The 121,147-nt window shown below is 35.3% G+C and overlaps 4 protein-coding genes across 6 annotated transcripts; all 4 read left to right on the top strand.

Annotated features, from left to right (window-relative positions):
- The first annotated feature begins 228 nt into the window (after nucleotides 1–228).
- On the top strand, nucleotides 229–22,094 carry LOC129259515 (dual specificity protein kinase TTK-like). Of its 2 annotated transcripts, none has more exons than XM_064098418.1 (19): nucleotides 229–370; nucleotides 1,148–1,373; nucleotides 1,963–2,069; nucleotides 2,684–2,824; nucleotides 4,571–4,622; nucleotides 4,879–4,971; nucleotides 6,040–6,180; nucleotides 6,648–6,959; nucleotides 7,541–7,754; nucleotides 8,861–8,959; nucleotides 9,873–10,030; nucleotides 11,877–12,028; nucleotides 13,385–13,605; nucleotides 14,148–14,324; nucleotides 14,783–14,867; nucleotides 15,482–15,585; nucleotides 16,206–16,280; nucleotides 17,051–17,263; nucleotides 18,048–22,094. In XM_064098418.1, exons 1-19 carry the CDS (start codon nucleotides 301–303, stop codon nucleotides 18,057–18,059), a joined length of 2,652 nt encoding a protein of 883 aa, XP_063954488.1. In that variant the 5' UTR covers nucleotides 229–300; the 3' UTR covers nucleotides 18,060–22,094. The 2 variants fall into 2 exon arrangements, with proteins under 2 accessions (XP_063954488.1, XP_063954489.1); XM_064098419.1 differs by having other exon boundaries at nucleotides 17,054–17,263; nucleotides 18,048–22,092.
- Nucleotides 22,095–23,418: 1,324 nt separating this feature from the next.
- LOC135153960 (tubulin alpha-8 chain-like) lies at nucleotides 23,419–31,524 on the top strand. 2 transcript variants are annotated; one of them, XM_064098932.1, is made up of 4 exons: nucleotides 23,419–23,509; nucleotides 28,674–28,801; nucleotides 29,361–29,604; nucleotides 30,198–31,524. In XM_064098932.1, exons 2-4 carry the CDS (start codon nucleotides 28,784–28,786, stop codon nucleotides 31,322–31,324), a joined length of 1,389 nt encoding a protein of 462 aa, XP_063955002.1. In that variant the 5' UTR covers nucleotides 23,419–23,509; nucleotides 28,674–28,783; the 3' UTR covers nucleotides 31,325–31,524. The 2 variants fall into 2 exon arrangements, with proteins under 2 accessions (XP_063955002.1, XP_063955001.1); XM_064098931.1 differs by lacking the exon at nucleotides 23,419–23,509 and adding an exon at nucleotides 27,551–27,637.
- A 5,511-nt stretch (nucleotides 31,525–37,035) lies between these two features.
- LOC129259513 (transmembrane prolyl 4-hydroxylase-like) lies at nucleotides 37,036–53,401 on the top strand. Its single transcript, XM_064098933.1, has 10 exons — nucleotides 37,036–37,266; nucleotides 38,438–38,519; nucleotides 42,216–42,498; nucleotides 43,226–43,459; nucleotides 45,411–45,468; nucleotides 47,091–47,227; nucleotides 50,261–50,351; nucleotides 51,021–51,147; nucleotides 52,324–52,432; nucleotides 53,113–53,401. Exons 1-10 carry the CDS (start codon nucleotides 37,036–37,038, stop codon nucleotides 53,399–53,401), a joined length of 1,641 nt encoding a protein of 546 aa, XP_063955003.1.
- A 56,358-nt stretch (nucleotides 53,402–109,759) lies between these two features.
- On the top strand, nucleotides 109,760–115,738 carry LOC129258421 (biogenesis of lysosome-related organelles complex 1 subunit 3-like). Its single transcript, XM_054896697.2, has 3 exons — nucleotides 109,760–110,182; nucleotides 112,139–112,389; nucleotides 113,132–115,738. Exons 1-3 carry the CDS (start codon nucleotides 109,930–109,932, stop codon nucleotides 113,249–113,251), a joined length of 624 nt encoding a protein of 207 aa, XP_054752672.1. The 5' UTR covers nucleotides 109,760–109,929; the 3' UTR covers nucleotides 113,252–115,738.
- The last annotated feature ends 5,409 nt before the right edge of the window (nucleotides 115,739–121,147 follow it).

Consider the following 121,147-nt stretch of genomic DNA (forward strand, 5'->3'; position numbering starts at 1 on the left):
GCACGCTGGTGATGTGATTCAATCGCAATGCAAGGCAATTGATTGCATAGTTTCAATTATTTCACATACCGTAATAATCGTACCAGTATCACGGTTATTACTGTCTAGAAAATATTTCATTAAAATAATGTAACTATTGTACTCTGCACAAACTGTGTAGTGTACATGTACATGTAGCTACTGTAGTGCATTAGCGGCTGACAATGATTGGATCTATTTTTTTTTTTACAAATGATATTCTTTTATCCTGTGTGTATAGCAGATTGTTGCTGTTGCATTGTCTGAGGAGACATTGCCAAGATGAGCGGGAACACACGGGATAACACCACTGGCAACCTGACCAGTCTGGCCAGCTTTCACAGTATGACAGGCAAGTTAAAGTTTATTATGTGGCACTCAATGTATACCAAAGGTTCAATATTATTATCAGCAGCGGCCCAGTAGCACAGGGACATGATGGAAGCACTTCACGAAACAAGTGCTCATTGATTTTAACTGAATATTTCAGTCTGAGCCAATCAGATGCAATGATTTCATCAGCTTACAACAAATAGTTTGTGAAAATATTTGACTATTTATTACATGAAATGCCCTCAGGAAACTGAAAATAGATGTCAGGCCACCATTGATTAAAAAAGGGGCATGTTTTGAACTCAGAACTTTATAAAACAATATCTTTTGTTAGCACAATCAGACTTTCAAAAATTCATAGATACATTGGTTCTCTCTGTATTTTGCAATGATGATCATCCAGAAAATAAAGATAAAAACTTACTTGCCTTGTGATAAACGCACCTGGGTCCCATTGCAGAAAGATTTTAGTTTAAACGCAAGTAAAAAAATGTTCCAAATGCACGATTATAAATGGATGAAAATCAAGTTGCATATGATTTTTAGAGTTGCGTTTGATTGAAAATCTTTCTGCAATGGGCACCAGGGCTCCGTAACACAAAGGTCTGCGATGAATTTCCAATATGAAAGAACCACGCTGATTGTTCCCAGTCAGTATTTTAAACAGAGTGCGCATGCAACGATTATCTTGATTGGTAATTTGTATTTAGCGATTGATTGAAAAACTTTGTGTTACATAGCCCAGATGATATTGTATTGATCCATATAAAAAATGAATGTTCTCTTTCATTCACAGACCACACAGAATGGATGTCAGAGCTTGATAGGCATGGTAACAAACCCAATGAATGGCTCGCTTACCTCTCCCTGGTAGAATCACACACCTTACATGCAGAGGAGACCAGTCGCTACAGGTTCCTGAGTCTCGCCTACAACCGTGCCACTAAGCAGATCCCCATCGACAAGTACCGCGACGACCCGGCCTACGCCAGGATCTTCATCAAGCTTGCTCACCTCAAAGCGTAAGCATCAGTTGTTCTGACATTCTGGGGCCCCGTAACACAAAGGTTAGCGATCAATCGCTGATTTGAAAGATCAGTTCTGATTGGTTCTTCGTCGGCCTACTGAGCAAAATGCACATGCAACGATGATCATGATAGGCCATTTCATTTAGCGATTAATCACTAACCTCTGTGTTACAGGGCTCTGTACGTGTATATTCACTCACGCAGAGATGCCAAGTTCAAAGACCAGCTACATGTATGCATCAGACTTTCATGTTGCTCGGCATGTGGTCACAGGCATTATGTATGTGTATGAGGATAGACTCTGATACAGGCGTGAGAAGAAGATTTTAGAGGATGAACAAGAGTCCCAAAGGTGGGATTCTCTTGCCTAAAATGTGAGACTATGTCTGCTCACAGGTTATGTTCACCTCAACAGGTCGATGGGAATAATACATACAGAGAAAATCAAGCAGGCATATCTGAAATTTCAACCAAATGGGATATAAAATGTGAAATTTATGTTTATTCTGAAGTTTCACTTAATATTGCATATGATATGTACATGTAAACGAGGCATAAATCCTAAATATTGTTTCTTTCCTAGTACCCGTGATGTGGATGACGGACGCTTGATGTTCAAGTTTGCCCGGGCCAATGTCAGAAAGCAAGCCATTGTTCATCTGGAGGCTGCAAAGTTTGAAGAAACCCATGGTAAATAATATAGTATATGAGAATGGCCGAAGTCCATGATAGTTCATTTCTAGTAAATCAATCAAAATGAAACTATTTTTATGTTAGTCCAGTGAGGATTTGGTTGTATAAATTACACACCGAATGGGCTTGTGTTTAGGCAAAAACAAATTTTGTATGAGCTTTCTGTATTTAACTCCATTTACCCTATAGATGGACTTGGTTAATTGTTATTTTTCGTAATAAATACTCAATTATAAAATAATACATGAATGTTAAGTGTGAGATGCATTGGAAATTCAGTTATTAATAATTATGAAATGAGTATGAAAGTGTTCAATGTGTTATGAAATGCAAGCTTGCACGTATGAATCGTGAAATGCATGACTTGGCAATGGCCCACGATCTGAAAAATCAGTGCTGCACGCACACCTTGTTAAAAAGACCATCCTTGAATCAGTCAGAATCATTGTTTCCTATCAAAACATTCCATCTAAACCTTTTACGAGACCCAGATGTTGTTCAAGAATTAGAAGTTGCACATGTCTTTTGTTATTTGTTTTCATGCACAACACAACATTTTAAAAATGACTGATCAATATTAAATACTGTACTTCATGTTTCTGTCCCCTCAGGTGATGTTAAGAAATGTCTGAGTATCCTGGAGAAGGGTCTGAAAGTGACCTCTGACCCGAAGCTGACCGAGGCCATTCACCGGGTCAAGAACGGACTTCCCATTCTCATTGATTCACAAGAAGCTATGGACTCCCATGATGGTCAGTTATATTTTGTCATATCGACTGCAATTGAGTTCTATATCATTTGTATATCGTGGTGGTGGTGCAGGAATATCCCTTAGCATCACACTTCCGCGTACCCTATCAGTGCAGAAACGCCCTTGCGCAATGCCTTTATGGGCGCAACTAAGGGAGTTTTCGCTGCGCGAAAATATGGTGCTAAGGGCGTTCCTGCAACAACACAACAATATAATACATGTATGTGCTGTTGAGTCATTTCTGATGACCTCATGGACAAACTTTTCCCATGCTGCTTCATCCTGAGCTAGCATGCCGCTTCTCTCAAAGATTTGCCTTACATACATGTTTTTGCATTTTAATGCATGCGATAGAGTACATCTTATGATCAATATATAAATGTAATCAGCAATATTAATACAAATCATTGCTGAAACTTATTACTTAAATTGATGGACAGTGAACAAAATATTCTTTCTGGAGGTAGCCTATCCGATATGCGTCGGGCTAGTGGGCAAACTACTGACGGGCGAGGGCGCAGCCCGAGCGCCTATCATCACTGGTGAAGACAAAAAATGAATTTTCTATTATTTACCTTATTCCGTTCGTAGAAATTCTACGAACCCCCAACTAAGCTTCAATATAGATATTCATAACTGTCCGCGAACACAGACCAATAAGCGACGAGGCTTGAACGTGACATATTATGAAAATTAATGAGCTCACTTTGCTCAAAATGACGTTCGCGAGAGATTTCAAGTCTGAAAGAATTAAAGAGAGTTTGAAATATGCTGCCCAAAAGCTCAGAATAGACAACTTTAAGGAGTATGTGTACCTGGAAATGAAATAAAATAAAATAAAGGACCTGCAGGCTTCAGCGATATGTTCAGTACTTAATGGAGAGGATTGTTTCGTAAGTCTACCGACTGGATTCGGAAAAGGTGCAATATACCAGGCTCTGCCATTGTCGTTTGACGTTCTACGTTCTGAGAGTGGGAGCAGTGAGACAGAAGCCGCCAGTGCCAGCCGCAGGGAAGACCACTCGATCCCTGGTAAATCTACTGCAACTTCCGGTGCAACTACTTCGAAGCGGGTACAAGATGTCAGAGAGAAAACTAATAATTGTTCAATTAAGCTCTAAATAAAATAGAATGTTCAACACAAAAGCGTATTTATTATTATAGATAATCAAATATATCAAAAATTAAAGAAATATGAGGAAACGAAAGGTTGATTAAATTTTCGATTTCCTGAATGAACCCACATACGAATGAACTCGCCCAATAAAATCATAGACTGCGATGATATTTTAATTGGTTAAAAAATACAGTTGATCGCCATATAAGGGTTATCTCATGAATGATGCATAATAAAAAGTATGTCATGCATATGATAACCATATATGCATATTGATGACTTTACCAGGGATGATAGGCGCTCAGGCTTCGCCCTCGCCTGTCAGTCTGCTTCGCGCGACCAGTAACTTGCCCACTATAGCCCGGCGCATATCAGATAGGCTATTCTGGAGGGTGAGCAAAAGGTATAGTTTTCCTGAAGCACCCAAATAATTTGGTGATTTTGGGATGTCTGTGGGTGTAAAAGACATTTTGGGATCATTCGAGACTAAACCTAATTGAATGAACAGGTACAGAGCAAACAGGACAGAAAGAGGGAAGAATATGGAATCAAGGAGAAAAAAAGTGATGGGTTCCGTGTATCATATTGAAATAGACTGTTCATAAATAATTTGTTCTTTTTCTTTGTCAGGGCCACAAATGATGAATGTTGTCACACCAGCCTTGGTTCAACCCTCTCACATGTGAGTATCTCAGAAAAAAAATCAATAATCTCGAAGCTCATATTATGTTGTAACCTTCGCATTTGGAATCCATTCATATATTAAATATATATATATTTTTTTTTTTTAAGTGTTCTATATATAGTAAGAATGTTATGAAAATGTTTTCAATAGAAAGGAAAAGTAGATCTCCTTGTTCCATATTTGTCAAAGAATTGTATAGGGATTGTACTAGGCAATTTGGCAAAATCAATCAGTCTTCATTCTGTTATTCCAGTGAACCGGAAGAAAAGAAATCCAGTCATGTGCCTTGTACTATGGAGTATGTGGACACTACTGTTAGTTTCAGAAGACCAGAGGTTGGATCAAGGTAAAACAATCCGTTGATAAATTAAATGCTGCTATTTACTTTTTGCAAATGATACTTGTTCTTCTTTTCCAAGCTCGTCTCCTATTTTTTTATTTTTTGTTTTTGTTTAAAATATTGTATTAAATAGGTTGTTGGTCTCTTGTACACAGGACCAAAATGAGTGTCCTCTCCAATTGATTGAGTGTGTTATTTAATCTACTTGCAATACTTCTCACTCTTTCCATTGAATGACAAAAATAAATATATTTACCAAAAGGGTAGCCTCTGCAGTTATAGAACTGCTCCAACACAACATTTTTTTAAATACCCATTTCCACTGTAAATGCTGTGTGCCTAGGCTAGAAGGCCGAAGGTGTAATTTTTGCAATTCTGTTGTTTGACTCAGCCAGTGATCATTCATTCTCATTCATGCGGCCAGTGGTCTGCCACTGAGCCACTGCCCAGTCAGGCTAAAGATTCAGTGTTCTTTAGTGTTGTTATTGTTAAGAAACTTCTCTGTTGATATATCGCTAAAAATATCTTACCGATATCGATTAAAAAAAACATAATCAATACACATTTTTTATGTATTATAGCGATATCACATACGTTGGTCAAAATTTATATCTGCCACTGTACCAAGAACGCTTTAAAATCCGCGTCCATCGGATTACATAACATCTTTTAACAAACACATATGGCATAAATATATCCTCACCTTTCACGTTATTAGAATTGTTTTAGGGTTGGATGAAGTTTTATCAATAATTTTGGGGCTTTTTGGACTTCGTTCTGAATAGTGAACGTCTTTTGCCTATCCGCTATACATCCGCTATACATCTTCGAACGTAGAGGACAGCAGCACACGGCTTTGACACACGGCTGTGTGCCAAAACTGCATTCAAATTTGATTAGTGAAATTATTCTTGTGATATATGTGCTTGATAGTAACATAGTTCATTCTCAATTCATATAGCATTTTGCGTTCTGTATAACAGATACATGTATCTCTGACCCACTATTGAGCCTTATTTTATTATTGTTTATTCATCCTTGTTATTCAATATTGTTTATGACTTTTCTTTCCAGGATTCCATCCCAGCACAAGTGTGAGAGTAGTGATCATGAAGGTGATACAATGCCTATAAATGCTGGAAGGTACTCTGGCCTTCAGACTCCAGATGTTCAGAACAAGATGAGTGTGTTTGGAAGTAGCAGGCGCAAGAGGGGGTAAGCACAGCATGCAAATCATGGGATAGGGGAGGTGTTAAGTGGGGGGGGGGGGGCTGGTGTGATGAATTTGGGGTATCAAGCTCATAGGTCAAAGGTTACAGAGGTCATTTCATCAAAATATCTCATTCTTTTGACAACTGAAGAACTGTATGAGGGATCAACTTCAAACTTGGTCAATAATCTGACCTAATTTGGGGGCACGAGGTCAAATGTCCTAGAACTCATATTAAACATATCATTCTTGTGATAACCAAATATTCTTAAGGTAAGGTCACAGAGGTTGCTATTTAGAAATTCCAGAAGTTGGATATGTGATATATTTTGATTTGGCAATTGCAGAGGCATAAATTTTGAGTACGCACAGTCAAGAATCATTGTTGTTAATGAACTTGTTCAATATTTTTTAAAAAGACAAGAAATTCAAGTTAATGATGGTTCATCTCTTATGATCTGTTTCATTGCAGTAACATTGGTATGCCCATGAGAGTCAGTAGAACCAGTCTTCCACAGCTCAAGAAGGAGTCATCCAAAGACGACGACGATGATGATGATGACGACGACGATGACATCAGACCCCTGAAGAGCAGCCCACCGGAAGTGAAACCTGGACCGCTAGCACCGATCACAGAGAAGACCAATGAGAGCGATTCAGGCGTCCAGACGACGCCTCGTGATATCACCCAGCAAGAGAGGAATCCTTTCCCCTTCATAGGAAGGACCATGGAGACACCCGCAGAATCTACGGTGCCCGGACAATGGGCAAACCTCATGAAAAGGTGCATTATTAATGTACAAAACTTGTTCAGGCTATACTGAATCTATCTGGGTTTCGCAAGAAATTTATTCAAAATTAATTGTGAATTTATAAGTTTTATATCGATTACAAAGAAGCAATTATTTCATACAGAACTCTTTCTTCCAAGCCCACCACAACAGCAATCAACACCAAATTTGCATTCAATCGCAAGACTTATAACTTTATTTATTGACCTAAGCCTAAAATACACTCACAAATGTGTGTAAGACAGTTGATTCATTGATCTGATATTGACTTGCAATTTATTGCAAATTATTGCATCCGCCCCCCCCCCCCCCCCCTTGGCAGTCATGGTTTCATAGAATTTTATTATTGTGTTTATTCTTTACTGTCGTTTGCTTCAAATAAATCTTACATGATACTGAGGCAGGGGTTTAGGTAACTTTGCCTATAAAGTCAATTCTGTTAGGACCATAGAAATATGTTCGACTTACTTTATAGAAGAGGTGTTTTGCATAATCAGGTTTAAGAAAATTGTGTTGAATTGACTTACGGAGGTTATTCATATATTCGACTATATCTTATTTTCATATCTTCTAGACAAGAACCTGCAATGCCTGTTCAACAAGTGGGCTATGATCAAATGCCACTTCAGCCACAATGGCAACAGCAGCCTCAACAGCAACCACTTCCTCCACCAATGGGCATGCCACATGTGGATATGCAACAGTTTCAGCCACTCCAGCAACGTCTTTTCCAGCAACCTGCTCCTGTTGTCATGCAGCCCAACCTACAATATTCAGCACCACAGATGGTAAGTGATTATATTGTTTATCCCTGTACAACTTTGTTATGGTATCTCCTGCAGAAACAGAACTTGGCTGGACATCTTTTTGCTGGTATATATGTATAGTCAGGAGACAAGAACACACTTGTCGAAATGTCAATTTTGGGTGGTCCTTTTCAGGTTCAACAATTGCCCAAGAAAGATACATGGTGTACCGTGAAATCAACTACAATCTTCTTCTTCGCCATGGAAACCTTCAGAAGTTACATCATTTTTGCTGGTATAATGCCAATAACATAGGAAACATTAGCATCTAAGTTAATTGGGCATAGTGGCTGATCTTACAGATGACAGAAATTACTCTCAGATCTTTTAATCAAAGTGGAGACAATGGCAGAGTGGTTATTCGAACTCGCAACCTTACTATCATGAGTCCAATGCTCTAACCACTAGACCACATGACCCTTGTAATTACTATCAAAGATATTTCATGAAATTTACAGTATAGCCATTGTCCATCTCATTCCATAATTCCCATAGGATTCCAGTATTCTCTGGGTTGGTATCATCAGTGAAACAAAGGAAAACTTGACAAATGGACTTATACCAGTCTACTTTCATGAAAGTTTGTGCAAACTTTGCCTTTCATGAAAAAATCTACCATATGTCAAATGTATTGAGATACTAACTCTTAAAGAGAAATTCCAGTAGTTGCAGTAAACACTGATTTCATGAGAAAGTCTGTAAAACCAGGCTTAATTGTCAGTATATCATCGAGGATCTAGATCTGGTACAGTTACATAAACTGAACTTTGTGAAATCTTCAAATCTACGCTGAAAAATGTTCAGACTGAACTTCCCCAACACAGATAAGCGCACGTGGGACAGTGTATAATTATTGCTTTGAGCGTCGGGCCCGACGCTCTACCCGAATCCTGTGCTTATTTGCTGATTTCTCAGCAATTACACCATTTCTTCCAGAATCCTTTGGCACATGCGTTTTATTTATACAAACAGACACTTTGGTGGTCATTTCATTGGATTCTGTACGAACTCATTTTGATATCGTTACCAAAACTAGCATTTACCTTTAATTCATATTTATTGTTGTTTTTCTATTGATTTGCTTTCAGGTGGCCCCAGCCCCCCAACCCAAGTCTAAGAACATAATACAGGTCAATGGGAAAGGATACTCCATCATTAGACTCATTGGCAAAGGTGGCTCATCGAAGGTGAGAACATTGATGATTGTGATGATGATATTCAAGATTCAAGATTTATTCATTCCATTAGATAAAAAGATACAATTCATACATACAAATTTACAAATTTACAAGATTTACATTTGGATACAATACAATTTATACAAACACAGAAATGGTATTGATTTCACATAAAAAAATCAAATGGAATTGGGTCACTGCAAAAGTTCAAAAAGGGACTTGAACTTGTCAAGGCTGTGTCCCAAACTGGAATTAAACATGATTGTATACATGTATTTCAACAACTCTAAAAATAATAGTCATGTGGATAATCACAACCCCCATCATCACCACTTCATTACTGAACTAGCAGATTATCCACATGACTATTATTTTTAGAGTTGTTGAAATACATGTATACAGATTTTTCTACATTTATAGATAGCTTATTTGAATTAAACCATTTAGATACATTTATCATTTCACTTCGAAGCATAAGCTGTAAATTTATAATATTATGGTGACTAATCAAAATATTTGTATCATCGGCAAAAAGTACAAATTTGAAAAGAGATGAACAGTTGGAGAGATCATTTATATAGAGTAGAAAAAGAAGCGGACCTAGAATTGAACCTTGTGGTACTCCACATAGAATTTTCATTGATCTTGAATTAACATCATTAAAAAATACCATTTGACTTCTGTTTGTTAAATAATTCTCAATGATGATATTAAGTATGAATATGGTAAAGAATGTTGGATGATAGGAGAATAGTAGGTAATGACGATGGTGGTGGTGATGATGATGGTGATGATGAATTTGTGTCATGTTGATGGTTACATTGATGATGATTATGATAGTGGCGGTGATTATGGTGATGACGATTAGTAGTTAGCTGCATTGTATTTTCATCATTTCTTCTTTGCACACATTTTTTTGTAGGTTTTCCAGGTTCTCAGCGAAGATAGTAAGAAGATATTGGCCTTGAAGTACGTGAAGCTGGACTTTGCTGACGAGATGGCTATTCAGAGTTACATGAATGAGATCACTCTACTTGAAAGACTCAAATCATTCAAAAGGATTATCCACCTCTATGATTAGTAAGTAGACTAATGGAGGGTTTCAAGTAAATGGGAATCAATCAGGGAATGCTATTCCGGGGTAGCGTTTCACGAAAGGACTTGTCGGACATTTTATCCGACGAGCCCTGGGGAGTGTTTCATCAACATTTTCATCCGACAAGTTGTCAGATCTGACATCTTTCTCTGATGTTGATTGGCTGAGAGGTACTGTTACTATGGTAACTGTCGGATAAAATGGGACTAGTCGGATAAAACGTCTGACAAGTCCTTTCATGAAACACTCCCGTTTTACCTGACAGTTACCATAGTAACATTGCCTCATGGCCAATCAGAATGAGGGAGAGTTGTCGGATCTGACAACTTGTCGGACAAAATTGTTGATGAAACATTTACCTGTTATTGCATTGCAATTTACCCCCACATTTTTCAAAGACTGCTTCACAAAGTCTTCTGTGGAGCAGATTTTTGCATTCAATTGTATAGAACTTATTAGTTGAGAGCCTTTCTCTTTTGACCAAAAATGCTAATTAAATTTTGTAAGCAAAAGTATTCCATGTCTATAACAAATTCATTTGAGGTTTCCAAATCATATATGTGTAATGGTGCAATTAATTGCTAAATTGCGATTGCAGGGCCCCGTTGCATAAAAGTTACCATTATTGTAACTTTGCCATGCAATGGTAATTTGCTTGGAATCCTTGATTTTGATTGGCTGTTGGGCCATGTTACCATGGTACTATTGGATGGCAAAGTTACCATAGTAGTAACTTTTATGCAACGGAGTCTAAACTAAGCTGATTGGGTACAGCTAAAATTGAACAATTGATTGTTAAATTGCAATAAAATGATTGCAAACATTTTCCTGCAACACCCGTTAAGACTTTTTACCTATTAATCTAAATCACAGTTACCCCCTGTTTTAACCTTAGTATGAATTCTTGCCCAGCATCTTTTCAATTTCAATCTCCAATAAAGGAATATTTAAAATCTGCACCCTGTTTAGCTGCAGCAGCTGTCAGCAAGGATTCTGCTAAGCCAATTTTCCTTTCCAACCCCATACCTGCCAATATAGTCCCTATTGAATAGGGACAGTCCAGTACCCAGTTGCTTAAAAGTTACTATTATGGTAACTTTGCCATCCAATGGTAACACTGCCCAACAGCTAATCAATATCAAGGATTCCATGCAAGTTATTGTACAACGCCTGCTTAGCTTGTTGTACGCGAGCAAATGAGAGGCTGAATGTCAAACATTCGTACCGTTGCACACAAGACGTACCATCCAAAATTTACCGTTGCACGGCTTTAGGAGGTGACGTCACAATACAATTTAATTCATTGCGCTCAGTAAAATGAAGGTGCGATACGCGTATAAGCCTTGCCTGCTGGCTCAATGCGCATTGCTGCCCAAGGTCATGTGCGCTTGTGGGATTTTGCTTTTCGCTTTCAATTTTTTTGCTCCCTTTTTTCATATTTTCGCTAACTTCCGAGGCGTTGTACAACACAAATAGCGAATATTCTTATTCGTGCAATGGTGCGAGATTTTGTATTCGGTGAAAGAAAGAGATGCTCTATTTAACTCGGCTAACGCCTCGTTGAATAGAGCATCTTTCTTTCACCTCGTGCAAAATCTCGCACCATCACACTCATGCCTATTCGCTATTTGTATACTATTGCATGGCAAAGCTACAATAGTGGTAACTTTTATGGAACGGGACCCAGATTTTTTTTTTTTTTTTTTTTTTTTTGAGAGAGCAATTAGCCACCCCAATCATTGTGTTCATATTTTTCTTAAAATATGTTTATAGGAAATTGCAATAATGGCCATATTTATTGACAAAAAAAATTGCTACTCTTCATTTCAGTGAGATAACAGAGGACTACATCTACCTGGTCATGGAATGCGGTTCCATTGATCTGGCTACCTTCTTGAAGAAAAACAAAGATAGCTTTTCTGATCATATGTGGGGATACTGGAAAGAGATGCTGGAAGCTGTTGATGTCATTCACAAACAAGGTGGGTAATTATTTTTATTATACTATTGTGTACAATAAATTGTCTATCAAGATTTTCTTGGTATATTAGGGGTGTGGTGATGCACAGTCCAATGACAGGGGTTGATGATGGTATGAGTCTTATTTCATAGAAATCTTGTTCCTTAAAATTAGCTTACTCACTGCGGGGTTGAGCTGCTATGGTCAATGATCAGGAGTTAATGGTATTGGGGGATTTTGGTATTTCTAAGATGTCATTAAGAGAGTGTGTTAACATGGTAAAGAAGAATAATGACTGAAAAAATAACGGGAAGTTATATTTACATATACTACAGAATATACATATTCTACATAGCAATGTAGGGTGGTCATTTTAACCCTATCTTAACTGGGCTATATTAGACCAACATATACTGGGGGGGGGTAGTTTAACCCCCCCCCCCTTCAGATCTTGGCCGTTGATTGCGCGAGCTGGATGTACATGTAAACTACAAGACTGTATTGTAAAAATTTCAAAAATTAATTGCTTATATTTTTTATTAATTAATTATGCAAATATGCGAATGAAATTTTTTTGGTATGTTTTTGCCTTTAACTGAATTTATATAGCTAGTAGAATGCTAATTTTTGGTGAACATGTAGATTTTTACATTTCTAACAAAAATCTACAAAAAATTGCAGAAAAATAATGAATTTCCTTTGTATCTTATTGTTTTTTTAAATCTTGTGATGAATTGCTCCAAACCTCTTCTTCGTTTTTATGTAGATTTAGGGTTAGGTTTAGGATGGGGTAGAGTGTTAAATCCAGGTTGAAGTTAGTCATTCAATTAGCAGAGCTGCCAAGTAGTACGATTTTTCCGTATTTAGTACGTTTTTGCAACCAATTTTTTTTTTTTTTTTTACAAAATCGAAATTTATTGAGAAAAATCATCTCTATATGTCTCTATTTGTCTCTATTTCATAGAACGTACACAAATATGGTTATTAGATCAATGTAATTTCAGGTAACTTGTTTTTTTTTCAATCATTTTGTAAAAACCAGGGTGAGATATACACAAGTTTCAATGTTTTTTTTTTTTTCATCTGCAAGAGCAGTGCACATTTTAGCTTGCATGCAGCTTGAGCGCCGTGATGGGCGAGTGCGCCAAGCATCTTATTATGAAATACACTTTTTTGGGGAAAAATACAAAATATTTATCTCACACAGTAAAAATACTGATTTTTTTGTCAAAATACTGATTTTGGGGGATAAGAATACTGAAAATGCAAAATACAACTTGGCAGCTCTGAATTAGTGTGTAGAATGAACAGTGGAGCAATTGTCGCCGGAGCAAATGTTTTGGAACCATTTATGTACGACCTCTTTTGTCACTACCAGGCATCGTCCACAGCGATCTGAAACCCGCCAACTTCATCTTTGTTGAAGCCAGCCTGAAGCTGATAGACTTTGGTATAGCCAATGCCATTCAGAATGACCACACCAGCTTGATAAAGGAATCCCAGGTTGGGACGCTCAACTACATGTCACCGGAGGCCATTCAGGACACGTCGCCGGTCACAGAGGTCAACGAGTACGGTCACAAGAAACCAAGACTCAAGGTAAAAATAAATTCTTTCAGTGTGGAAATGTCTTCACGCTGTTAATTTGGAGCATTTGAAGAGTGTGAATGGTATCTTGATGTAAGTGAATTTAGATTTAGAAGGGAAAAAAAACATGATGGAAGTAGGAATCGGGTGCATGTAAAAGTTTTGGCGCTTTGAAGTGTCTAATTGCACAGGGAAACTTAAAGAAAGTAGACCAATATTGTAGTTAGTTTTTGCCATGATTTATGATAAAAGTGTTATCATGTAGCTGTATTAAATCTTTCAATAAATAATGTTTGCAAAGAATAAATTAGGCCAATCCCATGAAATATGTACATCCGACCCCCTTTATGTGGGACCTTGTTCTTTTGACAGTCTGTAATGTTCTCAAAGGACCATAACTTGGTCAGTTTATTAAGTTAAGTAAGACTTGGGAAAAATAGGGATCGAGTGTACAAAAAGGTTGATCATTTTATGAAATTGCCCTTTAATAAATAAAAAGCAGGATTATCTATGTTGACATGACCGATTCCATTTTCATCTCTCCATTCTTACAGATCAACTGTAAAAGTGATGTATGGTCATTGGGTTGTATCCTATACTCCATGGTCTATGGACGCACACCGTTCCAGCACATAGTTCACCGGCTCCTCAAGATGCAAGCCATCTGTAATCCAGATCATGTCATTGACTTCCCGCCCATTGAAAACGAGCTACTCCTTGATGTGATGAAGGTATGTATGATCAATTCCCTCTGCTAGAAAATTTTTTTTTTGCAATTAAATCAATGTTTGTATGGTCTTTTTATATGGTGGTCAATTTGTTGTTTCAGTCTTTAGAATAAAAGAAAGCAGGATAAGATAATTCTAGATACACAGTTACATACTAACAGAAAACAGGGGAGTGTTTCTCCATGTCCCATTTTTATCCGACAGTCACCATAGTAACCATGCTTCTCAGCCAATCAAATTCAAGGAAAGTCGTCAGATCTGACAAATTGTCAGACGAAAATGTTGATGAAACGCTCCCCAGGTTGAAATCTTTTGTTGGAATGATATTTTACTTGACGTGTTGATGCATCACATTTGCTTCTTGTGCGTTTGCTATCTGCCATCCACTCTCCTGGATGTCGACGATCTCTTGAGATGAAGTTCATTTTTTGTATTAACTCATTTATTTAATTTCCTTTCAGAAATGCCTTACAAGAGATGTAAAGAAAAGGCCTTCAATCGAGGAGCTGCTCAATCATCCATACCTGAAGAAACCATTCACTGCAGGTACGATTTTACTAGTATTAGTATTAATATTATTATTTCTGTTTTGATTTTCAATGTATTCAATTCCATTCACTAATTAATTTCATAAAATGCTCTAGAAGTGTGAATGGGATATTGGCATAAAACCTGTGACTTGCCAAAAAAGAATGTTCCCCTCAATAAGACATAACAAAGTAATGAATCAAGAAATGCAATAATTAATTCTTCCATTAGTCAATTAAAAAGACAACAAAACAAACAAAATCAAAGAAATGAAAAAGGAGCTGTGAAATAAATATGCAACTAAAAGATATTTGTTAGATTGAGATTTAAAGGCATATATTCTTAAATTACAGATACAAGAGCATTTAATAAAATACATGTAGTACTTTTGAAGATTTTTGAGTTTCTATGTGTTAAATTTATTATTCTTCTTAATATGTTCTTGTATTTTATTTCACTCTTTCCCATTTTATGTGTGCCTTGCAATGAAACTGCTTAACACATTTCTAAACTGTGCATACTATTTATACCATGGCTACCTTTATCAAGTGCTCGAATACATGTACATGTAACTTACAGAATTCCTCTGTACCAAGTAAATCATTTATTCTTCTTCTATATCTACTCTATAGAGAAGCCAGCAGCAAGCCTAACCACAGAGCATATTAGTGCTCTAGTCTCTCAGCTTAGCCAGAGTCAAATCAACTCACCTAGAAGTATAGCAAGACTAGCACAGGTAATATATACACATATCTATAGTTGCCAATTGTTACTGAAGTTCTTAATTGTTATGTACTTTATTCCACATACTGAGAATCTTGCTTGCAAATTTTCTTTCATCCTAATTAAGGTCTTGTGTTTGTAAATCTTTCTCTGAAACCTACAAGGTCTTATCTACTAATAAAAATATAAATCAGTAAAGTATGATAGTTATATAAAATTTTGAATGGTGCATATATATATTTTTTTAAATGAGAGCTCCATTAAAAACTAAGAATTAACAACATCTTGCAATGGGATTTGTCAAAGCCAATCAGGTGATAAAGTGTAGTTTCCAATAATCGATCATCACTCACAGGGATAGAACTTTTGTGTTGCACTGATAATTGACATCTTGATATTTATAGTCGAGATAGTCAAGCATACAAGCAGAGACCGTATTCAACTTAAAGCAAAAAATTTCATTCCAGATGAGGTAACTACATTTCACTTTTCAAACTTGTATGGACAGTATTCATGTGCAAAAATAAATTCATGTTTCTCGTGCTTATTTTTGTGCAATTATCATGTTTCATATATTTTCACTCTGTAAAGTCCACCATGTAAATATCAACATTCTTCTTGTATTCTTAACAGGGTGTGGTGGAACAGATCAGTAGAGGGCAGCAGATAGATGTATCCAGTGCGGTGAAGGGCAGTGAGCAGCAGCAGGTAAAAAGTGTATTCCCACACATTTGTCTTTCAGAAAGATTAATTGCACCTGTCTCACTAGCTACATTTACATAGACTTCTGTTTAATAGTGAAACTGATTTTTCTTATCTCTTTGAGAAAATTGTCAGATTATCAACGTTGATTTAAAAAAAAAACAGTTTTTATTGAAATAAACATAAAAAATCACAATATTTACAAAGGACTTACATGATTACAAAATCACGGAACATTAAAAACACATTCTTCTTTTTTTTCTTTTGTTCTTTTATTCATACTTCAAGCTGTTCCCATTCAGATATTCTAGAAATGTCATTGCCAAAGTATTTGATGTGGCATTTGTGTGCCATTTTGACTTTTTAAAAAGAATGATAATTCTCAATGTGTTTCATGCAATTTGCAATCAATGAATACATAAATAATAAGTGTGTTACGGTTGTGATCATGAATCTTTCACATATTTGTTTGTAAAATCTGTAAACTGCTATATTTTTACATATTTTATTTATGATTTGCAATATCTGTGAGTGTAAAGTGACTATGTAACACATATAAGCATGAATCCAATACTTGTTTCCATGTGTTGGATGATGTGTTTTCAGATAGCCAAGCTCTGTTTTTCCTTGTACACATCTTGAATATGTAAACTTTCATTACTACACATCGTCTTTGAAGAAATTAATGCGAATTGTGACTCTTTCTCTGTTGTGATATTCCTATGTCTTGCTCTGTACTCTCCCATTCTTCATGGACTTTGTTTTGTCATTTACAGCAGATTCCACCAGCTCATCAGCAGTACCAGTATTCAAACCAGCCACACCCCCACCAGCATGGGCAGGCCTCGGGACTTGATGGGGGCTATCGGTCCCAGCGCGCTCCTCTTCGGGTTATCAACTCATCAGATGTAGCATCACATCACTCCCTTCTCAAACCTCTGTCTCAAGCGCCCAAGTATGATATCGGATCATTTCAAGAAAATAACCAGGTTCGTATTATTGATTTATTTATTCAGTAATTTTCCCACATTTTGAATTCATTATTCATTTCTGATTAGTTTTCCATGTTTTTGTTTATTCATTCATTCAATCATCTATTTCACCCATCCATTCATTCATTTATCTATTATTTTATTCATCCATCCCTCCATCCATCCATTTATTTATTCATTCATCTATTAATTAATTAATTCATTCATTCAATCATCCATTCATCTATTAATTAATTCATCTTTCTCATTCATTCACTCTTTCATATCTTCATTTATTCATTTAGTTGGTCATCCATTAATTAATTAATTGATTGATTTAGATCTCATGAAATCATTCCCACTTAGTTAGAAACGATTGCTAAATAACCCCCCTTTTTTGCAGTAAATCATGGGATGACATGGGGAAGGCAAGGCATATAGGTATCAGCAAGGCTTGTTTAAATTTTAAATGCTTTGAAAAGCTTTGATGATACCGTTGAAAAGGCACTTTATTTTATGAAGTTTCTGCAGCATTCTTGTTTTTCTGCCTATTTTTTTCAGTATTCACTTTTTGCAAGATTTCAATATCAATATACTTAGATGGTGAATGGTTAATAAGTGGAAGAAAGCCCAGTCTGATCCAGTCTAAGACTGAAAAAAAAAAAAAAAAACAATGTCCAGTTTTAAGAAATCTTAATTCAATTCTTTAAAAAAAGGCCTATCTTCACTTGTGTATTTTATTTTTAGGTGGGAAGCTGTTGATTTTTCTAATTCAATATTTTTCCTTTTCTTTTCATTTTAGATGAACACCTGAGTGGAACTTCTGTCTTTTCAACACAATAGATGATTTCAAGTATGGTGGTGTCCTAATGGTGTTGATGTTAGCCATCTTTTATATCAACACAGCACCAAACTTACAGTATTGTGAAGCTGATGCTGCGACTGATCTCCATCAACATTGTAATACGGATCATATTGTAAACTCAAAGTGGGCGTTTTGAAGGCAATCTAAATTGTGGAACACTGACACTAACACAGATATTGGAAACAGCCAAAAGGATGGTGGGCCATGATCACTGCCTTCAAGGGCAGAAGCTATATCTTTAATGTTTGGAGAAACTATTAGCCCAGGAGCCCGTCTTACAAAGAGTTACAAATGATCTAATCAATTGTAACTCTATGGTAAACCATCAGTGTCATAATTTTTTCTACAGGAAATTTGCACAATGTCCTTTGTAAACAAAGAGAAGCACAGGGAATTTTCAAGAAAAGAATGAATGCATGAATATACACCATAGCTAGAAAAATATTTTGAACAAACATGCATATTAGATGTTGATGTTGCTGGCCGTCCATAGTTGCGTTTGATCGGATCAATCGCAGCTCTTTGTAAGACAGGGCCCTGATGAGTTCATTGCTTTCATTTCAATTGCACTTCCTAATATATTTGAATGGCAGAGAGAAACAATGACTTGTACATTATATATGCTCGATACATATTTGACTGTTTGGTGAACAGCTACAGGTAATAACAGGTTTTCTGAAACAGGGCTCCTGGTAGGCACTTCATAAAGCAATTTTTAAGTTACGAGCGACTTTACAAACAACTGTTGATCCTTTGTTAGGGGTATAATACCAATGAAATTTTGGTGCAAATAAATTACCACAAGGTTGGATTACCAGTCGTTCATAGAGTCACTCCTAACTTATGTACAGCTTGCGAAACACCAACCCGGTTTTATGGATCTGGTTGTATGCGGCTTGCATCTTTACATAATTCTGGAAGGCAGTGTAATGCTAAATTGCAATAGTTTTTGACCAGAGAACACTCTGCAAAGTGACTGGGTGATTTTAAAGTTTAGTGTTGACCTTCTGGTGTTAGTGTTTACCAATTTTACACCAGCACAGCACCAAACATAAAATGAAGTTGGTCCTGGGACAAATCTCACCCGGCTTTGAGTTATAACTCTCATCTTTGGTCCGTTTCTTAAGAGTTGAAAGCTACTGAAGTAATTTGATTTGATTGGCTGATAGTGAACTTGTTAAATAAAGTATGCATTTTTAAAATATAATAAGTCATTGTGAAATTGGACCAGGGAAGGCAGTCTAAGACACAATTCTCACCACCGTCCTAAAACTAGTTAAACACATAAGAACGGTCAATGCAGTCTTGGAAGCGATCTCCCAAACCAGTTTTGAAAACCACCTGGCGATGTAATTTTAAGATTGCTTTGCCTCGTTAAACTGGTTTTAGTGTGAGGACTTAACTGTTCTTTGAGAAGCGATCTTCGCAGTTTGAGCGCGCTTCTCCACACACTGTCTGTAGAATGTCTACGCTGTGGTTTCTAATTTCGTGCAAAACATGTCACCCCCATTGGGAGCATTCCCATAGATACAAGACCACTTTCCATGAAGTGGTTTTAAAAACAACTTTCAGCTGATCAAATGGGAACGGTAGCAAAGCGATCTTTCCTGAACTGGTTTCTAGTAATCTAGTTTTAGAAAGTATAATGAGAACGGTGTCTTAATTGTGCTTCCAAGTTCCGACACCAACACTAGCGCAACATTAACACTAAACCTGGAATCGCCCTTTGTCATTGTGCGCCCATGCAGTGTCTTTGTTTATTTGAACCATGTTCAGCTATTTAAGAATGTTCAGTTATGTGTTTATTCATTTAGAAATATATGACTTACCAGTAACAATAATTTGGACTAACCAAACAGACAATGTTAATGGGAAAAAATGTATGGAACAGTAGAGTACCACTCTCTTATAGAGTTGTATCTTAGCAAGAAATCAACATGCACCTTGCCTATTATATGCAATGTAGTTTACTGAATATCTACAAGCATATCATTCTTAAATTAAACAACAATATGAATATACTAGTATATGGGAGCAAATATTAATGGTCATTTAGAAGGAAATGGAGTGCATCATGGCCCGTAAAAGTAATGGCAGTTTCAATCGTACTATGGTTCAAAACCATTGACTATGCAGATTTGTGTACATATTTGCGCTGAGTTCATTGCATACACTAAGAACAGTCCGATGATAAATGCATGTATGGATATGTGGGACTCCAACTCCAACCAATACTTGTAAAAAAAGAACCAACTAAGACATAAATTGATTGAAAACAATTTGGTCTTCAAAATGCATTTTTAAAAATTGGCTTATCTGAAAGACTAACTCTTCTTGACTTCTTCTTTATACTGTTAAAATTTTAAGTTGTAAAGTTGAACAAAAGACAAGATACAGAGTTTCTTTGACACAAATTTTTGCAGACTGCTTGGAATTTTAAGATTTAAGTGTGTGCACATCTGATGCTTTTATAGTGAACCCATACTTCAAATGTTTTTTTCTTCTAATTCTGTGAAGCTCTCTTCTGCATTCAATCAAGTAATAGAGTGTTGATCAATTTTGACATATGGACATAACTTTAAAGCTTTGGATGTGCTTTTCCAAACTCAACATTAAAAAAACGATTATTTCGGGTGACTAACTGTTGATTTAGGGGTGGCTGGTTACCTATATACTTACAAATCCTACACTTTTTTTTCTGGCTACTTGTTTCAAATTTGTCGATGATGTTATTGAAGCAAGTCATTTTGGATGCTCCAACAAAATTCACAATAAATGTTTATCTGGGTGAAGCTCATACAACAATGTTAATTGATTGCAGCCTAGTTGAAAAAACAATGAAATAATAATTATGAAAATAACTATTGGTAGTATTTATTGCATACAGGAATCCATTATGACTGATTATATTTCACTGTAAATGAAGGTTAACGGAGATTAACAGAGGGAGTAACCGAGCCAAGAACACCTTCCAACAATGAAGAAATTTCATCAAAATGGATATGCAACAAGAAAGTTACAGTATTTATCACCGTTTCATTATGGAGACATGGTAAGACATGAAATGTATGTAAATTATTTAGCCAAGCAAGTCATGAGATTTTGACTTTAGCTTATTGTTTTGTTAATGTTATGTATATCACCGTTATCATAAAACAGTGCATGTAAATATTTGTAACTTTCTTATTTCACATCCAATTTTGATGTTTTCAGTATTTACTACCTTTAATTTCACTTTATTAATTTTACCCAATTCAGGATTTATTGAAGTTAGCCCTTGAATATTAGGTACACATGCACTCATTTTTATGTAACAACTACCTGCAAAAAGCAGCAAACATAGTACAAATACGCCCATATGCTTTTGTTGCAGCATTTTTGCGGGTAAACTATACTGCCGTACTTTGGCAAAAGGAAGCAAGTTACTTATAATTTTTTGTAAATGAGCAATGTGTGTTTTGTCATTTACATAGGTGTCAATGCAATTTAACAGCATATTTTCTTCAATATCTTTCCATAGAACAATCATTTCTTCCCCAAATTTTGCCTGAACGTGCAACATTACAAAAGGTGTTTCAGAAACAACAATAACTCAAAATTTTGACTGATGTGTCACTTGCTTCCTTTTACCAAAGTTGGGCAGAATACATGCTTTATGCAGTCATTATAATATCTCCTTCAATTTTGTTAAACAAACCAACATACAATTTGCCTGACAAGTTGTCAGTCTGTCTTTAGCAACCTTTAGGATTGACCCGCAAGACATATTTGTCGGATATGATGGATACTGCTTGATTGCCATGGTGTTACTGTAATATTGTGTTGGCCTACATAGACAGGAAATAGAGTATTATCTTTCTGAAAGTACTTCCTAAATAGAAATTGAAAAATAATAAACAAATTATATCATGTATCTGTAACAAAATGTAATTACATGTATACAATTTGTAAAATATATATATAAGCTTACTACCGAAATATCACAATTTTTTGTTATTGCATATGGTATTCTGTCTTTGCATGTGAGATGAAAGAGGATGATGATGATGAAGATGATGTTTATGGGGATGATGGTGAAAATGGTTATCATGATGATGATTATGATGAATGTGGTTGTGATGATGATGATGGAGGTGGTGTTGGTGATTATGACGATGATAGTGATGATGATGGTGTGATGATGGTGGCGGTGATGATGATGGTTGCTGGTGTTGGTGGTTGTGATGATGATTATGATGATGGTGTGATGATGGTGGCGGTGCTGATGATGGTAATGATTGATGATTATGATGGAGGTGATGGTGATGATAATTATGGAAAAGATGATTATTGTAATGATGATGGCGGTGGTGACGATTATGATAATTATGGAAGTGATGATTATTGTAACGATGATGGCGGTGGTGACGATTATGATAATTATGGAAGTGATGATTATTGTAATGATGATGGCGGTGGTGACGATTATGATAATTATGGAAGTGATGATTATTGTAATGATGATGGCGGTGGTGACGATTATGATAATTATGGAAGTGATGATTATTGTAATGATGATGGCGGTGGTGACGATTATGATAATTATTGTTGTGATGATGATTATTGTAATGATTGTAATGATGATGGTGTAGTGATGATTATTGTAATGATTATTGTAATGATTATTGTATGATGATTATTGTAATGATAATGGTGATGATGGCGGTGGTGATGATTATGATCATTATGGACGGGATGAGTCATGATGATTATGATGACGGTGATGATGAAGAATGTAATGATGGTGAGATAGAAGAAGAATGAATAAAAAAAGGAGAAAGAATGGGGGTGAGAAGTATCGGGAAACTGATAAAATGGAAAAAAGACGAAATATGGAGAAAAAAAAAGAAAGAAAAAGGAAAGGGAAGACAGACAAAGAAGGAGAAGAAAACAATAAAAAAAAAACTAAAAGAAGAAGAAAAGATAAGAAGGAAACCCGTTGACCATGTTTTCATTTTGGAGGAATGAACGTAGACTTGAAAGATGTAGATCTCTTATAATACATCAAATATTATATAAAAATTAAGCTTGTTTTAAATATTTGTGCCTGTTTGTATGCTGATATTCATTGACTAGACACCGACAATTGTAATAAACGATGTTTTACATGTAAAAACGAAAATGAATAGTCGTAAAGGAAAATGAATGAAATACAATGGAACTGAAACACGTGCTCCTGTTCTCATAGGTTAAGTGTTAAAATCCATATAGTTTCCACACTCCTTAAATAATTGAACCTCATCAGACACTATGAAATTTATGATATGGGTGCGTCCCTTACAACGGTGAAGTCTCAGTATTAACTGGTAATAATTTTCCCGAGAGGAGATAATTTCAGGATATCTTACTGCTGGAAAATGGTGAGTTTCAAATTTTTTTATTACATACTTTTTGGATGATTATTGATTTCATCCTCAAATTAGTTGCTTTTCATGACAATACAGCCTCTTATTTGCAAGACCGGGTTGCAAGAAAATAAATCATGATTCGATAAGATTCGAAGTGATCATGACAACTATTTCTCAGTAGTTCTGTAACTATTTTTCAAAATAAATTTTATATCGCTGAAAATGTCGTTTTCTTTTATATTGTGTATAGGCCTACCGAGAATATGTGTTGTTCATATTTATGCAGGGGCGGCGGAGCGAATTTGAATGTGAGGGGGTGGGGGCACAGGGAAAAAGGGCACCACCTTAATACTAAGAAAACAATTAACTTATTTTCAGTGGCGTAATGAGCCAAAAATTTTGAGGCGGCTAGATATGTCTTATCACGTTAAATTTATAAGAAGTTGCGAGCGAGCAAACATTTTGACATTTTTATAACGAAAATCCAATTTAGTGATAGATTTTTGACATAATCTTCAGAAAAGAATAAATTTTACCCATCTCTCTTTCTTTTTCGTTCCTTTCTCTTTTTTTCTTGGTCATGAAAAATGGCGGGGGGGGGGGGGGACAAGAGCCCCCAAGCCCCCCCCCCATCTGTACGCCACTGCTTATTTACCCCACTTACGTGACTCGTGAAACTTAAGGCACGTATGATTTTCCTTCATAAGTATTTATTTATTTATTTATTTATTTATTTATTTTGTTTTATTTATTTTATACTGCAGGGTAGGCCTGTTCAGTTCTTAAAACTGCTTTACAAAGGCGCCCTGCAGTTTAAAATACATGTCAAGATAACTATGAACAACAACAACAAACAACATCAAAAATACAAAATACAAAATATCTAACATCAGAAACAATTAACACCAAAATATAGAGTGGGAAGTGACAATTTAAACATACATAGCATTGTAAATCAATGGAATATCATTTCGCTCTTTATCAATAGTAACATAAGAATTAAAATATTATTTAAAATATTATTTAATATAAAATATTATTTAAAATATTATTTAATATAAAATATTATTTAAAATATTATTTAATATAAAATATTATTTAAAATATTAATATTTATAATATTAAAATATTATTTAAAATATTATTTAAAATATTATTTTTCTTGTTCTAAAGGGGAACTCATTTCCACATAAAAAGGGTCTTTCTCGGGTAAAAATGGCACAGAACACGTTCGTAAGCTAAGGAGTACTTTTCTTGGGCAAAAAGGGTACTGATACGAGAAAGGGCGCATATGAGAAGGCAAAAGGGCACATATTAGAAGGCAAAAGGGCACTTGCTAACGGCATAAAACGGGTCATTCTCAGGTATGAAATAGGGCAAAGAACACGTCCGTGAGGGGCACTTTTCTTGGGTAAAAGGGGCACTGATTGGCGAGAAAGGGCATTTACAAGAAGGCAACGGGCACTTGCTCACACATACAACGGGTCCTTCTCAGGTAAAAGGGTCACAGAACACGTTCGTGAGGGGTACTGATACGAGAAAGGGCGGCTACTAGAAAGCAAAGGGAACTTGCTAAAGGCATAAAACGGATCCTTCTCAGGTGAAAGGGGCACAGAACACGTTCGTGAGGGGCATTCTTCTTGGGTAGAAAGGGGCACTGATTTGAGAAAGGACACTTACACGAAAGCAAAAGGACACTTTCCAACGGCATAAAACGGGTCATTCTCAGGTATGAAAGGGGCACAGAACACGTTCGTGAGGGGGCATTTTTCTTGCGTAAAAAGGTCACTTTTTCAGTGCTTCAAAATGTGGGGGGAGGGGGGGGGGCACTGTGCCCCCGACCTCCCAGGATCGCCGCCCCTGTATTCATGACAATGATACTAGATTATATTAAACCACGTCGTGTTTGTGACGTCACTGAGTGGTCATTTTCATTACTTCCACGTGATGGGGACAATATTCGGCGAAAATTAACGAGCAGATTGCTTTTTTTATTTTTTGCAGTGTTTAAATTCTTCATTCACTAATCAAAACCAAAACAATTTCCCATGCTGAAGCAGCATAAGCGATAAGAAGACTTGCGATTCAGTCGCGAGTACAGAGGCAAAAAAAATGAGGGGGTTAAGCATGATGTATAGAGCAATACCACTTTATGTATAACAGAAGCTATTTTTGTGATAGATTTTGATAAAACAATAGCGTATTTACCCCCTTTTCATTTCTTTCTGTATTCTCATCTTTTCTAGGTGGTAGAGCTTTTTTTGGGGAGCATGACCCCAAGGCCAAGCCCCTAATCTATATAGTTTCAAGCAAGTACAGCTAATACATGCACAAGTTACAAGCACAACCAACCAATTATTCACTTGTGAAACCAATTTTTCCAAGCGCTCTGCATTTTTTTGTCGGTAGAGTATCGAAATTTGCGTTATATGCTCTATGTATAGGCCTTTTTTTAATTCTCAAATAGACGTAAATTTCTATGTTCACAACAAGTTTTCAATCCTAAATTATGATAACTTAAATATAACATATCAAATCGATGAGAAAAGTATTTCAGAACCCCCTCACATACAACATCTCAAGTGTAAATCATGATATGGTATGCATGTATATTATAGAATTTAAGGATTTAAATGACAAGTCCACCGAAAAAAACTTTGGATTGAAAATAAAAATCAAACAATGATAGCACTTAAAATTTCATCAAACTCGAATTTTAAATCATATATATATGAAATTATTCTTTTTCCTTTAACATTTTATTTTGTTTCATTATCGTGAATATTTCTTCATTTTCCAACTTTATTCTACAGATTATAAACTTTCGATAAAATCAAATTAACTTTCATCATATATTATGACAATCAGATTACAATTCAACCATAGCCCCATTATGTAACTTATGTATTCGTATGAAAACTGTATTTAAAGGAATGAAACATATAGCAGTATGCCTACATTATGAAAAATGCATATTTTTTATACAGTACAAATACAAAGCTTGCTACTTTAGCCAAGCAATTGTGAGATCACTGAACGCATCGAACGCTTTGTTATTATTATCGATTTTGACCTTATATTATTGTGAAACTATTGTTTGCAACCACGCACAGCTGTTAAATAGGAATCGCGTATTATTGGGTTACGGGGAACCGTTTCATGAAAAGTTTATTCAGTGATTTTCACTCTGATTTTCTCTTAGCCAATCAGATGCAAGGATTTCAGTAGCTCGTATAACAACAGTGTGTAAAAATCACCGATTTGTTTTTTGAAATGCTCCCCATGCGTTGCGAAATGAAGTTGGACAAAAATGTAGGTTTTATTACAATAATTATTCGCTTTATACTCGAGTGCTGATGAATATATTATCCTGTAGTCCAGGTATTTCTGAATGATTGTCAGACATAATGACTTTGCGTATCTGCTGGGGGTGGAGTAATGTTTTAACATGGGTTCACGTTTCGTACAATATCAGATAATCAAATCACTAAAATAGCAGAGGGTTGGCGGCTCGGTAACGCCCTGGATGGAGGGGGGGGGGGTGCTTTACTCATAAATGTATATGGCCTATTTCAAAATTTTGTATTTGACGTAAGAAATAGTCCCATTTAGCTCAAATTAAAAAAAAATATTTAAAAAACGATTTATATCGAGAGACTGCATATCACATGTACATTTTTATACTTTTTAATTGTTGACATTATTACAAATTGATTGATTGAGACATTATAAGTATAAAATTCGCCGGATGACTTTTAAATCATTTGAAAAAAAGAAGGAATACAATTGCCTCCTCTTCCTGAAGAACGAATTGGACAAGCAATGAGGGGAAGGGGGTGGGGGTTGAGCCGAGGGGTAGTGGTGATGCACGACTTCATATGAGAGTCACTTGGTTATGTTCTTGAGGCATGTCATGATGCCCACCCCGCCCCCCTCCGATGTCTTAACACAGTGATATTTTTTTCTGTGACGCTAACGAACTTTGGGCAAATAACAAACTTTGCACTGAAATGTTTTATATAGGCATATGGTCGCATTTCACAAGTTGGATATACAAAAAGGGTGGCAGATGAATAATTTTCCACACGGTGCCATGGATAAATTGTTGCTACATCACAGCATCTTGACCAAATTTATTGAGTAAGTTCTCACTTTGAAGCTCTAGAATTATAGGATAAATATGTTGATATGAATTAGATCAATACAGTATCAGGAACAAAACCTATAGCATATTAAGTTCGAAGTAAAAGGGGTGCATGGCGGAGCCGGTGGATGCGGTGAATGATAGAATGTTAACTAAACTTGATTAACCACTTAATGTAATATGTAATATGACTGCCATCCTCATATTCTAGGCAGTTTAAAGGCAGGGAGGGAACAACTAAATGTTGTAAAAATTTGACAATTTTGAAAATATGCAGGAATAAAATCTATGTGTATGATTGTCAGCTCTGACCTGCAACCTAATCAATAGGTAAACTGGATAAATTTGGTTAATTATCTAATTTGTCATCTTATTTTTTGTACAAATGTTGTGTATAATTGCAACAAACATTTCTACCCATAATGTAGCCATTAGCATATAACAGTGACAGGTATTTTGAGGGAAAAGTGAAATTAAATATTGTTAATTAATTAGTGTAATTGATATGCATACAATAACAGATAATCATTCAATTTTTTTTTACAGATTTAATTAAAGATGTTACAAGATTAAAACTGCAAAATACTAGGGTGATCAAAAATTGCATTAATTTTTGACACCATTTTAGGTGCAGCAGGTTCAATATGAGAAACACACATTTCAAAATTCATATTACATTTACGTTTATGTAATAATTAGCTGTTAATTAGTCATTTTAAGAAAAATAAAGGTATTTGAGACTTATTCATTAATACCCATAACATATTTTTTTAAATCCCTTTTTTACAATTTTTACCCTGTTTTCGAAATTGGACCACCTTATGACATGCGACCATATATTACATAAAATCATATTTCAACTTCAACTGGAAAAATCAAAGTGCTTGATACAGCACTAGAACATGTTCCAATGTTCTTAAAATCAAGTCGCGTAACTTACAATTTTTCGAAAATCCCTCAGTCCTTTTCCACTTATTTCAGGCACTCAATGTGATTTTAATCATATTTTGTTATCACTCTTTCTTTTTACAGCATCATCCGTGAAAAACTCTGGATCTAAATATTCTAAACCTTTAAGATCTTGATAATAATTCAACCGTTATCAGAACCTGTTGTCGATTCGCCACTGAAACCCCCAAAAGATGGCGTCGAGAAAACAGGTTTGTGATAATATAACCCTCAACCCAAATAGTCATTGGTCCGACGATGACAATAAAATCTTTGTTAACATATCGGTAGGTCTTATAACATTTCAATGATTTCAGAGCATATTATATGTAGATAAATTATGAACATAATTAATGTAGAAGTATAGGACTTTCACAATGTGCGACCTCAATAGTGACATATGATTACACATAGGCTCCATTGGCAGGTAAATGATATTATTTTCATGCCATTGCATGCAGTAATAAAAAAATAAATAAAAAATAAACCCTTAATAAAGTGTAAAATGCAGTTCTAGAGTCGTGGATTCAATGACCGCGTGATCATGTGGTTTTCATGCTGAAGGGTCTCCTAAACAAAACTTATATTGTTTGTGAATAATATTCAAAGAATTTGAAATAGAACTATTCATCATAAGAATTTATGGATTTACCTTTCGCTCTGTTTCCTCTCTTGCAATATCCAGAAATAGAGTTTAGCATACAGAACCCTTTCTCACGTAGCTAGTTACATGACTAATGAGTAGTTTTATAAATGCATTGTATCTTTCAGAGAGAATGTATTTCAATACACATCGGGCAAGCAGGAGTTCAGATGGGCAACTCGTGCTGGGAACTTTACTGTATTGAGCATGGCATCCAGCCTGATGGTCGACTCATCGACAACAGTCGTACAACGGTGAATGACGACGAGACAGAGGGCGAGCCTCAACCTTTCACCACGTTCTTCAGTGAAACGGGATCTGGAAAGCATGTTCCAAGGGCGATATTTGTCGATCTTGAACCTACTGTTATAGGTAATAATTAAGATTTTAGACATTGTCGTTATAATATTATTTAACGTCATGTATCTTTATCATTATTATTGTCACCATCGTAACAACCTTCATTATAACCAGTGCTATCACCTATCACCATCTTCATTATCATCATCGACCTCATCATCATCCACAGGGTCTTCGTCATCATTTTCACTCGCCATCTTTCATACATGTAATCATAATTGCTCATTATACAAAAAATCATTGTCATCAACATCATGATCATCATCGTCTTGACCCTCATCATCATCATCACTTCCACCATCAACATCATCATCATCATCATCATCGTCATCACCACCATAACCATCATCGTCATCATCGTCATCCCAATTACCATCATCGCTAAAACTTTAAGGACACGAGTAAGGCCTACGCTCTTTGAGACCTGTCGTTGTATTGTTGTTAATGTTGCAAAGACTTTGTTAATTGTAAATGGAGAATTCCATACTTTACACAAATAAAAAAAAAATCATATGACAATGTGATCTTCATAAAAATCTTGCTGCTTCTCATTACAAGTCATAACCCCCCATATCCTGATGTTTCTTATTCTTCTGACATTGCAGACCAAATTCGCACCAGTACATACCGAGAGCTTTTCCGCCCGAAGCAGATGATCACCAGCAACGAGGACGCTGCTAACAACTACGCAAGAGGTCATTACTCGAACGGGAAAGACGTCATCGACAAAGTCATGGATCAAGTCAAACGATTGGCTGATAACTGTGAAGGTCTTCAGGGTTTCCTGTTGTTTCACAGCTTTGGAGGCGGGACAGGTTCGGGATTCACGTCCCTGCTGATGGAGCGACTGTCGGTGGACTATGGAAAGAAGACCAAGCTGGAATTCGCCATCTATCCCGCACCCCAGGTTTCGACGGCCGTCGTTGAGCCATACAACACCATTCTCACCACACATAGCACCCTTGAACATTCTGACTGTGCCTTTATTGTTGACAACGAAGCCATCTACGAAATTTGCCACAGAAACCTTGATGTAGAGCGTCCGACGTATACAAATCTAAATCGCTTGATCGGTCAGGTTGTGTCCTCCATAACTGCATCTTTGAGATTCGAAGGCGCCCTCAACGTTGATCTTACAGAGTTCCAAACAAACTTGGTGCCATATCCACGTATACACTTTCCCCTTTCAACTATTGCGCCAATTGTGTCGGAGGAAAAGTCCCATCATGAGAGATTTTCCGTTGCTGAAATCACAAATGCTTGTTTCGAGGCTGGAAACCAAATGGTGAAGTGTGATCCAAGGGATGGTAAGTATATGTCCTGTTGCCTGCTCTATCGCGGAGACATCGTCCCTAAAGACATTGCCGCAGCCATCAGCAAGATAAAGACGATGCGCACCATCCAGTTCGTTGACTGGTGCCCAACAGGTTTCAAAGTCGGCATCAACAGCACACCTCCTTCGGTCGTTCCCGGTGGGGATCTAGCCAAGGTCCAACGGGGTGTCTGTATGCTCAGCAACACCACTGCCATTGCCGCTGCCTGGGCACGTGTTAACCATAAATTCGACCTGATGTACGCCAAACGAGCCTTTGTCCATTGGTTCGTTGGTGAAGGCATGGAAGAAGGAGAGTTTTCGGAGTCCAGAGATGATCTGGCTGCGTTGGAGAAGGACTATGAAGAAGTAGGAATGGACTCAACTGTAGGGGATGATGAAGACTTTGATGCCTATTAATATCTTTCAAATCACTTTCTCCAATTCCTTACACTGTAGTAGTTCCATAAATATTTTGTAATGAGTTTGAGATTTTTGTAGATAGCTTGGTTTGTTTGTTCATTCATTTCACTGTTAGCATGCTTAGATTGATCTAGACATAAGAACATCAGTACTATATAGTAGGCCTAGAATGACTTTCAAATAGTGTTATGATATATAAAGGTTAGGACTTTATCCATTGGTTTGTCCATTGGCATCAGTAGATTTTAGAAGAACTTATTATATAGTTATATTTGGTACAAATATCACATTCCTAGATCCTGTACCCAGTGGTATTAATTAACGATATTTCTTACAGTAGTGAACTGGGAATTATGTTTACCTTATTAAATGATTCTCGACTGTATGGAAAATGTCTGCCCTTGACGGAAAATCCCCAAAGTTGTTATTTCCTTTTTAGTTGCAGATATATATATATATATAAACATGATGTCTCACATGCTTAATAATAATAATAATGATAATAATATTAATAATAATATTAATAATAATATTAATAATAATGATGATGATAATAATAATAATAATAATAACGTCATATTTTACACAGGGTAGCCACTTCTGTTCTGAAAACTGTTCTCCCGATGTCCCTGCTTAACATGATAATGTTATTCACGCTTTGAACTTTGTATTAACTACACATTTACCCACTCACAGGCTTATATTAATCATGACTTCGAAAAATATATATCCGTGACACTTGTAACGGATAGACATACAATCAAAGTCAAATTGTTTCACAATTTTTGCTTGTATTGTTTAGAATCATAAACGTAGTGCTGTTTATGATCATGACTTATTTCTTTACCAAACATTCATAATAACCTTGATCATATTAATAATAAAAGCAACTTGTTTTTTTTTTACTACAATTTTGATGGGATTTGATGGGATTGCTTAAAAGAGTTTATAAACCAACTATGTAAGTTTTTAGAATCAATTTTAAGGCAATTTGAAAACAAAAACACAATTTTTAAGATGATATTTGCTATGATGTCAATCTGTGACATTGGAAATGTCCGTCTGTGACTAAATCCATGTTTAAAACTGTCTTGCGGAGATCCGAGCTCAGATTACCATGATTTCTGTGTAGCATGGAGGCATACTGATTTGACTACTCGTCAAGATTCTATTTATTTAAAGTGTCAGGGATTCTAGAAAGAAATGTCAAACGATTATTGAGAAGTCAAGAAACCCATTTTCTGTCTTATTCACCCGTTACAGTGAATACTTAATATTTCATCGAAAGTTGGTCACCATGCCAAGTAAATTTATCTTAAGAGACTGTTTAAATGCCACTTTAATATGCATTGAAAGAATAGTAAATTTTCTTTTTGATCTTTGAGATAATATGAAAAATCCTTGCTTAGTGTGAATAAGTGCAGACTAATTCCAAAGACAAAGTACAATGCACATTGTTGGTTTTCAATGCCTGTTTTTGCTAGCATTAAATAGAAATGATTTATTACGACTGTATAGATAATAAGTACAATTGCACGAAAACGTGTCCGTGGCACGCTTAGGGTATCCTTTAAAATTAAACATTAAAAGATGCAACAAATCTCATAGCTATTTATGTAGGCCTTTTAACTTTCAAATTTTACAATTCTCCGCAATAAATTTTGAAACGAATTCATCGTCTTATACAAATAATTATGATGCTGCCCTCTATTTGAATTATAAGAGGTAACATGGATTTTTATTTATCTTGATGGTGGAAATAGCTATAAATTGGACAAAATAGAATACTTATGCAAATCTTGTTATTCATCAAACTCTCACTTATCTTTATCATAATTGAAAATATATTATGATACTTTAATCGTTTGTTACTAGAGATAGGCGTTATGGCCTATGGACGAACTCATCAATGGAGGGAAAAATGAAAAGGAAACAAAATGAATGAAGGGCAAGGAAATAATTAAAGAAAATAGAGAGAACAGAGGGAGAGAGGAAAACAGAAAGATGGAAGAAAGAGTAGGTTAAAAAACGGGTGGAAAAGAAACAAAGAAAGAAAGAGAAAAGGAGAAAATTTCTTCTATTCTTAAAAACGGAAAATTATTACATTAAATCATACATAATAATCAATAATTATTATTGAATCATAAATGTATGCATATTTTCAGTCGAAATATAGAAAACAATAAATTAAATAATTCTCCAATAAATTTACCCTTCAGCAACTAATAAAAGGCAACAACTCAAAATTCAGTTGCTTGTATCTTTTTCAAATGCAAGACACATTGATAAATGCAATCGTAGATCTATTTCTAAAAATATATTCATTATCTTATGCATGTATATTTTTAAAAATACATATTTTCAATATAAAACATTAGCAAATTAAGAGAGGAAGGTATGAACATATATTACATGAAACCAACCCCCCTAATACACACATTCCCCTCCACGCTATCACTTCACCCCCCCCCTTCATTTGAAACGAATTCATCGTCTTATACAAATAATTATGATGCTGCCCTCTATTTGAATTATAAGAGGTAACATGGATTTTTATTTATCTTGATGGTGGAAATAGCTATAAATTGGACAAAATAGAATACTTATGCAAATCTTGTTATTCATCAAACTCTCACTTATCTTTATCATAATTGAAAATATATTATGATACTTTAATCGTTTGTTACTAGAGATAGGCGTTATGGCCTATGGACGAACTCATCAATGGAGGGAAAAATGAAAAGGAAACAAAATGAATGAAGGGCAAGGAAATAATTAAAGAAAATAGAGAGAACAGAGGGAGAGAGGAAAACAGAAAGATGGAAGAAAGAGTAGGTTAAAAAACGGGTGGAAAAGAAACAAAGAAAGAAAGAGAAAAGGAGAAAATTTCTTCTATTCTTAAAAACGGAAAATTATTACATTAAATCATACATAATAATCAATAATTATTATTGAATCATAAATGTATGCATATTTTCAGTCGAAATATAGAAAACAATAAATTAAATAATTCTCCAATAAATTTACCCTTCAGCAACTAATAAAAGGCAACAACTCAAAATTCAGTTGCTTGTATCTTTTTCAAATGCAAGACACATTGATAAATGCAATCGTAGATCTATTTCTAAAAATATATTCATTATCTTATGCATGTATATTTTTAAAAATACATATTTTCAATATAAAACATTAGCAAATTAAGAGAGGAAGGTATGAACATATATTACATGAAACCAACCCCCCTAATACACACATTCCCCTCCACGCTATCACTTCACCCCCCCCCCCCCCTTCATTTGAAACGAATTCATCGTCTTATACAAATAATTATGATGCTGCCCTCTATTTGAATTATAAGAGGTAACATGGATTTTTATTTATCTTGATGGTGGAAAAGCGGCGCCTATTGTCTCGCTCTGCTATATGGAGGCGAGACAAAAATGAGCAAACAGGGATTAAATAGTCGAGATTTGTTCAATCAAAACTCAAATGCAGTGGTTAAGGGTGCGATGAGAATGAAAAAATGTGATCAAGATTATCGGGAGTAAAGATGCTATATGAAATGATCATAGGCCATTTTTATATATTCAATGAATATTGAAAGATAAAAAGAAATGATCACAGGCCACAATATAGACTTGTAAAACGTGAAAATGCAACAATGATAAATACGAAAAGTCAACATTTAAATAATCTTTGAGATTATATTGGGAGATGATACAACATTCCAAATTTTGAGCAAAAATTAATATCAGTCTTGATATTTGTTGTTGAACACCAATTTTTTGTACAAATAGGATATGACCCCCCCCCCCCTCCATTCACGATATTTTATTAGAAGGATGCTTTGAGTCGTTTATGATTTAAGTTATAATCATATTTAAAAGTCACTGGAATCACATATTCATAAATTGACTTATTATTACTAAACTCCCATGACGCAGAGGATATAACCTTTGCAAAAAAGCTGAACGTAGGGGTTTGTCATGGTCTAATTCTTGTAAGAATAGATTGAGCGCGGGAGCGGATCGACCGCGCGAGAAATTTCGCGTGTTAAGAAAGCAAAATCGGGCAAATTTAAGCACTTCGACAGCATTTAAAGACGAATCCACACATTAACGGTAGAATTAACCATTCGATGATTAATTTTTTCTCTCTTGAAATGTGGGGGGGGGGGGGTATATCCCCCACCCCGGATTTACGCCCTTGGCTCCTCACATTTAAATGATCATCAGGAATGTTTCTGTAATACCTCTGCGATAGCCATTCGTTAATTCGTCGTCATTGACATCGAGTTTGGCATCCGCGGAAGAGGCAGCGACAAAATAAATAAGCGCCAAGAAATAGAACATCAACCAAAGCTTAATCACACCGATGTTGAGATCCATTGTGCAGATATGCTCATTCCAGCTATCACTATCGTACTCCGATTTGAGTATCAAAATTACAATTGACCGTCGAGTCGCGAGTTCAGTATTTAATGGGCAAATTTGATTGCGGAATTATGTAAAAGGTGTGTGGGAATTTCGAGTGTAGTTTATTCGCTGGTTATTTTGAGGATAAACAATGTAGGAACTCAGATACTTGAATTTTATCTTGATAGACATAGACCTAGATGTCAATCCCAATATATTTCATACATGACTAGCACAGGGTCTATACCATGGATTCAGTTTTGGAACAATATTGGCTATAATTTCCCTTTCATAAACCTTTTGAAAAATATTGTTTTACACAGTCTAAATGAAAATCAGTCTGGTAACTGATGATTTGTGTAGACATAATACATTTTCATTTCAGATCCAAGTACAATTGTATTTGTTTCCATATAGCCCATCCCTTTTTGGTTGCTATGACTCAATCATGTTTGCTTATAATACACAAATGTTCGACGATCCCATATCGTCTAAATAAAAAATAAGTTATTAAGGGTTGTATTCCGAGCCTCCCTTACTTAAAAATATGAATAATTACACTCTAAAAAACGATGTGCTAATTTAGCTCTTGAAGAGTGTGTATAGTGACTGCACTTCGGAGTGCTGATTTGTCTAGTTTAGATTTGAACGGAAAAAAAATCAGCACTCCGAAGTGCAGTCACTATACCGCTCTTGAAGAGCTGAATTAGCTCTTCGTTTTTAGAGTGTAGAAATGTAACAAACCAAAATTGCTGCCATTGGAACGGGGATGGGGGGGGGGGGGGTTATAGACAATCCTTTCAATTGTTCCAAAACTAAATCCATAATAGGCCCTAAGCTAGCTTTGGCTGACAGTTATTGAACAGGTAAATCGTAGCTAGAACTATATGATCTCAAGAGAAACGATGTAAATATCAGAGTTCCTTTAATCAAATTTCAATTCAATTCAATTGTTCCAAAACTAAATCCATAATAGGCTCTACATTAGCTATGTCTGACATTTATTGAACAAGGAAATCGTAGCAAGAACTATGATCTCAAGAGAAACGATGTAAATATCAGAGTTCCCACACTGTTTATTGTCAAAATACGCAGCGATTAAACTCCGCTTTAATTATAATTGCTCTCACTTCTTTCATTGCACTACAATCAAGCCTACGCTTGAAAACCTCGCCCGAAACGTGAAGGCGCGCCTTGGCAGACGGTGTGCATATATTATATTTTATTAATTGTCATATTGATGAAGCTCAAACCAAGCACGAGAGTGACACCTGGGACGAGCATACTTGCAAAATGGATTTCAACTTCCTAATGGCAAAGTTATTGTTGATGCTCTGTTTCCTAACGTTTTTTTCTGTAGTAGCCGTTATGTCTGAGGATGTCGTACTCGATATCAATGACATCGGTTTAATGAAGGAAGATGCAAGGAAGGACGGGAACGATGTCGATGTTGACAAGACGGATGACTTCGTGGTCGAAGAAGAAGAAGAGAGAATGATTTTGCATCAATTGGATCCGGTGGAGGTTAGTTCACGTTAACTCTTTTATGTCTATTAACACTTTAAAACTAGAGAGGTAGGAGGTTTAAAAAAAATAAATGTACTAAGAAAAAGAAAAGGCAGTGCAATGTTGGTTACCGTATTTCATGAAACAAATTAGTCAGTGATTTTCACCGAATAATTTGTTCTGAGTCAATAAAATGCAACGATTTGCTTGTAACAATAGTCATTGAATATGCCAATTTCATAAGTAATTATTATATGGCACGGTCTTCGCTAGGCATATTACAATTTATTTCGTTTTGTGCATGGTCAGCCCCCACACACACACTTTTAAGATAGTTTCGCGGCTTCTGAATAAGAATGTTATTATGACATATCAGTCTAATTATTTCGATGCATCATCGACTCATAGGTAACAATGAAAATGCACCTGTATGATATTTCTCCTTGTTTGCCATCCATTATTCTTTGATTTTTATTTGTAGAAGATATTATCTTGGCCTTTTCAGCGCAGATTATTTTCTGAATCACCTATTCTCTCCTGACCATTTCATTTATTCTTATGGACCCTCAATCAATTAATACATAGGCATGTTAACTAATATTTGATAGAAGAGAAAACTAATATCCTAAATCGGATTCTGCCACACATGGCTTGTTCGAAGTATAAAGCGAACGTATCCTATTGCGTCGCCATAGACACGTTGTGACAAGTTGATAAATATTAATTAAAAAATGATAATGATCGAGCTATTGGAGACCAGTTACGTGTATTCGTAATAAAAACAACTTTACACTCTTTTACAGCATTTGACACGTGGCCTAAGTCGTATGCCTAGATACTAATGGATCGATGCTCGGTGACAGCCGCGGGAGGTGAAACAAAACAAAGAGGACTCCCGCTAACTTTGCGCTCTGATTTTCAGTCTTTTGGAATGCGAGAACAATCATTGAAGATAGATCATGAATTAACAATATGTGTCATACTGCACTTTTCAAAGATCGGTATATTCATTTTTATATGATGATAACAGAAGTCAATAGATAGTTGTTAAAAAATAATCAATATAAGTATTTCAATAAACTTATAAATACCTCCGTGCTAAGATCATAATTATACCACTGTGGTGAAAGCCAGGTTCATAATCTTTTACTGCGTTTATCTCCCTGTGTTACTCTCAATAATTATATAGATTGGCTACGTACGGAATGTAGAAGTTTCCCCGGGTAGAACAGTACAGATGAAGACTGTCGCTACTAAACCACCAGTTTTCGGTAAGTTTTAATTTAAAATATGTTTATTTTTAGGAATGAAGTATACAAGACAATTAAAGAGATCGATTGATTTCAAGCGGAATGATGGGGGGGGGGGGGTGGTGGAATCTTAATAAACATCGATTTTAAATAATTTCATTGAAGAAAAAAAATGCATTGCATCGGTCTTGTGAATCTTGAAGATATATTGCACCATTACCTTGGTCACCAATTTGCTACAATTAAGTAGCTTCAAGACTTAAGGAAAAACTTTTTACATCATACACAGCCTTTATGTACTGCTCCGTCGTAAAAAAATATACGTCACATTCTATCATAAACAGATTTTTATTCTAACAAGCTCAACATTTTTGCTCGCTTTTCTTGCTCACATGGGACTTTTCAGAAATTAAATCACACGCGCCATAATGCACCCATTATTATTATTTTTTTTTTGGGGGGGGGGGTTCATAACACCACTGGGTTTACGTCAAAGGCGATCTTCATTTAAGGATTGAAAAGTGCCGGTACATCCGATAATGATATATAGAAAGCTAGTCAGCTTTAAAAATATCGCATGCTGATGTCCATCCTATTGTGGGATAATTCAACATATCCATCTTGAAAAAAAATTTACATAAATTATAGGCCCTACGTGATTATCGAGTCTGCTTAATTGAGCGTGATATATACGCTCAGACCTTGTCTTTGTCATTGGAAAGACTACCCTGTTTTTTAACAAAACTGAATAAATGAATAAATAAGTACAAAATACAATCCAATCCTGTTTTGTACAATTTGTCTGTTAATGAATACTAAGTACTGTCTTTCGTTTTTCACCACTAAATGCTTAATATTATGAAAAATGATATATCGGTCATTATAAAATTGCATGTATAAGGGTTTCTTATTTTTCCCATAAGAGATACAAATTTTTATTTTCAATATATCATAATTATGTTAAGGGCAAAGCACAACCATATTTTAAAAATAGTATCGTCTTATATCTTAGATATCCAATACTTTGACCTTGAAATGTAACAAATTTTCAAATTAAAGTTGCAAGATTAAGATTCTTTCCAATATTCTATTTCAGATGGGTTAGATTAAATACTCTTTGTTCACTAAACAAGGGATGAAAGTTTTAAAAAAATAATTACTGACATACTAATATCACCACCTGTTTGATTTAATGAAAGTCATTCGGCATATGTTGTACAACACTTCCCAGTCATCATTATGTTCCTTGTAGCATGTTTATTAAAATCGACGCATGGCTATGTGCTAATAAGGTTTTTGTACATTATAGTACACACATGTATACATCTGAATATTATATACATGATAAATATTCATAGCTGTTGAACGTATGCTACTATTACATAAATACTATCAAATCTTGTCGGTATTATATTGATTCATCTATTTATTCATTCATCTCTTTATTTGGTAATTTGATTGATTATCAATTTTTATTTAATTACTTATTTATTCATTTGGACGGATTAATCTGTCATGCCTGTCGAATAACAAATAATGCACTTAATAGTATATCATTTTTGACAGGGCTCTGGTTAAAATTGAACACAATATTGATGGCAACGGCCCAAGGATGCACACACACACACACACACACACACACACACCCTCACTCACCCATCGCACTTACACAAATTTTATGCGCAATCACATCAGTGAAAACAACTCCATATCCATCAAAGCTCTTTACGTTAACGTTAAGATCATACCACACTGCAAAAACTCTGGTGTTGATTTAACACAAGCCCGGAATCTATATATTTCCACACCAGAAAGGTGTTTATACACACCAATTAGTATCAAAACAGCATCGGTTTGATTCCAAACTGGTGTTGTTTTAATACTTCTCTGGTGTGGACATAGTAGATTCCGGGCTGGTGTTAAATCAACACCGGAGTTTTTGCAGAATAATGGGTGTACTAGAAACATTACACACACCCTCATACACACACCCACTCACACATTGAAAATAATCTCACATCATCTATTCTCAACGCTTCCGTCCCCCCCCCCCTCTCTCTCTCTCTACCGCCGAAAATCCAATTATAAAATTGATAATTATTATCATAACCATTCTACCGAATGTAAAAACATCCGTTCATTTATTTGTTCATTCATTCAATCATCCATTTTTTTTTTCATTACACTAATGATCACTGATTAAAACAACCTTGGAAAAAAATAGTTGGAGGTATGATCGTATTAAAATTCACATTGTTGAATATTTGAACACATGTCCTTATTATTTGTATGAAAGCTTTGCCAAGAGCTATATCATGTACCGCTATCGAACAAAGTCATGACCCGTGCCAATGTTTTTAATTTGATTATTATGCCTCACCACTCAGGAGGTCGGAACTGTTATCATAATTATGACGATTATAAATATATTGCCGGTTTAATCATGAAAATTAAATAAAGGAAATTTCAATGAGGAAAATCGGGGAATCACAGTAAGGGTGCCACAAGGTTCTAGTGCCTTGTACACTGTAAAAAAAAACCCTGATTTTACAGAAAAAACAGAAGATTTTGCAGAAAGAAATAACAGGATCATTCTGTAAATTTATAAAACAGGAATTTTTCTGCAATTTAACAGAACTGGGGGGCGTTTCATGAAAGGACTTGTCGGACGTTTTATCCGACAAGTCCCATTTTATCCGACAGTTACCATAGTAACAGTACCTCTCAGCCAATCAACATCAGAGAAAGATGTCAGATCTGACAACTTGTCGGATGAAAGTGTTGATGAAACACTCCCCAGGTCTGTAAAGGGGAAAAGGGTGTTTTATTAAAGGAAATTTGTAAGGTTCCATACACCAAATACCATTTTCCTGTAAGATTACGCAATCTGGTATTAAAGATAACAGGTGTTCTCGAGACTGCAGGAACTTCTTTTATTTTAAGGATACATTTTCTAACAGTGAAAATCGGGAAATCACAGTAGGGGTGCCACAGGGTTCTAATTAGTGCCTTGTATGTTTGATTATATTGTTGCAGAATGTGCATCCGGGGGATGAGGTGGGGTTTGCTAGCGGGCCTGATCGGAGTATATTCTATTTAAAGCGATAGAAAATGAAAGATATATTTCGGTTTTTTTATTGATAAAATGCAATTATTCGATCAACTAAAGATAGAAAAAGCTCCAATTTCAGATGAATTCACAAGCAAGTAGGTATGCAATAATGTCATTATGTTATTAATTATCTACGGATTGTAAATAAGCGCCTGCTTACGCTCTCAGTTTACGAATGAGTAAATGAAGTATACACAGTGCAACTACATTATATATAAGATAGTAAGCAAACAATAATTATGTTGAAAGTGATGATACGAATTATCATTAATTTTCCAAGGCATTGTTTGGATGCGAAGGTTAGGACCTTTTCATAAGTGCGCTAATGGGAGTGGGATATTACACAGTGAAACGACCTTAGATGTAATGTATGATAGTGAACAGTGTAACACACTCTTGCGCATTCCAGTAATCTTGGTATAGATAATGCTGTCTGAAACTGCGCACTCGAAGTTGAGGGGTAACTTGAGGGATCAGCGAAAAGCATAGCATTGTCCAAAGTTTTTGCGCAATTCTACATGTACAGTTTAGAACACAAGTTACTCTTCACCAATCAGATAGCAGCATTTACGTAATATGGAACATAATTCTCTCTATATCAACAGAAATATTTAATTTATTGACCCCTGACGAGTGTGACCACTTGATAGAGCTTGGTGAAAAGACAGGGCTTCATAGCAGCAAGACCGAGACAGGCGGTTTCATGAAGAAGTATGGTCTTTACACCGATGACGGGATAACGCTGGTGTACAATGTCTCAGAATGGAATCGGAAATTTAATAAATTCGATTCCAATCTTGATGGCTTCATAGATTATAAAGAGCTTCACAGATGCCTACCAGTCCTAAAAGATCGTGATTTGGAACTCACCCTGGCACAAGTAGTCAAGTAAGTTCATATTCGGTGTTTGGTGTTACCCAGTGGCACAGGTAGTCAATTAAGTTCATAACGGGGTTTGTCGTTATCCACTGGGACAGGTAGTGAAGTGAGTTCATAAAGGTGTTTGGTGTTACCCAGTGGCACAAGTAGTGAAGTAAGTTCATGACGGTGTTTTGTGTTACGAAATCGCACAAGTAGTGAAGTACGTTCATAACGGTGTTTGCTGTTACCCAGTAGCATATATTTAAGCCCGTATTCAAGTAAGTTCATAACGGTGTTTGGTGATGGTGTTACCAAGTCACTGACCCAGAGGCACAAGTTGAAATAAGCTTCTTCGGTTGTTCATAAATTAGACTTTCTAGTATCTTGTCCCTTTCTTCCTCTGTTTTTTTTTGTTGTTGTTTATTTTCAACCATATTCTATACGTCAAGAGTATTACCTTAACACTTTACCATAGTCTTACATGGGCTTTAAACAACAATGAGCGAATATTGAGACCTTTGTAATGCATATCCCTTTTCAGACATGCATTGAACCTGAAAAAGGGGTAATTTTCAGCATGTGGTTGTTTAACAAAGAGTTCATCGTGGATTTAAAATCATCTGATAATAAGTAAATGTGTCGACTGCTACGTTCCTTTTTTTTTTAATTCAATTATTTAATTTCCATTCAAATTTTATACTTTGTAAAACTTTACTCTTTGTAAAAGTGCCCCTGTATCTTATTTCTTTTCAAGGCTTATGGTAGATCTTGACCTAGACTCTGATTCAAATGGTCTCCTTAACCTTAACGAGTTTTACGCAATGATGACTCGGAGCCTGGATGATCTCGTCACCCAGTTGTTGGAGAAACTTGAAACAAACGAAATAAAAACTGAGGAAAAGGTTAGAGGTCGAGAAAGGGTCAGTGATCAAACTTGGCTTTTCTTTCTCACTTCAAACGACCAACTTTTGAAAGAGCTTCCATACAGGTGAACACTAAAATAAGTATAGCGCCATTTTCTATATTAGATAACTGCACACAACGCGTCATGCATGTCTCTTAATTATTAAATATGAAGGCAAAAGACCGTCCTCTATTATTGACATCCTATTTGACCATCCTAAATTGCATTTTCTAATTTTCAGTCATACATTATGTTTTTCACTTTTCAGAAATTTCTTCTGTTTCAATGTTTTAACAGTATTAGTTATAGGCACTTTGACACTCATCCAAACTTTCTTATTCTTTATTTTCTTGTGCGCCTCGGAATAGAATATTTCTAGATAGATGGCGCTATATAAATGCCTATTATTATTGTTGTTTTATTACTTTATGTAAATTGATTGCTTTATATCTTTTCTCTTCTATTCTTACCTACAAATCAGAATCATCGAAGTAAAAATCAAAGAGCAAAAAAAGACAAAGAAACGAGAAACCTAAAGTTGTAAATGGGTAGTATCGATACAAGCCAAACACATAAATTTATACCATTATCACATAATGATTAGTTAAGTACATTAAAGTATAAATGAATAAAATAAATAAACAGAGACGGAAATTCCGTATAAATGCTGTTCCATTAAATGCATAAATGGTAAAAAGCCACAGTAGATTTCAATGCAAAAGTTCACAGAAAAGAAAGAAAAAGGAGAGTATTCTAAAGCAAACGTTGGAATAGGAGGATTTGGATTTCAGGGAAGATTAACTTATGGTCTTGAATAATATTGCTGAAGAAAATAATGTGTAAACATTTTAAGCACATTCTTAGCTAGATCAACAGTATTTCGTTCCTTAAAAAAACAATTATCTATCCTTAACAACGTCATTACATTGCATGCCTTGGTTCAATATTATGTATGTTTTGCATGAAATGAACAATATAGGGGTGGTGTTATATACAGGGAGGGCAGGGGCGATTACCTCTATGGTTTAGGGGCGATTACCTCTATGGTTTTTACAGTACATGTAGTGAAAATGGCGAAAAGAGGAAACATAGAGAAGAAAATTAGAGAATAGTGTCAAAATAGACGGAATTGTTCGTGTAACTTCATTAACTTTATGTTAACCAGGTAATTTAATTGAGAACAATAGGTTGTCTCTCCCCTATGTCTCAAATTCCACTGGTACAACCCAGTCTTCTGAGCAAACCCTTCACTCGAGTTGAGAGGTATGAATGGACAGCCTCCAATAAATTATGTAAGAAGACCTTTCGTACTATTCTTGTGTGAATACCCACTTTTCGATTTTCATTTTTTTTCATTCATTTATTGGTTTTTGCAACATTTTTCATTACAAAATTCTGGACAAGAAAATACATATCTGAAACTTGACATCAAGATAATGAACAATAGTTTTGTATATAAATCATCGAATATATCTTACATAAATGAAAATCATTAAGTGGTATTTTCTGTTTCACAATAAAAAATAGGATGGTTGCAAGGGTCGTCACAAAAGCAAAGCTTGAAAACGTAACAACCCTGGAATATAGCCAAAATAATTAATATCTATTGTCATTTAAACGTGCAGGTGCATGAGGGACTGGGGGGGGGGGGGAGATGCTTGGTCCTTAGCATGGAATTTTAGAAAATAGCACGTTTTGTTGTTTGATTTTAATTTATACATGTTCTAGATAAAAGTCAATGTCTAATTAAAATAATGATAACAATTGTAATGATTTTCTTTTTTAATTTGTTAGGTATTGGTTTAATTGCATTTCTTTTATAGTTCGTTTAAAGGAATAAAATGATCTTGTCAGCTTGAGTGAATCTGGCAATGCATTCCAAATATCAGGTCCATGATGTCTTAGTGTTTTATGTGCAAAGTTTTAATCAGGGTCTGTGTCTATGGACGAGGGACCACCCTGAATCGATCTCAACGTTATGGTTAAAACCACCATTACTTTATACTAACAATTTCTTTAACATTTTTTTTTCTAGAATAGCGACATTAACAGGTCTCCACTCTGATATAGTGCGGTCAAGCGAAAGTACACAGGTAAACATTGGCAATTTAATGCAATATTCAAAATATGACAAAAACATCGAATATACTACCCCATCCCCAATATGTACACACATACTCACACATTTTCACACACACACACATATATATTTATATATATATATATATATACATATATATATATAAATGTAAACAGGCATCCACTCTTTAACATGACTACTGTGTCTTGTACGAAATACTTAGGCGAAAAAATCACAAGAAATCACAAGGCCGAAAGCTTGATTAAATAGTGGTCTTCCAAGCAACGTCAAATCGTCTTGTGATTTTTTCGCCTACATATATATATATATATATATATAAATGTGTGAAATTATACATGTACTACAGCTTTGGCAACTCTTTTATTTAAATATTGTGTGAAAGAAATGGATGAAGAGAACAATGAGAACCTTGATTTAAGCTACGCCTACCATTGTTCTCTTCATCCATTTCTTTCACACTATATATATATATATATATATATATATATATATATATATATATATATATATATATATATTTGGCAGAGGGAGGGGGGCGCCCAAATTAAATTCTTAAAATTTACGTAAAGGAATGTGCCAGAAAAAATCTCAAATTAAGCAATATGTCTATCTTGTAGTTCTCGATTGGATAACAAGAAGAACCTCTCAGTGATAAAACTTATTTGTATGTTATTTTGATCATTTTTTAAAACATCATTTATCTGTGTATGTCTAGTATTTAATCCATAATATAGTGTCACTTTGCAGAAAAGAAATTACGACATACCCCTTCCCCCTCTATAAACTTTGGCGTGAGCATGATGAATTTTACAACCCACCATTTAAACCCTATTATTTAGCGATGTTCGAAGTACGTCTGTAGCAATGCTTACCCCTATTTTACACAAAACCGTAAAATTGGCCTTGAAAGTAATTCAGGATGCTCATACAGTATACACAACTTAACATGTGCATATAGAGGGAACTCACTTAGACTGGTTTATTTCCAATTTGTCTAATACCAATTCGTCTAATTGCCAACTCGTCTATTATCATTTGGTCTACCATCAGTAAGTCCACACACCACATGGTCTACTTTCATTTAGTCTAATTCCATTCCGTCTAATAGCCCCTTGATCCAATAGCCATTTAACCCATATACCATTTGGTCTAATTTGACTAGGTGTTAATTGTGGAAAATGAATGAAAGTGAAATGGATATTAGACTGGTAATGAGACGAAATGGTGATTAGAAGTGATGATTGGACAAAATGATTGTTAGACGAAATGTTGATGGACGGAATGGCATTAGACCATGTGGTGAGTGGACGAGTCGGCAGTAGACAAATTGGCGATTTACCTTAGACTCACCGTTACACTCTAACAAGAGTTTACCCAATATTGGGTAAAATGGGAACATGCATGTTTGCAGAGTTAAATGATACCAAATACTTTGTAAATTTTACGCAATGTTGCGTTGAAATTTACCCTTAAAACATACATTTTGCCCAATATGGGGGAAAATTACACAGCAAACATGCATGTTCCCTTTCTACCCCCAAAATGGGTAAATTTTAACTAATATTTTCTAGAGTGTAAAGATATGTGTTCCCTTGTTTGATTGGTTAAGAGCAGGTTGCGCGCTACTATCCTGGTGGCTATTACCACGCCCACTATGACTCTTCACCAATCGACCCCTCCACCAGCTGTATTCAAAGTATGATGACTCTGGAGAACGTTAGTCATCTTCATCCGAAAGGAAGGATATGCAGGTAAGACTAAATTTGAAAATCGAATTCCTTTTTTTTTCAAAATCAAAATCATTTTCAAGCTACTGAAATTCTTCAATCTGATTGGTCGATAGAACATTTGTTATAGAAGTTGTGTATTTGTTATAACTAGCCTTTATAAAACGGTACCCAGATCCGTTCAGGGCAATGGACTTTATTTAGTGGTTTTGTACAATACCTTTTGATTCAGTCCCTTTAAGCCTCATGCAAAATCCTTTCAAACAAAGAAAAGAAAACACACACACACTGAGCTTATTCAAATGAATAAGTATCCGAAAAAAATGTATGAAAATAATTACTGAAATCTTCAAATTGGCAGCGCGATTAAAAGCTCAAACGCTCTACAATTCACATGCAAATTATATTTGTTGTACCTTTAAACACAGTGTTTATCAACCTCTATTATCTGCATTATTCATACTCTTCAAAATCGTTTTAAAGGGGGGAGAAGAAAGTAAATACTGTTGCCAAAGTGAAGACTAAAAAGGGATCCGAACTTTACACTCTCCTTGATGAGGTTACAGCGGGAATTCTCACTAATAATCCTCTGGGTAAAGTACACTTAAATAATTGCCTCATTATTTAAAAAATGATGTATCCTTGTTTACTATAAAGGAGGGTTCTTGTTGCCCAGTAATTTCTTTATTGTCTGGGATAATGACAAGAAAAATGGTAATCATAAAAAAAAAATTACGTCAATTCCCCCCTCCCATCAATAGCAAAATATCTTAAAGAAACGGAAGGAAACGAGGCAGGGAAGAATGGTAGAAGTAGGAAGATCAGAATAATAACAATTACAACAATTAATTTATTCATTTTGAATTTTGATGTCATCATTTCAATATATTGTAAAGTCATTTAAATTTTAATGGTTCAGGTATAATCTAAACTTAACCGAAGTATGAGTGATAACACTTCAATGGAGATTTAGCGTTATCTTCATCGCGATTAGAATTACATTGTGAAATGTGTATATAGTTGTGTACTGTATTTGTACAAAGGCACATTGATTGTTCCGTAAAGGGTCATGCCTTATCCGTTGGATAAAATACTACAATTAATGTCCCTACGAGAGAATTCAATTGTGTATATATATACATGTATATATATATGTATAATATATAATAGTATATATACATATATATATATATCCTTTAGAGGTAGTATTAACTTTTTAAATGGGAATTATATATTATTCATGAGGCACCACAGACCACTTGTGAGTACCTGAATCTAAATGCACGAACAAAAAAAATTCTCAATGTTTTAAAAATTTGCACAGCATTAGAGGTCAAGTGGGACATTGTTTATTATTCCACGAAAATTATTTGCTGTAAGCTTATACTTTGGACGTAAGTTTTGTTTTAATTGGGACCACGCCTGCCCTTTCCCCTATGCACCTAATTCAATTAAAGGGTTTTGGAGAAAGATTGATTAAATGTATGACTAGATCGTAATAGACACCCATCTGTCATATGGCACCTACTCCAAAAACATGATTACCAGCCAAATTTGTATTGAAGTTTGTTCACTAATTGTTCACTCTTATCGTATTTGGAGAGAATGTCCAGTTTCATAAAGACTTGTTATGATAACAAATTCACCATTTCTACTACGGGTTTGCTTTCGGCCAATCAAATTGAATGATTTCAGTAGCTTATATATGTTATTGCATATTGGTTATAACACGTTTTATGAAACGGGCCCCAGATCGGGCTAATACTCATGACCGATTGTGAATAAACATCATTGAACCTTGCCAACAAACATGTAGAATTATTTATTAATGTCATCATCGTGCAATCATTAAGTGTTTTACGGGTGTACCTCAAATTTGATGAAGGGAGAGTTTATAATTATGTCGAGCCAAACCTTTGACGAATAAAAAAGGCGATGGATTTTTCAATTGGTCAAGTGAATTGAGATTTTTAAATTCGGTTGAATGCAAATATAGTTACATTATTTTTCATGCGCGTTGCTGGCTGCATATACACCTTGTGGTAAATAGCTTATGTTTAAATCATCAAATATTTGCATATTTCAAAACGAATTCATCAAATGTAACGACAACTGTAAGAATTAAATCTATTTTATGTGGCAGCTAATGTGGTGTGCCTAATAATTCGCATTTCTTTTAGAACTATGAGATCATCCTGTGCATGATATTATAGACCCATTTAAAAATAATTTAAAAGTAGTTGTAGTAAACATTGATTTCACTAGAAAGTCTGTAAAACAAACCGCCCTTTCATTTGGTAAAAAATATCGTAATTTGAATGATTCAAGTGACAAATAAGGCTAATGACGAATACTTAGCACGTGTGAAACCAAACTAGACCATGATTAGAATCACGAAAGCTAATCACAGTCACGATTACAATAGCAATCGTCATTACAATGATGATTCATGATTCACGTGTAAAAATGCCCTAGTTTGGTTTCACACCTGCTAAAAAATCGTCATTAGCCTTATTGTTCACTGGAATCATCATTCATATTACGATTTTCTTTCACCTTGGATCTAGATCTGATACAGTTTATACTGAAATTTGTGGAACCTTAAAGCCTAAGATGAAAACGATCATACTGTTGATCGCCAACACAGATATGCAAATTGGACTGTAATTATTTCTTGAAAAAAATATTCGACATTTGACTCTAATCCAATGCTTATTCTGATATTTTCTCCTCAATTACACAATTTCTTCCAGATTCTTGTGGTGCATTATGCAAACAGACACTTTTATTGGACTCTGTACGAACTCATTTTGAAATCGTTGCCACAACTGCAGGCGTATTGGTCTTAAGATTATTGCAGACCGTATGGAATGAAACAAATAATGTGATTAACAATGATTGAGCGTTTCCGCAAGAAATTGTGACAGAAACTGGGCTTCTAATTCCTCAATCTGACAATATGGATTGCTTTAAGATAATAACAAAAAAAAATCTAATTTAGATTCCTTCAACTGGTCTTTAGAAATAATTTTATTATAAATCAAACATTTTGAACAGGTTCATCACCATAATGACATACTTAACAGACGTGGATGAAGGGGGCGAGACGGCATTCCCCTATGCTGATAATGACACATATAGTTCTGAGGTAATTTCTTGACCTACATGCTTTTTCTAAATCAAGGTTTGATTTAATCAAAGTTTAAAGTCAGAACTTAGACAAAATATCTATATATATCAAACGAAAATGGTCATTGACGAAATGGTGATTAGACGAAGTGATGATTGGACCAAATGGTTAATGGACCAAATGGTTGTTAGACGAAATGTAGACCATGTGGTGAGTGGATAAGTTGGCAGTAGACGAATTTGCATTTTACCGCCACGTCTACCACAAAAATTGTGTGGGTATGCGACCTTTACGGAGTTTTCAAAGGCAGGGTTACCAGCGGCGTATTGAGCTAAACATTTTGAAGGGGCCAGATATGGCAGATGGAGCTAAAATTCCTAAAAGATGAGAGCAAGCGAAGCGAGCGGACAAAAATATTTATCTTTTTATCATAAAAATACAGTTAATAGAGTTTGACATAGCATTCAGAGAGTAATTTTTCTCTTTCCTATTCATGTTACCCCACTCTCTTGTCGTGAAACCCCCATCTCTACGCTAATGAGGGCTGATAGAGTTTTAACCAAAATATCATTTATGAGTAATTTTGCTTGATGACAAAGTAACATCGGAAGGTGTATGGATGTATAGATGAAATCAATATAAGATTGGATTTGATTAAAAACAAATTAAAATTATCGATTCATTCAGGTTGCTCTGGAACAAGGTAGTAGAGTGACAGACCTAAAGAACCATTGCCACGACGCCAATCTCGTCATACACCCCGCCAAGGGAAAGACTGTTATGTGGTATAATCATCATATAGACCCCGAAACAGGTATATAATGGTTCCTTCACACCCTGAACTCCCGATTCAAGTATATCTTTATTTGTTTCCAGTCTTACAAGGTTACACCATGGACTTATGCTTTTACCCACTGCCCTTTAGGATATCTAGACCGGAGCAAATGTCCCAGGAGTCCACCCATACTCCTGCTAATCACCAGCCACTCATTTATATATTCCTCGCTTATCTCCTTAAAGCTATTTTTCCTCCCATGCAAACACCAACAACACACACACACCACATGCGCCATAAAAATTCACATGTACCCTCTGCTCTTACCATGGACCTATTACCAATCCCCTCACATTCCACCCACACACAATCTTTTTCCTCACACCCACATGACACACACACTGATATCACATGTCCTATCTCACCCATTATCTCAATCATCAACCCAGAGTCATTTTATCCCATCTCTTTCACCCCCACACACCCATATGCTCTCAACATACCCACATACACACACTCACACACACGTACACCCCCACACATGCACCCGCACTACAGCTTCACAATCCTCCCTCGCCCATCTTTCTCATATCCACAATCGCATCCAGAATGTATTGCAGAATATATACTGCTATCAGAGCTCGTATTACAGAAAATATTGGTTGACAAGGTTTTCGAATGGGGAAAGGCACTCTAAACCTAACAAGTGGAGCGCTTCTGGCAGTCTCGCCTGCATTACGCGATTCAATATAGGAACAGTGCTGACTTCAGTTTGAAAACTACTATAAAATATTTATTCACAAAAACACCAATCATATAATGATATAATAGTACGTTCATTGATCCTAAATGACATTTCACCTTGATCATGTGACCTAAGACTTGTCAGTGATACTTGATTATCCTCATGGCCACATTTCATAAACTATATCCATAAACTTTCAAAATTATGATGGCATTTCATTAATAACCCCCAACATGGCCAAAGTTCATTGACCTTAAATGACTTTGGTCATGTGACCTGAAACTCATGTCCACGTTTCATGAACTAGGTCCATATACTTTCCAAGTTATGATATCATTTCAAAAACTCAACCTTCGGTTGAGATTTGATGGTGACGCCGCCACCATCGGAAAAGCGGCGCCTATAGTCTCGCTCTGCTATGCGGGCGAAAAAAAAAACGTTTAGAAAACGTATTCATTTGAATGTTTCAGGGTGGCTTGGAAATCAGAATTACTATTCTTTACACGGTGGATGTGAGGTCACTCGTGGTGTCAAGTGGATAGCAAACAACTGGATAGCCGTTGATGACATTTACAGCCGGTGAGAACTATTTTTGTGTCCTATATAATCAGCAAAATATACATGTATATATCCACATCCATGCGAAGTATAGGAATTGATGTTAATTAATTGCTTAGTATGTTTCATCGAACAGCAATTTATTATGCAGGTTGACGAAATCGCAATTACTTGACCAGCAAGATTTACATAAAAAAGTATACATGTATATTTATCAGAAAGTCAATCCAAGATAATTCCTAAACCACATATTTCGCTTTTAATTAATTTTGAACATACGCAAACAACGTTACTGTAGTAAAAACTCGTTTACCGTCCGAAAAAAAGAGAATTGTCACGTGCATTGTATTTATGAATCAAGGCAAGGCAAAATAATTTTCTTCTTGTTTTCATGATCTTGATTGAGAATATTTGTAATTAATAAAATGATTGATAAAGTAGAATTACCTTTCCGAGATATTAATGCCTTTATCAGATTCATATTAACTTCTAATCAAATCTCGGGTGATGTGATCTTATCTTGGCAATGTATATCTACTAAGGCCTGTCCATTGTGGTCTCTTGCAATACGAACAGAGAAGGCCACAAGCTCAACTTTGTTGGGTAATTCACCTTTTAAATTGCCCCATCTGAATAATATTTCATTTTCTAATTCATAACACAATGATATCATTACATGAAATAGAATTTTGTATTTGCAGACAAATGAAGTTCCATAAGAAATATTTCGAGAAGTATACACCATCATCGAAGTCAACACAGGTAATGGCTACAGATGAGGGATCGAGGACTGGTGAGGAGTCACTTACCGGCACATCGGCTGGTGATATCAATGCTGCAACTTCTTCTGATCCGTCAAACGTAGCGTCAGAGAAAGCTGAAGGACAACAACGTGAGGGCGCTTTCCAAGATAGAAAAATAGCAGATGATCCTGTTGATGAGTCCCATGATACAGCTATACGATCTGATGGTGTAAAGGGGGAACTCTAATCCCCTCGGGATCTAGACATCGGTATATATATATATATATATATATATATATATATATATATATATATATATAAAACTGGATAAAAAATAGTACACAATTAATAGTATGTGGGACAGTACCAACACGTAAGAAACAACATATGGCGCAAGAGAAAAAGTACGGAACTTTTGTCCGCACTTGACTTTTTAGAATACTTAAGTGTTTCCCGTGGCCTAAAAAAAGCGCGTTGTTGCTCTTCCCAGTCATATATATATATATATCTATATACAGTGCGTCCCAGAAAAAAACGAAACCTAGATTTAGCGATGATTTATCATAACTTAATCATAAATAAATTTGACAAATGACCTACCAATGTAAAGCTTAGAATCTCCTCTTTCATCTGGTATTACTTAGATTATTCCTCATTCACGCATGATTGAGCAAAAATAATTCGAAGAAAGGATACCAAAAACTCATTTGGCGGGTGGTATCTGAATTTCAAAAGGAAAATCACATGCCTAAAACGTTCAATATCTGCTCTTTTATTTGATACCTCAATCACAGAAAATGGTAAAGTAAAAAGTTTTGTTCCCTCGAAACAATGCTTGCATTTTCCATGATTTCATTATATCAACGTATTTTTACCGGTTTCCCACAGAAGCTATCTCACGGTTGATCTTCTACAAAACGGAGTGTCAAGTGAGTCTGAACGCTCGCCTGTAAAACCTCTTCATTACTGAAATTCAAGCCTTAATTTCAAATAACTAGAACTTTCTTACTTCTGGACCATTTTCTGTAATTGAGGTATCAAATTAAAGAGCAGGTATTGAACTTTTTAAAAATGTGCTTTCTTTTTAAAACCAAAAAAAAAATATTTTTGCTCACTCATGCGTGAATGAGATGTAATCTACTCATTTGTCTATTGTGTTTGTGATTAAGCTATTATAAATCTCGGTTTCGTTTTTTGTGGGACGTACTGTATATATAAACTCCTCAAAATAAGTTTGGAAATCCGACTTTGATCGATAATCCCTCCGCTGTTCTAGTAAATATCAATGTGTAATTAATAGCAATTAATAGAGCATTTAATTATCTTTAAAATGATACCCTACATGATATGATTATGGTTCACATGGAGGTGCAGTGCCTTGAAATGTGGGGCAAGGTCAAAATTCAAAAGTTGCAAAATGACACAATATTGAAAGTCACTGTTCTTTTTTCCGTGGTGATGAGTGAGTTTCTCAGCGTTTTTTTTACTTTGATCGATAATTCCTCTTCGGTTTTTTAGTGAATATCAATGTGTAAATAATATCAATGATAGATCATTTAATTTTCTTTAAAATAATACCCTTCAAGGCATGATTATCGTTCACATAGAGGTGCGGTGCCTTGAAATGTGGGGCAAGGTCAAAATTCAAAAGTTGCAAAATGACACAATATTGAAAGTCACTGTTCTTTTTTCAGTGGTGATGAGTGAGTTTCTCAGCGGTTTCTTTTAATTGTTTTCGTGCACCTTAACATCTACATTAACATAATCAAACACACCTCTGCACAAGCAAACACATAACAAACAATCATGCATGGGTATGGGGTATTTCAAACAACGAATCAAACCATGTTATCTCACAGAACCATCACTACAGAAGCAGGGGCTTGATTTGAATGGATTTTCATCTCTACTGACACAGACAAAAGAATCATGTTCTGTATTGACCCTTCGTGACTATTTCTGCTCGTTTTGCAGCTTTTCAATTCAGACCTCATCCAACACTTTTGAATCCTGCTCTTTTCATGATGGCATGATCATAACAAGCATGGTATCATTTTAAAGAGAATTAAATGATCTTTTTGAATAATATCAAAGATACATTGTGTGAAATTGGGGGAAATTAATGGTTAAATTCAGATTTCCAAACCCTTTTTTGCAAGTTTTGTAGCTTTTCAATTCAGACCTCATCCAACACGTTTGAATCCTGCTCTTTTCGTGATGGCATGATCATAACAAGCATGGTATCATTTTGAAGAAAATTAAATGATCTTTTGAATGATGTAAAATATGCATTGTGTTAAATTGGGAGTTGGGAGAAATTATGGCCAAACACAGATTTCCAAACTTTTTTTGAGGGGTTTATACATATATATCTCGTGGATCTCTAGTTAGATCATCATTTGTGCAATAGTGAAAAATTCCATACCAAAATCTACAGCAACTAGCTTTGCCTTCCAGTCAGAGCACAAAGCGGTAAAAAAAACACCAAGGGGTTGAACACTTACAAAAATACATTGTGCCTTGTTATCCATCCACTTTTGTCTTTTAGCACCCTCACTCTCTCCTATAATTATTATTATGATTATGTTATCGTATCGGGAGCGGGGGTTTGAATAACCATTGGCCTATGCTGGCTCCTCCATATTCTCAATTTCCTCTTGTGATGTATTTTCTTTTTGTACCTTTACATACAGTGTAATTTGATTCTTCCAGTTTAGATTGCATGTTACATGTGTCTAATGTAAACCTTAAATAAATGAAACTTTTAATAAGCCATTATTTATGCATTTATGATTCCCCAGAAGATGATATCAAGAATTTCGCAAGCCAAAGAAACAATTTAGTTTCACCTATGCTATTTAATATGTTTGATGCATAGATTTGGTAAAGAATTATCCAAACGGAAAAGAGATTTTTATTTGTCTGAAGTGGAATAATGTCGAACTCAGACATTTCAAAATGTAGGATTTTAAACAAGTTTGAGTTGTTGTTTCTTCAACATTTAAGATTCATGCAAGTTTTTCACTTCAAGCAAATACAAAATTTCAAAAGAAATGGAATTTCTTGTTTAGAAATCAATCAATTTAGCAAAATCCCATTCTTATACCCCTTTCATAAACCCAATTATGCGGCTAATAGCAGCATAATTTGGTCGTAAAATCTGAGGAGGACCAGAGTTATCCGCATTATTTTGATGCTGCAATTATCCGCATAATAGCAGCATCGGGACAAGATTTTGAGTTTATGAACGTATTTCCAAATAATGCGGATAATTGCCATGGTGCGGTCACAAGGTCACCCTTTTCCAACACAACCGCATCGGAGGGGGCGTGTCCAGTTGTCATGACGATTATCCGCCTTTTTCAGGACGGGCGCTCGTAAAAATAATGCGGATAATTTTCGGAGTTTGTGAACGCAATTTTTATTGAATTATCCGCATTACTATTAGGCGGCTAATTGGAGGATATGTTTATGAAAGGGGTATTACTTTGACCTATTATCAGGGTAAATTCATATTGATCATGTCAGTAGGAGCCATGGCCCTGGGCAGCGGGAGTCTTTCGATGGGGAGCACAGCATCACCTTGTGCCTTGTTACTTATCCACTTTTGTCTTTTAACACCTTCACTCTCTTATGAACATTATATTATATCGTGGATCTCTAGTTAGATCATCAATTGTGCAATAGTGAAAAATTCCATACCAAAATATACAGCAACTAGCTTTGCCCTCCAGTCAGAGCACAAAGCGGTAAAACAAACTCCAAGGGGTTGAACACTATTACAAAAATGCCTTGTGCCTTGTTACCAATCCACTTTTGTATTTTAGCACCTTCACTCTCTCCTATAATTATTATTATGATTATGTTTTCGTATCGGGAGCGGGGGTTTGAAAACCATTGGCCAATGCTGGCTCCTCCATATTCTCATTTTCCTCTTGTGATGTATTGTCTTTTTGTACCTTTACATACAGTGTAATTTGATTCTTCCAGTTTAGATTGTATGTTACATGTTTTTAATGTGAACCTGAAATAAATGAAACTTTTAATAAGCCATTATTTGTGCATTTATGATTCCACAGAAGATGATTTCAAGAATTTCGCCAGCCAAAGAAAAAAATTAGTATCACCTATGCTATTTAATACGTTTGATGCATAGATTTGGTAAAGAATTATCCAAACGGAAAAGAGATTTTTATTGGTCTGAAGTGGAATAATGTCGAACTCAGACATTTTAAAATGTAAGATTTTAAACAAGTTTGAGTCGTTGTTTGTTAAACATTTAAGATTCATGCAAGCTTTCACTTCAAGCAAATACAAAATTTCAAAAGAAATGGAATTTCTTGTTTAGAAATCAATCAATTTAGCAATATCCCATTCTTACTTTGACCTATTATCAGGGTAAATTCATATTTTATGATTATATATGTCAGTAGGAGCCATGGCCCTGGGAAGCGGGGGTCTTTCGATGGGGAGCACAGCATCACCTGATGGTGTGCTCGGTATGGTTGGTATGCTATAATCTATTTGTGATTAGGCTTTTTAAGGCTCCGTGATTGAAAAACTTGTGTTTTCTTGTCAAGAATTTCATCAAAACTACCTTCATTCGGGAGTGGAACACTGCAAAAACTGCGGTGTTAATTTAACACCAGTCCGGAATCTACATATGACCACACCGGTTTGGTTTTAGACTAATTCCAGATATGCATTTATACAACACCAATTAGTGTTAAAACAGCATCGATTTAATTTCAAAACCGGTGTTGTTTCAACACTTCTCTGGTGTGGTCATAATAGATTCCAGAATTGTGTTAAATTAACACCGCAGTTTTTGCAGTGAACCCCCTTTTTGATTCCTATTCAAAATTTTGGTTATAAACTAGCACATCCTCTTTGAAAATCGCTCCCAGTCCCCCTGGTTGGAGCAGTATAATTATCAAAGATTCTCCCTGACTTATCAATAAATTAAATTCAGCTTTATCAACATGACTATGTAGGTCTAAAAAGAATGGCCATTAAGTGTAATATCACTACAATATTAAAGATAAAATGAAAAAATCTAAACCTCACTGTTGTATGACAACCTTGGGGTTAAACGAGAATGGGAGAAAGTGAAAGAAAATGGAATCAGGAAGAATACGTAGGCAGGAAGAAAAGGGGGATACAGAAGTGGAGGTAAAATGGAAAAAGAGAACATGACAACAAGAAGAAAGGATAATAAGGAGGGGGTAGAACGAAGAATCGGCGTTTACAAGTAAAATTATTGATGTGATTAAGAGAAAGGAAAGAAAAATATAATAAGAAAAGAAAAACAGAAAAAGAAAGTAATCTTAAAATAACATATAAAACAATGTCTAAAATGGTTGAACAAACTAGAGATGCTCGGCGGGTCGCGCAGCCGAGCACATGTATCCCCCGAACCCACCGCGTCATCCGTCATTGCGATATATAGAGCTCACACAGAAATTTGACAAATAAATACAATCATCATGGCGACAATGCCCCTACCCACATTTTGCTTGTGGGTACCAAATTTGATGACAATAATTTGACGTAGCAGCGTGACTTTGCAGAACCTAAAGTATTGTCCAGTATCACCTGTTGGGGAATAAAATTATAGAGTAATCTGGGTATATTTTGTAAACCTAACCCTAAGACGGTAAGACCCCCACCAAAAATGATAGGCATCTTCGCTTCACCTTTTATATTGCTTCTGTGTGCCAACTGTTATGACAAACTGGAAAAAAAAGCAGATGCTATACCATACTCTACCTTCATGCCAAGTTTGAAGATGATCGAAGAAATGCAGCTGATAGAGCGCTCACAAGAAAATCTCTGCGGCGGCGGCGGACGCGGCGCGACGAGGCCAAATCCATAGTATCCTCCGAACTCTGTTCGGGGGATACAATAAAAGAAATGATATAGAAAGAGATGAACTAATGAATGGATCATTTCCTCGTTCAGTTCATCACTTCATGAAGCCATTATGGACTGTTGAACTGTATGATGAAATTATCAATTTATATTACGCACATGAACAGCCACGTCCGCACTTGTACAGAAGCACCAAATGTTAATGCTCCTAGTGTTTACGACCAGGAGACTTGTAGGACTATCGACTCAATGATGATGACGACGATGAACATGACGATGAAAATTGTAAGCAATAAAATATTTCATTCGGGTGAAAAAGATCCATGTCGCTAGTCGCGCTCATCTCGAGGAACGATATCTGGAGAAAACACTGATATAGTTGAAGCGAATTCTGACGCCGACAGATATAAAATGGTCTGCTGTGCCGATCATTGCATACACGTTTGCTTTATTTTTTATTTGGTAAGTTTGGATGTTAAGATTCAAGACTTCAAGTATCATAATAATGATAATGTGTGTTTCTTGCAATCTAATCAATTGATTGCAGGATGGTCTTTTTTCGGTAATGAATGTTAATCAGGGAGTAGCCTAGATAGGTCTATTTGGCTTTTGCTATTCCCCCACATCGCATTCATTACCCTATGTATTTTTGTTATTTTTGTTAATTTGTCATTTTACAATATTCATTACTCCTTTACTCCTTTACTATGGAATCATTTTGATTGATCTCGATATATTGTATCTTGTATGTTTTTTACAGATGTGAAATAAATGAATTTGAAAATTTAATTTGATAATAACGGTATATTTACCCAGGGTAGTCACCTCAATTCCGAAAAAGGGTCTCACAGCGGGCCCTGCCAATATATAAGAAAGAAATAGACAATTAAAGAGATCAATAGATTTTATGCAGAGTGGAAACAGAACTTTTTTAACTGTTTCATAAAACGATAAACATGCATTGCATTGGTTTTGGAACCTAATGATTTGTTTAATCATCATTCTTGGAAACTAAAAACAATACAAAACATTATTAAAACATACGCTCCATTGCAACAACAAATTTATCTGAAAATGAAGCGAAATGTCAAACAGTAATAGCACTGAAAATCTCATTTAAAATCAGATGTAAAAATAGAAAGTTCCTCTACTTTGGCAAAACGGATTGAATACAGGCCTACGCATCCAAGGAGGAACTTAAAGGAGCCGATGTAACGCCCTTTTTATTCCTTATGAAATATCAAATATATCAATTTTATGGATTTTACGATAGAGGGGCTTTCAATTTTCAATTTTTATTAAAAAAATGAAGAAAAAAAATGCAAGGAGCCGACAATAGGATCCTAATTCACAGCATGTCAGTCTTACAAATATCCAATGATGCAATGTTGCACTGATGCTGACAGTGTGTTGTGTGTGTGAGGGTGTGGTTGCATAGCTGAGCGTAATGATAGGCTCATGCTCTCTCCTTCCTTCCCCTAAAAATCCATTCATAAATTGTTATCATATAATCATTCTACCGCATATAAGACCATCCGTTAGTTGATATGTTCGTTCATTCAACCATCCATTTATCAGGCAATGCCATGTATTATTTTGGTGAAAAGGAACCTTGAGAAAATAGTTGGAGGTATGATCAGACTCAAATGTATATATATTGTTGAAAATTTGAACAGTTAGGCCCAACCCTTATTGTTTGTATTAGATGTTTGCCAGATGGTTATTCTGTTAGAGTGCCATTGAACAGTCATGACTGGCGCCAATGATTTGCGGGTAAATTATACCTTACTTTATAGAAAGGAAGAGTCGGTAGAAAGTTTCATCATGTGACGATGAGTGATAAGAAACGTTAGAGCTAATATTTGTAATTATAAAACAGTTGGCAGCAGACGTGGATTCAGTGGTTTTGGGTAGGCGAGCGGGCCTGAGCAGAATATAATTCCTTTTCATTTCTATTTTTTTAAGTAATAAAATTCAATTACTGGATCAACTCGCACAAGGTGTTCAGTGATACTTGGTTACTCTTATGTCCATTAACTAGACCAATATATTTTCAGAATTATGATGGCAATTCACCAAATAATTCAACAAATACCCCAACAATATTTTGAGTAAAATGCCTCAATATCACACACCCACATACACGACATACGTGATTATCCACCCCAAAACCACCAATAAGTCGCCAGGGAAGGTTCTTTGTAATAGTCAAAATAGTAAATTGGTCTTCAAAGAGCCAAATCTCAAATTGTACACTATAGAAGACAAGATACGAGAGTTTGACACAAGTTCTTGCGGAATGCTTGGAAGTTTAATTGAAATTGCACGGTGTGCACATCTCACGCTTGAATGAACACAATCTTAAACGTTGTTTTTCCTTATTTTCTTAAGCTCATGCTTTGGTTCTCCTGCATTCAATCAAGTATTTCAGTAGGTTATTGTTGATCAACTTAGACAAACTATATTTCATTTTAAAGAAGTATGGTTTTTCAAACTAGATTAAAAATCTCAAAATTAATTTGGGCAACTTATTGTTGGTTTTGGGGAGGCTGGTCACATATGCCTTATAGCACTCTCTCTCTCCCAGAACTATTAATGTAATGTGACTGGTTTCAATGAGACATGCTCTAAGTTTGGGAGGCCATTGTCCTATTCTCATTGATTTATTTCCTTTGTTATATTTTCAATTGTATCCTAAATAGTGCAATTTCATTCTTGCATATTGTAATGAGAACTTCAAAAAATAAAATGAAATCTTTAAGTCATCAGTTGTGTATTTTTTAAAAATCCCACTCTGTTGTTTATATGTATTTTAATATTGCATTACATTGATTTTTATTTGTTTTTAAAGTGGAAATAAAGTAAATGGAATCGAATGGGATAAAACCAATTCACCCAAGGAGGGGGGGGGGGGCTTTGGGGACTAGTCCAGCTCTCCATCAAAATGATTGTTTTCAGTGTGTGTATTGGTAAGGTATTTCTGTATACAATTTTTTGCGTTTCAGTGCATGGGGGCAGGTGGGGTGTAACCGACCAGACTTGGATTGGAGTTGGGTAGGGGTTGGGGCCAGTTTTACACCATATCCCCAATGCAAATTCCTTCTAACAATCTTGATACATTGGGTTGACGAGGTGAGTCCTAACCCGACGGTTATGGTCGAGCAGATCAGCTGACATCTTTTTTGTGAATAATGGCTTAAGGTATGTTATTTCAAGAGGTAAAATCTCAAGGATAAAATGGGTTGACTAAAGGGCCATTCAGACTGGCAGTGAGTTATCGCGATGCTTCAAAAATTGCGGAGTTTCATACGGTTTTTCTGAATGAGAACAGCAAACCACACGAAACTCCGGGATGAATCACTCGCGATAACAGAAACATGAATCCGACCGACGGGCTTTTCGTGATGTTTTTGTCACGTGACATTACGCACTGCCAATCTTCGTCTCTATGAGATTGGTCAGAATGGGTCTTGCCTTTATTCCATAGTCAGAAACAAATTTCACTCACACGCACACTTTCCCACAGACCAAGCACAGTGTGTTTATCCTCATCATCTTGAAGCAGCTGTCACACATGGAAGAGGACAAGATGATTCAGGAAGTGGGGGGAGGGGGGGGGGCGGTTGGGGGTAAACCTAAAGACTAAATTCGAAATTCTCTAAGTCATTTGAATTCATGAAGAGGGTCCAAGGGACGAATTCTAAATTGTATGTAACTGATGGATGTGTGTGTATGGGGGGGGGGGGGGTCAAAATGCCTGAAACCAACACTTGATGGACATGTATTTGGTACATGCATATTGATAAAACTTGGGGATGGGTGGGGGTTAAAGTCCCCACGGCTCCTAATGTATCTGATTAAAGTAAACGAATAATGCGACCATGCACAAAGCGTGCCGCAAGCTGAAATATTCTTGATATTATGGAAAATTTACATTTTAAGGACGGTTTGTCAGGAATCTATACGAGATCTTACAGAAGAGAAATGGGATGGATTTAGATTTACACGTAGTCATGAATCATATCAATTGTTGCTTTAGTTGTGCAAAGGTGTTACCATTTTAACGTGCAACGTAAAATCAAATCTAAACATTGCCCGTTAGCAAATTTTTTATCATTATGTATAAAAAGATATAAATCATATATTATATATATATAATTATCTGTGAGAAATTAAAAGAATAGGCTAATTTTTCAAGGGACCTTCGGTCACCAAATGCAACAGTGACTCCTTTGCACATAACAGAGTCACCACGAGAAGGTAGCAACAAGACTCCATGTTAGTAAAAATGAATGTAACCAATAAAACAAATGGTAATTGGGATTAATATAAACAAATTATAGATGATACATGAGATATAATACGCACTATATAAAACATAACATTTCAACATGTATAACATACCAATAACAGACACAAACACAAAGAGTGGTGAGGGGTGATATCATCAGGAGGGACAAGGGAAAACGGGTCAGAGGTCACATTTCTGAAAGCACTTTCAGTCTAAATAAAAATGTCCAAGGTCAAAGTTATTTTCAGAAGAACTTTCCATTAAAAAATAAGATGTTAATTAACGGTAGCACTTACCTGTCCAATTTTTTTCCGACACAAACAGTTAAAAAAAAAATCACCGGAAACACATTCCTCATCCCCCCCCCCAAAAAAAAAGACGGAAGAAAATCACCATTTTCGAAACCAACCGTCGAAACCATTTCTCGCAAACAAAGACGCGAAAAAAGGGGGAATATACATGAAAGACGGATGATCACCGAATCCATCGGACATGCTGGAGGTGGTCGCAGAATTGGTGCGATTACGGCCGACGCGAGAGATCAGAGATAGCGGAGAGCAAGGGCGCCGTCGACGGCAAATGCTGACACGGAGGTTGGGGTAGAAGGGAAATTGCGCCCGCATGGCTTGGTGCGAAAAACCGAAGAAAAAAAAACACATCACTCACAAATTTTCGAACTGATTATCATTATGTGCATAAAATGAATACATTCAAAAGTGAACGAGAAACACCGCGGCATTCATAAAATCAAATAAGTTCGCTAAGATAAAATGATAATTCTGTAGGTATTGACAGACAGACATGAATGGTGTGGTACATTTTGATAGTTCCAAGCTACCTCAATGGGAAACTGCTACATAATAAATAGAATTCAATAATTCGTAAATCCTGTCAAGAAGCATCGTACTTGTCCCATGTCTTTCCTAAATAATTTCAATCATGAGAAGACAAGATCATCTAATCCTGAAAAGGAATGGTTGAAGAAATGAATTTGTAAAAAAAGCGAATAATTCACCAAATGGAATCAAAACTTCTGTAAATTTGCCACGATCACAGCTCTCCTTTATGAACAAAAATAAATATAAAACTCAATAAGTTGTCATTGTGCAGTTTGGGAAAATTACATACTAGAAACATTTGTCTTCAATGTCAGTATTGGGTTATTAATGATTAAATCAGTTTGCAATTAGTCACTTAGGAGACAAAGTAAAATAAAATTCAGATATCTCGTGATGATGATAATCCACAGCATTTATATTGAGCCATATTCATAGGTGCAGGCTCATCCAATAAGTTTATTACTAAACATCTGCTGAAATAAGTGAGTTTTGAAGGACGGTTGAAGAAATAAAACAATAAATAAAAATGCATCTTACTGTGCATGAAATTAATACATCTGAACTGGAATCTAAAAATGACTTCCTTGAGCATGAAAGCATAGTAAAAAACGCGCTCCTGTCCAGTTTTATCCTGCATACAATTTAGAAGCAAAATTGAAAGAAACGAGCATCGTACATGATTAGTCATAATTATCACGTGCATTACTAAATTAAAAAAAAAAGAATTGAGCATGTCAGAATTGTTCAAAAATGTTTTTCTTGAAAATGACCAAGACAGAATCGAAGCAAGAACAAAAACAAAAAACAAAATGAATAAAATAAAAACATGCAAACACCGTAAATTAGTATAGTAATAACAATAACGTAAATAGCCATTTTATGCATACAATCAAAACAAGAGATAGAGAAATCATTATTCTGTTAAAAACGCTGAGGTATAACTGGTTTTTCTCTCCCTTGGGGTCCTGTACATCATAAAGGTATATAAAAAAAATAAAAAATATGACTATTGTGTTGTTTCAGCCCCTAAATGTCTCTTCTCCTTGAATGCTGTACAATCTAAAGTTTAAATTAAAAATGCAAATGTTAAACATTAGAAAATCTATCAAATTAGGTGATTGACAAATGATTGTATTAAAAAAGAACGAAATAGAGTCGACATAATTTGAATTACAATATGAAATGAAAAAAGTTTCGTAAAATTACCCACCCCCCCCCAAAAAAAAAAACCAAGCTTCTCTCTCCGTTTGTCCCTGTACAACAATAAGATAAAATTAAAGAAATTGCAAGCGTTGAACATAAGTGGTCTTCATCATGCGAGTGATTTCAATAATCACTGGGTGTATACGACAGAAACAAAAAAATTGAACATTTGAAATTGAAAAAGGAAAAGTTGCGTAAAGTTAAAAAAAACCCCGTAAAGATGCTTCTCTCTTCTAGGACCCTGTACAACATAAAAACGCACAAATTGAAATGGATGTGCATGTGTGTTTCATATGTGAGAAATTGAACAGTTATTAATGTGGCAATTACGTAAATAAAACCAAAATAGAAAAATGATACATTAGAATTTCAATTCGAAAAAAGGTCGTGTTAAATTGCTTCTCTCCAGTGGGAACCTGTTCAACATAAACACCATACAAAAAAGCCATTTAAAACATGTCGTTTATCACTGCGTTTGAAAATTAAAAGAGGAAAATTTGAAACGCAAGCCTTTATCATGATTTCACGGAATTAAAAGGGCAGGTAATAGATAATGAATGACGATTATATATGTCCGATGTAAAGAAATAAATTGACTGGCACATCTTGGAACACTGTTCAAAATAGAACTACTAGATAATGGAATAATTGTTGAATTGCTGCAATATTAAGTTGATCATCGGGAAGTAAGACAAAACCGGACATGGTGGCTCAGTGGTAGATTGGTCCTGGGCTCGATAACTGCCGAGTCATAAAGACTTAAAGAATTGGGGCTTTCCGCCATCTAGCCAGGAAATAGAATGAAGATTGAGAAATAACATGTATGCTCTCTAGGTGATACTGGAAGACTGGCTAAAAAAGCTGACGTGGCTACCCTGGGTAAATATAACATTTTGATATAAGTATAATTATCAAAATGCTCCTAAAAGGGAAAATTATAAATGAATAGATTTAACTCTTAAGATCAATCTCATGGCTCTCAATTGTTAATTATGAAGCTTCTTCCTTGGTGATTGTCGCAATCACTGTATCCTGAATAAAAGAGTATCAACATTTACAATCTGACAAAGAAAAAAACAATGAAGCCAGCTCTGATGACTACATAACTTACTTATAGAAAACTTTCAGTACTTATCACCACTGACCATTGTCGTTATTAACCAACTACCGTATTAACATTGATAAAGAAACCTGTATAGTATGCTTCTCTCCCTTTGCGTCCTGTTATACATAAAATCAACGGGTAGACAGTCCTGTAGATCTTGCCAGAAATAATCGTGGAATACAATACGAGTTGTTTGTTAAATTACCGAAGCAACTGATGGATGATGAATATGAGAACATGTCAACATTAAAGGAGAATAAAGTAATTGAAGAACCGGTATTTGACGAATGAGTTACCTGTTCCAGAAGAAATGCTAGATAGTGAAGAGAATATTAACTTATTGTCGTGACGATGATCTAGTTCCCCCTATAAATACATCAGACGCACATAGAAATAGATGCCGGCCCTATAAAGTCAGAAAAATAAATGAAAATGTTCATAATTATTATCTTTTTAGTGGTAAATTGGATCCTGCCTCAAACTGGAGTGTAGAATAATTCATGAATCAGCTTTTGAATTCATTCTTGGTTCCTTTCTGCAAAATCATCATGAACAGCCTTATGCACTGCTCTCCTGAGTAAATGAAAAGAAAATAAGAAGCAATAAGGGTGAAATAGACATTAGCATTATTTCAAAATAATTTTTCAAAGTTTCAAAATTTCATATTTTGCCTGGATTTTTATTTCATATTTTGTTTTAGAAATCATGAGACATACTGATGAAAGAGCAATAACGTTGATAATTATTGGGAAGTATAACTTGCTCATAATCGATCCCTTCTGCATGCCCATGCAGAGCAAAATCCAGTTCGCGGATTTGTCAAAGATAACTTTCACATGGAAAACTTTCAGTACTTATCATCACTGGCCATTGTCGCTATTAACACAACTACCATGTTAACATTGATAAGTTTATAAAGAAACCTGCATATGCTTCTCTCCCTTCGCGTCCTGTAATACATAAAATCAACGGGTAGACAGTCCTGTAAATCTTGCCAGAAATAATCCTGGAATACGAGTTGTTTGTTAAATTATCAAAGCAACTGATGGATGATGAATATATCATAAAGCTACCAATAAATCTGTCAACATTTAAGGAGAATAAAGTGGGTGAAGTATTTTGACGAATGAGTTACAACCTGTTCCAGTAGAAATCGATAGATAATGAAGAAAATATTAACTTATTGTTTGGGATGGTGATCTAATTCCCCCTAAATAACTCAGACGCACATATTTATGGGGGCCGAACCTATAGATTCTGAAAAATAAATGAAAATGTTCATAGTTATTATTTTTTGGTGGTAAATTGGATCCTGCCTCAAACTGGAGTGTAGAATAATTCATGAATCAGCTTTTGAATTCATTATTGGTTCCTTTCTGCAAAATCATCATAAACATCCTTAGGCACTGCTCTCCTGAGAAAATAAAAAAAGCAATAAGAGTGAAATAGACACTAGCATTATTTCAAAAGTTACCTAAATTTCTCAAAATGTCAAAAGTTACCTTAATTTCTCAAAATTTCAAAAATTTCAGGTAAATGGATCTTAATTCATATTTTGCCTCGACTATTATTTTATATTTGTTTTAGAAATCATGAGACATACTGATAAAAGAGCAATAACGTTGATAATTATTGGGAAGTATAACTTGCCCATGCAGAGCAAAATCCAGTTTGCGGATTTGTCCAAGATTGTTACATTAAATCTTTCCCTTTTTTCATATTAATTAAATAACAATAATCAATACTTTTGTATCAATCTATAAAAATAACAATATTTGAGTATACCAATGTGAAATTTGAAACTATTTCTCTTCGCTACCACATACCTTTATAATCATAGATGAAGGGTGTGGTGGATTGAAGGGTGTCCTACCGCTCATTCGTCTAAGTCAAGTATGTTCAGTCACCCTAGTGCTTGGTAAGATGAGTAAACACGTAGATCTCGAGAATAAAGAAGGTGATATAGTTTGATAGTCGGACGAAGTCGATTCCGGGTGAGGATGGAGTACCAAGGGGGTCAGAGGAGAAACTTGGCCGTAAAGATGACAGGGAAAGGTGAATTTCCGAAGAGAGAGCCAGAGTAAACATAACTGACAACGTCTACGATCGTAAAAGCCGATCGCCGTTGAGAGTGGCTGACCCAAAGGTGTAAGGATGGCAGAAGAGATTGACAGAAACTTAACTGACATCAGCATCATTAGTAAGGATTGCAGGATAAGTCTATTTCCGATGAGGGTGGGAACCAAGAGTCACAAAATTATCTTGATAGTACGGATGGCAGAAGATTTCAATTACCAAAGAGAAGCGATTAGAATCTTGAGAGTAATGATCACAGAAGTAGATGGACGAGAAAGGGAGCTAGAAAACACATTACTAACATGACTAACATCCCCATTGTCAAAGGGTTGGCAAACGGGGTTGATGAGGATTGATGGGAATCGTGACAGCAAGGGTAGCAAAAAATTCGATTGACCAAGAGAGTGGATGACGAAGGACATCATGATATTACAGTGAGCCATATGTTATAATGGAGCAATAGAAGAGACAGCAGGAATGACAGACGGATTCGACTGCTGAAAAGGGTAATTGACAGTATTGGTAAAAGTATTGCCCTTGGGGTTGGGTAAAAAAGGGAGTCTTGGATGAAACACACTGACATCAGTATCGTCAACAAGGATGGCAAATGATGTCAGTTGCAGATGGGCTTGATTACGAAGGAAGCTTTGGAAGAAACTTGACAGCACGGATGACACAAATTATACGCACGCAGGGTCGGTGGTAAAAAAGTTGGAAAAACAGAGAAGCTAGGTGAAACTATTGACATCAACGTCGTTAGTTCTGATTGCTTGAGGAGTCGATTAGCAATGACGGTTGGTTCCGAAGCAAGTCTCGAAAAACATGTTAGGAAAAGGAGATTAATCCGGTAGACCATGTGGAGAGTTGACAAGTGGAAACAGAAGGAACACAACTCACATCAGCATAACATAGTAATGATAAAAACGAAATCCGATGAGGTCGGTTGACCTGGAGACCTATAAGAATCAAAACTGACATCAACGCCGTTTGTAATGACTGCAGGAGAATCATGGGAACCAGAACATAACTGACATCAAAGTCGTTAGTAAGGATTGAAGAAGTCGAATTTAGATGAAAGTAGATAACTGTGAGAGTCATAGAAGAAACTTGCCAGTAAGGATTGCGTAAGAGGAAGGGTGAAAAAGGCAGCTAGAAGAAACATAACTGATATTAATGTGATAAGTATTGCAGGAGCAGTTGATTGTCGATGAGGTTGGGTTACCAAGGGAGTCGAGAAAAAACTTGACAGTAAGGATGGTCGAATATACTGGATGACAAAGGGAACCGGAAGAAACATAACTTGACATAAACGTTGTATGGATTGCAGAAGTTGATTGCCGATGAGGATGAGTAACTAAGGTATTTATAGAAGAAACCCGACAATAAGGATGGCAGGAGAAGTCAATAGCTGTGGTTGACATGGGAGCTAGAAGAATCATAAATGACATCGACAGCATTTGGCAGAAGTCATTTGCCGATGAGGTCGCGTTACCAACGGAGTCATTGAAGAAGCTTGAGATTAAAAAAATATCTTGAAACGTCCTTTGGAAAAATTGAGAAGTCAATTAACGATGAGTGTGGTTAACCCAAGAAGGCCTAGAAAAACTTGACAGTAAGGATGAGAGATGAATTCAGTTGCTGGAGAGAACGGTTGACAAGGGGAGACAGAAGAAACACAACGCTCTACCAACTGAGCCAACACACCGGTCGATTAAGAAGAAGTCGATTGCCGATTAGTATTGTTGACGCAGGGCTACAAGAAAACACGACTGGCATCACCAATTTGAAGGAAGACAGATGAAATCGAATACCGTCAGTACTTGTAAATCCGACGCGAGAGGGCAGTGGAATGAAGATATAATAGGGTTTATTTAGTCAGAATATGCCTCATGAATATTGATGAAACATAAAACGTTAGGATATATCGTAATTCCCGACCCCTCGATTGGTGTGGCTCATTCAGTAAGCCAATCCTGCAGTCGATTTCATGGACGCAGTTTCGAGTCTCGCCTCAATTCAAAGAATTTTATTTTCAATTTAGAAATTGAGGTAAAACTCAGAAAAAATACAAGTCCGAGATTTGATTCAGAAGGAGCCTATTACATCGTCATTCCCATGGCCCTCTCGCGTCGGGTGTACAAGAACTGACCAAAAAAAAATCGCATTCGGCTGCTTGAGAAAGAAGTATTGGATGAAAGTCAAGAGATTAAGAATTGCAGACACTGACGGATAGATACCAGACGCAGAGTAGCTGTTTGATGTGTCTCAGATCTTTTTAAATGAAATACTTTGACCCTTAAAATCATCTCGAGTCTATAAATTCAAATTATGTACCACAAGATCCACCTTCCTTATTTTCTGATCCTCCTCGTTAATTTTCTTCCGTTGCGCATGAAACTGGTCTCCATATATTTGTTTATTGCGTGTGTGGGACTTTGTATCTGTATTACAATATCAATATCTACGAAACTAAAAAAAAATGTTTTACGTAGCCCAATGAAAAGACACAAAACACAACCATTAGAACTATGATTCCTGTTACATGTCTATACTAAGATTCCTGTTACATTAAGTCTAGAACAAAAATTCCTGTTACATTATGTCTAGAACTAAGATTCCTGTTACATTATGTCTAGAACTAAGATTCCTGTTACATTACGTCTAGAACTTAAGATTCCTGTTACATTATGTCTACAACTAAGATTCCTGTTACATTTTGTCTAGAACTAAGATCCATGTTACATTATGTCTAGAACTAAGACTCCTGTTACATTATGTCTAGAACTAAGATTCCTGTTACATTATGTCTAGAACTAAGATTCCTGTTACATTATGTCTACAACTAAGATTCCTGTTACATTTTATCTAGGACTAAGATCCATGTTACATTATGTCTAGAACTAAGACTCCTGTTACATTATGTCTAGAACTAAGATTCCTGTTACATTATGTCTAGAACTAAGATTCCTGTTACATTATGTCTAGAACTAAGATTCCTGTTACATTACGTCTAGAACTAAATATTCCTGTTACACTATGTATAGAACTAAGGTTCCTGTTGCATTATGTCTAGAACTAAGATTTCTGTTACATTACGTCTAGAACTAAAATTCATGTTACATTACGTCTAAAACTAAGATTCCTGTACATTATGTCTACAACTAAGATTCCTGTTACATTAAGTCTACAACTAAGATTCCTGTTACAATATGTCTAGAATTAAGATTCCTGTTACATTACGTCTAGAACTAAATATTTCTGTTACACTATGTATAGAACTAAGATTCATGTTACATTATGTGTAGAACTAAGATTCCTGTTACATTATGTCTACAACTAAGATTCCTGTTACATTATGTCTAGAACTAAGATTCCTGTTACATTTTGTCTATCACTAAGATTCATGTTACATTAAGTCTAGAACTAAGATCCCTGTTACATTATGTCTATAACTAAGATTCCTGTTATAATATGTCTAGAACTAAGACTCCTGTTACATTATGTCTAGAACTTAGATTCCTGTTACATTATGTCTAGAACTAAGATTCCTGTTACATTATGTCTAGAACTAAGATTCCTGTTATATTATGTCTAGAACTAAGATTCCTGTTACATTATGTCTAGAACTAAGATTCCTGTTACATTATGTCTAGAACTAAGATTCCTGTTACATTATGTCTAGATATAAGATTCTTCTTCATCTCGTCCTTGTCTTTTTCTCCTCCTCCCTAATTTTCTGTGTAAGAAACTTGTCTACAGTATCGATTTCATTATTAGATGTGTAGGACTCTATCTGTATTATTACAACAATAATAATCAGACCTACGAAATTTGCACAAAACGTATACCGCAGAAATCAATTATAAAAAGAGCACATAAAAACATAACCTTCAAAATAAAATGATGTGAATATTATGAACTTACCACAATAATGCTATCGAATCGAACGAGGCCATGTGAATATGCTGTATAAACCACTGCGACGGGAACTTCAAACTACAAGCAGGAAACAAACTAGCGAACGAATAATCGAACGGACGCTCCTTGACTTAATACCGAATGGATAAACGAAAGACTGTACGATTACACGGCCGAACAAATAACGATAAACCAATACGGATTTTTTGGTTTTTATAACGCAAATCGTTCCAGCCGACATTCGTCTGCTAATCGTAAGTAATCATCATGGTTTAATTTACGATTGCAAATTGGTTACCTCTGTTGTTTTCGAAGGAGTAGAGGAAACTTTTATGGATAAAATACAGCAATCATCTTGACATTAAATAATGAATTAAAATGAGACATGCTAAGATCAAGTTTACAGCCAGGCACCTATTCCTACTGTGGCCCTACATGTTTAAATATTTCCTACAAATCCTGCCAATAACCTCGCTCACAGCACATCTCATTTGAATTCAAACTTTCATTAAGATCAATTATGATATTGCTATATTGTTCCTCATGTTAATGACTCTCGTATACGAGTTTTGTCCTCCTTCCTCGATTCGTATAATGTACAAACGCTGGATAGATAGTTGTTTTCAGACCTGTAAATGAAACAAGATACCATGTAAATAAAAAGCTTCTTCAAATTGCAGTCAGTCTTGATACTTCAATTATGTCTACAACTAAGATTCCTCTTACATTATGTCTAGAACCATGGAGCTACTAGCTCTATCATGTCTATGTTAGAACATGACTAAGATTCCTTGTACTTTATGTCTGAGCTAAGATTCCTCTTATATTATATTCTAGAACTAAGATTTTTCTTCATCTTCTTTTTCTTTCTTTCTTTCGTTCTTTCTTTCTTCCTTCTTCTGCTTCTTCTTAGAACTCCTATATATTTCTACAACCCTGAGAACTAAGATTGCTTTCACATTATCATGATTATGTCTAGAACTAAGATTTGTCTTCATCTCGTCTCTATTTCTCCTAGTTTTCTTCTTCTCCTCCTCTGCCTCCTCCCTATTACTCAATTTCTTACTCTGTGTAAGAAACTTGTCTACATCCGTTTCATTATCAGATGTGTAGGATTTTCTATCTGTACTATTACAACAATAATAATCAGAACTACGAAAGTTGCACAAAACATATACCGCAGAAATCTATTATAAAAAGAGCACATGAAAACATAACCTTAAAACTAAAATGATGTTGTAAATATTACGAACTTACCACAATAATTCTATCGAATCGAACGAGGCCATGTGAATATGACAAGATCTTCATATTCAACAAACTACAATCAGGAAACAAACTAGCGAACGAATAATCGAACGGACACTCCTTGACTTAATACCGAATGGATAAACGAAAGACTGTACGATTACACGGCCGAACAAATAACGAAAAACCAAAACGGATTTTTTGGTTTTTATAACGCAAATGGTTCCAGCCGACATTCGTCTGCTAATCGTTAGTAATCATCATGCTTTAATTTACGATTGTAAATTGGTTACCTCTGTTGTTTTCGAAGGAGTAGAGGAAACTTTTATGGATAAAATACAGCAATCATCTTGACATGAAATAATGAATTAAAATGAGACATGCTAAGATCAAGTTTACAGCCAGGCACCTATTCCTACTGTGGCCCTACATGTGGAAATTTTTCCTACAAATCCTGCCAATAAACTCAATATCACAGCACATCTCATTTGAATTCATAGTTTCACTAAGATAAATTATGATATTGCTGTATTGGTCCATAGGTTAATGAGTCACGTATACGAGGTTCGTCCTCCTTCCCCGATTCGAATAATGCACAAACGCTGGGTAGGTAGTTGTTGATTTTCAGACCTGTAAATGCAACAAGATATCATGTAAATAAAATGATTCTTCAAAGTGCCTTCAGTCTATATACTTAAATTAGATTCCTCTCATATTATGTCTGGAGCTAAGATTCCTCTTGCATTATTATGTCTAGAACTAAGATTTCTCTTCATCCTCTTTTTCTTTCTTCCTTCTTTTGCTTTTTCTTTTCCTTCGTATCTTCCTCCTATGTCTACAACCGTGAAAAATAAGATTGCTCTTACATTATGACTGGAACTTAAATTCCTCTTGCCTCTAATGTAGGCCCTATGTCTAGAACTAAGATTTTTCTACATCTCGTCTAACGCCTTTCTTTGCTCCCTTTCTTCTTCTTCTTCTCCTCCTCACCCTCGTCCTACTCCTGTTACTCACTTTTTTACTCTGTGTAAGAAACTTGTCTACATATATTTCATTATTAGATGTGTAGGACTCCTTTACATCTGTATTATTACTACTGCAATAATCAGAATTACGAAAGTTGCACAAAACCTATACCGCAGACATCAATTATAAAAAGAGACATAACCTTAAAAATAACATGATGTAAATACTGTTAACTTACCACAATTATGCTATCGAATTGAACGAGGCCATGCGAATAGGCTGTATTATCCACTTTGACGGGATATTCATATTCAGCAAACGACAGGCTGGAAACTAGCGAACGAATAAACGAACGGACACTACTTAACTTATCTAATGGATAAACAACCGACTATTACACAGATAGACGAATAACGCAGACCAATAACGGGTTTTATAACGCAAATCGTTTCCGCCAACATTCGTCTGCTAATCGTTAGTTAATCAACACGCTTTTATTTACGATTGCAAATTGGTTACAATCTCAGCTGCTATTCGAAGGAGTCAAGTAGATGAAAACTTTTATGGATAAAATACAGCAATCATCTTGACATGAAATAATGAATTAAAATGAGACATGCTAAGATCAAGCTTACAGCCAGGAACCTATTCCTAGTGTGGCCCTACATGTGGAAATTTTTCCTACAAATCCTGCCAATAAACTCAATCTCACAGCACATCTCATTTGAATTCATATAGTTTCATGAAGATCTATTATGGTATTGCTGTATTGTTCTATAGGTTAATGAGTCACGTATACGAGGTTCGTCCTTGTTCCCCAACCTGTATAATTCACAACCGCTAGATAGATGGTTGCTTATTTTCAGACCTGTAAATGAAACAAGATACAAATTAAATGCTTTAGTTTTTCAAATTGCTGTTAGTCTTGATACTAAAGTTATGTCTGATTCCATTTACATTGTGTCGAGAACCATGAGGGCTAAGATTCCTCTTACATTATATGTCTAGAACTAAGATTTTTCTTCATTTTCTCTTTTTCTTTCTTTCTTTTTATTCTTCTTCTAACATGTCTAAAAAGCCTTTCTACATCCTTTTTTGTATCTTCTTCTACGAAAATTGTCTACATATATTTCTTTATCTCCTTCTTCTTAAAAACTTGTCTACACCTATTTCTTTATTAGATGTAGAGGACGTTTTATCTGTATTATTACAACACTGTCATTTGTAATTACGAAACACCCCTTTCACAACCAATTAAATGTGCTACCTAATAGACTCTCCTCAGAATGGTATGTAAATCTATTTTTAAATCTATTAATATTAATGAGTTAAAATATTTCACAATTCCATTCAACTTCATCTACTAAAATATTCTCCTCTTTCAACTACCTCTACGTCTACTATCTGATTCTACCATAGGCCTACTTCTATTACCATATTCTTCTTCTACTTCTCCCCCCCAATTTTCTACTATTTCTAATATTACTATTACTACAACTGTTGCTGCTATTACTGTTACTACAACTACTACTCTACGTAATTATATATCGAGTAGGTGGATTTAATAAGTCTGATGAGACTGGGTTTTGATAAATTACAATATTTTTAAATACAAATGCTTCTATTGAGACTCCCTTCCTCTTCTATCTATGACTCCTAACAGACTATTTCTTCATTGTTTCGTCTTCATTTTATTTTCATCATTTCCTTTCCCTACTACTACTACTACTACTGCTACTACAACCTACTACTATTTCTTCTTCTCCATCTCCTTCTCCATTTCTTTCCCAACTATTACTACTTTTACTACTATCGGACTATTTCTTTTCTTCTTGTTTCTTCGATTCTCTCCCTACAACTACTTCTACTACTACTTCTACTACTACTTCCGACAGACTATTTATTTTCTTCTTCTTTGTCAGCTTCTTTTCTTTCCCTACTACTTCTACTTATTCTACTACTACTAAAGCTACAACAACAACAACAACAATTACTACTACTATCAGACTAGTTCTTTTCTTCTTCTTTTCTCTCCCTGCTATTATTACTACTACTACTTCTACTACTACAACTACTATCGGACCATTTTTTTTTCTTCTTCTGTTTCTTCTTTTCTTTCCCTGCTACTACTACTACTACTACTACCGGACAATTTCTTTTCTTCTTCTTCTTCTTCTGTTTCTTCTTCTTTTCTTTCCCTGCTACTATTACTACTACTACTACTACTACTACTACTACTACTACAACTATCGGACCATTTATTTTCTTCTTCTGTTTCTTCTTCTTTTCTTTCCCTGCTACTACTACTACCGGACCATTTCTTTTCTTCTTCTTCTTCTTCTGTTTCGTCTTCTTTTCTTTCCCTGCTACTATTACTACTACTACTACTACTACCGGACCATTTCTTTTCTTCTTCTTTTCTTTCCCTGCTACTATTACTACTACAACTACTATCAGATCATTTCTTTTCTTCTTCTTTTTCTTCTCCATATTCTTCCTTTTTCTTTCAATATTACCACTACTTCTACCATCAGACTACTACATCTACTACTAGACTATTTCTTTTCTTCTTCTTTGTCTTCCTCGTCTTCTTTTCTTTCCCATACTGTACTACTCCTACTACTATTGGACTATTTCTTTTCTACTTCTTCTCTTTCATCATCTTTATTTTTTTCCCTATTACTACTACCAATACAACTACTACCACTACTACAACAACTACAGTACTACTACTACTACCGGACTATTTCTTTTCTACTTCTTCCGTCTTATTCATCATCTTCCTTTCTTTTTACCTACTGCTACTACTACTTCTACTACTACTACTACTACTACTACTGCTGCTGCTGCTGCTGCTGCTACTACTACTACTACTACTACTATCATAGACTACTACTACTTCTACTACTACCACCAGATTATTTCTTTTCTTCTTCCTTTTCTTCATCTTCTTCTCTTTCATGTGTGTCTTTGCCTAGTACAACAATTATTATTACTACTATCTTTTTTTCCTCTTCATCTTCCTCTACTTCATCTTCTCCATCTTCTTTTTTTTCTTTCCCTACTACTACTATCGGGCTATTTCTTTTCTTCTTCTTCTGTTTCTTCTTCTTTTCTTTCCCTGCAACTACAACTACTACTACAACTACTACAACTTCAATCAATTAAAAAAAAAATCTTCTTCTCCATTTTTTCTTCTTTCTTTCCTTACTACTATTTCTACTATCGGACTATTTTTCTTCTTATTCTTCATCATCTCCTTTTCTTTCCCTACTACTACTACTACTACTACTACTACCGGACTATATATTTTCTTCATCTGTTTCTTCTTTTCTTTCCCTACTACTACTACTACTACTACTATGATAGACTACAACTACAACTACTACCACCAGACTATTTCTTTTCTTCATCTTCATCTTCTTCTTTCATGTGTGTCTTTGCCTAGGACAACAATTATTACTACTATATCATACTATTTTTTTTCTTCATCTTCGTCTTCTTCTCCATATTCTTTTCTTTAATTTTCTTACTACTACTACTACTTCTACTATCGGGCTATTTCTTTTCTTCTTCTTCTTCTGTTTCTTCTTCTATTCTTTTCCTGCTACTATTACTACTACTACTACTACAACTACTATTAGAAAATAAAAAAAAAATTCTTCTTCTTTTCCATATTCTTCTTCTTTCTTTCCCTAGTACTACTTCTACTATCGGACTATTTTTTTAATTCTTCATCATCTCCCTCTTTTTTCCCTATTACTACTACTACTACTTCTACTACTACTACCACCAGACTATACATTTTCCTCATCATCATCTTCTTCCCCATCTCCTTCTCCATTTCTTCACCAACTACTACTTTTACTACTATCGGACTATTTCTTTTCTTCTTCTTCTCTTCTACTTCTCCATCTTCTTCTTTTCTTTTCCTACTACTTCTACTTCTACTCCTACTTCTACTACTACTACAACAACAACTACTACTACTACTATAATAATAATAATAATAATTGTGATATCTTGTTGAGCGCGCACACCGTACAGAGACACTCATGGCGCTAGCCAGCAACAGTTCCTTTGGATATACAAACAACAAATATAAACAAATAAAAAAGAGGGATCTTAACAAATACAACCGAGTACATAATTTAAAAAAGAACAGTTTTGTATCACCCAAAGGAATTCCTAGCTAGATCCTGGTGGGGGCTGGTGCCCTCCTACCTGCTGCTCCGTTCACCGACAATTTAAGAGGCAAGCCCGGTCAGTTCAGAACTCACAGAAGCTCTAGCATATAAGGGCACCAGCCCCCATAGGAAGCCAGTCAGACCAGTGAGTGAGTGTACTTTACATGTATACAAAACTAATTTCTAAAAAATTTTGATTAAATTGTAAAAGGCATTAAACTTTAAAGGTTGAAGAAATAGGTCTTACGATGCACTTTAAAAGTATCATGCACTTTAATGCAGCGGATTGACTGTGGTAGTTGATTCCATAACTTATTTGCAGCATGTGAGAAGGACCTATCCCCCAAGAATTTCGGGTACGAGGAATTAGAAGTAGGACTATTTCTTTTCTTATTATGTTTCTTCTTCTTTTCTTTCCCTGCTACTATTACTACTACTACTACAACTACTATCAGATTATTTCTTTTCTTCTTTTTCTTCCTCGTAATATTCTTCTTTTTTCTTTCCTTAACACTACTTCTACTATCGGACGAAATCTTTCTCTTCATCACCATCTTCTTTTTGTTCTTTCCCTAGCTCTTCTACTACTACTACTACTACCAGACTATTTCTATTCTTTTTTGTCTTCTTCATCTTTTCTATTTACATAATACAACTACTACAATTTCCTTTCTTCCCCATTTTCTTCTTCTTTTCTTTCCCATACTGTACTTCTCCTACTACGATCGGACTATTTCTTTATTTCTACTTCTTCTCTTTCCCTACTTCTTTTACTACTACTACAAATACAACTACTTTCAGACTATTTTCGTCTTCTTCATCTTCGTTTTGTTCCCTACTACCATGACTACCATCAGACTATTTCTTTCTTCAAAATTTTCTTCCTTTTCTCCCCATATTACTGTACTTCTACTTATACTACTACTACTACAACTGCTGCTATCACACTATTTATTTTCTTCTTGTAGTTTCTTCTCCTATTCTTTCCCTACAACTACTACTACTTCTACCACTACCGACAGACTATTTCTTCTTCTTTGTCTTCTTCTTCTCCTTCTTTTCTTTCCCTACTACTTCTACTACTTCTTCTACTTCTACTACTACTACGACAACAACTACTACTACCGACAGACTATTTCTTTTCTTTTGTTTCTTCTCCTATTCTTTCCCTACTACTTCTACTACTACTACTACTATTACTACCGACAGACTTTTCTTTTCTTCTTCTCCATCTTTTTCCTTTTATCCCCTACTACTTCTACTACTACTATTACTACTACTACAACAACTACTACTACTACCGACAGACTATTTCTTTTCTTCTTCTTCGCCATCTTCTTCTTTTCTTTCCCTACTACTACTAATTCTACTACTTTTAATACTACTACCGACAGACTTTTCTTTTCTTCTTCTCCATCTTTTTCCTTTTTTTTCCCGTACTACTTCTACTACTACTATTACTACTACTACAACTACAACAACTACTACTACCGACAGACTATTTCTTTTCTTCATCTTCCTCTTCTTCTTCACCATCTTCTTCTTTTCTTTCCCTACTACAACTACTACAACAAATACTACTACTACCGACAGACTATTTCTTTTCTTCTTCTTCCTCTTCTTCTCCATCTTCTTTTCTTTCCCTACTACTTCTAATACTTCTTCTGCTACTACTACTACAACTACTACAACTACAACTACTACTTCTACAACTATAATAATAATAATAATTGTGATATCTTGTTAAGCGCACTCATCGTCCAGAGACGCTCATGGCGCTGGCCCAGCAATAGTTCCTTTTGATATACATGTACAAACAACAAATATAAACAAATAAAAAAGAGAGATCTTAACAAATACAACCGAGTACATAATTTCAAAAAGAACAGTTTTGTATCACCCACAGGAATTCCTAGCTAGATCCTGGTGGGGGCTGGTGCCCTTATACCTGCTGCTCGGTTCACCGACAATTTAAGGGGCAAGCCCGGTCAGTTCAGAACTCACAGGAGCTCTAGCATATAAGGGCACCAGCCCCCATAGAAAGCCAATCAGACCAGTGAGTGATGACAAAACAAGATTTAGAGTGTACTTTACATGTATACTAAATTAATTTCTAAAAAAAAATGGATTAAGTTGTCAAAGGCATTAAACTTAAAAGTTGAAGAAATAGGTATAAGATGCACTTTAAAAGTGTCATGCACTTTAATGCAGCGGGAGTGACTGAGGTAGTTGGTTTCACAACTTAGCTGCAGCATGTGATAAGGACCTATTCCCCAAAAATGTCGGGTACGAGGAATTAGAAGTAGGACTATTTCTTTTCTTCTTCTGTTTTTTCTTCTATTCTTTCCCTACTATTTCTACTACTACTCCTACTACTACTACTACTTCTACTACAAACAGACTATTTCTTCTTCTTCTTCTTCTTCATCATCTTCTTTTTTTCTTTCCCTACTACTACTAATTCTACTACTTCTAATACCACTACCGAGAGACTATTTCTTCTTCTTTGTCTTCTTCTTCTTCTCCATCTTCTTTTCTTTCCCTACTACTTCTTCTACTACTATTACTACTACTACTACTACTACTACTACTTCTACTACTACTACCGACAGACTATTCATTTTCTTCTTTTTGTTTCTTCTCCTATTCTTTCCCTACTACTTCTACTACTTCTTCTACTACTACTACTACAACTACTACAACTACAACTACTACTACTACTACTATAATAATAATAATAATAATTGTGATATCTTGTTAAGCGCACACATCGTCCAGAGACGCTCATGGCGCTGGCCCAGCAACAGTTCCTTTCGATGTACAAACAACAAATATTAACAAATAAAAAAGAGAGATCTTAACAAATACAACCGAGTACATAATTTCAAAAAGAACAGTTTTGTATCACCCAAAGGAATTCCTAGCTAGATCCTGGTGGGGGCTGGTGCCCTCCTACCTGCTGCTCCGTTCACCGACAATTTAAGAGGCAAGCCCGGTCAGTTCAGAACTCACAGGAGCTCTAGCATATAAGGGCACCAGCCCCCATAGGAAGCCAGTCGACCAGTAAGTGATGACCAAACACGATTTAGAGTGTACTTTACATGTATACAAAACTAATTTCTAAAAAAATTGGACTAAGTTGTCAAAGGCATTAAATTGTAAAGGTTGAAGAAATAGGTCTTAAGATGCACTTTAAAAGTGTCATGCACTTTAATGCAGCGGGAGTGACTGAGGTAGTTGGTTCCACAACTTAGCTGAAGCATGTGATAAGGACCTATTCCCCAAAAATGTCGGGTACGAAGAATTAGAAGTAGGACTATTTCTTTTCTTCTTCTGTTTCTTCTTATATTCTTTACCTACTAATTCTACTACTACTGCTACTACTACTACTTCTACTTCTTCTACTACTACAAACATACTATTTCTTTTCTTCTTCTTCTCCATCTTCTTCTTTTCTTTTCGTACTTCTTCTACTACTGCTACTACTACTTCTACTAATACTACTATAATAATAATAATAATAATAATAATAAGAGTGATATCTTGTTGAGTGCACACACCGTCAAGAGACACTAATGGCGCTAGCCCAGCAAAAGTTCCTTTTTGATATACAAACAACAAATATAAACAAATAAAAAAGAGAGATCTTAACAAATACAACCGAGTACATAATTTCAAAAAGAACAGTTTTGTATCACCAAAAAGGAATTCCTAGCTAGATCCTGGTGGGGGCTGGTGCCCTCCTACCTGCTGCTCCGTTCACCGACAATTTAAGGGGCAAGCCCGGTCAGTTCAGAAATCACAGGAGCTCTAGCATATAAGGGCACCAGCCCCCATAGGAAGCCAGTCGACCAGTGAGTGATGACAAAACAAGATTTAGAGTGTACTTTACATGTATACTAAATTAATTTCTAAAAAAAATTGGATACAGTAGTCAAAGGCATTAAACTTAAAAGTTGAAGAAATAGGTATAAGATGCACTTTAAAAGTGTCATGCACTTTAATGCAGCGGGAGTGACTGAGGTAGTTGGTTCCACAACTTAGCTGCAGCATGTGATAAGGACCTATTCCCCAAAAATGTCGGGTACGAGGAATTAGAAGTAGGACTATTTCTTTTCTTCTTCTGTTTTTTCTTCTATTCTTTCCCTACTATTTCTACTACTACTCTTACTACTACTACTACTTCTACTACAAACAGACTATTTCTTCTTCTTCTTCTTCACCATCTTCTTCTTTTCTTTCCCTACTACTACTAATTCTACTACTTCTAATACCACTACCGAGAGACTATTTCTTCTTCTTTGTCTTCTTCTTCTTCTCCATCTTCTTTTCTTTCCCTACTACTTCTTCTACTACTATTACTACTACTACTACTACTACTTCTACTACTACTACCGACAGACTATTCATTTTCTTCTTTTTGTTTCTTCTCCTATTCTTTCCCTACTACTTCTACTACTTCTTCTACTACTACTACTACAACTACTACAACTACAACTACTACTACTACTACTATAATAATAATAATAATAATTGTGATATCTTGTTAAGCGCACACATCGTCCAGAGACGCTCATGGCGCTGGCCCAGCAACAGTTCCTTTCGATGTACAAACAACAAATATTAACAAATAAAAAAGAGAGATCTTAACAAATACAACCGAGTACATAATTTCAAAAAGAACAGTTTTGTATCACCCAAAGGAATTCCTAGCTAGATCCTGGTGGGGGCTGGTGCCCTCCTACCTGCTGCTCCGTTCACCGACAATTTAAGAGGCAAGCCCGGTCAGTTCAGAACTCACAGGAGCTCTAGCATATAAGGGCACCAGCCCCCATAGGAAGCCAGTCGACCAGTAAGTGATGACCAAACACGATTTAGAGTGTACTTTACATGTATACAAAACTAATTTCTAAAAAAATTGGACTAAGTTGTCAAAGGCATTAAATTGTAAAGGTTGAAGAAATAGGTCTTAAGATGCACTTTAAAAGTGTCATGCACTTTAATGCAGCGGGAGTGACTGAGGTAGTTGGTTCCACAACTTAGCTGAAGCATGTGATAAGGACCTATTCCCCAAAAATGTCGGGTACGAAGAATTAGAAGTAGGACTATTTCTTTTCTTCTTCTGTTTCTTCTTATATTCTTTACCTACTAATTCTACTACTACTGCTACTACTACTACTTCTACTTCTTCTACTACTACAAACATACTATTTCTTTTCTTCTTCTTCTCCATCTTCTTCTTTTCTTTTCGTACTTCTTCTACTACTGCTACTACTACTTCTACTAATACTACTATAATAATAATAATAATAATAATAATAAGAGTGATATCTTGTTGAGTGCACACACCGTCAAGAGACACTAATGGCGCTAGCCCAGCAAAAGTTCCTTTTTGATATACAAACAACAAATATAAACAAATAAAAAAGAGAGATCTTAACAAATACAACCGAGTACATAATTTCAAAAAGAACAGTTTTGTATCACCAAAAAGGAATTCCTAGCTAGATCCTGGTGGGGGCTGGTGCCCTCCTACCTGCTGCTCCGTTCACCGACAATTTAAGGGGCAAGCCCGGTCAGTTCAGAAATCACAGGAGCTCTAGCATATAAGGGCACCAGCCCCCATAGGAAGCCAGTCGACCAGTGAGTGATGACAAAACAAGATTTAGAGTGTACTTTACATGTATACTAAATTAATTTCTAAAAAAAATTGGATACAGTTGTCAAAGGCATTAAACTTAAAAGTTGAAGAAATAGGTATAAGATGCACTTTAAAAGTGTCATGCACTTTAATGCAGCGGGAGTGACTGAGGTAGTTGGTTCCACAACTTAGCTGCAGCATGTGATAAGGACCTATTCCCCAAAAATGTCGGGTACGAGGAATTAGAAGTAGGACTATTTCTTTTCTTCTTCTGTTTTTTCTTCTATTCTTTCCCTACTATTTCTACTACTACTCTTACTACTACTACTACTTCTACTACAAACAGACTATTTCTTCTTCTTCTTCTTCACCATCTTCTTCTTTTCTTTCCCTACTACTACTAATTCTACTACTTCTAATACTACTACCGACAGACTATTTCTTCTTCTTTGTCTTCTTCTTCTTCTCCATCTTCTTTTCTTTCCCTACTACTTCTTCTACTACTATTACTACTACTACTACAACTACTACTATTACCGACAGACTATTTCTTTTCTTCTTCTCCCTCTTCTTCACCTTCTCCTTTTCTTTCTCTACTACTTCTACTAATTCTACTACTACTACTACTACTACTACTACTATAATAATAATAATAATAATTGTGATATCTTGTTAAACGCACACATCGTCCAGAGACGCTCATGGCGCTGGCCCAGCAACAGTTCCTTTCGATATACAAACAACAAATATTAACAAATAAAAAAGAGAGATCTTAACAAATAAAACCGAGTACATAATTTCAAAAAGAACAGTTTTGTATCACCCAAAGGAATTCCTAGCTAGATCCTGGTGGGGGCTGGTGCCCTCCTACCTGCTGCTCCGTTCACGGACAATTTAAGGGGCAAGCCCGGTCAGTTCAGAACTCACAGGAGCTCTAGCATATAAGGGCACCAGCCCCCATAGGAAGCCAGTCGACCAGTGAGTGATGACAAAACAAGATTTAGAGTGTACTTTACATGTATACTAAATTAATTTTTAAAAAAAATTGGATTCAGTTGTCAAAGGCATTAAACTTAAAAGTTGAAGAAATAGGTATAAGATGCACTTTAAAAGTGTCATGCAATTTAATGCAGCGGGAGTGACTGAGGTAGTTGGTTCCACAACTTAGCTGCAGCATGTGATAAGGACCTATTCCCCAAAAATGTCGGGTACGAGGAATTAGAAGTAGGACTATTTCTTTTCTTCTTCTGTTTCTTCTTCTATTCTTTCCCTACTATTTCTACTACTTCTACTACTACTACTACTACTACTTCTACTTCTACTACTACTACAAATAGACTATTTCTTTTCTTCTTCTTCTTCTCCATCTTCTCCTTTTCTTTTCGTACTTCTTCTACTACTTCTACTACTGCTACTACTACTTCTACTAATACTACTATAATAATAATAATAATAATAATAGTAATAGTGATATATTGTTGAGTGCACACACCGTCAAGACACTAATGGCGCTAGCCCAGCAAAAGTTCCTTTCGATATACAAACAACAAATATAAACAAATAAAAAAGAGAGATCTTAACAAATACAACCGAGTACATAATTTCAAAAAGAACAGTTTTGTATCACCCAAAAGAATTCCTAGCTAGATCCTGGTGGGGGCTGGTGCCCTCCTACCTGCTGCTCCGTTCACCAACAATTTAAGGGGCAAGCCCGGTCAGTTCAGAACTCACAGGAGCTCTAGCATATAAGGGCACCAGCCCCCATAGGAAGCCAGTCGACCAGTGAGTGATGACAAAACAAGATTTAGAGTGTACTTTACATGTATACTAAATTAATTTCTAAAAAAAATTGGATACAGTTGTCAAAGGCATTAAACTTAAAAGTTGAAGAAATAGGTATAAGATGCACTTTAAAAGTGTCATGCACTTTAATGCAGCGGGAGTGACTGAGGTAGTTGGTTCCACAACTTAGCTGCAGCATGTGATAAGGACCTATTCCCCAAAAATGTCGGGTACGAGGAATTAGAAGTAGGACTATTTCTTTTCTTCTTCTGTTTTTTCTTCTATTCTTTCCCTACTATTTCTACTACTACTCTTACTACTACTACTACTTCTACTACAAACAGACTATTTCTTCTTCTTCTTCTTCACCATCTTCTTCTTTTCTTTCCCTACTACTACTAATTCTACTACTTCTAATACTACTACCGACAGACTATTTCTTCTTCTTTGTCTTCTTCTTCTTCTCCATCTTCTTTTCTTTCCCTACTACTTCTTCTACTACTATTACTACTACTACTACAACTACTACTATTACCGACAGACTATTTCTTTTCTTCCTCTTCTTCACCTTCTCCTTTTCTTTCTCTACTACTTCTACTAATTATACTACTACTACTACTACTACTATAATAATAATAATAATAATTGTGATATCTTGTTAAACGCACACATCGTCCAGAGACGCTCATGGCGATGGCCCAGCAACAGTTCCTTTCGATATATACAAACAACAAATATAAACAAATAAAAAAGAGAGATCTTAACAAATACAACCGAGTACATAATTTCAAAAAGAACAGTTTTGTATCACCCAAAGGAATTCCTAGCTAGATCCTGGTGGGGGCTGGTGCCCTCCTACCTGCTGCTCCGTTCACCGACAATTTAAGGGGCAAGCCCGGTCAGTTCAGAAATCACAGGAGCTCTAGCATATAAGGGCACCAGCCCCCATAGGAAGCCAGTCGACCAGTGAGTGATGACAAAACAAGATTTAGAGTGTACTTTACATGTATACTAAATTAATTTCTAAAAAAAATTGGATTCAGTTGTCAAAGGCATTAAACTTAAAAGTTGAAGAAATAGGTATAAGATGCACTTTAAAAGTGTCATGCACTTTAATGCAGCGGGAGTGACTGAGGTAGTTGGTTCCACAACTTAGCTGCAGCATGTGATAAGGACCTATTCCCCAAAAATGTCGGGTACGAGGAATTAGAAGTAGGACTATTTCTTTTCTTCTTCTGTTTTTTCTTCTATTCTTTCCCTACTATTTCTACTACTACTCTTACTACTACTACTACTTCTACTACAAACAGACTATTTCTTCTTCTTCTTCTTCACCATCTTCTTCTTTTCTTTCCCTACTACTACTAATTCTACTACTTCTAATACTACTACCGACAGACTATTTCTTCTTCTTTGTCTTCTTCTTCTTCTCCATCTTCTTTTCTTTCCCTACTACTTCTTCTACTACTATTACTACTACTACTACAACTACTACTATTACCGACAGACTATTTCTTTTCTTCTTCTCCCTCTTCTTCACCTTCTCCTTTTCTTTCTCTACTACTTCTACTAATTCTACTACTACTACTACTACTACTACTACTATAATAATAATAATAATAATTGTGATATCTTGTTAAACGCACACATCGTCCAGAGACGCTCATGGCGCTAGCCCAGCAAAAGTTCCTTTTTGATATACAAACAACAAATATAAACAAATAAAAAAGAGAGATCTTAACAAATACAACCGAGTACATAATTTCAAAAAGAACAGTTTTGTATCACCAAAAAGGAATTCCTAGCTAGATCCTGGTGGGGGCTGGTGCCCTCCTACCTGCTGCTCCGTTCACCGACAATTTAAGGGGCAAGCCCGGTCAGTTCAGAACTCACAGGAGCTCTAGCATATAAGGGCACCAGCCCCCATAGGAAGCCAGTCGACCAGTGAGTGATGACAAAACAAGATTTAGAGTGTACTTTACATGTATACTAAATTAATTTCTAAAAAAAATTGGATTCAGTTGTCAAAGGCATTAAACTTAAAAGTTGAAGAAATAGGTATAAGATGCACTTTAAAAGTGTCATGCACTTTAATGCAGCGGGAGTGACTGAGGTAGTTGGTTCCACAACTTAGCTGCAGCATGTGATAAGGACCTATTCCCCAAAAATGTCGGGTACGAGGAATTAGAAGTAGGACTATTTCTTTTCTTCTTCTGTTTTTTCTTCTATTCTTTCCCTACTATTTCTACTACTACTCTTACTACTACTACTACTTCTACTACAAACAGACTATTTCTTCTTCTTCTTCTTCACCATCTTCTTCTTTTCTTTCCCTACTACTACTAATTCTACTACTTCTAATACTACTACCGACAGACTATTTCTTCTTCTTTGTCTTCTTCTTCTTCTCCATCTTCTTTTCTTTCCCTACTACTTCTTCTACTACTATTACTACTACTACTACAACTACTACTATTACCGACAGACTATTTCTTTTCTTCCTCTTCTTCACCTTCTCCTTTTCTTTCCCTACTACTTCTACTAATTCTACTACTACTACTACTACTACTATAATAATAATAATAATAATTGTGATATCTTGTTAAACGCACACACCGTCAAGAGACACTAATGGCGCTAGCCCAGCAAAAGTTCCTTTCGATATATACAAACAACAAATATAAACAAATAAAAAAGAGAGATCTTAACAAATACAACCGAGTACATAATTTCAAAAAGAACAGTTTTGTATCACCCAAAGGAATTCCTAGCTAGATCCTGGTGGGGGCTGGTGCCCTCCTACCTGATGCTCCGTTCACCGACAATTTAAGAGGCAAGCCCGGTCAGTTCAGAACTCACAGGAGCTCTAGCATATAAGGGCACCAGCCCCCATATGAAGCCAGTCAACCAGTGAGTGATGACAAAACAAGATTTAGAGTGTACTTTACACGTATACAAAACTAATTTCTAAAAAAATTGGATTAAGTTGTCAAAGGCATTAAACTTAAAAGTTGAAGAAATAGGTATAAGATGCACTTTAAAAGTGTCATGCACTTTATTGCAGCGGGAGTAACTGAGGTAGTTGGTTCCACAACTTAGCTGCAGCATGTGAGAAGGACCTATTCCCCCAAAATGTCGGGTACGAGGAATTAGAAGTAGGACTATTTCTTTTCTTCGTCTTCTGTTTCTTCTTCTTTTCTTTCTCTGCTACTACTACTACTATCAGATTATTTCTTTTTCTTCTTCTCCACATTCTTCTTTTTTCTTTCCCTACCACTACTTCTATCGGACTATATTTTTCTCCTTCATCACCATCTTCTTGTTTTTCTTTCCCTACTACTACTACTACTGCTACCACATCTACTACCAGACTATTTATATTCTTCTTTTTTGTCTTCTTCATCTTTTCTATTTACATAATACTACTATTTCCTTTCTTCCCCATTTTCTTTTCTACTATTACTACAACTACTACAACTACTATCAGATTATTTCTTTTTTTCTTCTTTTTCTTCTTCTCCACATTCTTCTTTTTTTCTTTCCCTACCACTACATCTATTTTATTTTTCTTCTTCATCACCATCTTCTTTTTGTCTTTCCCTTGCTCTTCTTCTACTACTACTACTACTACTACTACTACTACTACTACTACAACTACAGCTACTTTAAGACTATTTTCGTCTTCTTCATCTTCGTTTCGTTCCCTACTACCATGACTACTATCAGACTATTTCTTTCTTCTTAATTCTCTTCCCTTTTTCCCCATATTACTGTACTTCTACTTATACTACTACTACTACAACTGCTACTATCGCACTATTTCTTTTCTTCTTCTTTTTGTTTCTTCTCCTATTCTTTCCCTACAACTACTACTACTACTACTACCACTACTCTTCTTTGGCTTCTTCTTCTCCTTCTTTTCTTTCCCTAGTACTTCTATTACTTCTTCTACTTCTACTACTACTACTACAACAACAACTACTACTACTACCGACAGACTATTCTTTTCTTCTTCTCCATCTTCTTCTTTTTCCCCCTACTATTTCTACTACTACTACTACTACTACCAGACTATTTCTATTTCTTCTTCTTCACCATCTTCTTTTCTTTCCCTACTACTTCTACTAATTCTACTTCTACTACTATTACTACTACTACTACTACTACCAACAGACTATTTCTTTTCTTCTTCTTCTTCTCCATCTTCTTTTATTTCCCTACTACTTCTACTACTTGTACTACTACTACTACTACTAACAGACTATTTCTTTTCTTCTTCTTCTCCTTCTCCATCTTCTTTTCTTTCCCTACTACTTCTACTACTGTTACTACTACTACTACTACTACTACTACTACTACTACCAAGAGACTATTTCTTTTTTTCTTCTTCTTCTCCATCTTTTCTTTCCCTACGACTTCTACTACTACTACCAACAGACTATTTATTTTCTTCTTCTTCTTCTCCATCTTCTTCTTTTCTTTCCCTACTACTTCTACTACTTTTACTACTACTACTACTACTACTTCTTCCAACAGACTATTTCTTCTTGTCCATCTTCTATTCTTTCCCTACTACTTCTACTACTTCTATTACAACTACAACTACTACTACCGACAGACTATTCATTTTCTTCTTTTTGTTTCTTCTCCTATTTTTTCCCTACTACTTCTACTACTACTACTACTACTACTACTTCTACTACTACTACTACTAACACACTATTTCTTCTTTCTTCTTCTTCTTCACCATCTTCTTTTCATTCCCTACTACTTCTACTACTACTTCTAGTACTACTACTACTACAGACAGACTATTTATTTTCTTCTTCTTCTTTTCTTTCCCTACTACTTCTACTACAACAACTACTACTACTACTACTACCAACAGACTATTTATTTTCTTCTTCTTCTCCTTCTTCTCCATCTGCTTCTTTTCTTTCCCTACTACTCTTACTACTATTACTGCTACTACTAGTACTACTACCAATAGACCATTTCTTCTTCTTCTCCATCTTCTTTTCTTCCCCTTCATCTACTACTTCTACTACTACTACTACCAACAGACTATTTCTTTTCTTCTTCTTCTTCTCCATCTTCTTCTTTTCTTTCCCTACTACTTCTACTACTATTACTACTACTACTACTACTTCTTTCAACAGACTATTTCTTCTTGTCCATCTTCTTTTCTTTCCCTACTACTTCTACTACTTCTACTACAACTACAACTACTACTACCGACAGACTATTCATTTTCTTCTTTTTGTTTCTTCTCCTATTTTTTCCCAACTACTTCTACTACTACTATTACTACTACTTCTACTTCTACTACTACTACTACTAACATACTATTTCTTCTTCTTCACCATCTTCTTCTTTTCCTTCCCTACTACTTCTACTAATTCTACTACTACTTCTAGTACTACTACTACTACAGACAGACTATTTATTTTCTTCTTCTTCTTCTTTTCTTTCCCTACTACTTCTACTACAACAACTTCTACTACTACTACTACCAACAGACTATTTATTTTCTTCTTCTTCTCCTTCTTCTCCATCTGCTTCTTTTCTTTCCCTACAGCTTCTACTACTATTACTACTACTAGTAGTACTACTACCAATAGACCATTTCTTCTTCTTCTCCATCTTCTTTTCTTTCCCTACATCTACTACTTCTACTACTACTACTACCAACAGACTATTTCTTTTCTTCTTCTTCTTCTTCTCCATCTTCTTCTTTTCTTTCCCTACTACTTCTACTACTATTACTACTACTACTACTACTACTTCTTCCAACAGACTTTTTCTTTTTGTCCATCTTTTTTTCTTTCCCTACTACTTCTACTACTTCTACTACAACTACAACTACTACTACCGACAGACTATTCATTTTCTTCTTTTTGTTTCTTCTCCTATTTTTTCCCTACTACTTCTACTACTACTACTATTACTACTTCTACTACTACTACTACTACTAACATACTATTTCTTCTTTTTTTTTCTTCTTCACCATCTTCTTCTTTTCATTCCCTACTACTTCTACTAATTCTACTACTACTTCTAGTACTACTACTACTACAGACAGACTATTTATTTTCTTCTTCTTCTTCTTTTCTTTCCCTACTACTTCTACTACTTCTACTACAACTACTACTACTACTACCAACAGACTATTTATTTTCTTCTTCTTCTCCTTCTTCTCCATCTGCTTCTTTTCTTTCCCTACTACTCTTACTACTATTACTACTACTAGTAGTACTACTACCAATAGACCATTTCTTCTTCTTCTCCATCTTCTTTTCTTTCCCTACATCTACTACTTCTACTACTACTACTACCAACAGACTATTTCTTTTCTTCTTCTTCTTCTTCTCCATCTTCTTCTTTTCTTTCCCTACTACTTCTACTACTATTACTACTACTACTACTACTACTTCTTCCAACAGACTTTTTCTTTTTGTCCATCTTTTTTTCTTTCCCTACTACTTCTACTACTTCTACTACAACTACAACTACTACTACCGACAGACTATTCATTTTCTTCTTTTTGTTTCTTCTCCTATTTTTTCCCTACTACTTCTACTACTACTACTATTACTACTTCTACTACTACTACTACTACTAACATACTATTTCTTCTTTTTTTTTCTTCTTCACCATCTTCTTCTTTTCATTCCCTACTACTTCTACTAATTCTACTACTACTTCTAGTACTACTACTACTACAGACAGACTATTTATTTTCTTCTTCTTCTTCTTTTCTTTCCCTACTACTTCTACTACTTCTACTACAACTACTACTACTACTACCAACAGACTATTTATTTTCTTCTTCTTCTCCTTCTTCTCCATCTGCTTCTTTTCTTTCCCTACTACTCTTACTACTATTACTACTACTACTAGTACTACTACCAATAGACCATTTCTTCTTCTTCTCCATCTTCTTTTCTTTCCCTACATCTACTACTTCTACTACTACTACTACCAACAGACTATTTCTTTTCTTCTTCTTCTTCTCCATCTTCTTCTTTTCTTTCCCTACTACTTCTATTACTATTACTACTACTACTACTACTTCTTTCAACAGACTATTTCTTCTTGTCCATCTTCTTTTCTTTCCCTACTACTTCTACTACTTCTACTACAACTACAACTACTACTACCGACAGACTATTCATTTTCTTCTTTTTGTTTCTTCTCCTATTCTTTCCTTACTACTTCTACTACTATTATTACTACTACTTCTACTTCTACTACTACTACTACTAACATACTATTTCTTCTTCTTGTTCACCATCTTCTTCTTTTCCTTCCCTACTACTTCTACTAATTCTACTACTACTACTACAGACAGACTATTTATTTTCTTCTTCTTCTTCTTTTCTTTCCCTACTACTTCTACTACTTCTACTACAACAACTTCTACTACTACCAACAGACTATTTATTTTCTTCTTCTTCTCCTTCTTCTCCATCTGCTTCTTTTCTTTCCCTACTACTTCTACTACTATTATTACTACTACTAGTACTACTACCAATAGACCATTTCTTCTTCTTCTCCATCTTCTTTTCTTTCCCTACATCTACTACTTCTACTACTACCAACAGACTATTTCTTTTCTTCTTCTTCTTCTCCATCTTCTTCTTTTCTTTCCCTACTACTTCTACTACTATTACTACTACTACTACTACTTCTTCCAACAGACTATTTCTTCTTGTCCATCTTCTTTTCTTTCCCTACTACTTCTACTACTTCTATTACAACTACTACTACCGACAGACTATTCATTTTCTTCTTTTTGTTTCTTCTCCTATTTTTTCCCTACTACTTCTACTACTACTACTACTACTACTTCTACTACTACTACTACTAACATACTATTTCTTCTTTTTTCTTCTTCTTCACCATCTTCTTCTTTTCATTCCCTACTACTTCTACTAATTCTACTACTACTTCTAGTACTACTACTACTACAGACAGACTATTTATTTTCTTCTTCTTCTTCTTTTCTTTCCCTACTACTTCTACTACTTCTACTACAACTACTACTACTACTACCAACAGACTATTTATTTTCATCTTCTTCTCCTTCTTCTCCATCTGCTCCTTTTCTTTCCCTACTACTCTTACTACTATTACTACTACTACTAGTACTACTACCAATAGACCATATCTTCTTCTTCTCCATCTTCTTTTCTTTCCCTACATCTACTACTTCTACTACTACTACTACTACTACCAACAGACTATTTCTTTTCTTCTTCTTCTTCTCCATCTTCTTATTTTCTTTCCCTACTACTTCTACTACTATTACTACTACTACTACTACTTCCAACAGACTATTTCTTCTTGTCCATCTTCTTTGCATTCCCTACTACTTCTACTAATTCTACTACTACTTCTAGTACTACTACCAACAGACTATTTATTTTCTTCTTCTTCTCCTTCTTCTCCATCTGCTTCTTTCTTCCCTACTACTTCTACTACTATTACTTCTACTACTAGTACTACTACCAATAGACCATTTCTTCTTCTTCTCCATCTTCTTTTCTTTCCCTACATCTACTACTTCTACTACTACTACTACCAACAGACTATTTCTTTTCTTCTTCTCCATCTTCTTCTTTTTGTTTCTTCTCCTATTCTTTCCTTACTACTTCTACTACTACTATTACTACTACTTCTACTTCTACTACTACTACTACTAACATACTATTTCTTCTTCTTCTTCACCATCTTCTTCTTTTCCTTCTCTACTACTTCTACTAATTCTACTACTACTTCTAGTACTACTACTACTACAGACAGACTATTTATTTTCTTCTTCTTCTTCTTTTCTTTCCCTACTACTTCTACTACTTCTACTACAACAACTTCTACTACTACTACCAACAGACTATTTATTTTCTTCTTCTTCTCCTTCTTCTCCATCTGCTTCTTTTCTTTCCCTACTACTTCTACTACTATTATTACTACTACTAGTACTACTACCAATAGACCATTCCTCCTCCTGCCCATCTTCTTTTCTTTCCCTACATCTACTACTTCTACTACTACTACTACCAACAGACTATTTCTTTTCTTCTTCTTCTTCTCCATCTTCTTCTTTTCTTTCCCTACTACTTCTACTACTATTACTACTACTACTACTACTTCTTCCAACAGACTATTTCTTCTTGTCCATCTTCTTTTCTTTCCCTACTACTTCTACTACTTCTATTACAACTACTACTACCGACAGACTATTCATTTTCTTCTTTTTGTTTCTTCTCCTATTTTTCCCCTACTACTTCTACTACTACTACTACTACTACTACTTCTACTACTACTACTACTAACATACTACTTCTTCTTTTTTCTTCTTCTTCACCATCTTCTTCTTTTCATTCCCTACTACTTCTACTAATTCTACTACTACTTCTAGTACTACTACTACTACAGACAGACTATTTATTTTCTTCTTCTTCTTCTTTTCTTTCCCTACTACTTCTACTACTTCTACTACAACTACTACTACTACTACCAACAGACTATTTATTTTCTTCTTCTTCTCCTTCTTCTCCATCTGCTCCTTTTCTTTCCCTACTACTCTTACTACTATTACTACTACTACTAGTACTACTACCAATAGACCATATCTTCTTCTTCTCCATCTTCTTTTCTTTCCCTACATCTACTACTTCTACTACTACTACTACTACTACCAACAGACTATTTCTTTTCTTCTTCTTCTTCTCCATCTTCTTATTTTCTTTCCCTACTACTTCTACTACTATTACTACTACTACTACTACTTCCAACAGACTATTTCTTCTTGTCCATCTTCTTTGCATTCCCTACTACTTCTACTAATTCTACTACTACTTCTAGTACTACTACCAACAGACTATTTATTTTCTTCTTCTTCTCCTTCTTCTCCATCTGCTTCTTTTCTTCCCTACTACTTCTACTACTATTACTACTACTACTAGTACTACTACCAATAGACCATTTCTTCTTCTTCTCCATCTTCTTTTCTTTCCCTACATATACTACTTCTTCTACTACTACTACTACCAACAGACTATTTCTTTTCTTCTTCTTCTTCTCCATCTTCTTCTTTTCTTTCCCTACTACTTCTACTACTTTTACTACTACTACTACTACTACTTCTTCCAACAGACTATTTCTTCTTGTCCATCTTCTTTTCTTTCCCTACTACTTCTACTACTTCTATTACAACTACAACTACTACTACCGACAGACTATTCATTTTCTTATTTTTGTTTCTTCTCCTATTTTTCCCTACTACTTCTACTACTACTACTACTACTACTTCTACTACTACTACTACTACTAACATACTATTTCTTCTTTTTTCTTCTTCTTCACCATCTTCTTCTTTTCATTCCCTACTACTTCTACTAATTCTACTACTACTTCTAGTACTACTACTACTACAGACAGACTATTTATTTTCTTCTTCTTCTTCTTTTCTTTCCCTACTACTTCTACTACAACTACTACTACTACTACCAACAGACTATTTATTTTCTTCTTCTTCTCCTTCTTCTCCATCTGCTCCTTTTCTTTCCCTACTACTCTTACTACTATTACTACTACTACTAGTACTACTACCAATAGACCATATCTTCTTCTTCTCCATCTTCTTTTCTTTCCCTACATCTACTACTTCTACTACTACTACTACTACCAACAGACTATTTCTTTTCTTCTTCTTCTTCTCCATCTTCTTATTTTCTTTCCCTACTACTTCTACTACTATTACTACTACTACTACTACTTCCAACAGACTATTTCTTCTTGTCCATCTTCTTTGCATTCCCTACTACTTCTACTAATTCTACTACTACTTCTAGTACTACTACCAACAGACTATTTATTTTCTTCTTCTTCTCCTTCTTCTCCATCTGCTTCTTTTCTTCCCTACTACTTCTACTACTATTACTACTACTACTAGTACTACTACCAATAGACCATTTCTTCTTCTTCTCCATCTTCTTTTCTTTCCCTACATCTACTACTTCTACTACTACTACTACCAACAGACTATTTCTTTTCTTCTTCTTCTTCTCCATCTTCTTCTTTTCTTTCCCTACTACTTCTACTACTTTTACTACTACTACTACTACTACTTCTTCCAACAGACTATTTCTTCTTGTCCATCTTCTTTTCTTTCCCTACTACTTCTACTACTTCTATTACAACTACAACTACTACTACCGACAGACTATTCATTTTCTTATTTTTGTTTCTCCTCCTATTTTTCCCTACTACTTCTACTACTACTACTACTAACATACTATTTCTTCTTTTTTCTTCTTCTTCACCATCTTCTTCTTTTCATTCCCTACTACTTCTACTAATTCTACTACTACTTCTAGTACTACTACTACTACAGACAGACTATTTATTCTCTTCTTCTTCTTCTTTTCTTTCCCTACTACTTCTACTACTTCTACTACAACTACTACTACTACTACCAACAGACTATTTATTTTCTTCTTCTTCTCCTTCTTCTCCATCTTCTTCTTTTCTTTCCCTACTACTTCTACTACTATTACTACTACTACTACTACTACTTCCAACAGACTATTTCTTCTTCTCCATCTTCTTTTTTTTCTTTCCCTACTACTTCTACTACTTTTACTACTACTACTTCCAACAGACTATTTCTTCTTGTCCATCTTCTTTTCTTTCCCTACTACTTCTACTACTTCTACTACAACTACTACTACTACTACCAACAGACTATTTATTTTCTTCTTCTTCTCCTTCTCCATCTGCTTCTTTCTTTCCCTACTACTCTTACTACTATTACTACTACTACTAGTACTACTACCAATAGACCATTTCTTCTTCTTCTCCATCTTCTTTTCTTTGCCTACATCTACTACTTCTACTACTACTACTACTACTACCAACAGACTATTTCTTTTCTTCTTCTTCTTCTCCATCTTCTTATTTTCTTTCCCTACTACTTCTACTACTATTACTACTACTACTACTACTTCCAACAGACTATTTCTTCTTGTCCATCTTCTTTTCATTCCCTACTACTTCTACTAATTCTACTACTACTTCTAGTACTACTACTACTACAGACCGACTATTTATTTTCTTCTTCTTCTTTTCTTTCCCTACTACTTCTACTACTTCTACTACTACTACTACCAACAGACTATTTATTTTCTTCTTCTTCTCCTTCTTCTCCATCTTCTTCTTTTCTTTCCCTACTACTTCTACTACTATTACTACTACTACTAGTAGTACTACTACCAATAGACCATTTTTTCTTCTTCTCCATCTTCTTTTCTTTCCCTACCTCTACTACTTCTACTACTACTACTACCAACAGACTATTTCTTTTCTTCTTCTTCTTCTTCTTCTCCATCTTTTTTTTTTCTTTTCCTACTACTTCTACTACTTTTACTACTACTACTTCCAACAGACTATTTCTTCTTGTCCATCTTCTTTTCTTTCCCTACTACTTCTACTACTTCTACTACTTTTACTACTACTCCATCTTCTTCTTTTCTTTCCCTACTACTTCTACTAATATTACTACTACTACTACTACTACTACTACTACTACTACCACTACCAACAGACTATTTCTTCTTCTTCACCATTTTCTTCTTTCCTTTCCCTACTACCTCTACTTCTACTACTACTACCAACAGACTATTTCTTTTCGTTCTTCTTCTTCTCCACCTTCTTCTTTTCTTTCCCTACTACTACAACTTCTTCTTCTTCTCCATCTTCTTTTCTTTCCCTACTACTTCTACTACTGTTACTACTACTAGTACTACTACTACTACTACCAAGAGACTATTTCTTTTCTTCTTCTTCTCCATCTTTTCTTTCCCTACGACTTCTACTACTACTACTTCTACTACTACTTCTACTACTACTACCAACTGACTATTTCTTCTTCTTCTTCTCCATCTTCTTTTCTTCTTCTTCTTCTCCATCTTTTCTTTCCCTACGACTTCTACTACTACTACCAACAGACTATTTCTTTTCTTCTTCTTCTTCTCCATCTTCTTCTTTTCTCTCCCTACTACTTCTACTACTTTTACTACTACTACTACTACTACTACTTCTTCCAACAGACTATTTCTTCTTGTCCATCTTCTTTTCTTTCCCTACTACTTCTACTACTTCTATTACAACTACAACTACTACTACCGACAGACTATTCATTTTCTTCTTTTTGTTTCTTCTCCTATTTTTTCCCTACTACTTCTACTACTACTACTACTACTACTTCTACTACTACTACTACTAACATACTATTTCTTCTTTTTTCTTCTTCTTCACCATCTTCTTCTTTTCATTCCCTACTACTTCTACTAATTATACTACTACTTCTAGTACTTCTACTACTACAGACAGACTATTTATTTTCTTCTTCTTCTTCTTTTCTTTCCCTACTACTTCTACTACTTCTACTACAACTACTACTACTACTACTACTACCAACAGACTATTTATTTTCTTCTTCTTCTCCTTCTTCTCCATCTGCTTCTTTTCTTTCCCTACTACTCTTACTACTATTACTACTACTACTAGTACTACTACCAATAGACCATTTCTTCTTCTTCTCCATCTTCTTTTCTTTCCCTACATCTACTACTTCTACTACTACTACTACCAACAGACTATTTCTTTTCTTCTTCTTCTTCTCCATCTTCTTCTTTTCATTCCCTACTACTTCTACTAATTCTACTACTACTTCTAGTACTACTACTACTACAGACAGAATATTTATTTTCTTCTTCTTCTTCTTTTCTTTCCCTACTACTTCTACTACTACTACTACAACTACTACTACTACTACCAACAGACTATTTATTTTCTTCTTCTTCTCCTTCTTCTCCATCTTCTTCTTTTCTTTCCCTACTACTTCTACTACTATTACTACTACTACTAGTAGTACTACTACCAATAGACCATTTCTTCTTCTTCTCCATCTTCTTTTCTTTCCCTACCTCTACTACTTCTACTACTACTACTACCAACATACTATTTCTTTTCTTCTTCTTCTTCTTCTTCTCCATCTTCTTTTTTTTCTTTCCCTACTACTTCTACTACTTTTACTACTACTACTTCCAACAGACTATTTCTTCTTGTCCATCTTCTTTTCTTTCCCTACTACTTCTACTACTTCTACTACAACTACTACTACTACTACCAACAGACTATTTATTTTCTTCTTCTTCTCCTTCTTCTCCATCTGCTTCTTTTCTTTCCCTACTACTCTTACTACTATTACTACTACTACTAGAACTACTACCAATATACCATTTCTTCTTCTTCTCCATCTTCTTTTCTTTCCCTACATCTACTACTTCTACTACTACTACTACTACCAACAGACTATTTCTTTTCTTCTTCTTCTTCTCCATCTTCTTATTTTCTTTCCCTACTACTTCTACTACTATTACTACTACTACTACTACTTCCAACAGACTATTTCTTCTTGTCCATCTTCTTTTCATTCCCTACTACTTCTACTAATTCTACTACTACTTCTAGTACTACTACTACTACAGACAGACTATTTATTTTCTTCTTCTTCTTCTTTTCTTTCCCTACTACTTCTACTACTTCTACTACAACTACTACTACTACTACCAACAGACTATTTATTTTCTTCTTCTTCTCCTTCTTCTCCATCTTCTTCTTTTCTTTCCCTACTACTTCTACTACTATTACTACTACTACTAGTAGTACTACTACCAATAGACCATTTCTTTTTTTTTCCATCTTCTTTTCTTTCCCTACCTCTACTACTTCTACTACTACTACTACCAACAGACTATTTCTTTTCTTCTTCTTCTTCTCCATCTTCTTTTTTTTCTTTCCCTACTACTTCTACTACTTTTACTACTACTCCATCTTCTTCTTTTCTTTCCCTACTACTTCTACTAATATTACTACTACTACTACTACTACTACTACTACCACTACCAACAGACTATTTTTTCTTCTTCACTATCTTCTTCTTTCCTTTCCCTACTACCTCTACTTCTACTTCTACTACCAAGAGACTATTTCTTCTCGTTCTTCTTCTTCTCCACCTTCTTCTTTTCTTTCCCTACTACTACAACTTCTTCTTCTTCTCCATCTTCTTTTCTTTCCCTACTACTTCTACTACTACTACTACCACTACTACTACTACTACTACTACTACTACTACTACTAACATACTTATTCTTTTCTTCTTCTTCTCCATCTTCTTTTCTTTCCCTACTACTTCTACTACTGTTACTACTACTAGTACTACTACTACTACTACCAAGAGACTATTTCTTTTCTTCTTCTTCTCCATCTTTTCTTTCCCTACGACTTCTACTACTACTACTTCTCCTACTACTACTACTACTACTACTACTACCAACAGACTATTTATTTTCTTCTTCTTCTCCATCTTCTTCTTTTCTTCTCCTACTACTTCTACTACTACTACTACTACTTCTACTACTACTACCAACTGACTATTTCTTCTCCATCTTCTTTTCTTTTGCTATTTCTACTACTTCTACTACTATTACTACTACTACTACTACTACTACTACTACCAACAGACTATTTCTTTTCTTCTTCTTCTTCTCCATCTTCTTTTATTTCCCTACTACTTCTACTACTTGTACTACTACTACTACTACTACCAACAGACTATTTCTTTTCTTCTTCTTCTCCTTCTCCATCTTCTTTTCTTTCCCTACTACTTCTACTACTGTTACTACTACTACTACTACTACTACTACTACTACTACCAAGAGACTATTTCTTTTCTTCTTCTTCTTCTCCATCTTCTTTTTTTCTCTCCCTACTACTTCTACTACTTCTACTACAACTACTACTACTACCAACAAACTATTTATTTTCTTCTTCTTCTTCTACTACTACTACCAACAAACTAATTCTTTTTTTTTCTTCTTCTTCTGCACCATCTTCTTTTCTTTCCCTACTACTTATACTACTGTTACTACTACTACTACTACTACTACTACCAAGAGACTATTTCTTTTCTTCTTCTTCTCCATCTTCTTCTTTTCTCTCCCTACTACTTCTACTACTACTACTACTACTACTACTACTACTACTACTACTACCACTACCAACAGACTATTTCTTCTTCTTCATCATCTTCTTCTTTTCTTTCCCTATACTACCTCTACTTCTACTACCACTACCACCAACATACTATTTCTTTTCGTTCTTCTTCTTCTCCATCTTCTTCTTTTCTTTCCCTACTATTACTTCTTCTTCCCCATCTTCTTTTCTTTCCCTACTTCTTCTACTACTACTACTACCATCAGACTATTTATTTTCTTCTTCTTCTTCTCCATCTTTTCTTTCCCTACTACTTCTACTACTTCTACTACTACTACTTCCAACAGACTATTTTTTTTCTTCTTCTTCTTCTTCTCCATCTTCTTCTTTTCTTCCCCTACTACTTCTACTACCACTACTACTACCAACAGACTGTTTCTTCTTCTTCTTCTCCATCTTCTTTTCTTTTGCTATTTCTACTACTACTACTACTACTACTACTACTACCAACAGACTATTTCTTTTCTTCTTCTTCTTCTCCATCTTTTCTTTCCCTACGACTTCTACTACTACTACTACTACTACCAACAGACTATTTCTTTTCTTTTCTTTTTCTTCTTCTTCATCTTCTTTTTTCTCTCTACTACATCTACTACTTCTACTACTACTACCACTACTACTTCTACTACCAACAGACTATTTCTTTTCTACTTCTTATTCTTTTAATCTTCTTTTCTTTCCCTACTACTTCTACTACTGTTACTACTACTTCTACTACCAACAGACTATTTCTTCTTTTCCATTTTCTTTTCTTTCCCTACTACTTCTACTACTACTACTCCTGTTACTACCAACAGACTATTTTCTTCTTCTTCATCTTCTCCATCTCTTTTTCTTTCCCTACTAATTCTACTACTTTTACTACGACTACTTCTACTACTACTAACAGACTATTTCTTTTCTTCTTATTCTTCTCCATCTTCTTCCTTTCCCTACTACTTCTACTACTACTACCAACAGACTATTTATTTTCTTCTTCTCCATCTTCTTTTCTTTCCCCACTACTTCTACTACTACCAACACACTATTTCTTTTCTTCATCTTCTTCTCCATCTTCTTTTCTTTCCCTACTAGTTCTACTACTACTACTACTACTACGACCAACAGAATATTTCTTTTCTTCTTCTTCTTCTCCATCTTCTTTTCTTTCCCTACTACTTCTACTACTTCTACTACTGCTGCCAACAGACTGTTTCTTTTCTTCTTCTTCATCTTCTCCATCTTCTTTTCTTTCCCTACTACTTCTACTACTGCTACCAACAGACTATTTCTTTTCTTCTTCTTCATCTTCTCCATCTTCTTTTCTTTCCCTGCTACTTCTACTACTTCTACTACGACTACAACTACTATGACTATTTTTCTTCTTCATCTTCTTTTTCCCTTTTGCTACTACTTATACTACTACTTCTACTTCTATCAGACTATTTGTTTTCTTCTTCTATACATTCTTCATTTCTTTCCCTACTACTAGTTTTACTTCTACAATCGGACTATTTTTTTTTCTTCGTCTTCTCCATCATCTTCATTTTTTCCTACTACTAGTACTACTGCTACAAAAACTACTACTACTACTACCGGACTATTTCTTTTCATTTCTTCTTCTTTTTTTCTTTCCCTACCACTACTACTACTACTTCTTCTTTATTAGACTATTTTTCTTCTTCTTTATCATCTGATTTTCTTTCCCTACAACTTCTACTTTTACCACTTCTACTACTACTACTACCAGAATATTTTTGTCTTCTTTGTCTTCTTCATCTTTTCTTTTTACCTACTACTATACTACTACTACTATACTTATACTACTACTACTATACTTATACTACTACTACTACTACTACTACTACTACTTCTTCTACTTCTCCTCCTACTACTAATACAGCAATTTCTACTCTTCTGGTTCATCATTTTCTTACTTTGCGTAAGAAACATGTCTACATCTGATACATGTGTAGGACTTTCAATGATTTAAAATAACATTATTCTATACAACTATTTCTACCAGAAAGTACAAACCTTCATTTTTCTTCTACTGTTGCTAGATCTACTCTGAATTTATACTATCAGATTATTTCTGCTTCTTCTGCTCCTCCACCTTTCCCTGTTCCTCAATCTCCTGAGTAAGGAAACTTAATTGTCTACATGTTTATTTATTACATGTGCAGGACTTTCTCATAATTTACAATAATTCCATACAGCTACTTCTATCAAAATCTCCCTTTTCCTTCTACTATACCTCTTTCATTTAATTCTTCTACTACTATCACACTATTTCATCTGCTTTTTCTTCCTCTTCAACTCCTACTTTTCTTCTTTCCCTACCACTACTATTGTTTAGAACAGTATACAGCCAGGGTAGTTGTGGGACTGAGCATATGAAAGTTAATATTTGCATAGGTGAATATAAAAAAATATAAAAAATAATGTAAAAGAAAAGTAAGATGCAGAAACTCACCGTTTTAGAGAAGGAATGGATGTTTCAACGAAACACGATGCAAACAAATGCGTTTCAACGAGTTGATGCAATAAATTTACTTGCCGAATTTTCGAGACGAGCTCAAGGGAAAACCATCGCACGGTTGTAATTTTCTCATAAGGACTAATTCTCAATTGCAGGGGCCACGGAACTGTAAAAAAATTTATGGTCATTTTCATTTTTTTAACATTTATTGAAAAAGTGTGTGCGTGGGGGGGGGGGGGTGCTGAGCCAGAAAGGGGGCTGATAATTAAAAAAAAATCACAATCGGATTTGTGTTTTGGACAGGTTTATTGAAAAACGTGCCCCCGGATTCCGTGGCTCCTGGATTGTACGAACCGACGATCGATAACAATAACCATTTACAGATATTAAAAAAAGCCTTACCACCTTTTTGTATGAAAAAAAGTTGTAAAGCTTTTGGCACACAAGGTTCTTTCAAGAAAGATCAATAAAAATTATCCATAAGTCACAACGCAGCAATCTTCTTGATATGACACAGTGAATCTTACAGAGAAGGGCTAAGACCAGACTTAAGTCAGGCTCCTATCACCTAACAATTTGGCCTATCTGACTTAAACTACAAATTCTGGCATTAAATTCAGCCTTACAACCCTTTTCTATAAATTTCATAGTTTCATTAAAGTCAGTAATATTGCCGTATTGTTCTATGGATAAAACGACTCACTCAGACAGGAACCTTTTGCTCAGTCTCGGCCTTGTTCATCTGTTCCCCGTTGATGGCCTTCCGATGGATCCATCCGTATAAAAAAGTAACAATCCAAACATGGACATCATCAGTTCCAAAACAATTTTTCCGAGATCCGATGGAGCAGCTTCATACACATTTCTTCACCAGCAAACATTCACAATATAACAAGATATTGATAATCCATGAGTAGAATAGAACAATTTATACCAAGGTGTTCGGCGGAGACTCATCATCAATCTCTCGTGAGGTTCGGTAGTTCGGACTGGTTTGCGGTACCGGTACTGAGTTGTCGAGCTCTGGCGCGATCCTTGTCAGCTGACAATGGATGCTGGTAGTAAAGTTTATGTCAAAGAATTCTTCTCAGTCTTCCTAGTTTCCAATGTAAAGGATCCAGCTATCGAAAGTAAACCATATAATCATGATAGCTGTCTGCAAAACAAATCATTCCCGTTGAGTTTAAACGATTTTGTATGACGTTCAAGTTCTCCAGTCCACCAGTCTTGGTCCGGTCACGGGGAAAATGAGGTATGCGAATGTTCGGCCGCTCACAATCACGTGATGAAGATGTGATTACGCGGTAATTTTGCACTCAGTGCAGTCGTCTGCAGCGGTCAATACTGGCGCCAATTTACATAACAAAGCATGGAATGTAGCTCAGCGAAGAATGTATCAGAAAGAATGTTACCAGATGATACCATGCTATTGTGAGTGTACTTTGTAGTCATGGCATTCAAACAAACTAATTTCAAGTGTTTCTAAATCTAAAAAACACCGGGCAAAAAAAAAGAATTGATATTTTTTTAATGAAGATGTAGAGACAGTATACAGGCTTAATTGTGCTCCTGATGTGGGTCGCATTAAGGAGGAACACAGTTCTTTACATGAATGTCATCTATTTACGTGAATACATTCTTCTTCATTCATGCATTCCATTTCAGTGAAAAACTGTAAAGAAGAATGGATTAACATAAAATGTCAAGTCAGTAAATTCATGTTAAAAGGTATAAAGGTAGTGATAATTATTAATTTTCAATTATTGAAAAAGAAATATTAAAATTGTTTTTAAAATGTCATAGTTATCATATAACCAAACGTGTATGGGGGGAGGGGTCGGGACATGACCGCCGGGCAGGTGAATGGGAGAGAAAAAAAAGGGGGTAGACGAGACAGAGAAAAAAGGGGGAGAAAAAGGAAAGATAAATTTTTTAAAGAAAGAAAGGGGGAATAAAACGGGGCATAAAGGTGATTATGAGGGGACAAAAAAAGGAGTGAAGAACAAATAATATAACAAAGGATAATAGAATGAGAGGGGGAGGAAGAGGCCGGCCGACAGACAGGCAGAGAGGGGGAAAAAGAACAATTTGAAGAAAAATTGGAGACTGACAGCGGTATGGGGAGGGGCACCAGATTGATTTTCTTCTGAGGGGGCGCCAAATTGATCTTAAAACTTGGGAGTTTCTTGCACCTTAAATGGTGAGATAATCAAAATCAACCGACACGAAGTTACATTGCTTTCTCTTTGCATGTAAAACAATTTAATATGAATCAACGGTGAACGAAAGAAACATCTCTCTCAATTTCACCCCTATGTACTTGTGCAAATTAAGTTCACCGGACTTCTTGATGAACACAGTACATAATGATTTTCTTTCCTGAATTACATAGCCTACACAAGGTTTCCTGTCATAAAATAGAAAAATACTAAGGGAAAGTAACAACTTAACTCTTATCCTTCTTACTCAGCTCCGGGTTTAAAAAATCCAAAGATTAATTTTTTGTTGGACTAGGGTTTTTTTTCAACAAAAAGTTTTATGTTAAAAACCACCGTCTTGCTTGAGTGTACTGCATGCGTGTAGCGATTAATAGCGCTAGCCTATTGTGCACACGAATACGATGTCAGGCAATATTGGTGATGAATCCCGCTCAAAATGAGCCCCATGCACTGTCCTTAAAGTGTAGGATAAAATTGAGTCTATACACAGTAAAAACGCTGTTTAAGATTTTATACAACGCTGTTTACTATATGAACATTACAGTATTTGTTTAACTGTTTAAACAATCATGTTTAATTTATTGAAGATTAGATATTGAAAATTAAACTTTGTTGCTTAAGATTTAAACAATTGTTTAAACTGTTTAAACAATTACTGTAAGGTTCATATAATAAACAGCGCTGTATATTTTTTTTTACTGTGTAGACTTTGGTTTCAGACATTATTTTGAATTAAGAGAATCTGAAGTGCATATGAAATAAAAGATATCATAGGCCTAATCCGGTTTTTATTAACCAATAGCTGGAGGATACTTAGTATTACGTTTAAAACTTTTAATTCAACGTGAATACTGAAAAAAACTAATCAGCTTTTTTTTTGTCGCATCACTTAAGACCCAACTATTTAATTTTCAAGACAACAGGTATACAAATTCTATTTTTCCAAGTGTTGCGAGTAAGCATGAAACGAAAGTCTCAGCTGGATGATTTCTTTGTCACCGGACATGCATGATGAGTGTGAATCAGACGCGGATCCAGGGGGGGGGGGCACAGGGGGCACGTGTCCCCCCTTGAGAAGCAAAATTAAAATTTGTAATGTAAAAATACCATTAAAAACAGAGGTGATCCTCCTCTTTTGGAATTGAAGACCTTTTTTTTGGGGGGAGGGGGCTTGTCAAGATTTTCCTCCGAAAATTCCCCCCCCCCCCCTTTTGGAAAATCCTGGATCCGCCCCTGTGAATAGCCCTTTGTTGGCTGTGTTTAATGAATGCAAGACTGGGTTGGTATTCTTGACGAACTGATCCATTCACTTCACCCATTTACCAAATCTTGGAAAACAAATCATCTGCCTTTTGTTTTTAAATTGATTCATTCGGTAAAATTCAGTGGTGTCAGTAAATTAGGTATTGATACAAGGAACTGGAGGTGCACCGACATTTATTCTGATCAATTGCAGTATTCAATATTCCTTCATTACTAGCCCTATGACTTGTTTTGTTAAGCACTGTAAATCCCGATCAGGGCCCTGGGAACAATATTTTGACTGAGGGTGATGATGTAAATTTGACAAGCAAAAAAAAAAAAGAAGAAAAACAAAGGATTCACTACGAAATGAAGGTCATTTTGGTCCCGAGAAATTTGACCAAAAAAGGGTTTCACTCAGAAATTTGACAACCAAAAAAAAAGAAGAAAAAATGATTCACTACAAAATGAAGGTCATTTTGGTCCCGAGAAAAAAAAAAGGGTTTCATTTCACTTAAAAATAAATTATTTTTTTGTTACATTTCTCCATTTTGTCACACCTTCCAGAATTACAGGGGGTGCTGCCTATTATACACGCAGCACGCAAAGGAAATTGCTTCAGCACCCCGCGCTTTCCAGGGCCATATGAAACCCATTCTAATAAGCATCTGATAGCGACAGTTCACATGGTTTGTAGGATCTTTGCACAATTACCCAACCAAATATTTATTTTGTAATGTTTTTAATAGGTCTTTTAAATCATGTAGAACATACAGGGGAGGGGGGGTGGCTTGGATCTAGCGATCCAGTACGTGGGCCTTTCCCCTCCCTATTCTCCCAGCAAAAAAAATAGAACAAATGAACGAGGAAGAGAACATGAAAAGAAGTGGAAAGAGAAAGAGGCCATTAACAAGAGCCCCCCCCCCCCTCCCCCCAAATGATTGGAAAGGAATAGGACGTACCAAAACTGCCATGAACACTCCCTCCTCCACCCCGGCCCTCCCAAAATAATAAGAGGAGGGGTGAGATAATAATAATAATGAATGATGGTGATGATAATAATAATAATAATAATAATGATAATAAATGCTTTAGCGGAGGACGTGATATCACATTCCCCCTTGTCCCTTGACAATATAAAAAAACAGAAGACAATCCAATTCTGCTTGTGCTTCGAGAGCTTTCCCCTTTTTGTTCTCATCTTTTTTATTAGTGCTCACCCCCCTCTTTTTTTTTTTGGGGGGGGGGTGAATATCAAAGAATCTCAAGAACTGATGATTAAGTAGATAGAGTTATAGTTAAACAAATAAACATATATAAGAACTGATAAACTGTATTATGAAATGCTTCTAGGAGCAGAAAAATGAAAATATTTGCAAATTAAGTGACCAAAACCCCCAAAACATCGCTCGTCGCGCGCCCCAGGCCACGGCCACGCCCACCTCGCGAAGCGCCATCTTTTGACACGACTGTGGAAAAGATCAAGTTTCGGAAGCTAGCTTTAATAAATTCTGCTCTGAAAATGTGAAAAATCACTTCTTTAGATAGTTCAACTTTCATTCTTTTTTGCAGACATTCTTCCTAAACAAGAAAAATTTAAGAAAATGGCAAGCATTTCTCGAGTTGTGCCTGGAGAGGCTAGCGAATCGGATTCTGACGACGAACTGAGAAGAGCAGCCGAACTTGTAGCGGGACGTACCGGTAGTCAGACGTCCATCGGGGAGGAGCTGCGGCAGGCAGGCGTCGTGGTTCAGGGTGAGGCTTCGGAAACGGACAGCGAAGAAGATGAAGAAATGCATCGAGCACGAGCAGAGCAACAGCAATTTCCATCACAGGCAAACATTCCTCCTTTGAAAGGTTGGTTATGAAAATATATAGAATATTTGATTTTGTTCTTAAAACTCCTTTTGTTGTAGGAACTAACTTCATGCCGAGCTATATATAGCTTTTTATAGGCCCAAATGAAATAACATGAGAATATAGACTCTAGTCAAATAATCTCCTCCTCATTCTTCTGCTTCTTCTTCTGCTGCTTCTGGCCCAGGGTAGTCCTGTGTCCCTCACACTTGGAAGTTGAGATTTCTACAGGTGAAAAAAGATTAAGGTCTAACTGTATATAGGCCTATACAGATCCATAAGCTTTGTTTCCTTTTTCCATGTCATTTGGCATTCATTTTATTTGGGGACCCTTTTCTGAGTAGACCGGTGTCTTTAAAGAGGTACTCTGGGCTTAGTATATTTATATCTAATTCTAAATAACTAGAGTAAAATTCACAGTAATATTCTGAAAGTTTCGTCAAAATCTGATAACAGACATTCAATGAACAAGGTTATGAGATAACAAACAACAAAGAACTTTATTGAATTTTAAAGTTTAGCAATATTTTGTGAAAACAGTTATGATGAAATACAATGAAAAAAGTTGCAGCAATGAATATGAAATGCATCAGTTGTTAATAAATTTTTTTTTATAGTTCTTGGAGGAAGAAATTTTGATAAACCCGATTTCATATAATAAAATACAAAATAACAAGTGGGGATATGCCTGGGGGGGCCACTTCCATTGACGAATGGATACCATGCGCGACCATGGGGTCTCGAAAAGCACCCTAAACACGTAATTTCCATATTCTGAAAATGCACCCCTTAACAGGTATTGGCGTGTGAAACCCTACCCTTAACAAGTATTGGGAACAAAACGATACCCTTGGCAAATATTCCCTGAAATGAGCCCCTAAACAAGTACAGGAATATTTTATTGTTATGTCACGGGTCCTTAGGTCGTTGGTTTTTATTTGGTTTAGTACGATCCCACTTCCACACCTCGCGCAAATCGGACTCTAAACACGTAGTGTTGGGGCAAAAAAGACATCTTTTATAAAACATTTTAATTTTGTTTTATCATCCCCGCTAATTTGACCCTAAACACGTAACTTTCCTAGCGAAATAGATGCCCTTTTTTCATTATTTTTGTGTTTTTGACACCCTTATCACGTTACGTACGTAACGTGCCCTATCTTGAAAAAGACATCCTTTTTACATGTTTTTTTGGTCGCGCATGGTATCCACTCGTCAATGTAAGTGGCCCCCCCGGGGGATATGACATCAGTTTGCTCATTTTCATGAAGATGTGCCTAGAACTGTTTTATAAAAAATAGGAATAATGCAAAATCTTTAAAATGCCATATAACCTTGTCATTCCTTGTCCAACTTTGATCAAATTTTCAGTGTTTTGTTTGTCTAATTTTTCTTTATCTGTTCAAATCATACTATTTTCAGCCTGGAGTACCCCTTTACTTTAGGTCTTGTCTTAAACAATAAAGAATAAAGTATGTCTCTTTTTTTTCCCAGAGTCTTACACTATTAATGTAATGTCAGGACTCGGGAGTTGTGTTTTACTTGAATCAATGTTTGTTATGGTGAAAATATGTTTATCCTGTTATTTTTTTTAAATGCCTTGTAAAAAATGTTTGTGAATAAGAAATAAATAAATGACTTTGAACAATTAAAATTCAATTCAATTCAAGACTTTAATCCAGACACAGCTGCATATGCAGAGGTCCATATCATCATCTTATTGATTTATTGTAGTCCTAGTTTGAATTTAACTTCAGGAAACCACCTGAAGATAATTCACTATAATTTATAGTTATTATGGGCAGAATATATTTTTACAAAAAAATAGGTGTTTTAAAATGTGTTGTAAAACATGTTTTAAAACAAAACCTGCCAACCCTGGCTATGACCACCTCAAACCAGAACCATGGTGGTAATTTATTTCATTTTGTTCCCGCTATGTGTTTCGTCTTGCAGTCAACCGAGCATCTCGTTCGCCATCCATCGGCAGCCAGTCTTCCATCAAATCGGGATCCTCGGCCTCACAGATCAAGGTGTCACCCCTGGATCCGCCCCGCTACGACACCCTCCTACATCGGAAGCTCCGGGAGCGTAACATCAGTCTTCAGATCAACCTGCAGGATGCTGTGGCTCAAGCCATCCAGGCCAAGCACAAGGAGTTCAGTAACACCAACCAAATGCTCACCAAATCACAGATGGTCATACAGGTAAGTCCTCAGTCACACCCAGGTGAAGCCAACTCCAGACCATCCAAAGCTACAATGTTAATTCCAACGGCATACCAATGGCTGGTTTGGAGGCGGTTTGGTCAGGATGACTGTAGCTTAAGGGATCAAATGAACAATGTTCAGCCACTTCATTTAAACATGGAACACAAGTAAAGTAGTGCATATGCAAAGAAAAAAATGATTCAATATTATAAAGATGAGAGATATATTAGTTCTATATCGGGTTTGTTCAACAAATTTAATACTAAATGGATGTCACTTCATTCTTTCTTTACTTGAGACAAATGTTTAAGTATTATTATTGTTTGGGTGCACTTATTGATTGTGTAATAATGTTTGCTTTTTTATATTTTGATATTATTTGACTCAATAAATGTTAGGAGGGCTAAAAAGTTTTTTTCAAAAGTAAAGTAGTGCCAATGTAAAAAGATGTGCATCATACAACTAAAATATACTTCTAAATATAAACCTTACATACATGAACAAGACCCCAAAAGGACCGCTACATTACACAGATGATAGTGAGAAGAATTATAGTTTACCCCCATTCACCATTAAATTTTTCCATTCTACAGGGAAACTTCACTCCGGTAGGCTTTGGGTTAAGATTTTTAAAGTAAAAAATATTAAATTCAAATTACGTAGTCTATATTTTTGGGGGGTCTTCATCTGTCCTTTATATTATAACCTTATTGATGTTCAATGCACCATTTTATTGCAGGATGTGTGCTACAGTATGAGGCATTTCTCTGACGACATCAAGCGCACCAATGACAAGCTAGACATCATCAGTACCAGCGGGTATTTACCGGAATTTAACTTTCCTTCAAACGGATCATGATGGGGAACATTCCCTGAACTCTCCTATTTTGATGAATGGGATACATTTACCATAAAATCTCTGTGTAGAGACCGCCAAATGAGAACAAGAAAAGAGCTGTCTTTATGAGGAGGTGGTCTTTGCGAGCAAGTTCTTGTATCGCATGTGTCAATGGAGAATTATGCAAAGGAAACTAAACATTAAACACATTTCTGAAGCTGATTTGACTGTAAAGTCAATCACCATGACGATTATTCTTGCATGTTTACATGTATATGATCAGGATGGAATATGAAATGTGTCAGCCACTCAACAGATGAGGGAGTAAATCTCATTTTTAGGGAGCTGCCTAAATGTGCATGTACATATACCATTCCATCTTTGAGGACGTTTCGATCACCATCTAATTTTTTATTGCCTCTGGTTTTATCCAAGCTGGAATGCTAGTTTCCAGAATTAGCAGTGTTTTATATACTAAGGAGTATAGGCATGTGTATGATCAATATATGACCTGGTTGGTGTTTCATAAAGCTGTTCGTAAGTTAAGAGCGACTTTAAGAACGACTGGTGATCCTTCCTTACATCCTCAATAATCTCATAAATTAACATTTAATGGTGAATATCAAAGGATCACTAGTCATTCTTAAAGTCGCTCTTAACTTACAAATAGCTTTATGAAACGGCCCCCAGGATGGAGTGTGTTATTTGTGGATCTGCCCTGCTGTTGAATTGCCATCAGTATTATTGATTTGCTTACCAAGCGACCTACAATCTGACTTTGACAATGAAGCCACTATGTCATGAGATCTTGAATCATACCAAAAAGACCTAAAAAGTCCCTAGGTTACGGAATTCTCCAGAAAATTTTGAGCTTCCTTGATAACAGATTTTAGTGTACTGTACTCTGAAGTCTGGTTTAACCTAGGCCATAGTCTAACTCTGTGCTAAAATTAAGGGAAGCCAAAATTCAAAATTTTGTTAACATTGTGTGTTTCTTATGTTTACTGCGTGCTTTGATTTCATCATGTTACAATGCCGAAGAAACCTGATTCAGATAGACAATTATTAATGACCTGCGTATGAGATGAGCCGATAAATCAAACGTGAATTGTTAAAGATTGGTGTCACAATTGGCTATCCATAGTTAAACCACAACTTTAAATCAGAGTTTAACCAGAGTTTAGAATATGGCCAGTGTTTTTAAAGTACTTTGAGTACCAGTGCCCTTATGAATAACAAAACCCTAATAACCAAAGGGATGTTTCATTAACCATTATGCATGATTTTGTGCACAGCTTTAGTTCTATAAAATCTTCATAAAATAGTGTGACAATTTGTCTAATTTGCTCATCGAAAATGTAACAAATATATTTGCATTAAAATAATTATGTATATAAGGATTGCCAAACAGCATATTTCAACTTCAGCTAATGAGAGCTTGAAATTGTGTTATTCCAGTTCTTGTTCTTTTTGTAGTTTGGACCAAGTACATGCACAATTCGTTTATAGGTATGTTCTTGAAGGAAATCACTCGAGTTTCAAAATAAGTTTTCAGATTTATTACGTGTATGAACATTTTTATCTCTTTTCTCATGTCATTTATTCCCTCTTTATTTCTGTCATTCATTTAATACTTCATTTTCTTTACTCTCTGCAGTCTGCAGGTACTTGTATAAGAAGTGCAATTTCGTGGTAGATACTAATTTGATAGTGCAATGAAAACAAATATTATGTATACTTATACTTTTATTAATTATCTTGTCATTTATAAATAAAGGGTTTACATGTATACACTCTGCTTCAAAAGTTTCAGGAACCTTGCCTAATAAAGTGATAGGGATTATAATTATTTCGAATTGATTTTGAGTTTATAATTGGATGTTTACTCTATGGAAATTATTTTCTACCTTAAATTCAAGACTTTTATCTTTGAAAAATTAAATTGATCTGTCTGATCATGCATGAGTGAGTGCACATATTAAAAGCAGAACTGCCTTTTATTGTTAAAGGACAAGTCCATTCCAACAAATAGTTGATTTGAATAAAAAGAGAAAAATCCAACAAGCAAAACACTGAAAATTTCATTTGAACTATTGTATAATTCAAACAATAAAAAACAAAAGAAATAGTGAGTGAGGGACATCATCGATTCTCTCATTTGCATGTGACTAAATTGTGCATATAACTATTTTGTGAAAAACAAGCAAAACTTTAAAATGTCATAACTTCCTTATTTTACATCCGATTTTGATGAAATTTTCAGCATTATTCTTGTCTGATTTTTTTCTATTGATTTAAATCAACGTTTTTCTAAGGTGGACTTGACCTTTGATAAACTGGAATGAGTGATTTTTCAGAATTTATTTTGTGAAATCCTTCTGGATATGGTTGTATCATTCATCACTTGACTCAGTCACATACATGTTTTCTATTTGTTGATGAGCCAAAATTCGATAGGGAAAATTTCCTGATGTTCAGCCCTCATAAATTCAGAATTGCTAAATTAAATTCTTCTGGATTATTGAGGAAAATAAACTAAAATGCATTTTGTTAAAAGAAAATGTGTCAGCGATTGATATATTACTGTGCACAAGAGGTTATTTTAATACATAGACCATTGTTGAGCAGGCACACATTGAAATACAGTGCGTATAAAAAAAAACGGGACAGATTTGAAAATTCTATAAAAATTTTGTTTCAAATTATGATGTCTATATTTTGGTGTTAATAGGTGCTCTAAGGTCTTATCTATCAAATGCTATTAAAAAAATATAGTTTCGTTTATGCTTGAGCGAACATGGAATGTTTTTGTCTGGGGTTAAAAAGGAGGGTTGCGCCATAATGGCATAAAATTATAAATATGATGATCGGACTTCTTGCTAATTAGCAAACTTTCTCTTAACCTTTTCATTATCTTTGGCATGATTTTCAAATCATGCGGTCAAAATTCATTTTCAGATCTAATATTTGCTTGAATTGTTCTGTTGTTTCTTTTTAATATGCATGCCCTCTGTTAGCTTTGAATATTCCTTCTTCAAGCTGAAACAATTTTGTTTCAACCGAAGTATGGGAGAGCGTGGATTTTTTTTAAAATCCTTTGTGTGCTACAAAGGTTATGGTGCCTTTTGAACAGTGCCACACAGATGAGTGGGGGCTTGGGATGCCCCCCCCCCCTCAATAAAAAAAAATCATGACCAAGAAAAAAAGTGGACAGGAAATAAAAGGAAAGATAGAAAGTAAAATATGATATTATTTTCTGAATATTATGTCAAAATCTATCTCAAAATTTGATAGTGTAATAAAAAAGTGGGAATATTTGCGTGCTCACTTTGCTCACTCACAACTTTTTATTACATTTTACCCGATCTGCCATATCTAACTCCTTCAAAATTGACTCAATACACCATTGTCATTGAAAGACATGAATCCCTTCCTGTTTGTCCTGTCAAGCATATAATTAAACTTGGTCAAGGAATCAATGACCCCTTGAAAAATAGATTCATGTCTTTTAAAGGTACATAACATAATTTGTTTCACATTATAAAAGGATTTTTCCCAATTAATAATGCAAATATTCTTGCTTGGGTTGACAAAAAAATCTTCTTTTCTCAGTTGCTTATGAAGGAAAATTAAAAGGTAAGAGAAGTTTAAATGAAAAAACAAAATAATTCAAGTAAATAAATAAATTTGTAGATAAAATTTGACAGCACAATTCGAAAATTGTGGCACAGATAATGAAAAGGTCAAGAGGAAGTCTCCTGATTAGCAAGAAGTCTGATCATCATATTACTCATATTCTGCAAATCTGGCGCAAGCCTCTTTTTGAACCCCCAACAAAAACGTCCCGTGTTCGCTCAAGCATGAACAAAATATAGACATCATAATTTGAAACAAAAATTTTATAGACTTTTCAAATCTGTCCCGTTTTTGTTATACGCACTGTATATGTCAAGGAAAGCTCATCTCTTGTGAAATTTTGAGTGTAAATTTTGCCTTTAATGTTTGGGCTCATGCACGACTTGATGGATCAATTTGTTTACATAAAAAATTGGTTGATAAGTGTAATAATGCTTCTTCCCAGTTACATTGCTAAATAATATAAAGATTGACACTTTGATTTAGGGGAACTTGCTTTTTTATGTAAAGTTAAAAGGGTTGGGGGGAGGGAGGGGGTCACTTGAGATAAATATACCCACAAAGGGTGGTAAAAATACAAATGGCTGACCGCTGTTACATTTTCTTTGTCAGTGTACAATCACAGAGATGGCTTTCATGAACATGCTTTTTTTGTGGTGCTCAAATCATTGGGCTATGCTCTGAAATCACAAAATCATTGTGATATTCTGTTCTGAAGACTAATTTGATTGTCGGACTAAATCGATTGTGTTGCTACATGTAAGTGAATACATTCATGTACATGTTTATTCATTTTGGAAATACAGCTACACGTCGTTTTAATTCCCTGAATTTCTATAATTCCCCATTGATCATAATCCAAATTAATTCAAGTTTTTTTTATCGATGTACAGTATGTAGGCCTACAGTCTGTCCCTTCTATTGAAGTAACATTAAAGGTCACTGCACACCAAAGTTAATACAGAATGTTTCAAGTTTGTACAGGACTGCTTTTAGCTGATTTGATACAGTACTGCACAGTGGCCTATAGATACAAGATCCTGTGTGTTAGGAGGCCTTAACAATGGATACCTGGAAAATAAGTACAACTTTAGATACCTTGTCAAAAGTCAGAGCTTTCTTTTACCAGGAAATCTTGCAAGCAGCTTTTCATAAACTATTTTCACACTTGATTAGAGACAAAATAATGGAAATGCAGGAATGCCGCTCTAAGAAGATGCTTAGTGCCTTCATAACAGGATTGTGGGATTCCTGTTCAGAGACACGGCACATATTTTTGACAAGGTACCTTATATAGCATCATTAGCTCACATGCTTTAGAGGAGCTAATTTTAGTTTCCAAAGTTACTGAATGCCATGATTTTATTTATTTTATCAAATTGCAATGACATTTTATCCATTTTGCCAGTCCAGTTTTACTCTCGGCCCTGAAACGTAATGCCCTAATAGCGATTGATTGTGGTCCTGAGATTAGGCTGACATTATAATTGATCCTACACACAATATTATCAGTCAATAAAAATCAGCCTACTGATCAATCTCTATTAGCTTTATGTTACTGGATCCAGGGGGTGTTTCACAAAGATTTAAATATGACTTAAAGGCAGACCACGGTCTAACTCTGTGATAAAATTATGGGGAGCCAAAAGTTCAAAAATTCTGTTTATATTGTACATTTCTTATGTTTACTATTTTGTTTCCTTTTGCTTTCATAACGAAGAAAAATGCTTCAGTTATCATTCCCAGACAATTATGAACAATTCGGGTGTCATATGAGTTAATAATCTGAATGTGTACTGTGAGGGATTTGAGCTCCAATTGGCTCTCCACAACTTTAAACCAGGGTTTAATTTAAACCCAAGTTCAGAATACGGGCCAAAGAGTCGCACTTTAATGCCGATGCGTATATATATGCACAATCTTATTAGTACGCAGTAGTGCACGTCATCTTAGCATTATCTGACCAATGCAGTCATGCTTTTATAATGAACACAACCAGGCATCTAAGAGCAACTCTTAAGTCATACTTAAATCTTTGTGAAACACCCCCCTGAATATTAATCCAAAAATTTATATTTTCAAATTGTTCCAATAATATTAGTAATGCAGAAGAGGACATTTTTGGAGCACTTTTTAGAACATTCGTTTACACTAATAAAGTGGTGCTAAAAAGTTAGTGAACCCCAGCGGAAAATGAACGTATTTAAAGTGTTCAAGTTCTGCCATCTTTTCGTTGCAAGTAATTAATTGTGAAGTCAGGTGATAAAATATTACATTCAATAAAATTTGTTTCTCGCCGAACATTGTAGTGCTGTTGTCTCCATTCAACAATCAGCAGACCTGCGAACCTCTGGGAATGAAAGTGTATTCTGTGATTAAAAAAAGTGTATTTTTCCCCCAAAAAGTGTATTTCATAATAAAATGCGTGGCGCACTCGCTCATCGCGGCGCTCAAGCTGCATACAAGCTAAAATGCGCACTGCTCTTGCAGATGAAAAAAAAAACATTTTAACATGTGTATATCTCACCGATTTCAACAAAATGATTGAAAAAAAACAAGTTACCTGAAATTATTTTGATATAATAACCTTATTTGTGTAAGTTCATGAAATAGAGACATAAAGAGATGATTTTTCTCAATAAATTACGATTTTGTAAAAAAAATAAAAATATATATCTTTTTTTTACAAAAACGTATTTTCAAAAGAAAAAACGTACTGCCGTATTTTGGTTGCAAAAACGTACTGGTTGGCGGTCTGAATCGGCATGAAGGAGTGCACTTTCTGGTGGGGTTCACTAAATTTTTAGCACCACTGTATATGACACACGTGTTGGTTGATACATGTAGTGTCGTTACAACTTAGCAATCAATCAAGTCAATTAATTGGACACGAGAAAATAAATACCCCAAATATATTAATGCATTGATTCATAGCAAGTTTATTACAGGTACATAAAGGCAGTTCCAGCTCTATCATCACAACAAGATTATCCTACATGTACCTTGTTTCTAGATATATCGCTCAGATAATTTATAACATACATGTAGCATTTTATCATTTTATGTTGTAATAGTACCACTTGTAAAAATACAATAATAGATTCTAGACAGTACTACTGCATACATTATTAATTTGTTTATAAGTTTCCTTTCTTCTTTCATAGAATATAATTAAATAAAAAAATCAATTTCAAATAAACTAAACAAGTCTTAAAGTGTCTGACTTTCTGATCCATAGTTCATCAGAAATATTTGTGTGTGATAATTTGCATTAAAACAAAGGAATAATTGACGTACATGTACTATCATAGAGGCAAGATTATCTCATTATCCGTATTTACAAAATTTACAATTTACCTTGAACCACTTGACATTACAGTACACAGTGTAAGCAGCAAAAAAAAAAAGGAAAGCTAAAAATTGTTGGAAGATTGGTGTAAAAAATTGATCTATGGTTTCACTTTGTGTCATAAGAATCATAAGTGAAAAAGTAACATAACATGCATTTCTATCTAGTAAAGATTTCTTTAACGGTCAACTCCAAACCCAACAAATTTATTTCAATAATAGTTTTGAAAAAAAAATCAGGAAACAAGGCACCGAAAATTTCATCAAAAGATGTAAAAGTTATAAGATGTTGATTTCTTCTTGTCATGATGCTGAGACGGACGAATCCCACATCAAGTGCCTTAAAGGTCACCGAACATCTAACGACTAGTCCACGATTCGATTTTGGAACGTATCGCATTCTGCTCATTTTCTAAAAATGTGGATGAAAAGTATCTTTGAGGTTAAAATTCACCGAAAGATTACTAATATTTAAACAATTTTGGATGATTGCAAGCTTTTATTTTATAGTAGTATTTCAAGTAGTAGCCAATCGTACGATTGCTATGATGTCATTACGACTAGATATTAAATTAATTTTTATTCTATTAGGATGATAGCATATTAACAGATTTGAACTTAGGTACATGTATTTAGAACATTACACATTAAGGTATTCCATGTCTCAATATCAGCATCAAATTCTATTACATTTTATTCCAAAAGCTGGTAGGAGATCCAGATGTGCGGTGGCCTTAGAGGAGAATGAAACCTTTGGAATAAGTGGGCTCGTGTGTAAACAGAAAAATCAAAGAATAAGAACAGAAAGTTTGAGAAAAATCAGACAAATAATGAGAAAGTTATGACCATTGGAATATTATGATCACTAATGCTATGGAGATCCACCCATTGGCAATGCGACAAAGATGAGTGATGTCACATGTGAACAACTTT

The sequence above is a fragment of the Lytechinus pictus genome, chromosome 4, assembly GCF_037042905.1.
Source record: "Lytechinus pictus isolate F3 Inbred chromosome 4, Lp3.0, whole genome shotgun sequence".
NCBI classification, from domain to species: Eukaryota; Metazoa; Echinodermata; class Echinoidea; order Temnopleuroida; family Toxopneustidae; genus Lytechinus; species Lytechinus pictus.

What these genes read in the sequence shown, in the direction of transcription:
- LOC135153960 (XM_064098932.1), top strand. An exon ending in TCTTGAACCTACTGTTATAG is followed by an intron (nt 29,605 to 30,197) that starts GTAATAATTAAG and finishes CTGACATTGCAG; the next exon opens with ACCAAATTCGCACCAGTACA.
- LOC129259513 (XM_064098933.1), top strand. Translation starts at nt 37,036, where the DNA reads ATGGATTTCAACTTCCTAATGGCAAAGTTATTGTTGATGCTCTGTTTC. An exon ending in TACTAAACCACCAGTTTTCG is followed by an intron (nt 38,520 to 42,215) that starts GTAAGTTTTAAT and finishes CTATATCAACAG; the next exon opens with AAATATTTAATTTATTGACC. An exon ending in GGTCAAGCGAAAGTACACAG is followed by an intron (nt 45,469 to 47,090) that starts GTAAACATTGGC and finishes GGTTAAGAGCAG; the next exon opens with GTTGCGCGCTACTATCCTGG.
- LOC129258421 (XM_054896697.2), top strand. Translation starts at nt 109,930, where the DNA reads ATGGCAAGCATTTCTCGAGTTGTGCCTGGAGAGGCTAGCGAATCGGAT. An exon ending in AAACATTCCTCCTTTGAAAG is followed by an intron (nt 110,183 to 112,138) that starts GTTGGTTATGAA and finishes TTCGTCTTGCAG; the next exon opens with TCAACCGAGCATCTCGTTCG. An exon ending in AATCACAGATGGTCATACAG is followed by an intron (nt 112,390 to 113,131) that starts GTAAGTCCTCAG and finishes ATTTTATTGCAG; the next exon opens with GATGTGTGCTACAGTATGAG.
- LOC129259515 (XM_064098418.1), top strand. Translation starts at nt 301, where the DNA reads ATGAGCGGGAACACACGGGATAACACCACTGGCAACCTGACCAGTCTG. An exon ending in AGTAGCAGGCGCAAGAGGGG is followed by an intron (nt 6,181 to 6,647) that starts GTAAGCACAGCA and finishes GTTTCATTGCAG; the next exon opens with TAACATTGGTATGCCCATGA. An exon ending in GTATAGCAAGACTAGCACAG is followed by an intron (nt 15,586 to 16,205) that starts GTAATATATACA and finishes TATTCTTAACAG; the next exon opens with GGTGTGGTGGAACAGATCAG.